Consider the following 144,179-nt stretch of genomic DNA (forward strand, 5'->3'; position numbering starts at 1 on the left):
TCCCTGTTAGTTAATATTAATGTATGTCTATTGTTACTTTAACTCTTATTGAATTACACATGTTTAAAATATTTATATTTGTGGAAATATGTTCATGTCACATGTAAAGCTGCAGCATCCTACCATCATCAGCTTTGGAGGCCATGTGCTTACAATCCAAAATTGTACAGGCACTGTATTCAAGATGGTGCACATTGAAATAGGTCACATAGCTCTAAATAAAATTGTGCAGATTTTAGCTCAAGAGCTTACAAACGTTAGTGAACAGAGTATGTTTCATAATATCCTTAAAACGAGAATGAATTTCTTCTAGGAAATATTTAGGAGCGTCAAATATGCTACTAATAGTATTGTTGAAAGTGGACAAAGTGTCGTTCTAAAAGTAAATGAGCGAGTAAACTACTTTTGAATACTTTAGCAGCTCTATTCTTGTTTCAAGTAGAAGTCAGATATATTCATGCAATGTGACATGGCAGTGTACTGTAAGTTACAAATAATACTCAGATACCTCTTTATTTTCACTGTAATATGCTTACTGTTTTCCTAAAAGTACTATTTCTAAGTTTTTATGTAAAATTCTGGCTGATTTTTGTCATACCCAGAAACTACATCAAAAAGTAAGGCTTTTATTTCAACAGTTGCACTTTGTTTCTATTTTTAAGGTAAGACAAGGTTTTGAAGGGTCACAGATGCTGTGAATATAATGCTTCCATTACTTAATTTTGCTACCAATCTTCTTGCTGCTGTGCAGAAGAGTCCTCATTCAGTAATCACTGCAATAGAAACACTATTATGTACTTATATGGGAATTAAATCAGGTGAAGACTAACTTTAAACCTCTAAAGGTACTATTACATTTTCTGTTTGCTATTTTTCATAACATTTACGCTTGCTGACTAAAGTAAAAACTTATTATCAATATACTGAAATTAAAATACCTTTACAACATTGAGTGCTTGGAAAGACATGATGAAACTTTTTCTGCTGCACTAGGATTTGAAGCTAGAACATGCCTTATGTGGAGACATTGAGGAGTTTGGAATCTTGAATAGACAAAGAATTGAGGAACTGTAGTGCAATGCAATGAACAAATCCTGCAAAGGAAAGATCTGAGTTCGAATCCCAGGCCAGAATCAATATACTCAACAGCTCAAACGCAAATAAAAGATGGAATAAGTGTCCTGTGACGTTACAAAGTGTTTGTATATTAACTAAAAGAAAATTACAAGTGTAATAAAGTTCACTGACGACAAAGTTTCTACATGCAGACAATTCTGTCTCTGTTGTAGACCAGCTTAACCTCTAGTTGATGATGAAGTGACCTCAAGTTTTTCATGAATTTGGGACCACAGTGCACACACACTTGGCGTTACCAAAGGTGGATAGGATTTCTTTGTCTCTTTTAAAACCGTCACCTCTAGTGAGAATCAAACCCAGATGCTAAGTAATAAGACCTACCATCGATCCAACAGATCACTGAACTCCACATGTGACTTGGTAATGATTTTGACATAATGCAAATGTGCCACTCTGAATGAGCATTCTGACTCTCTGTTTCCCTAGAGCGGATTACAGTCATTTTCTTGTCTGGCCGAAACGTCTTTAAATAGCTGCCTCTGCTACCCAATATGTTCATTGAGTCTGATTTCATAATCACTGAAATAAAACCACATAACAGACATCGATATAGTTGTCTTCTAGTTGAGGTAATCTGCTCAACTAAAATGTTCTGCAGTGCAAAAGAAAACCTGTGTTACTGAACCGATTTTTCGGTAATTTAGTAAACCACACCTCATCTGCGTGTTTACAGTATCAACCTATTAGAAGCTCAGAGATAAATTACTTCATTTTCTTATCCGCCAGTAGTAGCAAAACCATTGAAATAAACATTGCCGAGAAAGAGCTCCTAGCTGCCTGTCCTGATCAGAACATTTTTTGTTGCATTGGCTTATGGTCGCCTGACACAAGCTGGCATCAGCCCAAGTTATCATGTTGCATTGAAGCTTGACCCTGTGATCGACAGCGGACGTTTCTTCTCTCACATTGGCTAGCACAAGATTATTTAATATTGTAGCTTAATTTTCAGGCCCAAATATTTTCGACAAACTGAATATACGCAACGCTGTAACAACGTTATAGCCTCACACAGCATATAAGTATGGAACCTACAATTGTGGCCAAAATTTATCTGGAGAAAACAGTTTTGTGCATAAGTTCATAACTTCGTGGCTATTTTGTTTGGTGCATTGTTATGCGAGTTGCTAAAAGTGTATTTATGAATCATCATTCTTCATTTGAGGTTCTAATATTGTTCTTGCATCGACATCTTGAACATAGCATATTTGAAGGTTATGGGTAGCATTGTTTATGAGTTAGAAATAGGAGTATTACATAGAAGCGTTGTTCGCCACATTTAGAAAGCCCAACAGCTGTAACTCTGTTGCTTAAGACATGAAGTGCTGTTCCCCATAAGACTTGAACCTAGAATCAATGCAGCCTGTACTTTACAGCGCAAGGACGTTTCCACAGACATAGCGACCAACTGCATCATTCAGTGCTCCATCATTGTCTTAGTGATGAATAAGATATATAATTTGCAATTAAAATGAAGTTAGAACCGAATATAGCCATGAAAAGAAGCACATTGGAGAGGAGTACAGACACACAATAATGTTGGCTGGTGAGTGTACTGTGTTCAATGATTTCAAGGTGAGTATTCCCATCCAACATTATGTCTCCTCACAACATAACAACTGGACACCAAAACTATCATGTTCGACAATGTTCCTGGTTGTGTTAAGTGTTTGTTCTCACCTACTGTCATATTAAGGTATGTCTAGCAATGTTAAACTTGATATACCTAGATTCTCATGTAATAAATGCTCATATAAGATTATATAATTTTACTTAACTTGTCTTATGTTACTAGTAAACTACATGCACAATATGTAAGTAAAGGATTAAATAAGATATCAATTAAAATCAAATCACTGAGGCATATCTGTCACTTTAAAATTCACCGTGCAATGTAAAGGCTGACTCACAACTCACAGAACGAAACGGAATATGAAGTCAAAACATTCTACAATGCGGAGACGAAAAGGAAAGATAGTTTTGACATAGACATCGATTGGGAGAGACTGTGTTGTCATCTGATGACATCGGAAGTTAACCTGTTTTCGCTGCGCTCACTAAAGTTTTAATAGTTCATTTTATGCTTTTGCGTCTACTTAGTCTTTATTTTATTATTTTGCTTTGTTCTCTTGACAGATTGCAAATGCTACATGACGACTTGAATATTATTTCCATTGTTTGTTGTTTCATAAGAGCGTCCAGATATCAAAAAACGAAAAATGATTTACGTTTTACAATAACTGAACAGCTCTGATGCTTATATTACGTATAAATAAGAACGTAAAATGACGAAGCAATTTTCATCAAGTAACCTTTTATTCAGTCAAAAAATCAGCTCTGCTGGAGAAGAAAAAAAAAAAAAATGCATAAGGCCATACATATTCGCTGATAAATATTGTTTTGTGTGTTTGCATTTATACATTTTCACTAGCAAACAAATGTTGATGTGTTGAAATGTTGTTTCATTTCTCGCATTTACCATAAAAAATGTTCTAGAACATTTGTTATGAAGTTTAATTTGGCTATTAATAAATCTTATCGTTGATATTTCCTTAATTCCGAAATTTTAGTCACTTTTCTGAATGAAGAGTGGTCTCTCAGAACCATATTTTCACTGTTCGGTACTGAGGTAAGCGAGGTCATGTCGAGTTGTTTTTCCGCGTGAATGTTTTAATATTTGCCGATGACATCGCCTGACAGTCCGTTCCATTGACAAGTTGTGTGAATCGTCCTGAAATCTAGAAACACTAGACTGATAAGCATGCGTGTCAGACGCTTTTCATGTGACGTATGTGATTTACTGCCGGAGAGAAAATTTATTCACACAAATGAGAGTTTACATGCATGCGCAATTGGTCACTCATCGCGGTACGATTTGCCTGCACAGATATTGTTTGTGGAGTATCTACGTTCTTCAAAGTTCATGGTTCCACCTCAAGTAAGAATGTGCATTTTGTATTAGCATGTTGTGCTGTCGTTGACAGGGAAGGTTATGTTGTTTTGGAAGGAATGCGAAAAAAATATCTTGTTTGCAATTCGTTAGCGTTTACCCCCCGAACGAAAGAAAATGGACATTGTTATTTTGTTGACAATTGCATCTGGGCTTGTTATACTGCTAATAGCCCTTGCTTTATTAAAGCAGAAGAAAGTTGTACAAGATGGTACGTAAACAATACTGTTAACAGCTTAGTATCACACTTCGAAATCAGTTAAAAAATATTTTGATACAACAGAACCCAGAGTTAGAGCAGCCGGCAACCAGAGAGTTCAAGACAGACGTTTGCCGCGAAGAGCAGTAGCAGCAAGAGCGCGCCTGAGAGCCAGGGGAGAAGCAGGTAAGCATTATTAACTTCATTTCGAAAAATTGTTGTTTGGGCATGTCATGAAGTAGTTTTATCAGCATAACGGAATGTGTTTTCGAATAACTGTACGAAAATAACGTACTGACAGGGAACCTACGTCACAGTCCGTGATATGAGGATATAGGCCGAATTGTTTTCTGAATGCGATTTTTTTTTTAAATCGTGGAATCACACTGTCAATTTTTCTTAATGCGTTCCCAAATGTGGGCATCACCGCCACAGCACAAATGTAATACCGTAGTTACTTTTTTTAAATCGTGTCGCTTATAAAGGCGAGCATTTATCATCTTATTTCGTGGTTAAAAGGGTATGATTAATGTAAAGGAGAAACTAGATGGTTTATTCACAGCCAAACGAAAGCACTGAAAGATCATGGTTTGCACTGAGGTGATAAGTCATGGGATCCCGCTAATATTGTGTCTGACGACCTTTTGGGGGTGTAGTTAGCAGTTTGATGTGGCAGTACTCAACAAATTATTAGAACTCCCCTGCAGCAATATTGACCCATAATGCCTGTATATGAGTTCATAATTGCGAAAATGTTGCCGGGGCAGGATTTTGTTCACAAACCGACCTCTCGATTATGTACCATAAATCTTAAATGGAATTAAAGTCAGGCAGTCTGGGTGGCCAAATCATTCGCTTAAATTGTACAGAATATTCTTCAAACCAGTCGTGAACAAATGTGGGTCAGCGACACGTAGTCAGCCATTAAAATTCCATCGTTGTTTGGAATCATGAAGTCCATTGTTTGGAATCATGAAGTCCATGAATAGCTGCAAATGGTCTGAGTAGCCAAACACAACCGTTTCCAGTCAATGATCAGTTAAATTGGTGAGAGGACCCAGTCCATTCCATGTAAATACAACCCACACCATTATGGAGTCACCTCCATCTTGCACAGTGCCTTGTTGACAGCTTCGGTCCATGGCTTCGTGGGGTCTGCACTACATTCGAACCCTACTATGAGCTATTAGCAAATGAAGGCCATGGTTTTCCAGTCGTCTAGGGTCCAGCTGATATGGTCACGAGCCTAGGAGACTCGCTGCAAGCGATGTTGTGCTAACATATAGATTAATTGTACAACCCACAGTGATTTCTATAGTTATTTCATGCAGCGTTGCATGTCTTTTAGTGCTGTCAACTCTAAGCAAATGCTGCTGCTCTTATTAAGTGAATGTCTGTGGTGAGAGGTAACGCCTGAAATTTGGTCTTCTCGGCACACTCTTGACACATTCCGGAGTGGAATGTCCCATGTGTCTAGCTCCATCTACTATACCAGATTCAAAGCCTGTTAATGTCATGCAGTCATAATCACATTGGACTCCTTTTCAAATGAATCCTCCCAGAACAAGTGACAATTCCATTAATGCACTGCTGTTTTAAGGGCAATACCATTGTCATCTATATATGGGCATTACAGAAGCGGCAGATTCCACACATCTGCTTTGCCCCATGACATCGTCATTATGGCAGAAACGACTACTTCCAGTGATACAAAATGACAGTGGCATCACTACATACACATGTCAACAAACATGAACAAAAATAAAAATGGTACGAATATGTCTCACTCCAAAAATAAAATGAAACCAGTGAACAGTTGTGTAATCTTGCGGCTTTGGGGTAGGGACAAGCTAAATATACACCAATACAAAAACACAGCACCATCCCAAAATAACAAGTATCTAAAAAAATGTAAAATACAGGTTCTGCTATACTAACAAAACCACAGGAATCGGACATTTTCCTTGATGTATGTAGCTCAACCGCAGCTATCAGTACCAAAAAACCAACACCTACCACCCCAAAAAGTGGCATTGGACATTTTGTGTGACCTACATTTATCTCAGCTACAGCTATCAATACAAAAAATCAATACCCACAATTCTAAAAAGTGGAACAAAAACCTGAAGTATTGAAAGGCCCAGATACCCCATATGTACTATGTCAATTAAAACACAACCGACCTACTGTAAATATACAATAAACATCACAATCACTATAGAATAAAACCAAAACAATAATTACTTACCAGCAAAAGCCTCAGCGTCCAGTGCGCACGCGTGCACACAAGCGCGCACACAAGCGCGCGCGCGCTCACACACACACACACACACACACACACACACACACACACACACTCTCTCTCTCTCTCTCTGTCTGTCTGTCTGTGTGTGTGTGTGTGTGTGTGTGTGTGTGTGTGACAACACCACATATATGAGCCAGAACTCTTCTCAACCTTCATGGTGTTGTCACAAATGTGACACCTAACATATTCAGCAATAAGACCGAACATCTGCAGGAACTGTATGACAGACATCATATCATCCCTCATCTTAGAACATAACGATACACTTGTGATTTCACTATGATATCCATATCTAACAAATAAGCAATAAGAAAAATTTGGACTTATTTTGCGCTTCAAACACCAAACTAATCAGAGCCAGCAAAAATGTCAAACACGCAAACAAAACAAAAAACCCTTAATAGCTCAATGAAAACACTTCCACAACCCACATTACCAAACCAACTACCTAAACACAAAACCACAATGACAACAAAAATTCAAATTAACCAAATACCGCATGTTAAACTCGGCACATTCACCACTGGTAGTTACATCACACACACCACCACCATTACCCAGATGGGTGGAATCGGTCACTTCTGTTGACCCTATATGTGTGCATACCAGTATTGCTATCCCAAGACTTTTGTTACCTCAGTGTATGTAGCTTAAACCAAAACTTTTACCGAATATTGCTGCAAACATAAATAAATAAAATTATAAATAAAAACAGACCAAATCATTTCAACTGATTATGGACATATAATTATTAATCTGTTTGACTATTTGTGTGTTTTGACTATCACTTCTGATTAGATTTGCACTTCTCTTCTTTACAGTCAGGAGATATGACCAGCCAGTGTTCATTTAGTGGAAGGGTGTAGTATCTACTTATGTCCATTTTTTTCCTATAAATAACTTTCCTTTGACACATCACTTAGTTTCCAGCTCACTGCACACTTATACTGGATGAATTGGTATGACTACCTGACAATTCTTCAAATGTAACTCTTTCAAGATCTTTTTCTGTTATCTGGCCATGTCTTCATGCCATTATTTTACTAGCACAAGAAACATTCCTGATAAGAACCTGTATCGTTAACTGCACTAGGGGGTTGTGCACGACTCAGTGCTAATGAAGGACGCATCAAGGCTTGGTAAGTAACTTTTCGACCAAACAGCTTTCACAGCAGTGAAGGCACACAGAGTGACAACTGTCTCCACTGAAATTGCACGTTGTCTCTCTCTCTCTCTCTCTCTCTCTCTCTCTCTCACACACACACACACACACACACACACACACACACACACACAGAGAGAGAGAGAGAGAGAGAGAGAGAGAGAGAGAGAGAGAGAGAGAGAGAGAGTAGTGTGGTTCCAAGGATAACCATCTTTTGCGAGGTTTTGTTAATAAACGTGAATTTGTCACAGGTGACGTTGTGATGAAAGTGCATTGTCTCTGCAAGAAATTTTGGTGTGTGTTGACGTAGGTGATTGTTTTGACGTAGATGATGCAAATTGCCTGTTATGTGAATCCTAGAACAGACATGGTACCTTGCACAAAAAGTTACTCATATATTCTACCAGTATTGTAAAAGATTTGGTTTTCAGTATGCTACCATGCATTTAATTTTTCCTGCAAAGTAACTTCAGGGATTCTTTAATCTAGCATTTTTCACATAATCACCGTCGACAACGATTTGACATCCACTGTTGGGTAAATGCCTCCTCCAGACTTTCCCCATGCTTGAAAATTTTCAACTGTGTGCCTCCATGTTTTTCCTGCCTCATCCTTCTCAGCAGCAGCAGCAGCAGATTTAGTGGTTAGGGATGTTCCATTTCCTTATAAATAGCCAAATCAAAATTGGGTAACAGATGCACAAGTGAAACATATATAATGGCTATCACCCTTAATTTATCTAATTTTTGAACAATGTTGTATTAAAATTGGCATTATGGAAGCGTCCAATTCCACTCTTCTGATTTGACCCATGACTTCATAGAGATCATGGACACTTCCAGCATATGCAATATAGGGGCCATAACGTTACTGCATACACAAGGGGGTGGGCATGAGAATATGTCACTCCTGCAATAAAATGGAACTAACAGGACAACCACAGGAAGTAGGGGGTGTAGGATGAGGTCAAGCTAAATACATGACAACATGAAAATATGAACACCACCACCATCCCAAAAAAAATATTATCCACAAAATCAAACACAAAAAAATTGTCAAAATATGTCATAATGCTACGAACCATAAAAACCACAAGAATATTACATTTCACTTGACTTATATAGCCCAAATGAAGCACTCAATACCAAACAGCCAAGACAGAAAGCTCCAAAATGTGGTCTTGCAAATTTCACTTGACCTTATAGCTCAAATTAAATCATTGTACCTAGAACTCGAACACAATTCAAAAATCCCTGTTTCATAAATTTCACATAACTTACATAGCTCAAACGAACCCAACAGTACCAAAACCCACATGCAAATCAAAAACCTAAAACTTCCAGATTCACTGGCCGAAGTAAATAAAAAAAAAGCACCAAAGCAAACAAACCATAAATAACAGCACACACACAAATACCAACAAAATCCTGCAAACAATCCCAACTCCCTCTCCCTTTTTAACCAACCACAACCCACCTAATACCACTCAAGAAAAGAAATCTCAGAAACCGCACCAATAATCCCCCCAACCGACTCAACTAAACTCTCAACGCTTGGCCTATACATGCTCCCCACTAATTGGAAGAGCACCTCTTCCACTTCCCTATAACAGATTCAATGCCCCCCTCCCCCAAGTCCCCCTATTGTATTTGTACAAGCCCAAGTGCCGTAATTCTTAAACTCAATACTATGGTTCACTACCAAATGATCAAAACCTTGCAAGATGAAAAAGAATCACTCATGACAGTACTTCCATCCACAACTTATTCATCTGTCAACCACACCAGCAACCTCTTAGTTCGACTTTGCAATACCTGAAAAACACAATTTGAAAACCCATCGTCATAAACCAGTACAAAAACCACCCCCTCCCATTTTCCTTTTTCCAGACTGCAACTTTTAGATTTCCATTACCACCCATGTGCACAAAGATGTGAAGATGAACAATAACCGAAATAGTTTGCATGTAAAACAATCTCTCTGATGGCCAATCTAGATCTGTTGAACCAGGTAAAATATTGTCATGGTGTCGCTGCCACATATGCGGCCTCCGGGTCAAAGAGGCTGGGTCTCTTGTCAACTTCATAAGCTCATTACAAACGGCATCTCATGTAGTCTGCAATCAAGCCAAACCCCTGCAAAAACCTTATTGCCATCGTCATATCACTGCCCAGCACAGCCTATTATGTTTTTCGATCATGTCCATTGCTTACAAAAAACAAGAAAACACTCTTAAACTTTGGTCTATAAGAAACGCACAACACAAATCATACCTAACACACTCATGTGCATAAACTTCCGAAACAGTAAATCAAAGTAACTCACTGGCCAACAGAGCACACTCCTCCAACAACTATGTCACAGAATTATTACACAAAGTCAAATGACCGAATACCACACATAACACAAACAACTTCTGTTGTTAGCATCCACCACAAGAGCACGCCATCTACGAACATGACCCAACTCAAAAACACTGTGCCACAGTGATGTAACACAAGACAAGTCACAGGCCAAAGCTGAAGGGTGGAGTTGGGCACCTCTGTTGACCCAAAAAATTCTACTTTTACGTTCCACAAACTGTCATATGGTATGTGATGGGTATACTTCTGGTACTTCTCTCATTTAGATTAACGTTAGCAGTTAATGGATAAGGTTTTTTTTTTTTTTTTTCAGTTAAGTGATCTATGCTCTTCTAGTTGTTATTGTTTTGTATTATTAGCTTCTAAGGCCAAAATAATCAATTTGCAGAGACTTAAATTTTATTTCTTTTTTCATGAAAGTGTTCGATAATAGTATTACGAAGCATCTCATTGCCCATTAACAATTTATACATCTACTTAATTCACTTATTTTATGGTGGTAACTTCAATTTTTTTGTGACATTTTGGCATTATTTCTTTCAGCTGTACACGATGACTCTGAAGCTGAAGATGAGCCTGTACAAGATACAGCTGAAAGTTTGGACTTGGGTGATGCAAAAGTTGGTGCAAAAAAGAGGGCAAAACTGGAAGCAAAAGCTGAACGCAAGGCTCAGAGGGAGGTTTGTGTTGTTCATGCTGTTCTTAGCACTTGAAAAGTCAGGCTTCCCCAAAACCTAACTGTAAACATTCAAGTGAGAAATCGGGAAATACACTATAGCCCTGCACATGTTGCTACCATAGCAGCTGTGAAAACAAGAAGAGAATAATTATAGTGTTACAGGTACATTTAAACTGCCATTCACCCTGGCTTTCATATATGAAGTTGGAAAGGGAGGAAATTGTAACATATGGTTTAATGGGATGTACCCTTCTCCGTGCACTTCAGAGTTTTGCAGAGGTCAGAGGAGGATGGAGTCTTCTCTATACACATCCTTGTTTTTTATCCCATAGAGCACAATTGAGTAGTTTCAAGGTTCAGCATGTGATTGCTAGTTGGTTCTAGACTTAACACAAGTGTAAAAAGAGGGCTCTAAAAACTAGTTATCAGTGACTGAAACTTCCTGGCAGATTAGAACTTTGCCTTTCGCGGGCAAGTGCTCTACTGAATGAGCTACCCAAGCACGGCTCACAAAAATGGTTCAAATGGCTCTGAGCACTATGGGACTTAACTTCTGAGGTCATCAGTCCCCGAGAGCTTAGAACTACTTAAACCTGACTAACCTAAGGGCATCACACACATACATGCCCAAGGCAGGATTCGAACCTGCGACCGTAGGGGTCACAACCTGTCTTCACAGCTGCAATTCTGCCAGTATCTTGTCTCCTATCTTCCAAACTTCACAGAAGCTCTCCTGCGAGCCTTGCAGAACAAGCACTCCTGGAAAAAAGGATATTGCAGAAACATGGCTTAGCCACAGCCTGGTTGTTTCCAGAATGAAATTTTTACTCTGCAGTGGAATGTGTGCTGATATGAAACTTCCTGGCAGATTAAAACTGCGTGCCAAAATTAGAATCAAACTCGGGACCCCTGTCATGAGTCATGCTTGGATAGCTCAGTTGGTAGAGCGCTTGCTCATGAAAGGCCAAGATCCCAAGTTCAAGTCTTGATCTGGCACATAGTTTTAATCTGCCAGGATATTTAATATCGGTGCACACTCTGCTGCAGAGTTAAAATTTCATTCTATCATTGACTGTCTGATTATGTCTTCAATAGCCTTGTTGGGGATGTCGTTTTAATCCTTTAAGTGACAAAATGTATTGCATAACAATGAAACACATATCAGCATATATTTGTTGGGAATAGTAACGAATAAAAGTGCTCAATTTATTATTTATTTCTAAGTCCACCATGAGGTATAGGGTGGCAAACATTCATAGCAAAGAACTGGGTGAAAAAAATATGTATGATAGTTCCAGTGGCACATACATTTATCAGTGTCACTTGAAGGGTTGAGTGCACTAAGAACTTCGCTGTGTTGATTGACTTCATAAGAAATCCTAATGTAATAGGATTCCTTAGCTTTTAATGGAATCTTTTAACCCAGTTTCTGCTGAAGAATGAGGATGGTGATGTAATCAGAAATTTTAGTAGCAGTGTTTATTGTGCTTGCTGTTAGGTGTGACAGGATTTGCGTTCCATCACCTTTAGTCTGTTCAGTTACTTAAGGATTGATACTTTGGCAGGAGTAGGTGGAGGTGCAGAACAGTTGCCAGGTCTCGTGCAGAACACATGCCTAATCCTTCTTTTCATTCAACTCTCTCAAACTTGTAAATTATTCAGAAGTACAAATATGGAACTGACAATTTTATTTATGGTAAAAATTATTAAGATGATATACAGACAGTTACAAAAATGTTTTCTGGCATTGTTACTGAAATTTTGACTTGTGGGGAAACTTATTTGTTCTTGAAGTTAGGTAGGGTCAAGAGCAATATTCAGTACTAAACTTTGGCTTTAATCTGTGACATTATGTTAATGAATGCTGTGGCAGCACCTTTTGGTGCATATTTTCAGTTTGGTGTCAGTTGGCAAAGCTGACAAATGTGAAATAAAAAGCCTGGTTGTGGTAACAGACTGATCTCTAGCATAGCCCTTTTTAAACAGTCACCACAGATATCATGCTTAGTCATCATGTTAAGTACAATGTTTGTTGCATGTTGCCTATGTCACTGATTCAAGCCAACAACTTTAATTAACTATTCATTTTTCCATTAGTTGAATGCTTTATGCAAACATGATGCTAAATAGTTTTTATCTTCTCAAAACTGGAACTATATATATCTAAAAACAAAGATGATGTGACTTACCAAATGAAAGTGCTGGCAGGTTGACAGACACACAAACAAACACAAACATACACATGACAATTTCAGTTAAATGTGGTACACACTGGTCTACTCACAAATCAAGTACTAAGTGATCACTTGTGTTGTTTTATTATGAGAAACAGACTCTTATGTTTATTGTGGTGATGTAATGTATTTACAGTTAATTTCTGATAATGGCCTCCTTATTAAACTGTCAGAACAGGCCAAGAGAATGATATTGAACTTTTCCACTCATAATTTTCAACAAACCTGCATGTGGCAGTGTTCATTACCACACAACAAATAAAATAATTCATGAACTGTAAAAATTGAAACAAACAAAATATTGCCTACAATGAATGATTCCTTATGACAAAATATTAGGCAGACTATGTGCTTGTGCTGATGAATTGTACCTAATCAATTACATACTGATCGTAATATTATCTTGTGATGTGCTATGTACTAAAAACAACACTGACACTTTGTTTGGAGACATTGTAAAGGAAAATTCTCATGTGAAAATGTAATCACAACCTCAGACTGGAGTATATATTACAAGAAATGGCGGAGAGCAAGAAACAAATTCTGAACAAAAGCTTTCGCTGATAAGAGCACATCACTTTTTTTTTTTTTTGCTTCTCATTGGTTAAAAATAAAACTTTCCTTCCGTTATTTTCTAGAAACTGACTAGTTGCTAGCATATGGGCAGTAGAGGAACACAATTCTTATCAGCACTTCCAGTATTGTTGACTTAAACACAATTTTTACTTGCTAAATCAAATCTCTTTTTTGTACATCGAATTGTTGCATTGCAATAAGGTTTAATTTGCATCTCAAAGGTGGTGTTGCTCTGTATCATATAGTGCTTGCATTAATTTGAGGAACTGAATGTTGTCAAGCAGAGTTTGCTTTATAAGTGGAAGTTATGCCACAAAGTAGAACCTGTAGTGACTCGGCAATTACACATTAAGGGAGCTTACAGAGAAACAGAGGGAAGAAGTGAACAATCTTGATACTGTGAATTAGAAGTTTAATTTCCTCTTAAATAAGTATTTTGACAGAACATCTGGTAATTTTCAGGCAGTGTTAACTTGGTTGTAGGCTCCAACTGAACCATTATTGTCTGTAAAAAGCTGCATTTACTTGCTGTTGTAAGAGATTTTGATTAGTAGCCCACAACCAGAAAAATTTGAGGCAGCAGCGATGTGGGCACTGAGTGCTGAGTAGGCTGCTGCTTAGCACTTGGCAGATGCCATTCGGTATTATGGTCATGGTCTAGTGTTTAGCGTTGCTGCTTTCAGAACATGGGGTCATCGGTTTGATTCCTGGCTAGGTCAGAAATTTTTTTTGCTTGGGGACTGGATATTTGTGTTGTCTTAATCATCTCATCATTGATGTGTGAGCCACCACAGTGATGTGAGATAGAAAAACTTGCACTATATCGCTGAACAACAGTGGATGGGGTCTCCTGGTCAGTAATGCCACGCAGTCATTTCATTTTCATTTACCTTGATGCCCACATTGTTGCTGCCTCAAATTTTTCTGTTGATGTCTATTGATTCAAATGTCTCACAAAGTAAGTAAATGTGATTGAGACCTTTTTTAGAACACTATATAGCAATCTCTGCAGTTCCGTGGGTAAAATGTCTAAACTATTGAACTATTACTATCCTTTGTTGAAGGCTGATGAAAATAAGTTGAAATCAATTTCTACATTATTTTTATACCATTTTAAAAAGCATTTAAACTGCTTCATTACCGTGAGTCATAAATCACACGGCACTCAAAAGAGGTGGGTGGAAGCCGGCAACCCAGCAAAAAAATATGTTGATTGTGCACAACATTTTTTGAGTCTTCACATTTATTAATCTTGAAATGAGTAGCACAATAACTGGAAAACACTAGGCAATATTTCTAGAAAATTGGAAAAAAAGTGAAATGAAGCCTGGGACAGAACTGCCCCAAGACATGCTTTGGCAGTGTAAAAACAGTGAGAGTCCGATATGAATTCATGGAACAACTACGCTATTCACCAGATTTGTGGCTAGATAATATTTTGATTCCAATGAAGAGGTTATGAGCATAGTAGATGGGTATTTTCTAGTTCTTCTGGAATCACCCATAAAGCATAGAATCAGTAGATAAACATTGGCCAGTTTTCATTAAAAGGCCAGCAGTGGGAGACTAGTAAGGAAAAAAAATCAAAGTTTTCAAAATGTGCTCCTTTCTAGTAAGCTGAAAAATAGCTAAAGTCAACAAAGGCATTGGGGAAATGTAGAATTAGTTCTGGAACACCCTCTGAGGGTTGCAGTAGGAGTGGATTTAATATCTACTAACATATAACAGCTTGCTGAGAGCTGAACCAATGGAAGGTGCTGTGGAGGAACATGAACAACAGCATAGGAATGCCTGGACAAAAGTACATTGACTATATTATAAGGACAAGGGATGCAGCAGCTGCTACCAGCAAGAGACATTGGTTGCAGAAAGGGACCACTGGCAAAGATGTATAGCAAGTAAACACAAGTATTAAATACTCAAGTAGCTTGAGAAGTAAGACTAGATACACAAACTGATATTTTCCTGGCATATTTTTAACTTGTTGAATTCTTGGATGTAGGTATCCATCCAGGTCACATCACAAGTTTTGCACATTTTGACATACTTGTTGCCATCTTCAGGAGGTTTCAGATGTTCAAATGACTGCTTTGCTGCTAGGGTCAGTGTCCTATGTATCACTCTGCTGCTCCTGCTATCTGTGCAATTACTGCAGGGGATGGTGGGAGTGTTAACAACCCCTTGCAACTGCAACCCTTGTCTCCATGCTACTGCAACCAGGCGCTTACCTCACTATACGAGAACGCATCCCTTTTTGTCAACTCAGTGCAGGTTCCCACACCTGACATAGTTTTAGTCCATTATCTTCATTAATTAGATGATCTTTGAGACTGAAGGGTGATTGAAATTAATCATACAATCCAAAAAGTAGGAAGATAACCTAAGTATCTTGATTTTGTTGTAGGCTGTAACCTGGCAAATTTTTGTTATGTTGGCCACAGTGATTGAGTGGTCTGGTATAATTCAGTGTGGCATCTAAGTCAATGGCACTTCTCTTCTACCATGTGCATACAGTTTCCCCAATGTATTCCTTGCCTCATTGCCAGGGAATTGGGAGGCCCTCTGGTTTGGGAAGTGGAAACCAGAAGGCAAGATGGGGGGGAAGGGCGGGAGGGGGGGAGGGGCATTGTATGCAGAAAGCCTACACAAACTGATCTGTATCTACAGGTTTCCATTAGCCACATTTACTCCCAGCGTGAAGGCATTTAAAATCACTTGTTCAGAGGGCTTGATCCATCTGCAAGGAAGACAGTTGTCCAATTGAGCTGAAGCACATGGAGACAAGTTTCCAAAGAAATGGGGATACCAACCAGCAGATAAGAGCAGCAGGAAGAAAAAGAGAAGCACAAATCATTTGCCTGTGTCCTGTTTGTCAGCAGTACCTCTAGTAAAATCAGCAGAATTTTGGTGCGACACAATGCTAAATGTGTATTTTTCCCACCCCTGAAACCGTGATACCACAGTGTTCAGTAAAGGATATCTCACCGTGAAACTGGTGGTGCCAAAATCTTGGAGGGGGAGGGGGGATACATGTATTAAACATTGTATCGTTCCAAGATACTGCTGATTTCTAGAGGTACTGCCAACGGACAGGATGCACACTAATGATTTGTGGTTGTGCATGTGTTCAGAAAGAGTGTACCTACACAGCAGCAAGAAGAAAAGGGTAGCACAAATCACTGGAATGCATTCCATTTCTCAGCAATACCTCCAGAAAACCAGCAGAATGTTGGACTGACACAATTTCAGATGCATTTTTTGCTCACCTCTTGAAGCCTTGACAACTAGATTCAGTAAAGAATGGTCCAGGCCTTTGCAAACCAGGGGTGTGCCAAATTCCATACCAAAATAGCAAGGCATTCATTTGAAAACTTCACGCGGTAGAAGAGATGTGCCACAAACATAAGACCACACTCAATTATAGCAGACCAACCATAGTATAAACATTGGCCATGCTACAGATTAAATCAAAATCAAGGTACTTGCTCAATCTTCCTCTCATAAGATTGTGTGGTTTGAGCACGTTGACATTATGGTCAAAGATGTTCTAATTAACAAAGATAACAGCCTATAACTGAGTTAGGCATGGAACTCTGCACTGAGCCGACACAAAGCATAGTATTATGATACGGTGATTTGGCGGTGTCAGCAGGGGGGGGGGGGGGGGGGGAGTGGCACATCAACTCCCCCATAGCCCAATGTGGCAGCTGCACAGACAGCAACAGGTGGGAGTGATCAAGCAGTAACAGCCAATGTATATAGCATGCTGACCTGAGTGGGGTGGTGTTCATCAGGTACCACCTGAAGATGGCATCAAGTCAGTTTGCTGAAATACCATGGAGAAGTTATGATGTGACTTAGGACGACTCCATGGAATTCTACAAATAAGACTGACATGTCCATTTAAATAACTGACATGCAGAGGAAAAATAGTCATCTATAAAGACTTGTGGTCTGCTCAGTTTTAAATTATAGTGATGGTAATAACTGCAGCAGGAAGCTTGTAAACAGATCCTCATGTTGATCTCGTGAGTAATTGATAACTGCCCCTTTCCAAGTTCACTCTATGTATGCAGGAAATTCAGTAACTAATGCACAACATTTTTTCCCCTGAAAGCAGGCGGTTTTATTCAGGATTCCAATATACCATATTATTCAACACTCTTTTGGCCACAAAGACCCTGTTTTTCAACATAATCTCCATTCAGTATGATGGCCTTATATTGGACTCAGTACCTTGCTGCATCAATAATCTCCCCATCTCTACGTATAGTGCGCCACATCTTGGAACTTCATGAAACTACAGGCTGTAGCAGAATATTCCACGATGTTCCACAATAAATTCTGCATTTTTTCAATCAAAATTGGCTGAGGAAAATGTGTTGCATTACTTATTGAACATCCCTTGTATGTTGCTGCACTTCTGTTTTTAAGCTGAATTCGAAAACTTAATTTCAAATCATTTAGGTGTAGCTGAAATAATGAGGGTAATTAATATTTGTAGTGAGCAGTTTATCTATGATTCCTAACATGAATTTTATTTGACTCCCAGGCAGAAGAACGAGAACGTGAGGAACGAAAGCGCCGCCAGGAACAGAGTGAAGCTGAAAGACAAAAAGAAGAAGAACGTGCTGCCCTAGAACAGAAACAAAAAGAAGAAGCTGAGAGACGTGCTCTTGAGGAAAAGGAACGTCAGGAGCATGAGGAATATCTAAAAATGAAAGCAGCATTCAGTGTTGAGGAGGAGGGCTTTGATGAAAATGCTGAAACTGAGGGCGAATCAAATCTGCTTCAGGAATTTGTTGAGCATATTAAAGTATGTTAAAAAATAAGTGTTATGTTATTTAAGTTTGTTGCATATAATGTAGGCTTTTAGCATTACCTGTCATGTTCATACAAGGATTGTGTGTCTTGTCCATTCAAAGTGAGGTGGCACAGTGTTCATACTTATGTTCATGTAGATCGTGGTTTAAAACAATGAAGACAAATGATATCAACCAGAAGAGATACATCTGATTTTCTTCCCCCATTTTTGTCCTGTCTGAGCTTGTATTCCAGCTCTAATGACATCATTGGTGATGGAATTTTGCTTTCTTTCTGTCATATTGGAATATTTTTCCCTTGTGAATGGGAAGGCAATTTAGATTGTTTCTTTCCATACTACAGTCTTTTTTCCTCAAATACTCACCCTCTGAATATTTTTGCACTTGTTCATTATCCGTAAATGCAATATTTATTCTTTGAGAACAATAAAATGAATTACTTGCAGCTAACTCGCAGTTCAGGTTTTTCACATTTATTGTTTTATGGAGATTTAGTTCTTGGTTTCACTGTGCCGTTTGATCAAAACAGCAGCAGTACTTTCAGGGGCTACTGCTGATTTATGTGACTGACATATCCTCAATAACTGTTCTGTGCCCAGTTACTTTTTGGGTCCCTTGTAGAGTTTGGCATGTGATCGTCATCCACCAATTTATAAGCTTCTTTCTCACTTTGTGTGCAATGGTGACAACTGTCGTAACAACTCCCACCAAGCGGTGAAACATTCTCATCTCAGCTGCATTTTATCATCATTCTCCTTTGCAGTGTAACATTCAGAGCTATGTATCACGCTCAAAGGAAACCATTTCAACTGAAATCTTTTTCTTCATCCTGTTGATTTGACATATTCCTCTTGTCCACTGTTTAGTGCTGAAATGCTACCAAGATGCTTGAATTTTGCCCAACTTGCGTACACAAAGCAAGGTTACACAGTCGCTAGTAGACAGCCATCAAGATTTACTTTTTTTGTGATTTCCCCAAATCTCTCCAGGAAAATGCCGGGATGGCTGCTTTGAAAGGGCCTAGCCAATTTGCTTCTCCATATGTGTCTCTAATTACCTCAACGTCCTAGGGTCATTAAACCCTAATCTTCTTTCCTTCTTGTTTACCACACTCCGAATCCTATTTTGCTTGGGATTCTAGGATCTCACTGCATCCCACTGAATTGTAAACAGGAGATGGGCTGCGTGTCGCCCCCCCCCCCCCCCCCCCCTCCCTCGCCGTACTCTCTCTCTCTCTCTCTCTCTCTCTCTCTCTCTCTGCGCCCCCTTCCCTCTCCAGGAATTGCAGAATGGTTAGGTTCAGTTTGACTATATTTTCGTCTATGTACATACCACTGCTAATAGCTCTTTTCTTGGTGCCTCTGTGCGCCTCAGTGTCAGTTACTCGTCACTTGGGGAATGATTTATGCTCTTATAGGTCACTATGTTTAACTAATTGCTCAATTTTTCTCACTGTTTTATTTACAGAACATGAAGGTGGTGGTTCTGGAAGATTTGGCTGCAACATTTAAGCTCAAGACACAAAATGTTATTGACAGGATACAAGAACTTCAAGCTGAAGGAACTCTTACAGGTAAAAATGCAGGACAGTTGACTATCATGTTTGTGTATGTATTTCAAAATATATATCTAAAAACAAATATGGTGTAACTTACCAAACGAAAGCGTTTGTATGTTGATAGACACACAAACAAACACAAACACACATACAAAATTCAAGCTTTCGCAACCCACGGCTGCTTCATCAGGAAAGAGGGAAGGAGAGGGAAAGACGAAAGGCTGGATTTTAAGCGAGAGGGTAAGGAGGCATTCCAATCCCGGGAGCAGAAAGACTTACCTTAGGGGGGGAAAAAGGACAGGTATACACGCGCGCACACGCACACGCACACGCACACACGCACACACACACACACACACACACCCATCCGCACATATACAGACACAAGCAGACATATGTAAAGGCAAAGAGTTTGGGCAGAGATGTCAGTCGAGGCGGAAGTAGAGGCAAAGATGTTGTTGACTGACAGGTTCAGTATGAGTGGCGCAACTTGAAATTAGCGGAGGTTGAGGCCTGGTGAGTAATGGGAAGAGAGGATATATTGAAGGGAAAGTATCCAGATAACCCGGACGGTGTAACACTGTACCAAGATGTGCTGGCCGTGCACCAAGGCATGTTTAGCCACAGGGTGATCCTCATTACCAACAAACACTGTCTGCCTGTGTCCATTCATGCGAATGGACTGTTTGTTGCTGGTCATTCCCACATAGAAAGCTTCACAGTGTAGGCAGGTCAGTTGGTAAATCACGTGGGTGCTTTCACATGTGGCTCTGCCTTTGATCGTGTACACCTTCTGGGTTACAGGACTGGAGATCCATCCTTCTTGAAATCCTCCCCACTCCACCAAGAGTGTCTTTCCGCAATCCACCTAACCTTCGTAAGCTCTTGGTTCATCCCTATGAAATCCCCAAACCACCTTCCCTACCCTCTGGCTCCTACCCTTGTAACCGCCTCCAGTGTAAAACCTGTCCCATGCACTCTCCCACCACCACTACCACCTACTCCAGTCCTGTAACCCAGAAGGTGTACACGATCAAAGGCAGAGCCACGTGCGAAAGCACCCATGTGATTTACCAACTGACCTGCCTACACTGTGAAGCTTTCTATGTGGGAATGACCAGCAACAAACTGTCCATTCACATGAATGGTCACAGGCAGACAGTGTTTGTTGGTAATGAGGATCACCCTGTGGCTAAACATGCCTTGGTGCACGGCCAGCACATATTGGCACAGTGTTACACCATCCGGGTTATCTGGATACTTCCCACTAACAGCAACCAATCAGAACTCTGGAGATGGGAACTTGCCCTTCAATATATATCCTCTCTTCCCGTTACCCACTAGACCTCAACCTCCGCTAATTTAAAGTTGCCGCCACTCATACCTCACCTGTCATTCAACAACATCTTTGCCTTTACATATGTCTGCTTGTGTCTGTATATGTGCAGATGGATATGTGTGTGTGTGCGAGTGTATACCTGTCCTTTTTTTCCCCCTAAGGTAAGTCTTTCCGCTCCCGGGATTGGAATGACTCCTTACCCTCTCCCTTAAAACCCACATCCTTTCATCTTTCCCTCTCCTTCCCTCTTTCCTGATGAAGTAACTGTGGGCTGCGAAAGCTTGAATTTTGTATGTGTGTTTGTGTTTGTTTGTCTATCAACATACCAACGCTTTCGTTTGGTAAGTTACATCATCTTTGTTTTTAGATATATTTTTCCCATGTGGAATGTTTCCCTCTATTGTATTTCAAAGTATAAATCTATGAGAAAAATAGTTTTTAAGCTAGTGATTAAATATTGTGAATTTAATGTTATGGTGATGTGAGTTTAGGTGGTCAAAGAAAACCTTTAACTTTTCCCTCCCACATGGTCGTACAACAAAGGTGTCATCCATGTACCTAAAAAAGCATTTCATTCGTCTGGGACCAATGTATGTGCCGCCTCTTCAAATCTTTCCTTAAAGAAATTGGCAACCACTAATGAGAGAGGGCTGCCCATTGCCAACCCTTCGGTTTGCTTGTAGAATTGACCCGCATATAGGAAATATGTCAAGGTCAATATGTGCCTGAATAAGTCCAGGAGAGCACCGTTGAACTTTTCTCCAATCAGCTCAAGTGAATCATTCAGTGGTACGTGGGTAAATTGGGAGACCAAATTGAAACTGACTATACTTTCACAGTCTGTGATCTGTAGCTGCCAGAGGTGTCGTAGAAAATCCTCAGAAATCCCAGACTTGGGGTCCCACAGACAAGGTGAATAAGACCACCAGGGCTCCTCTGTAGGAAACCGGCCTTCTGGAAAAGATTGTTAAGCTGCTAAGGACTAAAGCACCAGTACCACAAAGACTTGCGTGACGTACCTAAGGTACACGAGGAAGGGGTTCCTCTGTGTCCAGTGGTCAGAAACATTGGCATAGCCACCTACCTCTCTGCTCAACACCTTAAAAAGGCATTCTTGCCATATGTGGGGAAGTGTACCCATCACATTCGCAACTCGCAGGATTTCCTACAGCACCTCAGACATTTACAGATCATGGACTCTGACATTATGGTCAGTTTTTGATGTGGTCTCCCTGTTCACCTGTGTACCACTGAATGATTCACATGAACTGATTAGAGAAAAGTTTGATGGTGCTCTCCTGGACTTATTCAGGTACTTATTGACCTTGACACACTTCCTATATGGGGGTCAGTTCTATGAGCAAACGGAAGGAGTGGCAATAGGCAACCCTCTCTCACTGGTGATGATGGCGGCCAATCACTTTATTATGGAAAGGTTTGAAGAGGAGACACTTACATTGGCCCCTTATCAACCGAAATGCTTTTTTAGGTACGTGAATGACATCTTTGTCATGACACCATGGGAGGGAAAAGCTCAATGTTTTCTTGGACCACCTAAACTCACACCACCCTACGTTAAATATACAGTGAACTGGAGAAGGATGGACTAATCCCTTTCCTGGATGTACTAGGCAGATAGTACCTTCAGTCACAGTGTGTATCACAAACCCACTCACACTGACTTGTACCTGCAAACCAGTAGCTGCCACCGTTAGGCACAGAAAAATGGTGGACTCAGAACTCTGGTTCACTGGGCATGAACTCTGTCAGATTCTCATAATTTGGTGACAGAGATAGAGCATCTACAATCTGTGTTCTACCAAAATGGATAATCTTTTGAGATGTTCAAAAGGCACTGTGCCCTGTTTCCCCATCCGAGGTTCCTGAAGTACAAGAAAAAATACGGAAGGCTGCATGTTTGGCACGTCAGACCAATATCCGCCAAAATCAGCACAATTCTACTGGAACATAACACCGGAATCACGTTCCTTTCATCCACCAAGATTAAGGCTCTGCTAGGGAGTCTGAAGGATGAACTGTGTCTACAGAAACTGGGTGCTAATCACCTAACCATGTGAATGGTATTGCATACATCTGTCAGACTGTTGACACCAGGTGCAATAAGCACCAAAGACACACCAGACTGAGACAGGCAACCAAGTCAGCCATTGCCAAGCATTGTGTAGAATTCAACCATTCTATGGCATATAATGATGCCAAGATTTTAACACAAACATTGAGACACTGGGACAGTGTCATCAAAAAATCTATTGAGATTGAAGTCAGGGAGAATGTCATTAAGCCTGATATGGGTTACCAGCTGAGCTCGGCTGGGAACCCAGCACTTGATCTAGACACAGTACCTGAGGACATTCTTCCAAGTCTCAAGCTGCAATTCGAACACCATTGGCCTTAAAATAACACTGCAGCCACTTCTGGCGGGTAAGGACTTTGGACAGAGTGCCTAAAACGGCGCATCACAGTTACAGAATGGGCTAGATCACAGGAGAACTTAAAGACAACAATCTGAAGATAAAATGGCTAGCACGGCGTGGACATCATTTAGAACTTCTACAGTAATATTGACAACAGATAATACACACTAAGTATGCACACAGCATTCGGAATAGCCGTGGCTAGAAGAAAATCTACAGATGCTGCTATTGGTCAGCGCGTACCACAGACAGAGCGCCTAACACGGTGTGGAGCACCTAGCACAACGTAGGCATAAATATCGGACTTGTTCCACACTGGAACCAGTATGAGACAGCACCTGCAGAAAACTATATGAGTCACGCAGTTGAAATATTGTGGAGGAATGACGAGAATAACTGACAGAAACATGATTATTCAACACTACAGTGCCTCACCGGAAAAGCCTTAAGAATTGCAAAGATGAGTCATTTTTAGACACACAGAATTTCATTACAAAAATAGATATTACTACACAGTTAACTTCACTGTTAACAATCCTTTAACACGACTACTGAGTGCTTAGTGCTGGATGTGGGAGAGTTCAAGTCAGACCTGCCATCAAAAGGTGGGAGAAATGAGCCACAGAACAACTGTCCTATATCACACCTGTTAGGAGCAGAATTCTAGAACATATTCAGAGGTCAGATTGTGTGAAATCAAAAGCTTACTTCTTATGTATGATATTTGAATTACTACAGACAGAGGCGATCCAATGGATTCAGCATTACTAAGACTTTCACTTTAAAATTTATTGCAAAGCAGCACATAGGGCACCCTGAATTAAAATTATTCTACAGACATGAAAGCAATATCTGGTATGCACCAGGGATGGTTCATGTTATATTAGATAACATTTTGAGAAATATAAATGGTATTACACAACTGTACTTCACAAAAAAGTCAACTATCACTTTAAATAAACATTAAGTTCCCATTACAAAAGTCATTGTTGTAGCCTATGGTACATGGTAAATTTATCATATAGTCAAGACTTATACAAATATCCATGTGAGGTGGCACATTGGACACTCATTTGGGAGGACGGCAGTTCGTATTCCCTTCCACATTTAAGTTTCACATTATTTCCATAAACTGCTTCAGACAGATGCTGGGTGGTTCCTTTTAAGAACTACACTACTGATTTTCTTCCCTCTTCTTACCTTGTTGACATGATATTAAATTCTAACCTTACATTCATAATTATGTTATCAGTACCTTGTAGTAGTGTAAGACCGCAAATCCTGTGTGTTTTGTCTGTTACCTCTGATAATCTCTTTGTGGGGGGGGGCTTATATTGAACTGTTTGGCCCTATTAGTGGCTGGAGCAGTCAGTTCAAAGGTTGGAGGCAAGTACATACTGCCTCAAACAGAACCACACATAGTGAAGTACTTCAGTGTTAAACCAACCTTTAGGCTGAGGATAGGTCTGTTTAGTAACAAGAGTGTGAATTAGTTAGATAGCTCATATCTTTCAAATAAAGTATAAATCAACAGTGTACAGGCAAGTGAAATGTCTACAAGCATTTGAAATAGTGTAATGTTACTTCCATACTCAAAGAAATTCCAAAACAATTTAGCCAGTTTTAAAACAGTACAGTTACTTAAGTGTCAACATGTAATTTAAAAAAGTATCACTGGAAATGTGCCAAATAGAAGAGGAACTGAAATTTCAGGCTGCTATTGTTAAAGTCAAGTCAGAAATGTAAGTGAGAAGAATTACACACACCGCATTCTTCTTGGTGTTGTACTATTTCTGCTTCTTTATTAATGCTATTGTTCAGATGCAACATTTAGTTCTTAATTAATACAAAGACTAAGCTGCTAATATTATTTGTGACCCTTGGGATATGCAGTGTTAACTCTGATTGTAATGTTTCAGGTGTGATTGATGATAGAGGCAAGTTCATCTACATTTCCCAACCAGAGATGGAGGCAGTTGCCAAATTTGTTAAACAACGTGGGCGTGTGACTATTACTGAACTTGCTGAAAACAGTAATCGTCTTATTACCCTAACCCCAAGGAATACCATGCTTGAGAAAGGACTAGCAGGTTCATAAGCAAATAAGTAATTGTTTTGAATAAAAAAAAAAGAGGACAAACTGCCAGGAGTGTATTGTAATTATTGTCCCTTACCAAGATACTATTATTCTGTTTCCACATAGTTTTTTAAGAACAGGCATTGACTCAAGGAATTCCTTCAGTAACGGAAGACTAACGAGCGAAGGAATTTTGTGAGATTGTGATGTTTGTCTGCTTTATTTCATCATTGATTATCCTCAGTGTTAACGTACTGTGTTGCTATACTGGCTGAAAAGAGAAGGGGGAGGGTGGTGGAAGTTCAACACGACTACTTCAAATGATGTAGCTGACAGGTACACATTTGCGTTTCACAATTCTTTACTTTCACTGTTCACAACCCGCCAATAATACACAGTTACATGGCCAGTGCCTCATCAACATACTGCTACAATAGTTTACTGTTGAACATCTATGAGCAGTAAAAACATAGCCACACATTTCAGTCTTTCAAATAACTTGAACAGACACTGTCATTACTTTAACACACAGCCTATAGATGTACCACTTATCTCACAGTTACGTTGATGCATTGTTGTTGTTCTAACCAACACAGATTTCTTGTCTGAAACTCGGGCTTGGACTGACTGTCTTGGGCCTTTATATATCCTCACAATAATAGGTACTGAAACTATAAACTGTTTGAAGTTGCAGAAATAACAATTAAAACATAACAAGTTCAACTAACTGAATACATCGAAAAATTCAGTCTTTTTAACAGTTTCTTCTACTACAAGAGTTAGGCTGAATTATTTGTTTAAATCATAAAATTAACAGATATAGTTATGCAAACAATACTTTAGACAAAACTGGTAATTACTTTAGAATTAATTAAGAGCTGGCTTTGCTAACATGTTTTCGAATAGAGCCAAATAGGCCCTTTAAGAATACTATTAGTTGTTCCTCTTGTCCGTCCCCGGTAGCTGAGTGGTCAGCGTGACAGAATGTCAATCCTAAGGGCCCGGGTTTGATTCCCGGATGGGTGTTGTGTTGTCCTAATCAGCATCATTTCATCCTCGTCGATGCACAAGTCGCCGAAGTGGCGTCAAATCGAAAAACTTGCACCCAGCGAACGGTCTACCCAACGGGAGGCCCTAGTCACATGACATTTATTTATTTAGTTGTTCCTCCAAAAGTTTATAATTAGTACAGAATTTATATTTGTTTACAAGTCAACAATAGAATTTAAGAAATAATTACGGATTTCACCCTGTAACAAAAGGTACTAACTAGGCATAGTCAAAATAAATTAGAAAATCAATTACATACATAAAACTAAGCACAAAATTAGACCTGGTGTTATATTCTTTAAAACTGGGGGCCAACTTTTCTTTTTCATGAAAATACAGATTATACTCATGTATGTTAATGGTAATTAGTTCAAAAATGAATTTTAAGGAGGTAGATGGCAAAACGATGGGAAGTAAAAATATCCCAGCTTGCTTTGTCACAAGATCAGGCTATGTTCTTTGGGTTTAAGGTCCGCAATATGATGTCATTAGTACTCCCAAGGGAATATTTGAAGGTTTAGAGAAAAAGTCAACATAAGCTATTCAGAGTGAAAACAACTAAGAATTTATTATCTGAGTATAATGACTTCAAAAACTCAAATTCAAAGAACTCCAAAGCTATCATGCCCCAGGTGGTACACTGGATACAAATAACAGAAACTTCTTGGCTGTTATTTTTGGATGCTTCTCTCTAAGCCACACATTACATCCAAACCTGAAAACTAAGATATACTTGGAGATAATTATATAACTGCCGACATGCAGAGAAAATTCCCAAAGAATTGAAGTTAAAAATCTAATCACCATGTGTGTATGGCCACGTCATTACCTGGATGACGTGCCAAGAGAAGACTGAATATGTTGATTGCTGGGGATTGGTGAAATGTTCAAACATGGGCCACAATCCAACAGCACTGGAAGCTGCAAGTTCTGTAAGTGTGATATCGAATTTTGTAATCGGTTAAAAGCTATTCTTGTATTCTTCTTGAGAATTGGGTATAATTAAAGAGGCTCAGCTTGTATTAAGTTCTGAATACTGTGTGGCTAGTACTGGGTCCAGAGTCTGAAATCAGTGGTCCATTTGAAAATAAATCTGAGAAACAAACTTTTTAACTTGCCTTAAGGGGCTCCGGAACGCCCTATACTTGCAATGTTAAAATAACGCTTATAAATTACATCTTTCCTCACAAAGTATTTGAGGTAGGAAGTTGAACTTTTTACAGATTATTTATTGGAATATGGGCTACAACTTAACACAGGGATTTTACAAAATTTTAGTTCAGTTATTAAAGATGATTTTTTTTCAATTGTAATGAAAATTCACAACATTTTTTTGCAATATTTTATTTATATATTCAAAAATATACAGTTTTTTGGAAAAAGGGCTGTGTTAAATTATGCAGAAGGTACTGTGTAACATTTACCGAAAGTTTGAAACAAATATGTTTGGAAGATCCTTAGAAAACATGTAATTAGTATGAGAAAATAAAAGTTTTGGGAATCGAGCGACAAAGATTGGATTAACTTTTTAGTGCATTCCAGGTCCATAGTATGGATTATCTCCATCCTCTGCAAACTCCTCCTCCAGCTTCATCTTGTTCCTCCTCCTGTTTACTCTTGCTTGTATTTCTAGACTCTTTACAGCCCTGTCTGCAGCCCGAAGGCGTTCCTTGTCTAAAGCAAGCATCACTCGTTGTTGTGTTCGTAGATTTTGCTACCATTTTCTTCAGTTGCAGTTACTGTAACACTGTTCCAAAAGGTGGTCATGTATGAAAACTTATCACATTTCAGTTGTATTTCACTAGCAAGTCCTACGTGCTTTATTATGGAGAGTTCCAGACCAACTTCACTACAATGAATACATCTTACACAGTTTGAAAAAATTCCTTTGAGAACCGACATATCAAATATTTCATTCACATCCGATTCGCCCATAAAACATTCATAGTTTTCACTCATTGAACCAAGCTTCTTCTGTGAAGTATTTTCTTTCCCACTTTGACTGCTATGGGCAGGTGTACTTGAGAGGTTAGGTTCACTCACTTGGTTATCGTCTTCATTGTTTACAGTAATAACACATACCTTTGGCTTTTCAACATTTCTCCTTTTCTTAAAAGCCTTCAGAGGATTTCTAATAACTTTAATTTTACTCATTATTATACTTCAACAAAACAGACTCAAGAAACAGAATTAATTACGAATATTTTCGAGATAACGACAGAGTAAATAAACATGAAATAATCGACAATCACACCAGAGATATATATATTGAACAATCACAGGTTAGCCACAACACATACTTTATCTCACATCACTAAAATGTACCTGATGAACACGGACGTTAATAATAACACCATTTGACAGCAGTTTAACAGTGCCACAGTGGGTCACGCCCATGTAGAACACATTTCAAAAAAAATTTAAAAATAGTTGTAGTCTTCGGAATTGAATAAATTATATATCTATTAAAAGGTAATAGTCTGCAGATTCAGAAAACGCAAAAAAGTAAAAATTGAACTTTTCATGATTTTGAGCCTTTCCGGAGCCCCTTAAAAGCATCACAAACCGTGCCCATTGATAGCTACATTGATGCAATTGCATGCTTTGTAAGTTCTTGGCGTTCATGTTTCGTCACTATACACTGAGGTGACAAAAGTCATGGCATACCACCTAAGGTCACAAGTGCTGGACTTCTTTCTGCCCCGCATAGCGCAGCAATGTCACGTGGGATAGTGTAGTGCTTCGAGAATTTCTGCGTAAATTCTAGAACAGCTTGGCCTTCCTCCGCCTCGAACTCACGATATTTTAAATAAAAGTGAGAGAGAGAGACAAATCCGACCTACTGCGCACTGCGTGTGCGCATGTCTAAAAAACAGTCATGAGCAAAGTGTGGGCACGGCGGTCGACAAGTACCTGCTGTATGATCCATAGAGTTTCAGCGTGTTTGTAGAGAAGAGCCTGTGCTATTCTTTGCTGGTTTAGTGACTGTGATGATTATTAAGAACAAATGAGATTAGACTTTTAAGTAATTCATGTGTTGGACTTGCTAGAACTAAGACAAGTTCATATTTTCTGGTGGTTATTAAACCAACCCTGTTGTAAATGTATCCTAATAGTATTTAATGTTTGATGACTTGGCTGCCTCGCATGAGTATGAATATTTACGAGAAGTGGTGAATTTTTGAAATATACTATGACTGAACTAAAAGTATCCTTAGAGTACCAAATTATTTCAAGAGTAGAGAGAGTGCTTCTGATAAATTCCCTTAACCAGCGTTATTCTTCGGAGAAGTAGTTTTTGGAGATTGACGTGGCCGGCTATCCAGAGAAGATCAGCTGTGCTACAAAGTAAGTCAACCTATGGGGGAGAGGTGGGAAGTTTGCAAACCAGCTCCACATCGCTTCTTGTCGTCTAAAGAATTAGAGTAGGTTCCACAAGTCGTTGGAAGCCCTTGCAGATATATTGAACCATGCTGCCTCTATAGCCACCCAAAATTGCGAAAGGGTTGTCGGTGCGGGATTTTGTGCTTGAACTGTCCCAGATTGGGCAATGTGGGTGGCCAAATCATTCACTCAAACTGTTTGGGATGTTCTTCAAACCAATCATGAACAACTGTGACCTGGTGCATTGTCATCCATAAAAATTCCCTCGTTCTTTGGGAAAATGAAATCCATGAATGGCTACAGATGATCTCCAAGGACCTGAACATAGCCATTTCCAGCCAATGATAGATTGAGTTCTTTGGTCCGTGAACCTATTTCATGTATTCACAGCCCACACCATTATGGAGTCACCACCGGGTTGCATAGTGCCTTGTTGACAATTTGGGTCCAGCCTTTGTGGGGTCTGCACAACATTTGAACCTTACCATTAGCTCTTACCAAATGAGGTTTCTAAGCAGTTTTCACAAAATTATGTAAAGGACTTATTGCTAATCACCATATAATCATCTAATCAGGCCATGGTTTTCAGTTGTCTAGGGTCCAACCAATATGGTCACTAGCCCAGGAAAGATGCTGCAGGTGGTGATGTGCTGTTAGCAAAGGCACTTGCATTGGTCATTTGCTGCCATAGCCCTTTAATACCAAATTTTGTTGCACTGTCCTAATGCACACATTCATCGTATGTCCTACATAGATTTCGGCAGCTATTTCATGTTGTGTTCCTTGTCTGTTGGCACTGACAACTCTATGCAAATGCTGCTGCTCTCGATCTTCAAGTGAAGATTGTTGGTCACTGCTTTGTCTGTGGTAAGAGGTAACGCCTGAAATTTGGTGCTCTCGGCACATGCTTGATACTGTGGAGCTTGGGATATTGAATTCCCAAACAATTTACGAAATGGAATGTCCCAAGCGTCTAGCTCCAACTACTATTCAGTGTTCATAGTCCGTTAACTTCCTTTGCGCACCCATAATCACAACTGACATTTTTTCACATGAATCATGATCACCTGAGTACAAATGACAGACCTGCCAATGCACTTTCCTTTTAATACTTTGTGTATGTGATACCATAATTTGTGTATGCGCATATTGCTATCCCATGGTTTAAATCTATATAGCAGATTAACAACTGTTGGTCTGGTACACCAGCCAGAGTGAGGTTTCTAAGCAGTTTTGACAAAATTATGCAAAGGACTTATTGCTAATCACCATATAAATATGTTGAGTTGCAGCCAGACACAACAAAGAGACTGCTGTACTTTAGAGCTTTAGGCCAAAAGGCATCCTAAACTAGAGGGGGAAAAAAAACCACACACACGTATCTCTATCTACTGAAGCTGGCCAGACACTGTTTGGCAACAGGAAAACCACGAAAACCAAAAGTTTATATACCTTCTTGTTTCCACTGAAACTGTATCAAACACCAATTACTCAAAGATAATGAAACCCAACTGACTTAGCTTATATTACGCCTTCTGTTTTCATTACAGATAACAGGTTCCGAAACTGGATTTTGCTTTCATTTGAATGCTAAAGTTATCATCTTAATAATTCTATATGAAACTGTATTCCAAAACAGAAAAACCTTAGTGTTCTCTGGGAAAATAATCTGAGAGCCTTTCCTTTGATATGTTTGGCTATCTGCTCCTACAATACAGACATTATTCAGCACGAACACTTTATTTGAACTCATTAATTTCTTGTAAATTTCCCTTGAAACTGTCTAAATAGCAGTGAAAACAATATCAAAATCTCTACAGTAGTTCCTTACATTAACCCAAACAGCAGTAGGTGACAATTTTATATAGTGATGCAAAAGAAGTGTTTACAAACTGACATGGCACATTGGGCATACAGTGAAGATGAGTAATTATGTAGGAACCAGGGGACGCAAACGCCACCAGAGGGCATACGGTCACATGTGGGCTGTCATCATCGGAAACTGTGCCATACATCCTCCCAGACCAATCTGTGATAATCACATGTATCTCGTATTCCTAAGAGAGGTTCTGAATGATGTTCTTTTATCTATTCGTCACTCCATTCAATTTCAGCACGACAAAGCACCTTTGCATTTCAGCAGGCAAGTGAGGACACACCCGCAGGCAGCATTTCCTGTCCGCTGGACTGTTTTGCCAGTTAACAATCTGTTAACAACCAATTTTTTTCCTGTTTGGGTATCTGAAGGGCCTTGTGTATGAAACACCTAGTGTGCAAGCTTGATGTGACAGCACAATATCTTCAAGGACACGCCAGGTATCTTTTTGAGAGGGTGTGCCGTTCAATGCATCTGGACAAAGCTTTGAGCATCTCCTGTAGTGGGCATCCATTTGTAGCACGTGAGTAATAACAGCAACACCATTTAGTGGCTCCAGATAGCCTTTGCAGTGCCTTGTTCCCATGAGATTGATTTGTCATGTTTCTGTAAACATTTTTTAAAATCATTCTGTACATGTATAGATAACCAGTAGATAGATATGTGGTTAATAATGCCAATGTTATATAACTTAGGCACACTAACGATTTATCATATTAAACAGACTGATAACAAGAATACTCCAATTTCCACTTTTTGTTTATTAGCTATTCTTCCCCTTGCAGACAAGACAAAGGATGGAAAGAAATAGAATCTCAAAAACAACTTGTTCCTTCCTCCTTCCACTGTTCCTTCAGTTAAAATTTTACTAGCAACTTTTCTTGTAATGCGCCCAGCCAATAAAATGGCTACACAAATTAATATGCATTACATAAACAAGTTGTTTATAGGCCTATTCATCAAACCAAAATGTTTCCTGTCAATGCATAGCATATAAAGCATTGTTTCTTTTGCACTGTTGTGAGACAGTGAACTTTAAACAGAAAGATGTCTTTGTCTGCGATGTGTAGAAAACTGATGAAATAAGTGTAACGTTAATCCATTCAATAGTCAGAGAATACTGAGAGCCAGTTAACTAAATATTTGTAGATATTTATTTTAAAAAATAGAATGCTAATTGTGAAGGGGGGTTGCAAATCTATTCCGCGTGGGCCACAAGTTTGATCTTTTTGGATTACATGTCCTGCACTCATTTTGTAGTATGAAAACTGCAAATGGCTCTGAGCACTATGGGACTTAACATCCGAGGTCATCAGTCCCCAAAACTTAGAACTAACTAACCTAAGGACATCCATGCCTATGGCAGGATTTGAACCTGCGACCATAGCAGTCTCTCAGCTCCAGAACTGCTCGGCCACCGTGGCCAGCACGAAAACTGCAAATTAACATGCTTGGTTACTTAATTTATCCAGTCGTCAGTCTCCCTATCCCATTTACACTCATGGAAACAGAAATACAAATTCTGTTATGTGGACTGAAATATCACCATTAAAATTTCAACGTAAATATTTTTATTTCACAGTAACAATAAGTGATTTTCTCTACCAAGGTATAGGGAATCTTTAAAAAAAAATTCATTATTTGTAACAAATTGGATACCGACTGACAGGCTTTCCAACCTAAAAGTTAAACAATAAAAAAAAAAATTCTACATTAAAATTTGGACAAGACTATATGTGGATCAAGAGGGGAAGTGCAAGTAGGTTTCACCTTTTGTCTCATTGTCACCATATTTGGCAGCAATATGATGAAGAATACTAGTATATTTCAAATTCCTCAAAAATAACTGAAATGGGAATAAAATATTAGTTAACTACAGAGCAGAAATATATTTACAAGAAACTTATTTTACAGTTGTGCATTACACTACTGTGTAATCAGTTCTTATACAAAATACAGAGCAATTACTGTGAAAAATAAATATTTTATAGGTAATATATGCATGTATAGATAGAAAAGCCCAAGTTCTTTCACTTCATAAACTGAGTCATAGGATCCTCATCTCTTCTCTTTTTCATGTAATATGCCTCTATTTCTTCTTCAGTTGGTTTCTTCACTTCAAACATGCTATTGTACGGCCGTTTCCTTTCATCCATTGACAAAATGCGCTCAGCTTCTTGCTGGTTAAGATCTTCTTGCTGCAAGGCCTGTAAAGCACATTAAAATTAATAAAACTGCAATTTGAAACAATGTACTGGTCTCTACACAAAGCTAACATTTTTGTGACTACTGAAGTCACAAATACAGAAGAGATGTTATTGAGCAGTGAACACACAGTGCGTAATGGGGCGATCACTTTGTTGTAGAAATAATTCAAAAGCCAAGATCGCTTAACTAATGTTTACTGGATAATCACTAAAGGTGCCATCATCGGATGTTATTGAAACACACTCAAAGAGAAAAATTGTGAGACAATAGAATACTCACTAAAATGTTTGTGGTTAATGAGACACTTTAGACTCTTTTCTTACGTCTTCAATGAGTGGTGTAAATGTTCTGTTCTTTAAAAATCTTCAATGGAGCTTCAGTTCATAGAAGTTATTTTACAAAAACTTTGTTTTAATACACTAGAAGTTGATCTTTCATCTATTTCTGACTGCAAAGCAGTGCTGAAGACTGTCCAATTATGTAAGTATTTTTACAATATATGAAATTCCAAAATAGAAACGAACGAAAGTGTGAATAGAGAAACAATCACCTGTAACTCAATCATTAACATGTAGTATATGGAATAATAAACAGCAGAGGGATGTTACTACTTTCTTAACTATTGCCAGGGCCAGGAAAATTTCATATAACTGATAATGTGAAAAAATAAAGCAAAATCTGTGATTTCAAGTTACTTACAAAACTAGCAGTTTTTATGAAATGTAGCATTTTTTCTTGTTCTGTGTAAAAAATTATGTAAAGCTGAGGGCAGTAGTTAACACTTTCCACACTAAGCCCGTACGTTACTTTGTTTCCCTCGTATTTGTAATGCAAAAACGTATGCTGTACATTTATCGAATTGAACTGGCGGCAAGAGTAGTTCATTTACTTTCAGACAGAGGTCACTACGAGTCTGCAGATTGAGCATAGGTAACACACAATCGGTTTTCACAGGCACAATCACACAATTTCCACTTTGGGTGTAGAGCACTTTGTGTGTTTGTGTTGTGCAAGGAGCAGGGATGTTTTTGATGTTTCTTCTGGATCAAAGGAAGAAAACTACGATGTAGATATTTATAATGAACCTTCAGACATATTTTCTGAAACTTCCAACAGTTCAGCCACAGATATATAACATTGTTACTAAATAACATGCATGTTACTATAAAAGCGAATATTGACTCAAAATTTTTGGATATTTCATAGCGGTTCATATGTGTACTTATTTATTTATGGACAGATGAAGATGAGGGTTCAAGTACTGCTGCTTATCCTGATACATCAGGAAACATGATCCCTGATGTGAGCAACTGGTCAAGAGTTGACAACCAGCCTGTTTTACCAGTGTTCAATAGTGCTACTGATGTAACTTTGAAAGCAGATGAAAATTTTAGTGAATCTGAATGCTTATCTCAGTGTTTTTCCAACAATGAGTGGTAAAAACAGGTGTGCAGGATTAAAAATTTGTGAAATGACTAAGAAGTCTACGAAAGGTGATCAACAGAAAAAACATGAGTACATGTTTTTCTCTATTATTTTGCGTATGAGCAGTGAAGTTGCCAAAAATAGGTGATTATTGGTCGGAGGATACATTAATAAATACTTCATGGAAATGAGTAGAGAGATTTACTTCAATTTTGTGTAAGGTACATTTAATGACAACACAAAATTCATAAAACTGGGTCACCCAAAATATGATCCACTGCACAAAATTAGTCCTTTCTTCAGTTCTTTTGACACAAAGTGTAAGAATAACTTCAAACCACACGGGAACACCTCAATTCATGAAGGAATATGTCCTTCAGAGGCAGAATAGGATCAGAGTATATATGAAAAGCAAACCAAATAAATATGGAATCATTTATAGACTGTGTAACTTAACAACATGTTATGCTTTGAACAGTTATATTTACACAGGTAACTCAAACAATGTACACAATTTTATCTTCAGTAATTGGGACGGGCTGTGTGGAGATTATTTTGGCAAAGCACACTGTGTTTATATGGATAGGTTCTACATAAGCCCTGCTGTATTGGACTACCAGTGGCAGAATGAAACCTTCGGTGTACGTAGGAAGGGTCTACTTTATGAAAGGAAGACTGTGAAGCTCGGGCAGGGGGAAATGATGTTTCGGAGTAAGGAATATTCACTTGTGGTAAAATAGAAATAAACCAGTCATGTGTACTGTCTTTCAACCTAACATTGAGCAACTTTAACTGTTACTAGTACCAGAAACAAATAGAGAGGCATAAAGCAGATGTTGTAATAGACTACAACATGCTTGAAACTGGAGTAGACAGGGTTGACCAGCTATCAAACTATTATCCTTTCTGTTACAAGACACTGAAATGGTGAAAAAATATTTTCTTTAACCTATTTCTTTTAGCAGTAGCCAAGAAAGCAGTAGTGTCAAACTTTTAACATAAATGGCTTACTATCTTTATACTTTCTTCATGACTTCTATAAAAAGCCCATGAAATTGCTTGAAAAGTGTCAGTCCGCGGGAACAAAACATGTCTAAATGGCTCAGTGTAGAAATTGCTACTTGAATGCTGAAGTTCAATTTTGATTTTTTTTTCTCACTTATGACAATTTCATATAATCTTAAAATAATGGTTAATTTCTTGGTTGATGCACTATGCCTTTAAGTGTGACATCAAACAAGTTACATTCAAGTAACAGTTTTAATCATTGAGGTGACATTTCCCAACACTTAATCAACATGGCATTCTATACCATGCAATTTAACGTAGGTCCTGCCTATGCAACAGATCATGCAGTCACCACAAACTTTATTGACAAAATAGTAAAAATAATACTAAATCAATATTTAAACAAATATTCTCAGTATTTTGTTTTACTGCCAGAAACACCCTTGCATGTCAGATGTCCGTTGCTGTTTGTTTTGTTTTGCTTTAGGGCACAAAAAACAACTGGGGTCATACATGACCAAATCAAAACTATAGCACATGAACACAGTGAGGAGTTAAATGGCTACACGTCAGTCCCAATTGACAGAATAGAAGCCAACTAAATACAGGCATGTGGAAAAAGGGCTAAAAAAGACACATACAGAAACGGAGGTCCAAAACTAAAACGGCCTTTGCCACATTGCTTTGGCGGATAAAAAGTAAAACACGGTTGACAGCCCATGCGTCATTCGCTAAAACAGCTGATAAATTAGACAGTAAACCCTGGAACAAAAATGGTAAAAGGCATTCTATCAGGAAGTGGCGTACAGTTAAAATTTGGATGCAATGTGTACCAAGTGGTGCGGCAGTGCCAATTAACAAATGACGCTGTGATTGGCTGACAGATGCAAACCGAGTGGGTACAATGTTGATTTACACGTTTGTGAAGTTTTTACATGTTTGTGAAGTTAAGTGTTATATTGGATGATTTTCATGTTAATACTTACATACCATGAGAGTACATAGTTTAATGTGGTGCATTAATTGAAGATCTCTCCAAACCATACCAATTTTGGTATGATTTGCTGCAGAACAGTATCAGGAACTCTGACATTTCTGGATAAAGCACTACTTGTGTTCCCAAGTTATAAGTGAAGGCTGCTTCATTATTCTACATCTGCACTCTGCAGACCACTGTAAAGTATATGGCAAATGTACTTCACATTATATCAGTTATTAGGGCTTTTTCCTCATTCCATTCACCAATGGAGCACAGCCAGAATGACTGCTTAAATACCTCAGTGCCTGCTGTAATTAGACTAATCTTGTCTCACTATCCTTATTCAAGTGATAAGTGGAGGGTTGTAGTATACTCCTAGATTCATCACTAAGATTGGTTTTGAATACTTTCTAAGTTGGCTTTCATCAGATAGAGTGGAAATGATTTTCTGGTGATTAAACTAGTAAGCCTTTAAGAAGCATGAAGGCATACATACTCCAGCAATAGTTGAACAAAACACAAAAACCCACTGGGTTACAACTTCAAAATAGGCTAACAACTCTTATGGCCACATGTCAATGTTTGCCCTATGCCGACATTCTTGATTGACCAAGATGGCCCCCTTCCGATTCACTTTCTGCTGCACGGGACACCAGTGAATGCCCAGCGTCACTCGCAAACCTTGACCACCCTTCGTCAAGTGATCAAATCAAAACAACCAAGCAATCTCACCCGTGGGGTCATTCTGCTCCACGACAATGCGCAGCCTCATACAGCCAACACAGTCGTGGCACTAATGTAGAAATTCAAATGGGAGGTTCTTGGCCATCCTCCATACCGTCCGGAGCTCTCCCCCTGTGATTATGTTATTTTTGGTCCCCTTAAAAATGCTCTGAGGGTCAAGCGACTCACCTTGGACGACGACGTCCAGCTGAACGTGCGGAACTGGCTAATATTACAGCCCCGGGAATTTTATGAAACAGCCACTCACCACCTCGTGCCACAGTGCGACAAGTGTCTCAACTGCCAGGGTCAATAATTCTAACATACTGGAACTGGTTTCTGTAATTATACCTCTTTCTTCTTGAACGCCCCTTATAGTATCAGATGTGAAACATGTTCTGAAGGGATACAAATCCCTTTAGCGCTTACAAGGAGAGGCCCTCAGTGGTGGGATCAATTTTTTGAAACCATTTATACAGCCATGTAGGTTAAGGTCCCAGGAATCACACCATGCAGCCATTGAGCATGATGGACCCTTGTTTGTGAGTAATTGATGAAAGAAGTTCAAAATTTTGCACGATGTTCTACAGCTTAAAACAAAGGAATGTTACACAGGCTGGTATTAAATTTTTTATTTGCTCTTATTTTTCTGCCTATCATTGTTTTTCCACTTGGAATCCTTGTTCATGTGATTTTAATTATTTTTATGTATTAACTTTGAATTCATTTCTTTCTTTTTATAATCTGATATTTTTGTCCATGTTTTGCATTCATTAGTTATATTTACAATTTCTTCTTTAGTTTAAATCTTCATCTGCATTACCATATTTACTCGAATCTAAGCCGCACTTTTTTCCAGTTTTTGTAATCCAAAAAACCGCCTGCGGCTTGGAATCGAGTGCAGAGAAAGCGGAAGTTCTGAAAAACGTTGGTAGGTGCCGCCACATCTAACTTCTGCCATCGAATATATGTAGCGCTACACAGGCATGCTTTGCAGGTACAAAGATAAATACTGGCGCCAAAACTTCTGTGTCATAAAAAAAAAAAAAAAAAAAAAAAAAAGAGGTGGAAGACGAGCTTTTTTCTCCACCCCGAATTTCAACCACTGCATTTTCATACATTATCCAACGAAGTAAATACAAATTCCGTATTGTTTATCTTCGAATGTAGCAGCTTTCCAATGTACTACCAAAATCCGACTGGCAAGACTGTTTGTGATGTTTGTCAATATGGCCAATTCTATGTTCTGAATTTTTTCCTACCTGTGAGAAGAGATGATTGCTAATGGGAACTTTCATGAATTGTGAATCACATACAGTATTCTCTTCACCATAAAAATAATACGAATATAAACATTTTGCCATGTGTTATTTTGTGTTTGCTGCTCTCTCATTTAAATCCTGTCTGCCTAATAAACTATGAAACTAGAGTGAGACAACAGCAAACGCGGAAGAATACACATATCATGTCATGTTTATATTCATATTATTCTTATGCCTAATAGTGATACAGTCAGAAATGAAGCACGGCAATTGACTAGATTTTAAAATCTGAGACGACTATAATTTCTGTGCAGAAAGTAATGTACTAAAGAGGCGCCTGCAAAGATTTTCAAACGGAGAAAATTTTTCGATAAACTCTCTTTCAGAATATCTCCTATCATAAGCAGTTTATTATTTGGTTCTTGTTGATCATTATCAATGAAAGCAGCAGTGTAAATAACAACAAATAGCAGTCTCTTGCCATTGTTTCGCTACTGAGACAATTCCTTTTTTTTTTTATTGTAAGCGGCGGTAGCACGCACAAAAGCAAACCATGCCGCGAGCGGCGACAGGTCGTAAACACTCATTATCAGAATGCGACAAACAATGCATGACACAGTAATGCATTTTCAGCTTAGAGTGACGTATGTAAACACCTATAACAAAGAGAACGGCGTTTATCAGATCAAAGAAAAATAAGCAATCAATTCAAACCAGACGAAGCACGTGAAAAACGAAGGGTTCCAGTATAAATACGGACAGAGCGCCTGACGCATAGCAATGGCTACCTGGTAAAGCTTAACTGCTAAGCTTACGGCTCGAACCAAACTACTGTAGCTGTATCGTCATTCATTCGACCTAAATTGTGTCTCATATTACAATGGACCAACTTTGTTTCGATTTGGAGGTGCGGCCTAAAACTTTTCTCTCCCCTCGAATTTCGAGTCTCAAATTTCAGGTGCGGCTGAGATTCGGGAAAAGTTTTTTTCCTTTATTTCGACTCTCATTTTTCAGGTGCGGCTTAGATTCGAGTGCGGCCTAGATTCGAGTAAATACGGTATTTCATCTACAGTGCAATAAGATTTCTGTTTTAAATGTTTGTATGATGTTTATTATAAAAATAAAAAAATTACATCTCTTAACAAAAATACATTTGACACCACTACACGGCCAATATAAAGAGACTTTAACTGTTTTTTTAACCTACAGATGGGCATTTTCAAATGTCTGAATATTGTAACAGATAGATAAAAACAAATTTGCATGCACAAAGATTCCAAGTGTAAGAGAATGACAGGAAGAAAAAGAGAGCAGTTGAAATAGTTAACACAGTGATCAAAATGACGTGAAAAAGGAATAAAAATGAAAAATTTCATTGAAACCAATTAATTGAACAAAAATAAGTCATTTTGATAAAGATTTAAAAATGCAAAATTTCAAAACACTTGGCATGACTCGAACCACAATCTTTTCCATGTGAGCACTGTACTTTAATCATTTCAACACTACACAACCAGTCTGTGTAACATTATTTTTCTAAAGCTCTAGAGAATCACATAAAATTCCAAAATATTTTTCCTGGATTACTCGCAAATGTTGCCGCCCCCCCCCCCCCCCCAAGTGCGATACCTGGGACTTTAATCTACATCACCGTATAGGTAGTTTCAAATAGTCAATCGCACCACTAGGGATATCTCCTTGTCACTGGGAAAGCAATTTTCCATGTTAGCGGATACGTGTACACTGCCAAATGTATGGTGTTGTGCTGAAGGCCATTTGTATTCTGCGTTAAAATCTAGACCCCAGGTGGCTGTTTCCACACCACAGTGGATTGATAGCAGAAGAGTTCTCAGAAGAGAACTCTTAAGTTATGTCAATGCTTTCATTTGAAAAACTATCAACTGTGTGTGGATAGTTTTACTTTATTTGATTAGATTCAATGGATTTAATATGAACAATTTCATATTTAATAAAGTAAATAAATGTGATTTGCAAAGCAAATAAATATAATTAATTGATGGTTACATTTTCAACAAAAAACAGTGAAGTAGACAAAAACAGGAACACACAATTCTTCAAAAATAAACTGTCAAACTAGTATCGAAATTGGGAAAAATAAAACCATTTTTTCCTGTCCTAGCAATAGGTATTCCTCTTATTTACAAAGACACACAAATAGATCTACCTATGGTTACAGAAAACCACACGAAACAATCTTAAGCTTCCAAACCTAATTTCAAACAATGTTTGCAGGTTTAAAAATTTGTGAAGGAAGTTATTTTTTTTCCCCTTCAATTCTTGCAGTAAACACAGATATCCATTCTTTAAATTTTTTGTACAAACATCTTTAGTATTTCAGTTGCCACTCATGTAAATTGTAGGCTGGAACTAACACCCAAGTCATTTGATAAAGTATTGGCTACAGGCACTAAATAAGTAATCTATGTGCTACTGCTGATTTTCACCTGACAGTCCTACAACAAGACATAATGCAAACAACACTTCCCTAACCTCAATAGACCACTATGTTCTGTTATAACCCATGGAACTGGGTTAAAATGGTTTTGAATTATTGTGTACAATGCACGAAATCCAATCTCTTTGGGAAGTGCTTCTTGTCCTACTACCATGTACATTAATGACTAACACATTCTGATTTGTAAACCACACAATTAGATAATCTAATAGCTTCTCCATCCACTAGAAAGCAGCACTTGTTGTCACTAAGCTAAAGGTGATTCCTTCAAAGTTGTGTTCAAAAGTTTCTTCATGTTCTCAGAAAAATACTTAAAAAGAAAAGCTATGAACCAATATGGTACATTGGAGAAATATTCAATAAGCTGTTCCAAGATCCTGCAAAGACAGTCTCCAATTACCTGTTTCACAGACACTCAAAGACAGTGAGCCCATTCCATCAGTGGTTTTCAGCACTAATTACAGAAAAAAGGGTGACGACAAAAGAAATGTTTGTAATGTATGCAGTTAGAAATTTAATTTCCTGCAATTCTCACTTTCATTAAGGTAAGTAAAAAAGATCATAAAAAGGCAAATTAATACTATTCACAGTTCAACCCATTATTTCATTCCCTTTATTGGTAATCATCCACAGAGGTATTTCCCTGCCAAACATGTAGGTCAGGATAAAGCTCTTATGTAGGATGGGCCTTTAGGATCCCTGCCTCAAATTGGCAGCACAAGCTCCTCTAAGCACAACTTGTGGTCCAATTGGTGGCTCCAACCTCACTCCATCTTCCCTCCATGTCTAGGCATTGCAATGGCCATCCCACACAGCTTGTCTCAAATAAAATAACTTTCTAATTGACAATATTCTTTTGGTATTTCCCCTAGTCTCACCAGGTATATTGCAGTTTGTTGGTTGAATTTATACACACACTCTAACAATCGAATATGAAAGCTTGAGAGAGAGAGAGAGAGAGAGAGAAAGAGAGAGAGAGAGAGAGAGAGAGAGAGAATATGTTTTTAAGATCAAGTGAATGGGCTCTTCTTGCAAAAGATGGAAGACTAATTTGAGTCTCATTAGCTTCAAATTGAAAGAACACATTAGCAGTGGCTAGAAATTAAATTATTTTATATATTTCTTTGTTACTGTCAATGCATTACTCACTATTTCTCAATTAGAACATAAAAGATTGGCAAGAAATCCCAGGCCTGTCCAATCTTACCTAAAAATAACTAAAAGCACTCACCATTTTCAGTTTATCTTCTGGAGAATCTTTCTTTCCTTTCCTCTTCTTTTCTAAGTGCTTCTTCTTCTTCTCCTTCTTTTTCTTCTTTTTATTTTGTTTTTTCTTTTTTTCTGTTTCTTCACTATCTTTATCAGAGTGATCCTGAAAAGAATGATTAATGAATGGTAAAACATATGGAGAGAGCGAGAGCTGTTTACTAAAATGTCAAATGAAATGCACGAGAGTATATTTGTGTGCACAATAAAGATAGGGCAAAATGAAGTTGAAATTTTTCAGAGGCAGAGGCATGTCTGTGTTTTGATTTTATGACATCTTGAATTTTCAGTCTTACGGCATCAGGCAGCAGTATGTCCCGTGTACAGCATTTACATTATTCACAAATAGGGAACTTGACTACAGGAATATTTGCTTTGGTGTATATTGATTGCCATTAACTGTCAAATTTATTCCTTTATGAAAATATTAATGTGTACTGGGTCAATGTTTGTACCTGGTGTGGAGGTGGAAAATTTAGACCTTTAACTCTAGAGCCTACAATTCCTGGATTGCTACCAAAGTGACATCTATCAACAAAACAGCCAACCAGCTTAATGACAGAGTACAAATATTGTGTCACTAATCACATAGCAACAAATGATCAAGAGAGAGACTACTGATTAATGATTTAGGAGTAAATGAGACAATGCAGTGAATATTGGAGGCATTTAGTTGTCAACAAGCATGCAAAAAATAAGAAAAATTTGCTTGTTTTTGGATAAATCCTTCAAGGAGCTATAGTCCACATATTCATTCATACACACATACATACGTGCCTCCCCCCCCCCCACTAACACACACACACACACACACACACACACACACACACACAGACACACGCTCATTAAAGGATATTTTTGCTTCCCTTGTTCCTTGATGATATTCATTTTATAGGTTACTCAAAAAACTTTTGACTTGCACAGTGGATTACACCACCCCTGTATGAAATTGAGAATAAATGGTTATAAATTGCCTTATGAAACTGGAATTAAAGTTCCCCTCTTCAGCCCAGTCAATGAAGACCAAAAAGTATCAGCTGGGTGAAAAAAATTTGTGTAGTCACAAACTTTTGTACAGTGAAAAAATCCTGACCACTGAAGTGAGAGTGTGGGTGAGGGGCATGTAAAGATTTTTTTTTTTTTTTTTTGATTTCTTTAATATTTCAAAAACTGCAGCAGATAGTGAAGATGTTTCCCATTACAAAATTAGACTACATTAAATTTCCTACTAAAAGGATCCTATTCATTTTTCCTCTAGGACTAAGTTTCCACACTGCAGGCAATCGAAAAAAATGCATATTATTAAAATTGAGTTTTAATGGTATAAAACTGTTTGTTGTCATATGAAGTGGGTTACGGACAAATATTTAACGTGTGTACCACATCTAAGTGAGTAGAACCAAATTAAGGGACAAATTGCGTTATTGGGGTTTAACAGGGTTAAAGGCTAGATGGAGGCAAGAAGTGCGAGGGAAGGCAGGTCGTCAGAGTGTGGTCATGCACTTCCCACCTTCACACGACTGCAGAATGAAGACTGAGCAGCCAATTCCCCATTTTGTCTAATGCACTATTTCACACAAAGCAACTACAGATTGTTTCACAAAGTTATATGAACTCTTGAGCAGCTCATTTTACGGATCACTGGCGACACAGTATGTTGGCATATGCGGGGATGTTTACTTTTCACAGTGTGTTAACACTACATGGAATACAGATATGAATTTTTCATAATTCTAATGCAAGAAACATTTATGAACAGAATCTTTGTAAATCTTTGCACACTTTTCTACACTGCTACAGGGGAAACTGGCTGTTAGTCGTTCTGTACAGCAATTGACGCATTCTTCCAGGAAAGGGGATTTCCTCCACCACAGTGCTGCTAGCTTTTCAGTTTAGAGACAAACATATCCCCATTATTTCCTGCCCAGTTCTCTTCCCACAAATCCACAGTATATTTTGCATGGTGGATGTCAATAGGTCTGATGGAACAGAATTGATCGTACGTCTATCTCTAACAGTAATCTGCTGTAATACATTATTTGATTTGTGTTCGGCCTCTTCAGGTGGGAGAACAGAGGCTGGGGTGATGTATTTGATACCCTCACACTGCAAAAAATATTGCAGCCAATGAAAGCAGAGTCAATGAAATACATACTGACAGTACATTACACATGCGGCAGGGTCTTCAGTGTGGTAGATAGTTCACTGCTCTTGATATTGAGGTTTTTTATGTAATAGTTCATATAACAACTACAAATAAATACTCAAACTGAAAACAACTCCACTACACAGACACGAGCCCTTTGAACTTATTTTCTTTATTCGCATGAGAGAACCAGAGAGGAAATGCTTAGGAGGTATTGAAAAGCGAGCAGCACTCATAATGGGGTAAGTTGCCTTTCTTGGAAAAATCCTGCAACTGCAGTACAGGGTGACTAACAATCAATTTCCCTCTCGCATTATAGAACAGTGTGCAGAGATTTACATAGACTCCGTCCACATGCGTTTCCCGTGTTAATATTATTAGCAATTCTTATCTGTAATCCATGCACACACTTTATGGAAAATAAACAACCTCAGTCATGTCTGCATGCTGCGTTGCTGGTGATTCATAAGGTGGGCTGCAGAAGGGTTGGTTTAACTATGTGAAACTGTCTGCAGTTGCTTTTAATGACAATGTGGCAGAGACAGCTAAGAACTGCCTGCTCATTCTTCATTTTGCAGATGTATGAAGGAGGGATGGCCACAATCTAGCAACCTAATTTCCCTCGCTCTTCTGACATCCGCCCCCGACTTTCCATGCTGTAACATCTCTAGAACACAATTTATTCTTTTATATTGTTCTATTCAACTCATATGTGGTACAAACACTAAATATTTGTTCTGAACTCTTTTTATTTGAAAAGATATTCTAATTGTTACTATCAAAACCCTACTTTTAATAATCTGCAAATTTCCCGATCCTCTTTAATGTGAAACTACTAGCCCAGAAAAAAAATGAATAGGACCATTTTTGTAGTAAATTCAATGTAGTTTAATTTTCAACTGGGAAACATCATCACTAGATGCCACGGTTTTTGAGACGGTCAAGAAAAATGCAAAAAAAGTGACCTGTAAACTGCCCCGCCCGCCTGCCTGCCTAAAGAGGCAAAGATGTTGTTGAAAGACAGGTGAGGTACGAGTGGTGGCAACTTGAAATTAGCGGAGGTTGAGGCCTGGTGGATAACGAGAAGAGAGGATATACTGAAGGGCAAGTTCTGACAGGTTGGTGTTAGTGGGAAGTATCCAGATAACCCGGACGGTGTAACACTGTGCCAAGATGTGCTGGCCGTGCACCAAGGCATGTTTAGCCACAGGGTGATCCTCATTACCAACAAACACTGTCTGCCTGTGTCCATTCATGCGAATGGACAGTTTGTTGCTGGTCCTTCCCACATAGAAAGCTTCACAGTGTAGGCAGGTCAGTTGGCAAATCACGTGGGTGCTTTCACACGTGGCTCTGCCTTTGATCGTGTACACCTTCCGGGTTACAGGACTGGAGTAGGTGGTGGTGGGAGGGTGCATGGGACAGGTTTTACACCGGGGGTGGTTACAAGGGTAGGAGCCAGAGGGTAGGGAAGGTGGTTTGGGGGTTTCATACGGATGAACTAAGAGGTTACGAAGGTTAGGTGGACGGCGGAAAGACACTCTTGGTGGAGTGGGGAGGATTTATCATGAAGGATGGATCTCATTTCAGGGCAGGATTTGAGGATGTCGTATCCCTATGAGAGCCACATTCAGAGTCTGATACAGTCCCAGAAAGTATCCTGTCACAAGTGGGGCACTTTTGTGGTTCTTCTGTGGGAGGTTCTGGGTTTGAGCGGATGAGGAAGTGGCGCTGGTTATTTGCTTCTGTACCAGGTCGGGAGGGTAGTTGCGGGATGCGAAAGCTGTTTTCAGTATGTTGGTGTAATGGTTCAGGGATTCCGGACTGGAGCAGATTCATTTGCCACGAAGACCTAGGCTGAAGGGAAGGGACCGTTTGATGTGGAATGGGTGGCAGCTGTCATAATGGAGGTACTGTTGCTTGTTGGTGGGTTTGATGTGGACGGACGTGTCAAGCTGGCCATTGGACAGATGGAGGTCAACGTCAAGGGAAGTGGCATGGGATTTGGAGTAGGATCAGGTGAATCTGATGGAACCAAAGGAGTTGAGGTTGGAGAGGAAATTCTGGAGTTCTTCTTCACTGTGAGTCCAGATCATGAAGATGTCATCAATAAATCTGTACCAAACTTTGGGTTGGCAGGCCTGTGTAACCAAGAAGGCTTCCTCTAAGCGACCCATAAATACGTTGGTGTACGAGGGGGCCATCCTGGTACCCATGGCTGTTCCCTTTAATTGTTGGTATGTCTGGCCTTCGAAAGTGAAGAAGTTGTGGGTCAGAATGAAGCTGGCTAAGGTAATGAGGAAAGAGGTTTTAGGTAGGGTGGCAGGTGATCGGCGTGCTCCATCGCAATGCCCAGGGCCTCGCTGCGATGGAGCACTTCACCTGTCATTCAACAACATCTTTGCCTCTGTACTTCCGCCTCGCCTGACATCTCTGCCCAAACTCTTTGCCTTTACAAATGTCTGCTTGTGTCTGTGTATGTGCGGATGGATGTGTGTGAGCGCGAGCGCAAGTGAGTGTATACCTGTCCTTTTTTCCCCCCTAAGGTAAGTCTTTCCACTCCCGGGATTGGAATGACTCCTTACCCTCTCCCTTAAAACCCACATCCTTTCGTCTTTCCCTCTCCTTCCCTCTTTCCTGATGAAGCAACTGTTGGTTGCAAAAGCTTGAATTTTGTGTGTATGTCTGTGCTTGTGTGTCTATCAACCTGCCAGCACTTTTGTTTGGTAAGTCACATCATCTTTGTTTTTAGACATATAAAAAATGAGATTGACGGGAAATGCAAAATGGTTAAACAGGAACACCTAGAGGACAAATTTAACAACTTATAAGCAAATTTCACTACTGAAAAGAAAGGTACCGTCTACAGGAAAATTAGAGAGGTCTTTGGAGAAAAGAGAAGCAGCTGCGTTAATATCAAGAGCTTAGATTGGAAACCTGTACTAAGGAAAGAAGGGAAAAGTAGAAGGAGCAGACAGAGGGCCTACACAAGGGAGATAAAATTGAAGGCAATATTACAGAAATGGAAGAGGACATAGATGAAGATGAAATGGAGACATATGATACAGTGAAAAGAATTTGACAGGGCACTGAAGGACTTAAGTCAAAACAAGACCCTTGGAGTAGATGACATTCCGTCAGAACTACTGGTAGCCTTTGGAGAGCCAGCCATGACAAAAGTCTTCCACCTGGTGTGCAAGATGTATGAGATAGACAAGATACCCTCAGACTTCAAGAAGAATGTAATAATTCCAATTCCAATGAAAGCAGTTGCTGACAGGTGTGAAAATTACTGAACTATCAGTTTAATAACTCGTGGTTGTGAAAAACTTAACATGAATTCTTTACAAAGAAGAATGGAAAAAGTGGTTCAATCTGTCCTCAGTGAAGATCTGTTTGGGTTTTGGAGAAATTTAGGAATACGCGAGGCAATGCAGATCCAATGACTTTCTTACAAGGGAACCTCCCCATCGCACCCCCCCTCAGATTTAGTTATAAGTTGGCACAGTGGATAGGCCTTGAAAAACTGAACACAGATCAATCGAGGAAACAGGAAGAAGTTGTGTGGAACTATGAAAAAAATAAGCAAAATATACAAACTGAGTAGTCCGTGCGCAAGATAGGCAACATAAAGGATAGTGTAGGATCAAGAGCGCAGTGGTCCCGTAGTTAACGTGAGCAGCTGCGGAACGAGAGGTCCTTGGTTCAAGTCTTCCCTTGACTGAAAATTTTACTTTCTTTATTTTCGCAAAGTTATGATCTGTCCGTTCGTTCATTGACGTCTCTGTTCACTGTAATAAGTTTAGTGTCTGTGTTTTGCAACCGCACCACAAAACCGTGCGATTAGTAGACGAAAGGACGTGCCTCTCCAATGGGAACCGAAAACATTTGATCGCAAGGTCATAGGTCAACAGATTCCTCCACAGGAAAACAAGTCTGATATGTTCTATACGACACTGGTGATGGCATGTGCGTCACATGACAGGAATATGTTGTCGACCCACCTAACTTGTACACTTGGCGAATGGGTAAAAAGATTCTTCTACCTTGCCCGATTTAGGTTTTCTTGTGGATGTGATAATCACTCCCAAAAAAGTGATGAAAACATAAGAATTTGTCACATAAACTGCAACAAATGAATGCAACAGTTTCACAGTCGCACAGTTTTGCCTGTGCTCTGTCAAAACATATGTTTTTAACGTTTTTGCGCTGTAGTCGACTGAAGTCGTGTGTTTCAATGTTTATTTAGGTGTAGCGTCCCCATACTACGGCACAGTTACCTCGCATTGGACTGATGGACAGACAGGTAATAATTGTATGAAAATAAAAAAATTAAACTTTCTACTTGAGAGAAGACTTGAACCAAGGACCTTTCGTTCCGTAGCTGCTCACGCTAACCACAGGACCACGGCGCTCCTGAACTCACACTATCCTTGATGTTGCCTATCTTGCGCATGGACTACTCAGTTTGTATATTTTCCTTATTTTTTTCATAGTTCCACACAACTTCTCCCTGTTTTCTCGATTGATATGTGTTCAGTTTTTCAAGGCCTATCCACTGTGCCAACTTGTAACTAAATCTGAAGGGGGTGCGATGGGGAGGTTCCCTTGTTAGAAATGTGAAGCTATGTTTATAGCATTTGTAGACTTAGAGAAAGCTTTTGACAGTGATGACTGGAGCACAGTCTGAAATTCTGAAGGTAGCAGGAGTAAAATACAAGGAGAGAAAGACTACTTTCAACTTGTACACAGACTACACGGCAGTTAGAGTTGAGGGGCATGAAAGGGATGTAGTGTTTGAAAAGGGAATGAGACAGGATTGTAGTAGATCCCCGATGTTATTCAAACTGTATACTGAGCAAGCAGTAAAGGAAACCAAAGCAAATTTGAAGTAGAAATGAAGACAACACAATACTCTCAATTTTTATCAGTACACCACATTGAAGTGTGTCAGTCTTTCAAATTTGCCACCAAACTTTATTAGAGCCTGTGTCTTCAACATAAAGATATATTACACTTTATCAATTAACGAGGTAATCTGTAATGGGCTATACAATTTTTAAATTAACAGTACTTGCTATTTCTGGACTATCAGAATAAAAATACCTGTAGCAAATTGATAAAACAGGCCAGTGTCACAACATTATTTGTTGCTACTGTTCTGTTTACAGTTCCAAATGTGAGCAAAATAAAATTCCACGACTTCTTTACATAGTAGCATCTGGCTATTTCTTGGGTTGCAGTATTACCCAAGATTTGTTGCCCAAAATGGCAGTAATGTGCAGGGCTACCTACTATAGTCTGCAACACAACAATGTCTAGAAGTAACAGACCTCAGGTATATCAGGTTTTCGGGTGTAAAATGGTGGTTACATCCAATCGACATACTGTAACTGTGGTAAGAGTCCAGTTTTGCTAAGAATTGTGCACAAATCAATTACAGCCTTGCTACATTAATCACCTGCATAACACCCGTTTTTAAATCGTTTAGAAAAAACTACAAGCATCTGCAGGGTCAAAGAAGTTCAAATTACGAATTCAGTGATAATGAAACTTGGTGAAATATGCTAATACTGTATGTTATTCATTACTTGCATTTCAGATTAATCACCATTTGTATCACAATTTTATAAAACCTATCAAAAGTTTATATCAGAGACTACTTACATCTGAATCCGAGCTGTCTGAATCTGAAGAGCTGGAATTTTTTGCTTCTGCCAGGGGCTCTGTTTCAACTTTCATTCCTCTTTGTAAATCAGATGCAGCTGCTTTGCCAGCTTCACCAGTACAGTATGAATTCTAGTAAAACACAAGACCATGAAACATTAAGATAAAAATCAGCCCACAAATATAGTATTAACAAGACTTAAGATTTCACCTAAACTTACTTTTACAAAAGAATGGCAACATTTATATCCCCACTGACCATTCTGCCAGTAAGAACCCCAAACAGATGTATGGTTGTTTGGGAATATGTCTTCTTCATACTTTGATCGGATGATTTGTTTTTCCTGACCCTGAGAGCAAAAAATTGAAATAATTTCATCTCTTTAAATCTAAAATCAGTAGAAAAACAAAATTTCTTTTCTGAAACTCAGCTCCTGGCTTTATCTAGTGTTTCACAGTAATATTCATTTTGTTTCGGGTTATCAAAATTTCTTGAACACAGAAGTTTGTATGAAGTGGGCTAAAGGTTACAGAGCACTTCCTCAAGACCAATCCAGCACAGATTTATTTTCCACATCATTCAGTATAACTCTTACTTTCTAGATTTTTCTGCATTACTTATTAATTAAATAACAATACCTTTATAAGTTTACCATAACGCGAGTATTCCACATAATCCTCTGTCTGAGCTAAAAGAAGAGCTTTGGGTGGTGCTTGCAGATGTTCAGCTCCTCCGTATTTCTCCAATATGCTACCCTGTGCTTGGCTCTTGAACTGTTCCTTCTTCTTCTCATATTCGTGTTGTAGCATTTCCAACTTAGTAGGTTCAGCTAGGAGATGGACATCCACTCCTTTCTCATATGCCTCCCAAGCAAACAGCTGAGCCACTGAGTGCTTTTGTGTGTCTCCAGTGAAGCGTACGAAGTTCTCGCCAGCATAGTCCACACTACAAAACAGTCAAGATCTCTGTTAATTACATGCACAGTAAAATATATTTATCTGAGTCATCTGGCAGTAACATGTATCTCGCACATTAAAGTTTCACTTTACACTTTCCGAGTAATTAACCCCTTAACATACTATTTTTTAAACATCCTATGGTGAATGAAATTACATACAGACATACAAAGACAGCTTTTAAAGCACAAAATAAAGAGTTATAAAATTTTGAATAGCACCAGTAAACAAATCTCTGAGGATTTTGTTGGAGCACAGTAGACTTAATATTTTGTACTGTTGGAGCTCACTTGTCACTCAACTGACAAACTGTCATCACTTTCAGTCTCTACTGAAGTATCATCATATTCTTCTAAACTTTCTGAGTCACTAAATTCAATGTTGGATTCAGAATCGCTATAGCCATCCTTTTTTGAAAGCACTGCCAAAACAACATTACAGGACAGAGTCTGAAAGTGCACATTTTGTTATAGTGTATTCAAAACCGCACACAGTAAAGGCAATATAAAGTGGCAACCACCTCAATCAAAACATGATAGCCAACCTACAAATATAGTACAAGATGCTCTGAAGTGGCTGAACACTAAACGATCAATGTTGAAACAGACATAAGCCGGGTTTTATTTTTTTTTTAAGGTCTGTCCTTAAGTTGACCGAGTATACTGTCTAAATAATAAAAATGAGTGGGGTTTTCCACTAATAATAATTACAAACAGTTCTATTAGAGGTGGCAGATGAGGAGCTTGATACAACTTATTCCCACTAAGAAAATAACTCCCAACACTATTTCCTAACACATAAATAAATATCAGAAATGGGCTCAATTGTTAAAATGTACACCTAAAATCACTTACTCTACATAGAGCTAGGCAAATACAATGCAATTCGCACAAAATAACCTGGTACATATCTGCGCAGACAGGATGGTAGGGGAGGGGACAGTGGCATTAGTGGATGTTGCCAACAGCCGCCTCAGTGGTGGTGGTGGTGGTGGTGGTGGTGGTGGTGATGGGTTCAATTCAACAGTTGGAAGTCTACTTACAAGCTCATATCTCAAAATTTCTAAGATGCAGCTAGCAAGTCTGCATAGTATCATATTAACAGGTTAAACAATACAACCAATAATTCGCAATAATTCGACAAGAGTCCAAAATGAATAGTCTCTCACCAGATTAGCGAGTGCGAAAACCAATGCATCGTAAACAACTGAGACAGCTGCTGCTAAAAGACAAAGCAAACAGTCCAGGAGGCGACAGGAAATTGAGATGGCCACCACTTTGGAGCAAAGGGATGGACTTGCAGAATGGTCAGGACAGAAACGTGTTTCTGTGCATGGGCAAAGTTACTTTGTGCAAGCTTTTGCATAAAACACCATGTTGATACATGGTGTGTTCAATTTATGTGATGCATAATATTGATCTGTCTTAAATTTACTGTACTCATTGTGGCAGGATACTGATCCAGTTTTTCTGAGATGACATAGGAGTAATCACCCATCCCTCTACTACATGGTGTCAAATTTCTATCTAATGCAGTTTTTAATTTTATTCAACGAAGTTTGATGTGGCTTTACACAGTTGTGAATAAATTACATTCCACTTAAACAGGACAAAGATATAAGACTACTCACTCTTGTTCATTAACTCCAGTACCAGCATGTGGATTGTCCCTCATGGAACGAGTTTTAGGATCATAATAGGCAGAATTTGGATCCAAATTGCGCAGGTATTTTGCAGTGTCCTCTCGAATACGTAAATTACGAACTGTTATACGTTGTTTTGAATCTACTTTAGTGCCCGGCATATCTACTTCATCGACATATTTATCTTCGTCATCTTCATCAATATCCTCTGTCTGAAAAACAAATAGCAATTGATCAAACCACAAAAGCTTGAACAAACAGTATATGCTGCTAGCAGCACCCGTTTGTTGAACAACAATGTTTTGTGACCAGATTAAATAAATCTATGATAGTAAAACAACCAAGTTAAATGACATATCTACACCAGATTAAATAAATCTATGATAGTAAAACAACCAAGTTAAATGACAGATATCTACACCTGTAGTCCACAAAATACTGTACAATGTATGGAGAAGGGTACAAAATCCACACATTTTATTCTGTTTGCAGATGGCACGCAAAGTTTGTCTAATCACTTCTATTTAAGCACTAATTTTACTTTCATGGTAACTTTACCAGATTTAGATGAATTAATAGGATTCGACTTGTTTTTCATCACAAGCACTCTGACATTTATCAGTGCGGCATTGAGTGATGCACAATACAATTCTTGCAGAATCACTCACTGCAGTTTGTTGAGTGTTCCTGTTTTACACACACACACACACACACACACACACACACACACACACACCCCAATTAAGGGAACCCACAAGAAATTCAATATTCTCTCTCTCTCTCTCTCTCTCTCTCTCTCACTCTCACTGATACAAAGTGGTCCAGATTGTCTAACAATATTCCAAACTGGTGGAGTAAGAGTTTTTCTAAGCAATTCACTAAGTACATAACAGTCTGGCATCTAACTTCCACATGGCTAGATTCAAGTTTCTTTTGTATCATGTATCATCATGGATAGATACTCTTAAATTTTTTATTATTGTGTCTGTTTCTAGGGACTCACTATCAATTACGTAATATAAGAAATTGGAGTTTTTCATAATTTTACACACATTACATCTCTTTATGTTGAGAGTCAGTTGCCAAATTTCATACCTAACAATTTCACTTCCTTGTAGACAACTGAGTCAAACATGAAAAACCTGACAGAGCTAAAGATGATATATGCAAGATCATTTACAAACCTCATGAACAGTAGCACTCCTATTGCACTTCCTTGAGGTATGTTGGATGCTACTTTAGCTTCTGATAACACATCCCCATTAACAATCATTCCCAGAGTTTTATTTGGTAAGGTATGTTCAATGTGTTTGCATATCTGCTCCAATATTTTGTTTATGAGGTGAAAGCTTTCTGTAAGTCAAGAAATAGGTCATCAACTTCAGCTCCCCTATACACATTTTGCCTTCTTGCTCTTTTGACTGAACAGAGCAAACTGTGTTTACCACAACATGTTCTTATGGAAAGAATGATAATTTTACAATGGACTGACAAGAGAGACACGTCTACAATTACAAGGGGGTATTCAATAAATAATGCAACTTTTTTTCTGAAACAAGGTTGATTTACGTAGGACTCCAATTAACCATATTATTCCCCACTTTTTGGCTAAAAAAACCTATTTTCTCACCCCTCACAACTTTGCTTGGCATATACTTGTCTAAGGTGTATTATACAACACCCTTTAACTTTGTCCACTGAGGTTCTACACTTATGGTCCTGGAAATGAGCTTCTTGCATTGATCGCTTGTGTAATCTGAAATCTGTCTTTTGTCGCTCTTGCTAAGCACAAGTATCTTCCTACCTTTCTTCAAGTTTTGGTCTGTTACTTGATCAGCTTCTCAAGGTAATCTGTGGATAAGACATTTAGAATAACTTCACGATTCCCCGTCCCTACTATCCACCTTTATCACTTGAGTCTCCTTTTCTTAAGCTGGTAAGCTGAAACCTCCACAAGATACTATAATATGACCAAGAAATTTATGCTAAATACTGTCCACACTACTGATCCTGAGGCAGGGGCTCTATAAAAGCATCTGGTGACCATGCGTGAGCCACCTTTAACACATATCATCATCATCCAAATTAGTTCACATTGGGGACATATATAAACCTCACTAGATATTATCTCCCCACCCCAACAGTAAACATGCCTCCACCACAGGTGATCACCCGATCTTTAATCCGAATTTTTTGCTATTCACATTTGACATTAGTCAGCTTTCTGTGTCTAGTACTATGTGGACACTGTAAAAGTTCATAAGCAAGGTTAGTTCTGCAACATTCCCATGCAGTTAATTAATACTATATTAACATTTTCCTCCTCTGATCTGGCTTGATAAATTTTACTCTTTTTAATATTCTTCTCTGTCCAAATTTAGAATGTATCTTATCAGACCTGTGGAAGTAGGTCTACATCCTAAAAACAAAACCCACATGTGTATACCACATGTACTGAGATACATTACTAGCCACTTCCTGTGCTTGACTAACTTATGGGGGGAGAGAAAGAATATAATTCTCCAACCGATAGCAGAGGTCACTACACAAATGTCTGCTCTGGGAATGACGCTGCAAAACAATAGCTCTGCCTACATCCCATGTGCTAGACTAGCTGTTTTCCTGAAAGCAGTCCGCCACCTACAGGAATTGAGGATGGTTGGAGTAATTTGTGATGACATGACCCACAATTTGCGATCAGGTGTGACCAGTGAGCTCAACTGCTGCCAGCAGAGCCTCCTCCATGTCTTGAACGTAATCCCCCAGCAAATAAAAGTGAATGGACACTGGCTTTTCTCCCTGACCTGGCCACTATTTCCCCAAGTGGCTCCATCACCAACCCAATGTTGGAGGAGTTTTCAAAGACATCTGTACTTGTCTGTACCTTCCAGGAACATTGTCAGTGAGCTGTCCCATGCTGGCTCAGATGTACTTTTGGTAGTGGGTGACACCTCGAACCTGTTTCTGAGGTGTACAGCTGTGGCCAGCAACTACCATGTCCAGAAATTTACCACGGAGACAAAGGGCTCTGAACAGGCTCTACAGGAGTCCAGAGCTTGGGCACTGTTTCCAGTACTCATTGTCAGGTTCTCTTCTATCTAATGAAGACTTCCTCTTCAAATTCGAGACTGCAGCACATCCGTGGAGCACCACGGTCAACCCTCCTAGTTGTGAAAATACCAGTTTTCACAGCCATTGTTGTAGTCTGACAAAAATGGTATGTGTTGGTACAACCACAACAGGGGCTGATGACGGCACCCTCTTCTCAATTTGTGTGTGCGTACCATGTATTCTCAGATTTGAAAGTGAGTCAGTCTTTAAATTTATTTTATACTCAAATGTACATTTGCAGGCGTGGGTTCTTTACCAAAACTGATGTCTACGAAGTCCCTTCTACAATCTCTGGAAGCCTGTAATATGAATCGTGAAACGCCCTGTGCACGAAGGTACCATCAATACGACCAGCATAGCGAAGTATAGGATGCAGCTTAACAGTTCTCGAGTTACTGAAGCCTTTTGACTTTATGCTACTTCAGTGGCTATTATTTGGTCTTTGTTGTCTTAATGTGAAGTCAGTCAGTGACCTCAGTCACTAATCTCCAAACAACCTCCTATTGATCAAATATTCAAATTCCTGCATCTGTAGTAATTAGAATGAAGAATGATTTTGAGTTTTCTTCCAATGAAACACACATACATATGTACATACATGTTCAAACTTTTTTTAGAAATTGATATTTGTAAATTTTTACTTCTACTTATCACAGACACTTTCTCGTTACCATTGTGGAGGTTATTGCTGTTTCTTTACTGGTTTCATGCGTCTCTCACACTATCTTGTGACAGCCTCTTCCTCTCTCCAGAACTAATACACCTCACACCCCTTTGAACCTGGCTAAGGTATTCTGTTTCCCTCCACAACTCCCCCGCCCCACACCAATGCCCCCCCCCCCCCCCCAAAAAAAAAAATCTTTCCTCCAAATCAACTATGCCTGGATGTTTCAGAAAGAGTCCCTTCAGGCTATTCCTTTATTTAACTACACTGTGTCACAGTCAGTTTGGGTTGGGTTGTGTGGGGGAAGAGACCAAACAGCTAGGTCATCGGTCTCATTGGATTAGGGAAGGACTGGGAAGGAAGTCTGCCCTGCCCTTTCAAAGGAACCATCCCGGCATTTGCCTGGAGCGATTTAGGGAAATCACGGAAAACCTAAATCAGGATGGCCGGACGCGGGATTGAACCGTTGCCCTCCTGAATGCGAGTCCAGTGTGCTAACCACTGTGCCACCTCGCTCAGTCACAGTCAGCTTCCTAAATGCTGACCATCTCACTCAGAAACCAAATTTGCAAGAGTTTGGAATGATGTTACAGTAATGTTCAACAAACACAACGGGAATTCAATTAAATCTTTAAGAACTATAGACAGCAATCAGGTTCTTATAAAATATCTTACAGACTTTGTTGTATATGCCGTAAGAAATACAGTATTTTCCCCAAATATTCTGAGTAATGTGGGGGTGAAGATGTGTGAATGATCGAAAAACAAGAATAATTGAGATATTTTTAAACATGTACAATGAAACCCCTATTTTACATTTTCAAGCAGCCCAGACTTAAACAACGCAAAATTGAGGAAAATGCAGAACAAAGAACATTAAAACCTATAGAAAACAAGCAAAAACATATACACATATGATTAAAAATTGCAATCCTCTTCAAAAAATTGTATAAAATCTGTATAAGTGAAGGAAATTATATTTACAATACAATGTTTATACAGCAATTTGTGGTAATTAATTTAATCAATTCTTTAAAAAATCACAGATGTGTAACAGGAAGTATAAACATATTAAAAAATTGAAATTTGTATTTAGGTATGAGGTAATCGAACTACATTCCGATACATGCTACAACCACATATTATACGTCAAAACACGCTTTTTTACGAGATCTTTCCTCTGTGCTCACCCACAAAAAAGCAAAATTGATGAGCATGGTGAGCAAACCAAAAACTATGACATACGGTGAAAAACATCAGAATCTAACGTATGGGGATGTTTTTTCCATCTGTAGCCAATGGCAGAGCAGCATACTCTAGTGATGTGGACGCACTGACCTCTAGTGTATTGCTTGTAAACTTTTCCTTGTTCATAGTGCCATATAGTTGAAGTGGAGCATTCTACAGTACTGCCAATGTGTGCCATTTGCACTTTGAACTAGTTACTTGCTGTAGTGTAAAAACAACAGGTTTCTCAAAAGCATGTATATACACACAAGTTTTCCTTTGCACATGTGGTAATTATTTATACCAATAAATAAAAAATAAAGTTAATCCTGCCGGGATTTCAGTGTATCGCTGTCCCCGCAATCCATTACATTTATAACAATCTGTCTGCTACACAACACATTAAACACCATTGAGGACTGCAACAAGGATGAACAATTGTTCACTGAACATGTCGTGTTGATTGTGGTGTCGCACACAGCAAATGGAGTAGCCTACATTGGCTGCAGTTTGTAGAGGCACGATACATTCCAGGAGTCTATCGATAGGCTCTGCACAGAACTGCTGTAAGTAAAATTAATAAATGGAAGTGAACTGCGTACAAAGTTTAACTACATAAATTAAACCTATGTGGCAGCCATGGTCAGTCCATTTGCTACACACTGACCACAGTCAGTCATTCTTTGGAACACACCACCAAGTAAGCTTTCTGTTTATCACACTATACACTAGAAGCAACTGCATTAGTGTGACATCGCCATGCTATATTGCTATTGGCTGCAGGTGGAAAACAAACATCTGAGTTGTTGTAATGTGTCAGTTTTCACGGTATTTCACATTTTTCATTTTATTTCGCAATGTAGGCTACAAATTTTTGCCATTTTTCAAGGTGAACATAAAATGAAAGAAACCTCAAAACCAAGTGCTTTAAGGTATAATTTGTGGCAGTTGTGTGTTGGGAAATGGCTCAGTTACATCTAAATCTACATCCATACTCCGCAAGCCACCTGACGGTGTGTGGCGGAGGGTACCCTGAGTACCTCTATCGGTTCTCCCTTCTATTCCAGTCTCATATTGTTCGTGGAAAGAAGGATTGTCGGTATACTTCTGTGTGGGCTCTAATCTCTCTGATTTTATCCTCATGGTCTCTTCGCGAGATATACGTAGGAGGGAGCAATATACTGCTGGACTCTTCAGTGAAGGTATGTTCTCGAAACTTTAACAAAAGCCCATACCGAGCTACTGAGTCTCTCTCCTGCAGAGTCTTCCACTGGAGTTTATCTATCATCTCCGTAACGCTTTCGCGATTACTAAATGATCCTGTAACGAAGCACGCTGCTCTCCGTTGGATCTTCTCTATCTCTTCTATCAACCCTATCTGGTACGGATCCCACACCGCTGAGCAGTATTCAAGCAGTTGGCGAACAAGCGTACTGTAACCTACTTCCTTTGTTTTCGGATTGCATTTCCTTAGGATTCTTCCAATGAATCTGTCTGGCATCTGCTTTACCGACGATCAACTTTATATGATCATTCCATTTTAAATCACTCCTAATGCGTACTCCCAGATAATTTATGGAATTAACTGCTTCCAGTTGCTGACCTGCTATATTGTAGCTAAATGATAAGGGATTTTTCTTTCTATGTATTCGCAGCACATTACACTTGTCTACATTGAGATTCAATTGCCACTTCCTGCACCAAGCGTCCATTCGCTGCAGATCCTCCTGCATTTCAGTACAATTTTCCATTGTTACAACCTCTCGATACACCACAGCATCATCTGCAAAAAGCCTCAGTGAACTTCCGATGTCATCCACCAGGTCATTTATGTATATTGTGAACAGCAACGGTCCCATGACACTCCCCTGTGGCACACCTGAAAGCACTCTTACTTCGGAAGACTTCTCTCCATTGAGAATGACATGCTGTGTTCTGTTATCTAGGAACTCCTCAATCCAATCACACAATTGGTCTGATAGTCCATATGCTCTTACTTTGTTCATTAAACAACTGTGGAGAACTGTATCGAATGCCTTGCGGAAGTCAAGAAACACGGCATCTACCTGTGAACCCGTGTCTATGGCCCTCTGAGTCTCGAGGACGAATAGCGCGAGCTGGGTTTCACACGACCGTCTTTTTCAAAACCCATGCTGATTCCTACAGAGTAGATTTCTAGTCTCCAGAAAAGTCATTATACTCGAACATAATACGTGTTCCAAAATTCTGCACCTGATGGACGTTAGAGATATAGGTCTATAGTTCTGCACATCTGTTCGATGTCCCTTCTTGAAAACGGGGATGATCTGTGCCCTTTTCCAATCCTTTGGAACGCTACGCTCTTCTAGAGACCTACGGTACACCGCTGCAAGAAGGGGGGCAAGTTCCTTCGCGTACTCTGTGTAAAATAGAACTGGTATCCCATCAGATTTTAATTGTTTCTCTATCCCTCTGTCGTCTATTTCGATATCTACAATTTTGTCATCTGTGGGACAATCTAGAGAAGGAACTACAGTACAGTATTCCTCTGTGAAACAGCTTTGGAAAAAGACATTTAGTATTTCGGCCTTTAGTCTGTCATCCTCTGTTTCAGTACCATTTTGGTCACAGTGTGTCTGGACATTTTGTTTTGATTCACCTACCGCTTTGACATAAGACCAGAATTTCTTAGGATTTTCTGACAAGTCAGTACATAGAACTTTACTTTCGAATTCATTGAACGCCTCTCGCATAGCCCTCTTCACACTACATTTCACTTCGCGTAATTTTTGTTTGTCTGCAAGGCTTTGGCTATGTTTATGTTTGCTGTGAAGTTCCCTTTGCTTCCGCAGCAGTTTTCTAACTCGGTTGTTGTACCACGGTGGCTCTTTTCCATCTCTTACGATCTTGCTTGGCACATACTCATCTAATGCATATTGTACGATGGTTTTGAACTTTGTCCACTGATCCTCGACACTATCTGTACTTGAGACAAAAGTTTTGTGTTGAGCCGTAAGGTACTCTGTAATCTGCTTTTTGTCACTTTTGCTAAACAGAAAAATCTTCCTTTTTTTTAATATTTCTATTTACGGCTGAAATCATCGATGCCGTAACCGCTTTATGATCACCGATTCCCTGTTCTGCGTTAACTGTTTCAAATAGTTCAGGTCTGTTTGTCACCAGAAGGTCTAATATGTTATCGCCACGAGTCGTTTCTCTGTTTAACTGCTCAAGGTAGTTTTCAGATAAAGCACTTAAAAAAATTTCACTGGATTCTTTGTCCCTTCCACCCGTTATGAAAGTTTGAGTCTCCCAGTCTATATCCGGCAAATTAAAATCTCCACCCAGAACTATAACATGGTGGGGAAATCTACTCGAAATATTTTCCAAATTATCCTTCAGGTGCTCAGCCACAACAGCTGCTGAGCCAGGGGGCCTATAAAGACATCCAATTACCACGTCTGAGCCTGCTTTAACCGTGACCTTCACCCAAATCATTTCACATTTCGGATCTCCGTCAATTTCCTTCGATACTATTGCACTTCTTATCGCTATAAACACGCCTCCCCCTTCACTGTCCAGCCTGTCTCTGCGGTATACATTCCAATCTGAGTTTAGGATTTCATTACTCTTTACGTCTGGTTTCAGCCAACTTTCTGTCCCTAGTACTACATGGGCGTTGTGACCGTTTATTAATGAGAGCAGTTCTGGGACCTTTCTATAGACGCTCCTGCAGTTTACTAATAGCACATTAATATTGTTATTCCCTGTTGCATTTTGCCTACTCCTACCTTGCCGCGTCTCAGGAGGCGTCTCGTCGGGCCTAGGGAGGGAATTCTCGTATGTAATTAGCAAAAGAGATAGTCTTGTCAATTACATACCCTACAGTATTGCAAGTGGCAAAATCCTATTTTTTTTCCTAATAGGTCTACAATACGACATAAAAATTTGAAATTTCTTTCTCTTTTGTTTACGGCTTAGAGATCTGGTTATGTCATTTGATGTTATGAGTGTTGGTAAAATGTATGCCTACGAGAAAAACAAAATTCTCACACCAACTTGGATTTATAGTTCCTTTGCCTGTTTATACTTTATAATTCAGTAAGTTAGGAACTTGGAACGTTTCATAGTCTAAGGTTTATCAACTTATTACATGTGCTAGTGTGATGTGGTAGCTGCTTTGGCTGTTGGCGACTTAACAAGTCACCACCCAGTAAGAGCTCACCGACATTTACTTTATTCTGACTGAGAATATCCTTTCAGACTCAGTGTATGAATTTAAAAGGTTGAAGACTGATATTATTGCTGAATACAGTACATTGGAAATACATGTAAAAAGGTGAGCCCGAGTTATACGTGGCGCAAGTAAAGATATTGTGCTCGGCCAGGAGCACTGCACATCAAATGTACTGTTTTTCCATTGCAACCTAGCAGTAGTTAAATCATAATTGCGCAATGAAGCTAAATGTTTCAAGTTACGTTGGCAACATCAACTGTGTATTATGTCAGCATTTCCTCTTTCACATCTCCCCTATCCACAACGGCTGAAAATATTCTCGTAACTCCACCACAACCTGCAGTGTGAACAGTCTCTCTTCTGTGCCATTTATAACTCGTTCAGTCACTTCAGGCGTCAATAGCAAGAGAACCAGATGAAGTCAAGCAAGATGTCAAGTAAGAATTTAGGACAGAGATGAACCTTACTAGGAAGAAACCTACAATCTGAGAAATTTTAGCACTGATACGGGTTTTTTTCAGGGGCTATGAATTTATGGTGTAGAACTGCGAAAAATTTAAAATCGAAGTTCCACTTTATTCAGGGCAATGTGTACTGGAAAGGTAGTAGCAGCAGCTTCGACTGCTGACATCTGTGAGGGCCCAGGTGCAGCTTGGAGCAACTGTCTTCTACTGTCAGTCTGGCTTAGCATCTGCCACTGCTCCTTTCAGCTGGCAACCAGTGCTGTCGGTTCCCGTGTTCTCTAAGCACGTGCTTGCTTGCTTCATCTCTCTCTCTCTCTCTCTCTCTCTCTCTCTCTCAATAATCCACAAACCAAGTAATCTTCACACGAATAATCAGAAGCCCACTGTGTATGAAAGATTGTGACAAGCAGCTGAGCGGCACGTAGTAATGGCGTGGTAATACAGGGCGTGTGCAGAATACTTAACAGCGGATATAAACACTTCTCCTCCAATGTGAGTGCTACGTCAGCATAATCCCAATGTGTTCAGTTAGATTTTTCCCCACATCAAGGATACCACTATTTAATGTTATCAGTTAGGTTCTCACAGACATGGAGAGAGAGATTTGACCTCAAACATGCCATTCTCTTTAACAAATCATAACAGAAAGAATAGCTACCTTCTTGGTATCACTGCTTCCACTCTTTTCTCACAGATCTTACACCTATACCCTATGTAGTGAGTGTGTCTTAATGATTCTTTGGGGGATGCCTACTTCCTATTTACAAAAGCACGTCCAACGTTGCAATAAATAACTATTACTATTTGGTCATAGTACAACTGTATTATTTTAAGTACATCAAAAGTGTCCACAGCATCCTGAAGACCTCACTTCAGTACTATTAATGACCATTTCAGTGTAATTACTTACATATACCCTAAATGGATCACAGACAAGTACTGCAATGTAGGTAGAGAAAAAAAGAAAAAAAGAAAAAAAACTAACTTCCAGTCCAGCAATTTATCTATCCTTGCAGTTTTTGTAGTTCTCAATTACATCATAGCTTCTTTTTACTTCAAACAGACTGATTATTATACATTAAGTTTTATCAAACACAAATTCAACCAAGGAAACTAATAAATTATGAGACTTAACTGCTGATCATAATCACCTGCAACAGGGAAAATATTACTGCTGCCAACAGACATAAAAATTAAAGTGATGGGGGGGGGGGGGGGGGGAGGGGAGGAGAGGGAGAGAGAGCGAGCGAGAGAGAGAGAGGTGGGGGGGGGGGGGGTTGGGGAACGTGAAAAAGTAAGGGCAAGTCAGCCACCACTTCATCCTCACTATAGGCAGGCCCCTCTCATCCTGGGGCACACATGACCTGCCCTCCATTAAAAAAACCTTCAACCAACCTAACCTTTCCTCCTCCCTGAGGAAGGAACTAATAGTTCTGAGACCTAGGACAGTATCACATATTTTGCCTCTTGAAGGCAAGTACGTCACTCAGATCTGTCTCTTAATTTATTATATATACAATGAGAGACAAATACATTCATGAGCAACTGAATTAGATATAATGCAGTGTTGGAAAAAGTGCACTCATCACTGTAGAATAGTTTTTATTGCACAATGAGGGTAGGTAGGAGCACTTTGAAAACCACATCAGGCTCGTCTCTGATCTTGTCTACGTTGGGTAGGCTAAATTTCTTTTCAGTATTCCTGTATTTTCTAATTTGTTATGCCTTCTATATTAACAAAATTTTTGGGTAATTTTTTGTGCTTATGAGCAGTTTAATGTGTTGGTGCTTCAACCCATTCATCTACAACAGCCTTATTTCTAGAACAGACCCTACCACCAGGTAGCACCCTATCTGTGTGGCTTGTTACCTAGTTTGAGACAAGCTATTTGCTGACTGCAGTGACTTTTGTAGAACAGTTGTGCAATCAGTTTAATCCTATCTCTTATCACAGGGATGAGAGTGAGCTTATGTAGCTCCTGCATCAAGAAGTTGTGTAGGAGATGCATTGCCATTGCAGACATCGAATGTGACAGTCTGCTCCATTTCCTTACACTATGGCTGCATATTCTAGCACTGGGCATATCACTGCTAGATGCAGCTTGAGAGTAGGGTGGATTCAGGATTCAGTACCTGACATAGTGCCTGCAGTCTAATAAGAGCTTTGGGCCAGACTTCTTTCATGTGTAGCCCCTATCAAGCATTACACCCAGACAGTGTGCAGTGTGAGACCCCCTCCCCTCCCCCGCAATGATCGGCACTGGCTGAAGGTATACAGATACTCTTTTCCTTTTAATTATCAGGGCCCAACTGTGACATTATATTTCAGGCACCACTTAGTGGACCATGCTCCGAACGCATCACGTGCCATCTGCAGTTGGCGGCGCATGACATTTGCATTGAGACACCTCATGTACAGGGCCATATCATCTGCGTACAGCATTAATGCAACTCTATCCATCTTTGGCACGTCGGAAGAGTAGAGGGAGTATGGCATGGGACTGAGGATGGACTCCTGCAGTTCCACTCCTAGTATTTGCGTAACTGTCGATGTGTGATCTCCGGCACTAATGTTGAAAGTCCTATCCTTGAGGTAGGATGCAATGAGCCTCACATGTAGCATTGGTATCACCAATGCAAATAGTTTCCAAAGGAGGCCCTCATGCCACACAAAGTCAAAGGCCCTGGAGACAATGAGAAGCAGTTCCCCCGAGCACTCACAGTATTCCAAAGTATGCATCATGCTGAGGTGGACAAGGAGGAGATTAGTGTTTAACGTCTTCTCAACAACGAGGTCATTAGAGATGGAGCACAAGCTTGGATTAGGGAAAAATGGGGAAGGAAACCGGGCATGCCCTTTCAAAGGAACCATCCCGGCATTTGCCTGAAACGATTTAGTAAAAATCACGGAAAACCTAAATTAGGATGGCCGGATGTGAGTCTGAACTGTCATCCTCCCGAATGCGAGTCCAGTGTGCGAACCACTGCATCACCCCACTCGGTCATGCTGAGGCGATGCAACTTGGTTCCCAATAGGAAACCATTCAGGCTGCTGGTGGAGGTATTGTTTTGTGGTGCACATTTACATGGGATGAAATGGAGGGCTCTCATACATATGCCACTCTCATTCACTGTAAACTAATAAATGAATCCAATGCTTCATAAAGTACATCCATTTTGAAACTCACAGCATTGTACAAGTGGACTGTACCTTTTGTCAGACTCGTGTCCAATGAATCTATATGAGCAATAGTTGTGTTGTTACAGTACAGAATGGCTCTGTAACAATTTCAGTTTAGTATAGAGTGCAGCTGTCTTCAGGTCGAAATGAGACACTACCATGAATAGGTCAATGTATCCAATTAAACAGCTCATGAGTGTACAAGTCTTACCTCAGCATTTCCATCCACATTTGAATTTAGTTTTTCTGCCCTCAGCTGCCTTTTAGCTTCTTCTATTTTTTGATATTCTTCAATGATTGATTTATGTTCTGATGGATCATAGCCAGCCCAACGATCTCGTTTGCCATCATAATCCATGGATAACTCAGGCTGAATAAATTCATCAGGAGCAATGTTTGTACCTAGAAAGAATTAAAAATATTTCATTTGATAGATTCTGTAACAGTAAATAATTTTTTAAATGTAGCTTATGGTTACGTGATAATAAGCAAAATTGTTTCAAGCTTTAATGCACTTCATACACGACGGGAAAAAAAATCAAGTTACACAGTGTGATCCAAGTCATATAGCACTTATCTAATGCTGCACTGTCCACAGCTAACACTACTCATTCCTCTTACCTAGCAATGACAGAAGATGCAAATGCTTTGCTTTACTTTGTGTTACTGACTCGCCTAAACAGGATCAAAATCACAAGTACAGCATGTGCTGCAAATTACACTTTTGAGTAGATGGCTACTGAGCCTTCTTATGACTAATCACACAACTCGCCACTTTTTTCACTGATCAACTTAATTGTCAACTGCCTTGTTATGGGCAAAACACCACAATTTATGATGACTGTGTTGTTAATATTTCAAGTTGTACGGAACACTTGCAGCTGCAAATACTTGCAAGACTTTAGTAACTATGGCTTGTCTGCTGAGCTGCTTTAAACTGTAACAACTATGGCTTGTCTGCTGAGCTGCTTTAAACTGTAACAGATTCCTCGTATCAACTACCACATATAACTTGCTTATAAAAAATGGGGCTTAGTAGACTTTTTTTAAGTCTGTGGAGAGACATTGTTATTTTATTACTTGTAAGGAGGATGTTAAAAATCTACAACTAACACAAGGCAGTGGAAGCAGATTCTCTATTTACAATTTTTTTAAAACTGGCTTTCTCCTTCCTTACAATCTGACACCATTTGTTTACGAATGGAGAAAGAACAGAAAGTGAATAACTGTAGTTAAAAAGGCAACAACAGCTAATGTTCCAAATATTTAGTTGTAAGACAATCTGCTTGTAAAAGTTACATGTTAAGTAAGATACAATCTAAGCAGTGGAATTATCATTAGCCCACATTGGAGAGCATTAGAATGGATAGATGTGCTGGTGCTCCATTTATGAAGTTGCTGGATAGTACTGTGCCTCCAAGTTTTACAATAAAAATTTCTTTTCTAAAGCTACATCCACATGTGCTACTACCTCCATTACATTAAGTAAAATGTGGAGCTTTGCTATGTGAACTCGATGACTGTAATATGGACTCAAAAGTAAAGTAATGCCACCACATACCATGTGGAAGTAGTCTTGGCACGAATTACAAATTTCCACACATTTTTTTGTACACAGCACAACACAAAATCCTTTTCTTTCATCAGCAGTACTACATCAATAAGGGGAGGTTACTCATCTCTCCTTCCAATCCTGCCTGTACATAAGTTGCTCCCTTTGCTAAATACTAGAGCTTTGAAGATGGGAATGAAATACTGCACAGTTACCTGTAAATGATTTCTTGAGGATTTAAATGCAATGAGGAAGAAAAAACTTTGAATGCAATCCAACTGATACCATAAATTAATAATGTAAGAGGTACTGAGAAAGACAGCAGTATCCATTAGATGATGAGTTACTTAAACACAAATTATCTAATGAATATATAGGAACAATTGAAAATTTGTGTAAGACTGGGACTCTAACCCCGAATTTGCAAACATTCACCTTATAGGTGAAGGAGTGTGGCCTACCATGCTGCAAGCAATATTATGAAATGCATTAAATGTACTGAAAAGAAATGAACGGATCAATGGAGATTTCCTCAATAATATGCAATGACATGGAATGATACCCATGAAATCCTTTCAGACATGCTGAACCTGCAATATTGTCACGTAGAAGAAGGTGTAAGCAGATGAATGACGAACACTAACTTAACTTAACGAAGGTTTATTCAGCACTTGCACATACAAGAGTGCGGAGCGAACTGCCTCCGGCCAGAAAACATACGATATATATACAGGTACAGAACATTTCAGTACAATGATTCTTGCCATCTGTGGATACTTCTAGAATGTACTCTAACTGAATATAGAAATTAAAATTTTACAGTTCAGTTTTGAACTCATGACACTCCATGCAACAGTCTAGTGTCATAACCACTACACTACAGCGACTGTGCTACTCACAAGGGAACCTCCCCATCGCACCCCCCTCAGATTTAGTTATAAGTTGGACAGTGGATAGGCCTTGAAAAACTGAACGCAGATCAATCGAGAAAACAGGAAGAAGTTGTGTGGAACTATGAAAAAAATTAGTAAAATATACAAACTGAGTAGTCCATGTGCAAAATAGGCAACATCAAGGAGGATGTAAGCCAAGGAGCGCCGTGGTCCCGTGGATAGCGTGAGTAGCTGCGGAACGAGAGGTCCTTGGTTCAAGTCTTCCCTTGACTGAAAATTTTACTTTCTTTATTTTCGCAAAGTTATGATCTGTCCGTTCGTTCATTGACGTCTCTGTTCACTGTAATAAGTTTAGTGTCTGTGTTTTGCAACCGCACCACAAAACCGTGCGATTAGTAGACGAAAGGACGTGTCTCTCCAATGGGAACCGAAAACATTTGATCGCAAGGTCATAGGTCAACCGATTCCTCCACAGGAAAACACATCTGACATATTCTATACGACACTGGTGATGGCATGTGCGTCACATGACAGGAATATGTTGTCGACCCACCTAACTTGTACACTTAGTGAATGGGTAAAAAGATTCTTCTACCTTGCCCGATTTAGGTTTTCCTGTGGATGTGATAATCACTCCCAAAAAAGTGATGAAAACGTAAGAGTCTGTCACATAAACTGAAAATAAAAAAAATAAACTTTTCACTCGAGGGAAGACTTGAACCTAGGACCTCGCGTTCCGTAGCTGCTCTCGCTAACCACGGGACCACGGCGCTCCTTGTTCATTTGTCCTTGATGTTGCCTATCTTTCCATGGGCTACTCAGTTTGTATATTTTACTAATTTTTTTCATAGTTCCATACAATTTCTTCCTGTTTTCTCGATTGATCTGTGTTCAGTTTTTCAAGGCCTATCCACTGTGCCGACCTCTAACTACATCTGAGGGGGGTGCGATGGGGAGGTTCCCTTGTCAGCTTCTTCTGTGACAATATAATGAATATCCAGTAACCATTAGAAATTAGTGTTAGACCAGGAATCAAACCCAGATTTCTAACTTAACATAACTAATTGCCCTACCGATTACGCCAACTCATTTCACATATGTGGCGGCCCACAGACTGTTTCCCTAGTGGTATTGCTCCCACTATTTAGAACTACTCTATTTACAATAAGATTACTTGCAACTGCTTCAAGGAGAAAATCCATAGGTTTTCATTCCATTTCATACCTGATGTAAACTGCCTCCAAGTATTTCATCAACACAAACAGATAGGTTGTTGGATGATGGAGCAGTCAAAAGTTTCTGGGTTTTTTCCCCCCTCCCCTCTCCATACACTTATTTCCTTATGTCAGTCAGAATTCAGGATGAGCTCATATTTATTAAATTAGTCAGAAATTGGTCCCAGTGCATCATCATGTTACTTGCCATTTTGTAATTGCCATACTTCACTGTGACCAAAAACAACAGAGGACTGTCACACATGCAGCTTACTGATCACGAAAAGCTGAAGAGTAACACCTCATCAATGGTGAGGTCAATACACACACAGCATTAAGTCAGTTGAGGCAGATGGGATTTGAACTGAACTATGGTGTTGTGAATAGAACCATCCCAGCAGTCGCCTGAAATGATTTAGGGAAATCAGAACAAAAAATGAATATCTTACTGGATATGAGTCCAGCGCCATAATCACTGTGTTGTTTTGCTTTGTTTTTGAAAGTGAACAGGATGTCCTGCTATTTAGAGACAGTACATCCCCTGTGTAACAGCAAGTAGAATTAACGGAAGACAGAGTTCAGGCAAAATTAATTTCGCTCATAGAGATCAGAATTGATGAGCAAAATTAATTTTGCTTATCAATTCTGAACTCTTTCTCATCTAAGACTTAATTCTGTTACTCACATGGCAGAATTCACAAGAGATGCAGCAATTTCTTGTCTGTGATGCCAAAGGCAACCTGTCTCTCATCACATGATGGGTTCTTCTTACAGTAACACACACACACACACACACACACACACACACACACACACACACACACACACACAGAGAGAGAGAGAGAGAGAGAGAGCACATGATGGTAGAAAAGTCACCTCCCTCAGTACAGTCATAATTTCTAATAACTTTTTAGCTGTCTGATTGGAAAGGACTATCTTCCTCAGTGCATAGTGGCTCCTTTCCTTGTGTGGTCTGAGAACTACGCCTTAAGCATACTTGTTGGGTGTAGGTAACTGCAATGGATGTGTGCATAGCATTATGTCATGCTTGTGTTAAAAGATGGAGAGAAGGAAGGGGGTGAAACCTAGGGCCAGAACATAGTTTACACCTATGAAATAGCACCAAAAGAGTTGCCAAGCTTAACATTCCCATCCAATGGATGGATTGCCATCAGCAGTCATATACCCTCATTCCAGGAGACCTGCAGTGTAGTCTGGAATTTAACACAGGACATTGCCACAAAGTCTGGTGCCCAGAAACTACACACCATTGCCTGTTTTCCTTTGCCTGCCAAATATTGTCAATGACAAATTCTTCCACCATCACCATTCATGAGGACCAGGTGTTCAAAGTATTTACTTGGTCTATACTCCCAATGAAACTGCAGTTTAAGCATCATTTACATGGACTACGAAGATATATCATAACCAAAATTATCTGTACATTCAACTAGGTTATCACCAACCTCAACTACGCATTTCAAGAGGAACAGCAAGTATTTCTGTAAGCAAGTGAACAAACAATTTAAACTTCATACAAACAGGTAGCCACATTTAAACACGTGTGTGCGAGGGAGAGGAGAGCTTATGCAAATCTAGTGCTCTATATTTCTGGTGAGTGCATGTAAGTCTGAAATACTTTATTAGCACTCATGGCTGCTAAATAAAATGAGACTGCAGTTTCAAACTGGCTGTCATGGTACAAGTATCTATAAGATTGAGACACTGATAAAGTACGAAATCTCTTCTGATAAATTAATAATCTGCAAAACTGTGGGATGAAAAATCTTTGTGCAACTGTTTAGACATGTTTCCAACTTTGTATCTCTGAAAACAGATCATGATCTGTGACTGAAGAACAGTTTATTGTGCCCAAAATCTTTACTAATCATTTCACACGAGTTACATGTGGAGATATCCTGGACAATGAGAGACTGCAAAACATTCTTTTGACCACAACAGGCACCATGAGAGACTGCAAAACATTCTTTTGACCACAACAGGCACCACCTTGCTGCATGACAGAATCCATGCACTTTACTTCTGTGAGAGATCAGACAGTTAAAAATCTAACACTAGCATATAAATCATGTTCAACAGCTACCAAAGTTACTACACTTTACTCTGTTAGATGGCATTGTGTAGTGATGGGCAAGAAATGACATCTGCACAGAAAAGATTACATACATATGACAACTTAAGTCACATAATTAGGGATAGTGCCAAAGTCACTAAAGGACACCAACACACCCTCACAAGGACACCACATGACAACTAGATTTTTGTAACTTTTTGTATTTATGATATGTGAAGTTCAGAACTCTAATACCAATCACCCAAAGCCTTTCAATGCACCTCTAAAAAAACTGAGCTCGATTTCTTTGAGGCATTTTAATACCACAAAGTCGAGGGGATTTCAGGAGAGACCGCATGGCTCAAATGGAAGCCAAAATGAGAGTGGAGAGATGCAGTGGAGTGTGCGCTGATATATAACTTCCTGGCAGATTAAAACTGTGTGCCAGACCGAGACTCAAACTCGGGACCTTTGCCTTTTGCAGGCAAGTGCTCTATCATCTCCGCAATATCCTTTCTTCCAGGAGTGCTAGTTCTGCAAGGTTCACAGTAGAGCTTCTGTGAGGTTAGGAAGGTAGGAGATGAGGTACTGACAGGATTGAAGTTGTGAGGGCGGGTCACGAGTCGTGCTTTGGAAGCTCAGATGGTAGGGCACTTGCCCGCGAAAGGCATAGGTCCCGAACTCATGTCTCGATCCGGCACACAGTTTTAATCTGCCAGGAAGTTTCAATTGGAAGCATCTGCGAGTTGTGAATAGATCTCTGGTTCCTATCTCCCTACGGTTTTTTTGTTTCATCTTTTTTCTGTTTAATTTGAATACTTACATTATATAAACATAAAATTCATTAAATACAGGGTGATCAATCATTAACATAACAGCTTTTGCCCTCAACGCAGGTGACACGAAGTCTGCAATAAATATAGTACAGTTTGTCGTGTCACTTATTTTTAATATAGATAACAAACACTTAAAAAGAAAAGTAAATTACTCATATATATTACACAACGAGGTGCTGGAACTGCCTCCCTTCATTGTTCAAGAATTTCTGACACCCGCTTAGGAAACCGCTCATTACAATCTGTAGTTTCCTCTGAGAAATTTCTTGATGAATGTTATAGTTCATCTGAAGTAAGTCAGTATGATTCATACACTTTCTCGTTTAATGCCCCTACCCCCAAGACATATTAATTGCAGGGGATTAAATCAAGGGAGGCCATATGTTGTTTGTGATAATTATCTTGAAACACATCACAAATTTACTGCAATGAGAGGTTGGCTGTATGTGCTATTGCAGAGTCCTACTGTAAGGTCATGAAAGCATGTTCTCTCTCAATTATTTGGGGGAGGGGGGGGGGGGGAGGAGGAGGAGGAGGAGGAGGAGGAGGAGAAGAAGAGCCACAAAATGTTTTCCAGATCTCTCACTGTTGTTTCCTGGGCAAAAAAAGGCCATTATTCTCTCACTGCTAATAGTGCACCACACTATTTTTTGATCGTGTGGGATTAGGCTTTTCAGAACTCCGGTAAGAGTTATTTTGTAAATTAATTTATTCATTTAGGTGGAACCATGATTTGTCTGAAAAGAAAGTTAGGAGAGGTTAATTTTCCTGTCATGCACACTATAAAAAATCCATTCACAAAACTGTAACTTTTTGCAGGGTCACCCAGTTTAACTTCCTGCACTGCTGTTACTTTATAGGGCTTTCAGTATCTTTATAGACATTTGAACAGACCCATAGAAAATTTCCATTTGTTGAGAAAGACGTCTAACTGATTTTCTACGAGACCTTACCAAAGCATGCCCAATTTTACCCAGAGTTTATCCTGTAGTACTGTACATGATTTTCTATGTTTCCTGTCAAGAACACTTCCCCTTTTGCGAAATTTATTTATCAATCGGTAAATCTTACTTCAATTAGGAACTTTAACGTAATGAAATTGATCTCTAAATAATCTCCTTACAGCAGGCACTGATTCTGTACACACATATGAATCACAAATGAATATTCTTTGGCAAATAGAATACTTTTATTCAACCATTTCATTGAAACACTTTCATTCACTACACTGTATTGCGTCGCCTAAAGGCGACAACACATGTTACTGTATGCTTGACAAGCACACTTGCACAAGCATGCACAAACTCCTCATGCCTCCACATAGTTCAATCAAGTATAAACAGACCCAACTACAGGGTCATCAGCCCCTTTTTCATCGAGCAAACAAGTCTCACGGTAAAACAATTAAAACAAAGGAATTTGGGGAAGTAAAAGGGGGTAAAACTAACTGGGAACTACATTGAAAGAGAAAACGAAAGAAGGGGGAAGTGTACACAAAAAGGAAAGGCAGAGGAAGGTATTAAAATCATAGCAGATGACAGATTGGCTGATCACAAGGATAAAAAAGGATGAGCTAGCCACTCTGCAATGTACTAAAATCGCCAGCCTAAAAAACAAGGTGAGAAGAACACCCATTGGGAAAAGACAAACATCACGGCAAACAAACTGCAAAGAAAGATTGATGAAGAGATATAAGGGAGGGAGGGTGGAGGCCTGGAAAAGAAGGCCAGATGCCGAACCATAGATAGTATGATAAACACCGCTCCCCCTTTCACGAATAAAACATAAAACTAAATCAGCCATTGGGGTATTATCGCACAACACTGCTGGCAGAGTGCTGGGAAGGTTAAAAGTCTGCTGCAGAGTGGCTAGAAATGGGCTGGTCAACAAGAGGTGGACGACAGTTCTAGGGAGCTACAGCGACACCGAGCTGGCTCCTCACGACGGAGGCGGTAACCCTGTGTCAGCTAAGTATGGCCAATGTGGAGCCGGCAAAGGTCAACAGAGTCCCTGCGAGTGGCTCGCATGGATGCCCGCCACACATTCATTGTCCCCTTGATAACATTAGGTGTGTTTGGGGTACTGAGGGTGTGCCATTCAGAATCCCACATCGCAAAAACTTTGCGGGAGAAGACCAATTGGAGATCAATCTCCGGCAGGCCGATCTCCTGAGTTGGTTCACCGGTACCCTGTTTGGCCAGGATGTCAGTAAGTTCATTGCCCAGTATCCCGACATGTCCTTGAGTCACTGAAGGTCACCAAATGTCCACTGTTCCCGAAGGCATAAAAAGACTCCTGGATAGTCATTACCAATGAATGTCGAGGGAAGCACTGGTTGAGAGCTTGCAGGCTGCTTATGGAGTCACTACACATGACAAAGGACTCAACGGCGCAGGAGCGGATATGCTCAAGAACGCAATAGATGACTACCAACTCTGCAGCGAAAACACTGCAGCCACCCAGCAAGGAGCGCTGTTCAATACAGCCAACTTGAGCGTAAGCAAAGACAACAAGACTGTCGACCATTGACCATTTGTGTAGACAATTACTGAGACCTCAAACTCGCTGAGAAGAGAGAGAAAATGCCAGTGGAGGGCCTTATGTGGAACGGAGCCTTTTGAGCCTTGCAATAGGTCCAGCCAAAGCTGTGACTATACATGGAGGTGTACGTAAGTGGACCTGCAGGAAAGGTGGTGGAGGGGAAGCGTCGAGGTTATTAAGAAGCAAACGGACACGGACAGAGAGGGGATTCCAGTTCTGGGCTGCTGTTGTGGGAGATGGATCCCCATGTTAGGGAATAGAAGATGGTAATTTGGATGACAAGGCAAACTATGAATGTGGGCGATATAATTTGCAAGCAGTAGTTGCCACCAGAGCTCCAATGGAGGAATGCCAGCTCCCACAAGGAGGCTGTTCACGTGACTCATTCGGAAGGCTCCTGTTGCAAGGTGAACTCCACAGTGGTGGATAGGGTCCAGCAGACATAGTGCAGAGGGCAATGCTGAACCATGCACCAGGCTCCCATAGTCAATACAAGACTTTATGAGGGCTTTGTATAGCTGCAGCAGTGTGGGACAATCAGCACGCCAACTGGTGTGGCTCAGGCATCAAATAATATTAAGAGCTGCCAGCACCTGTCCTTACGCTGACAAGGATGGGGAAGCCAAGTTCAGCGGGTATCGAAGACCAGTCCCAAAAAGCGGTAAGTACCCACTACATCTAATAGTTGGTCATCGAGGTAAAGTACTGGATGGGTGCGGACAGTACGATGACGACTGAAGTGCACGACTCAAGTATTGGCGGCTGAAAACAAAGCCGTGAGCAAGGGCCCATGACTGCACCTTCTGTATAGCTCCCCGCAGCCAGCATTCAGGCACAACAATAGAAGAGGAGCAGAAGGAGATACAAAAATCATCAATATTTAGGAAGGGAGATACTGACTACCCTACTGCTGATGCGAGACCACTGACGGGAATTAAAAAGAGGAGCACATTCAGGACTGAGCCCTGCGGGACCCCATTCTTATGTATAGGGGGTGCACTGTCGGACGTACTGACGTGAACTCTGAAAGAGCAGAGCAACAAAAATTTCTGTATAAAAATCTGGAGCAGGCCCCGGAGCCCACTCGTGCAGAGTAGCGAGCATGTGGTTTTGCCAAGTGGTATCATAGGCCTTCGTCAGGTCGAAAAAAAAGGCAATAAGGTGTTGTCCCCAGTAAAAGGCCGATTGAATGGCAGACTCCAGGTCCACCAAGATGTCGATGGTGGAGTACCCTCGGCGAAAACTGCCCTGGAACAGAGCTAGAAGGCCCCAAGACTCAAGGAGCCAACACAACCGCTGGGTCACTACACGTTCAAACAGCTAGCACAAAATGTTAGCGAGGCTGATAGGATGATCAACATCTAGTAGGCTCTTACTAGGCTTTAACACTGGGATGATGACACTTTCCCGCCATTGAGATGGGAAATTGCCATTGCACCAGATGCGGTTCAAGAAAGCAGCGAGGAGGTGGAGCTAGGAATCCGCTGGCAGATGTTTAAGCATTTGTGAATGCATGCTATCTGGGCCAGGGGATGCGTCAGGACAGTCGGCAAGGGCCCTAAGAAATTTCCATGCACTGAAGGGAGCATTATTTGGCTCAGGGTGGCGTGGAGGAAAAGGGAGGTGTTGTCGTTCCACCCGCTGTTTGAGGAGATGAAAGGTGGGATGGTAATTTATCAGACGCATAATGCTTGGCAAGATGCTCTGCAATTACATCTGGATCGGCAGATACGGCTCCATTTGTGGAAGTTCCAGGTACAACGGCAGATGTCTGATAGGGGTAAAGTTGACGGAGTTTGGTCCAAACCTGGGAATGGGAGGTTCATGTTCCAACGGTGGAGACTTAGCATTCCCAACACTCCCGCTTCTGTCGTCTGATGAGTATGTAGACCTGGGCATAGAGTTGTTTGAAGGCAATGAGGTTCTCCAGGGACAGATGGCACTTATGACATTGGAAGGCCCCCCCTCTGATAGCATAAGGTAGAGGACCAAGGGACCCCTTCCACATGAGAAGAACCAGAATACGCTGTCGCTTCTCCGGCTGGGGGGGCTGGGGGGGATGCTCCCAAAGTAGAAGCTTTGGAGCAACAGAGTAAGACATGAGCCAGCCAGCTGGAGGGGGTTAAGATGGTTGGCCCTGAGGGCCCACAGGAGTAAGCTTAGATGACGGGAATATTGGCGTCATGGGTGGCAAAGCTGTCCTAGTGGCAGCATAGAAAGACCGCATTCAAACAGGATTTAACCTTTCACATTTTAGTTTAACCTCGCAGTAAGACAGCCTGTCTAGGGTCTTGTATTCCATAATTTTCCACTCCTTTTGGAGTACTGTGCAGTCTGGCGCGCAGGGGGAGTGGTGCTCTTCTCAGTTGACACAAGTGGTAGTAGTAGTAGTAGTAGTTGTTGTTGTTGTTGTTGTTGTTGTTGTTGTTGTCTTCAGTCCTGAGACTGGTTTGATGCAGCTCTCCATGCTACTCTATCCTGTGCAAGCTGCTTCATCTCCCAGTACCTACTGCAGCCTACATCCTTCTGAATCTGCCAAGGGTATTTATCTCTTGGTTTCCCTCTACGATTTTTACCCTCCACGCTGCCCTCCAATACTAAAATCGTGATCCCTTGATGCCTCAGAACATGTCCTACCAACCGATCCCTTCTTCTAGTCAAGTTATGCCACAAACTACTCTTCTCCCCAATTCTATTCAATACCTCCTCATTAGTTATGTGATCTACCCATCTAATCTTCAGCATTCTTCTGTAGCACCACATTTCGAAAGCTTCTATTCTCTTCTTGTCTAAACTATTTATTGTCCATATTTCACTTCCATGCAGGCTACACTCCATACAAATACTTTCAGAAACGACTTCCTGACACTTAAATCTATACTCGATGTTAACAAATTTCTCTTCTTCAGAAACGCTTTCCTTGCCATTGCCAGGCTACATTTTATATCCTCTGTGCTTCGACCATGGTGAGTTATTTTGCTCCCAAATAGAAAACTCATTTACTACTTTAAGGGTCTCATTTCCTAATCTAATTCCCTCAGCATCACCCAACTTAATTCGACTACATTCCATCATCCTCGTTTTGCTTTTGTTGATGTTCATCTTATACCCTTCTTTCAAGACACTGTCCATTCCGTTCAACTGCTCTTCCAAGTCCCTTGCCGTCTCTGACAGAATCACAATGTCATCGGCGAACCTCAGTTTTTATTTCTTCTCCATGGATTTTAATACCTACTCCGAACTTTTCTTTTGTTTCCTTTACTGCTTGCTCAATATACAGATTGAATAGCATTGGGGAGAGGCTACAACCCTGTCTCACTCCCTTCCCAACAACTGCTTCCCTTTCATGTCCCTTAACTCTTATAACTGCCATCTGGTTTCTGTACAAATTGTAAATAGCCTTTCACTCCCTGTATTTTACCCCTGCCAACTTCAGAATTTGAAAGAGAGTATTCCAGTCAACATTGTCAAAAGCTTTCTCTGAGTCTACAAATGCTAGAAACGTAGGTTTGCCTTTCCTTAATCTTTCTTCTAAGGTAAGTCGCAGGGTCAGTATTGCCTCACGTGTTCCAACATTTCTACAGAATCCAAACTGATCTTCCCTGAGGTCGACTTCTATCAGTTTTTCCATTCGTCTGTAACGAATGCGCGTTAGTATTTTGCAGCTGTGACTTATTAAACTGATAGTTCGGTAATTTTCACATCTGTCAACACCTGCTTTCTTTGGGATTGGAATTATTATATTCTTCTTGAAGCCTGAGGGAATTTCGCCTGTCTCATACATCTTGCTCACGAGATGGTAGAGTTTTGTCAGGACTGGCTCTCCCAAGGCTGTCAGTAGTTCTAATGCATTGTTGTTTACTCCCGGGGCCTTGTTTCGACTTAGGTCTTTGAGTGCCCTGTCAAACTCTTCATGCAGTATCGTATCTCCCATTTCATCCTCATCTACATCTTCTTCCATTTCCATAATACTGTCCTCAAGAACATCGCCCTTGTATAGACCCTCTATATACTCCTTCCACCTTTCTGCTTTTCCTTCTTTGCTTAGAACTGAGTTTCCATCCGAGCTCTTGATATTCATGCAAGTGGTTCTCTTTTCACCAAAGGTCTCTTTAATTTTCCTGTAGGCAGTATCTATCTTCCCCCTTGTGAGATAAGCCTCTACATCCTTACATTTGTCCTCTAGCCATCCCTGCTTAGCCATTTTGCACTTCCTGTCGATCTCATTTTTGAGATGTTTGTATTCCTTTTTGCCTGCTTCATTTACTGCGTTCTTGTATATTCTCTTTTCATCAATTAAATTCATTATCTCTTCTGTTACCCAAAGATTTCTACTACCCCCTCATCTTTTTACCTACTTGATCCTCTGCTGCCTTCACTATTTCATCCCTCAAAGCTACCCATTCTCCTTCTACTGTATTTCTTTCCCCCATTCCTGTCAATTGTTCCCTTATGCTCTCCCTGAAACTCCGTACAACCTCTGGTTCTTTCAGTTTATCCAGGTCCCATCTCCTTAAATTCCCACCTTTTTGCAGTTTCTTAAGTTTTAATCTACAGTTCCTAACCAATAGATTGTGGTCAGAGTCTACATCTGCCCCTGGAAATGTCTTACAATTTAAAACCTGGTTCCTAAATCTCTGTCTTACCATTATGTACGCTGATAACCACGCAGTTGAGCGCCCCACAAACCAAAACCAAAACCATTATGTAATCTATCCAAAACCATTATGTAATCTATCTGAAACCTGTCAGTATCTCCAGGGTTCTTCCATGTATACAACCTTCTTTCATGATTCTTGAACCAAGTGTTAGCTATGATTAAGTTACGCTCTGTGCAAAATTCTACCAGGCGGCTTCCTCTTTCATTTCTTAGCCCCAATCCATATTCGCCTACTACATTTCCTTCCCTTCCTTTTCCTACCGTCTAATTCCAGTCACCCATGACCATTAAATTTTCGTCTCCCTTCGCTACCTGAATAATTTCTTTTATCTCATCATACATTTCATCAATTTCTTCATCATCTGCAGAGCTAGTTGGCATATAAACTTGTACTACTGTAGTAGGCACGGGCTTCGTGCCTATCTGGGCCACAATAATGTGTTCACTATGCCGTTTGTAGTAGCTTATCCGCACTCATATTTTCCTATTCATTATTAAAGCTACTCCTGCATTACCCCTATTTGATTTTGTATTTATAAACCTGCATTCACCTGACCAAAAGTCTTGTTCCTCCTGCCGCCGAACTTCACTAATTCCCACTATATCTAACTTTAACCTATCCATTTCCCTTTTTAAATTTTCTAACCTACCTGCCCGATTAAGGGATCTGACATTCCACGCTCCGATCCGTAGAATGCCAGTTTTATTTCTCCTGATAACAACGTCCTCTTGAGTAGTCCCGCCCGAAGATCCGAATGGGGGACTATTTTACCTCCAGAATAATATCGTACAGTAAAGCTGCATGCCCCCGGGAAAAATTACGGCTGTAGTTTCCCCTTGCTTTCAGCCATTCGCAGTACCACAACAGCAAGGCCGTTTTGGTTAGTGTTACAAGGTCAGATCAGTCAATCATCCAGACTGTTGCCCCTGCAACTACTGAAAAGCCTGCTGCCCCTCTTCAGGAACCACACGTTTGTCTGGCCTCTCAACAGATACCCCTCCGTTGCGGTTGCACCTACGATACGGCTATCTGTATCGTTGAGGCACGCAAGCCTCCCCACCAACGGCAAGGTCCATGGTTCATGGTGGGATGGTAAGTCAAACCATAAAATGGGACCTGAACTTATAGGGCTGAAAAGTGGGAGACTCCCTTCAGTCGCCTTTTACAACAGGCAGGAATACCTGAGGCCTATTCTAACCCCAGGGGCTCAAGCGCACTTGTAAAAGAATCAGTTTGTTTATTACAAAATGTTGAGCTCATAACAATGTGCTAGCTTTGGTGTTGTGATAAAAATAAAAAAAACAAAACCGAACAGTGGTACTATACAGAGATTTGAACCAGAGGTTCGCTGATTACCCAGACAGCACTCTCTTACACTACCAAGTGAGCCAACGTCAAAATCACCTTACTTTAATTCACTTAAGTTACTTGGAAAACTTCAAAGTCAATTTTCTCAAAAACTGTTCAGCATTTCATCTGGGTGTTGACATTTGAGTTCTGAACTTCATGTACCATAAATATAAAAAAATTACAAATATCCAATTGTAGGCTGGTCTCCTTGTTAGAAGTGAACATACCTGAATATTCTATTAAGTTCAGAGGAAGGTTTTTTTAAATTTTAATTCACAACGTTATGAGTTTGTGTTCTGCTTCAATAAAAATTTTAATAAAAAAACTAGACATAAATGTACATCAATGTTTAACTCTTGCCTATCCATCCTTCTACCACCTGAAATATTTCCATTCCTTCTGGGATGAGAGCGGGTGGGATGGGGGACGGGGTGAAATCTGCAGCGAGAATCTGCACATTTTGATGCAGGACATAGCATTTCATGTACGACAAGAAGGAACACAAAAAGAACTCAAGAATGAATTTTCTCACTCTGCAGTGGAGTATGTGCTGATATGAACCTGGCAGATTAAAACTGTGTCCTGGACTGGGACTCTCAATACAAGACATTTGCCTTTTGCGGGAAAATGTTCTACCAACTGATCTACCCAAGCAAAACTTATGGCCTGCCTCCACAGATATGCTTCCATCACTACCTTGTCTTCTACCTACCAGATGTGGTATTCGCAGAAGTAAAGCTTTGATGGATTGCGAGCCATAATTGGGTAGCTCAGTCAGTACTGCACTTGCCCTTAGAAGGCAAAGCTCCCGGGTTCAATTCCTGGTCTTTTACAGTTTTAATGTGCCAGGAAGTTTCACGGAAACAATAATTTATTTAATTTTTTGTGATACTGTATTTACCCGAATACAAGACGATCCCAAAAATAAGACAAGCCCTCACCCCCACCTTTTTTTTTTCTTTTTTTTCTTTTTTTTTTTTTTTTAAAAAAAAAAAGAGGCTACTCGAGAAAAATTTATTTCTGAACATATTCTGACTAAACAAAATTACAAACGTTTATTGGTGTAAGGTATCTGCCTGAAAAGTTAATATTACACTTATTTTCAACTTGCGCAATTTATTGACTGCCTACATTTTGACAATACAAGGGGAAATAAGATAAACAAAACAAAATTGTTTACATTAATTTTTATATTCACTGTCTTTTTAGTCCAGCCTGTCATCACCATTTTTAACCATCAATGCCATCATCCTAACAGAACAGCTCTGTATAGTCTCTCCCCCCCCTCTCCCTCTCTATCACAAATATTTTGCTGTTTCTTCCAAAGTTGTTGCAATTACTTTTTTCTTCTTATTATTTTTTTTAAACACACAATGGATTTCACTTCAATACTGGCATGAGAATGTTACAATGGCTTTTGCTACAAAACTTATTGTCTGCCCCCAACTGTCTCATTGACTGTGCAGAACAAGCAGCTCACACACCCCCTACCATTTCTGTCTTACCTCATGGTGACTGTTGACAACATTGCTGCCCGAAACACGTAAGTATGACCATCCCAATCTAAACTTTTAGCATCTCCTGCAGAAATGAATGCTATTGTTGAGTATTTGTCCAATTTCTAAAGTCAGTTCGATTCCAAATACAAATGGATTCAGGCAAACTGCAGTTTAAAGATGGTGAACATGGTAGGTGTTTATAAAAAGCCAAAATACGCACTATAGATTCCCAAGGTTGGCAGCAAGACAAAATTAGTTCTCAGCCCACCACTCCCCTCCCCACACTCATAGTTCTCAGCCAATCTGGAGTCGTCGTTCCCCGTCCAAGCCTTCTATAGTGCTGTTCCTGAGCAACAGCGAAACAGACAGAAACATCTTCTAGGGTGTAGGTCATATGTAATAACAGCAACAAGACATAAATGAAAGATCACAATCATGATTCAGTCCAATTCTCGAACTTTTGTTCGCCCAGTGATTTAATGAGTTCTGTGGGTACAATGGGTCATTCCACTATAATTTATTCTTGTGATAACAATTGCAGTCAGTTTAATGTATTTTGCTTTGTTTGTTAGGCATTTAATTTGAGGTTAATTTTCTTTCTCATTTTATCAGCATGTAACAATCTTGTTCTTAGGTTTATGAAAAGCTATTGACGTTTTCCCCCAGTACTTTAATACGTGAAAAGCGAACAAATCTCTCATTTGCAACTCACTTTGTAAATCATATTCGGAATCAAATATTGTTTTTGAAGGTCAATATTTTTGCCTTAGAATGTTACGTTCATTTGAAAAGTAGCATAAATGTTTGTATATGCTATCCATTCAAGTATGAGAAATTTTACTTCAAGTCTGTTCAAATGAAACAAAAATATGGGAGTTGGCAGGATTGAGTACTATTTCCTTCTGTGTTTCACAAAACTGTTAACATTAGGCTGGGTTATAGAACACACAACGAAAGTGTTGCCACAGCTAGTGACATATTGCAGTTGCCATGCAGTTGCATGTGTGAAGCCTGTGTTTTTAGTGGCACAACTTAAGAGATGCTGCTTTTGTCACGCCATAAAAAGTTCAACTTGGTTGCAATTTGTTGCGCCACTTTCCTTCCACCACTGCTCCCTGGTCGCAGTATTTCGAAACACAAGAATTTTGTTGCAGTTATTGTGGAGTAATTGCTGCTGTACTCTATTTGATTTCAGTGTGAGTGTGTGTGTGTGTGTGTGTGTGTGTGTAGCGCGCGCGTGCAACTGATATGCCAACATCATTGGCTTCTCTGATTATGATTTGGCAGTTGTTCATAATCATTTCTTTCACTTTTTTTTATAATTTCAATAGTTAATGATGCACTGTGGCATTCAGGATAATCTTCACAGATTTCTCTGAAGAGTTGATACAACTTGTGATCCTTTGTTTCATTCATAGCAGACTCATAAAAAGCCATATTTTCTACAATTTATAACATTCTTACACCAAAATTTAATACACAATCTCTGAGCCACTTTTATACAAAATAAGTAATAGCCAATACCATCAAAACATTACCTAGATAAAACTGAATGAATTTAACTAATAAAACATGTGAAATTACAAAATTCTCATTACTTCTTGAGAATTAATATATTATATTATTGATATATATATTATCTATTAATGTAAGCTAAACCATAAACCAGCAAATTAGGACATAACAAATCTTTTCCTGTGAAGATATTTGGAAATTTCAACATTTAAATATTTTTTGGTAGCACAGAAAGCTGATTTTCATTTAAATTCAGAATTATTCTTAAAAATCAGGTTTGCCAAGATCGCTTGCAAAGCCTGTTATTGGTTACTAGTTTCTACACATCTGTGCTGTCATCATCGGATCTTTTAACTTATTAACAGGAGTTCATGATCTGTGGCGTTACAAAATCCAATGATTACAGCACAGATTTGTCAAAACCAGTAACCAATCACGAGATTTACAAGTGGTCTCTGTGAACCTGTTTTTAACAATAATATAACAATTCAGATCGCCCGCAACAGTTGACACAATTGCATACATAAAGACACTCAAAATAGTTATGTGATTGCCAATGTCAGTGCCAATGCCAATTCTTGCCAAGAACACTTCATGTACTTGGCATCACTATTCCATTAAGAGCATGAATGCAACTGCTAGGAAGACTGCCATTTCTGAGAAGTTCAAACTGTTCGCTTGTCCGAGATTCAATCCTAGATGCTTAGGATAGGGTCCTCCAGTTCTGACACAGTTAAAACACATTGTTTTAATCTTTCAAGTAGTTTCAAAATCACGGGCACCATTAAGAGTGAAGGATTCACTTTAGAGAACCCATGACACTGACATTAAATCTATGAACTGACCTCAACATTTTCTTATTGATAGTGATTACAAATTACAGTTAGATCACAGTTCACTTGCACACTGGGGAAATAAATTTACTTTCTAAATGAAACTTTTTTAGCTCAAACTATCACCACTGACAACTTATTTTTTTGATATTAACAGTTTACGCACACACATAATGAAGCTACCTATCATATAAATCATTGGTTATCCTGACATCAAATACCAATTTAATTCGGCACCTTTTTTTATCATGATCGAGGTAATATTACACTCGACTGTCCCCACATATCGACATTTTTATTCAAGAACAGGAAAAATAATAATTATCTTGTTATTGTTTAAAAAAAAAAACTTTTGTATGTCTGAGTAAATGCAAATTGCTTTTGGAGGTGTGGTATTTGCTTAGAGATTTTTTATCTTAAAAGTATCTACCCTCTAGCACCAGAGTATTCTTGGATGTTCTCCACTGAAGACCCTTGTTATGGGTTTACTGGAGATTGGAAGGGTGTAAAAATAATGCTAATCCATGCGAAAAATTAGAATTTTTTATTTCAACTAAAATCAGTTTTTTACTCATCCACTTATTTTCTTATGAATATTCTTCAATGAACAACATTTAACTAATACGCTAATTACACTGCATACTTTGCAAAGCATAAATTTACATACACTTCATAAAGACCATAGTCTAATTAAATCAGGCGATACCAAGGGTATTATATTACGAAAAGGGGCACTTAATGTAGTAAATTAATTTTATTATTTGGGGAGCAAAATAAGTAATGACGGCCGGAGTAGAGAGAATGTAAAATGTAGACTGGCTATGGCGAGGAAAGAATTTCTGACGAAGAGAAATTTGTTAACATTGGGAACAGAGTTAAGACTTTTCGAAAAACATTTGTATGGAGTGTAGCCATCTATGGATGTGAAACATGGACAATAAACAGTTTAAACAAGAAGAGAATGGAAGCTTCTGAAATGTGGTGCTACAGAAGAATGCCGAAGATCAGATGGGTAGACCACGTAACTAATGAGGAGGTACTGAATAGAATTGGGGAGAAGAATAATTTTTGGCACAACTTGAAAAGAAGGGAACGGTGGGTAGGACACATTCTGAGGCATCAAGGGATTATCAATTTAGTATTGGAGGGAAGTGTGGAGGGTAAAATTTGTAGAGGGAGACCAAGAGATGAATACACTAAGCAGATTCAGAAGGACGTAAGTTGCAGTAGTTATTCTGAGATGAAGAGGCTTGCACAAGATAGAGTAGCACAGAGAGCTGCATCAAACCAGCCTCTAGACTGAAGATCACCACCACCACCACAGCAGCAGCAGCAGCAACAAACAACAACAACAACAACAACAACAACAGAGTATTTCATTTTGTACTATTTGTCTTGTTAAGTTTGTAGAGAGATGAAAATAAGGAAGTATAACCATGTATAAGATATGAAATGCACTACACCAGAAAACAATGAAGCTAGAACAATTCAGGAAAAAAAAAATTAAGTGAGTAAAGGAGATGTGCTGGAAACTCACTTTCTCCTGGTAGTTCACAGTCTGAAACTTAAAGATTTATTGACACTGAAAAGTGGTAAGAATAAATTCTGGAATTTATGAATGGTTAAAACGAAGCTATTAATAGAACTTACTTGAATGGAATTAACGCCTGTAATTAATTTAAAAAATTTAGGAGATACACCTAAAATTTGATAACAAATTTTCATTAATGACTAGGGTTATCAGACATCAGCATTTACGAGACATGTCCTCATTTTATATGTTTAATGTAGTGTTCACATACATTTTAATAATTTATGCTAATGTCCACATTTTTGAGTTTTGGGAATGAAGTTCTTTTCAGTTTTGTTTTCCTCCCTTATTGTCAGCAATTTATGTACTTTTTACTTCGTTCATTGAATTACATAATTTGTTATTAGCTTAAAATTGATTTGTTGCACTCAGAAAACAGACAATATTCATTTATAATGCGTACAGATTAAGTTTCCACCTTTTTAGCTTTGAGACAGTCGCTTCAACCACAGGTAATAAATATATCTATGGTCAAAGAATATATGTGAGGTCTACATGCTCTTTGTTTTTGTGTCATGCATGTGTTTTTGGCAAACTTTTTGATCCTTCAGCTGCATCTTTACTTTCCATATTCCATATTCATCTTATTAGGTAAGTTTTGTGATTTTCAAAATATAGCTTACGGCACAGAAATATAGTTGTTTTGTAAGTAAAAAATTTTTCATGCGGTAGCTGAACAATGGATTTTGACGATTCTTTGTTTCACTTTCTTTTAAGGTAATTTCTCATCATATCAAAAACAAAGTGTGGATTTACAAATAAACTCCGAGAAAAATGTCTGAACTTTCGTCCTGGAAGAGTTCAATGTGAAGCAGAATGTCAAGTTTGTTGCCCAGGGATCTATGTATCTATAACAGATGCTAGCAACCAATGGAATATTAAAATGATCCTCATTATAATTCATTTCTTTGATCACAGAAATGGAAGACTGCAAATTAAACTTCTTAATATAGAAAGTAGACCAAATGAAACTGCAGAAAATATTTCAACATGTATCACTGATATGCTTAACAGTTTAAAATTAAGGACAAATGTGTGGCGTTTGGTGCTGATAATTGCAACACAATGTTCGGCGGTATTAAAATAGGTGATGTAGTTAATGTACTTGCTAGCCTGAAGGGGAACTTAATATGGTATTGGTTGGAGTGGAATGCCGTAATTGTATTCAGCACAGAACTGACCTCCTTGAAATTGATTTACAGGGATTAATAATGAAGATATATAACCATTTTGAAATATATACTGTTGGTTTTGAGTCTCTAAAGAAATTCTGTGATATTGTCAAAATAGAGTACCAACAACTTCTCAGCCACAGCAAGACTCAATGGCTGTCACTATTTCCAACTATTCAGAGAACACAGATGTTTCACACTCTGAAATTCTTCTTTCTGCTACAAAACAAACCTCCAACAGCCCTTAAAAACCTTTTTATGGGTCTTATCAATGACATATCTATGTCATATCCAATCTTTAGCTGGCATTTTTCATAATTATATTGGTAACTTAGAAATGGAAGAAAACTCCTTTATAGATTTATTGGACTCCCTTCGTGGCATTCAACACAGAAAAGATGAAAATTTTATATCCTTGAATGTGGAAGAAAGATTACTTCGAATGGAAAAATTATGGTTATGCTTCGAAGATAAAGGATTTTTAAGGATACAGGGTACTTTTCCGGCTCAATATTATGTAAAAATCAACACCTATTTCTTTTAGGCACTGTTTATAATGTACACTACTGGCCATTAAAATTGCTACACCAAGAAGAAATCCAGATGATAAATGGGTATTCATTGGACAAATATATTACACTAGAACTGAATGTGATTACACTTTCATGCAATTTCGGTGCATAGATCCTGAGAAATCAGTACACAGAACAACCACCTCTGGCTGTAATAACGGCCTTGATACGCCTGGGCATTGAGTCAAACAGAGCTTGGATGGCGCGTACAGGTACAGCTGCCCATGCAGCTTCAACACGATACCACAGTTCATCAAGAGTAGTGACTGGCGTATTGTGACGAGCCAGTTGCTCGGCCACCATTGACCAGACGTTTTCAATTGGTGAGAGATCTGGAGAATGTGCTGGCCAGGGCAGCAGCTGAACATTTTCTGTATCCAGAAAGACCCGTACAGGACCTGCTGCATGCAGTCGTGCATTATCCTGCTGAAATGTAGGGTTTCGCTGGGATTGAATGAAGGGTAGAGCCATGAGTCTTAACACATCTGAAATTTAACGTCCACTGTTCAAAGTGCCGTCAATGCGAACAAGAGGTGATTGAGACGTGTAACCAATGCCACCCCATACCATCACGCCGGGTGATACGCCAGTATGGCGATGACCAATACACGCTTCCAATGCGTGTTCACCGCGATGTCGCCAAACACAGATGCGACCATCATGATGCTGTAAACAGAACCTGGATTCATCCGAAAAAATGACGTTTTGCCATTCGTGCACCCAGGTTCGTCGTTGAGAACACCATCGCAGGCGCTCATGTCTTCGATGCAGCGTCAAGGGTAACCGCAGCCATGGTCTCTGAGCTGATAGTCCATGCTGCTGCAAACGTCAGATGGTTGTTGTCTTGCAAACGTCCCCATCTTTTGACTCAGGGATCGACACGTGGCTGCACGATCTGTTACAGCCATGCAGGTAAGATGCCTGTCATCTTGACTGCTAGTGATACGAGGCCATTGGGATCCAGCACGGCGTTCCGTATTACCCTCCTGAACCCACCGATCCCATATTCTGCTAACAGTAATTGGTTCTCGACCAACGTGAGCAGCAATGTCGCGACACGATAAACTGCAATCGCGATAGGCTACAATCCGACCTTTATCAAAGTCGGAAACGTGATGGTACACATTTCTCCTCCTTACACGAGGCTTCGCAACAACGTTTCACCCGGCAACAATGGTCAACTGCTGTTTGTGTATGAGAAATCGGTTGGAAACTTTCCTCATGTCAGCACGTTGTAGGTGTCGTCACCGGCGCCAACCTTGTGTGAATGCTCTGAAAAGCTAATCATTTGCATATCACAGCATCTTCTTCCCGACTGTTAAATTTCGTGTCTGTAGCACGTCATCTTCGTGTGTAGCAATTTTAATGGCCAGTAGTGTATACGTTTTACAGATTTTTTTTGTTGATATCACGTAATGCAGCACACTTTCTACACAAATTAAAAGTATTTAGAACATTTTTGAACCTGCTTAGGGTTATTTAAAAAAAAATTACAAAGAAATTGATGCAATTTTTTTCCCAAAATGCTTCCTCAAATTGAGGTACCATTTAAGCCAATGTTATACATTTGAAGGAGACCAAATTTTTACCAGATATGCATCACATGATGGCTGAGGTACTAGACCTATTGAATTCCACTTAGTATGTATAGTACAAGGATAAAAAATATCATATCTTACATTTTAATTTTTATAATTTATTTCCAGACAGCCCATACCATCACATTGTTTATATTCCGCTACATCCTTTATCAAAGATAAAATGCCAACATCAACAACAACAAATCCCCTACAAACAGCATCATTGTTAACAAGGGAAGGGCTCAAATTTGGCAGGTTGCTTGTGTACAAACTTAAACGAAGGACTAAGATATTTTGGGTCAACACCCCCACAATTTTGAGAAAATCACCCCTATAGGTTATGACAAGCAATGGACTCAAAATTGGAGGGATCGATAGATAATTGTAAACAGAGCTTTTCACCGATAGCGCAACGGCCAAGGTAACTGGCTGGGCGTCAGAGAACCCGGGTTCGAATCTCGAAAAAAACCTAGCGGATCTTGTTCTTTTCGTTTGTATTTTTCTGTATCTTAATTGATAGTGATAAGAGGGTTAATAAGGTAAAATCAATAAAGAATGACAATAATAAGGTAGGCAAACTAATTTCCCAAACGCCGTGAGTTAGTAAAGTATTAAACTTTTAAGCCTTGTCACATGAAAACAACTACGAGAAAGAGTGCTTCGAATTCCTCACGGGGGATCACAGATAGCCAACAGTGCGACGCTTGTTTACAGTAAGGCACGGGACAGAATGCACGCGGGGAGAGTTATGTTGTCCCGGTTGCCTCTCCGTCGTATCATAGTTGTGAATCTGGAAGAAGGTGTCCAGCACGAGGCTTATAGCAGCCAATCGGAAAGAGTTGTTTTCCGTCATGAGGCTGCCGTGAACCTTGCGGATACATGTAGTGATTTTTCCATCATTAATGTGGTGAACAAAATAAGTTTTGTGAATGAATACAGTGTTATTCCGTAAGTAACATATGACGAGTACTGTATGTAGTTTGTAGTAATTAGCTCATCTGTTTATGCCGTAGTAACTAGTTATGATTTGTTGTCATATCTTTCAGGGGCATAATCTGAATAATGGAGGATGTACACCCTTCGACTAACTCTGTAATATATAGTTGGGAGCCTATCACAGACGACAGCAAGGGGAAGTTACCGTCGCTGTGTTTTGGTTTGTTAAAGTGTTGCAATACAGATGCATTATCAATGTACTACCTGAAGCAGCCAGGTCTGTTTCTCGGCGATCCAGATTGATAGGAGCGGGTATCACTGAGAGATTTTTTTTGAGCTGACGAACAAAATGACTTTTCTTGATACTTAAGTACTGTACCATGAAGACGAAGCAGAAGGTGATTCAGTGGAAGATATCCCGACTAGTGAATCGCAAAATGGTCATAACACTTTGGAAACCTCCACATCACTATGAATGTGCGCTTCATCTGTTCCCGATGAGTATTACGAACCGGTTACTAAACGATTTAACTACAGCACTATACCCCTTGATGTAAAAGTTAAGGCAGTAGCGCTAGCCAGGAATAATCCAAATTGGAACTTACAAAAACAGCAAAAGAATGGAGCAACAACAGCCCTGAAAAGGAAGAAAGACTTTAAATTGTGGGAAAGTGATATCGTTAAAGGAGGGACAAGATACGACAAATACCAGGCGATAAATAAGTGGACACACGACCGATTTGTCGAATCTCATTGTCATAACGAGAATGTAACAACGAGAATACTTCAGGAGTGGGCTGCAGGTGCATCTCTTCAGTATACGGCCAACGAGGATTTGACATTTGTTGCATCATTATCTTGGGCAAGAAATTTCAAATCGGAGTATAAAATTCGTCAACGGCACATCACTAAATACGTCTCTCATAAGGAGGTACAAAATATAGAAGATATACAGGAAGTGGCGGCTCTTTTCAACATGCAAACGGTGTCATTTATGACCGGTTTTAATTGTGATTAGGTGATCAACACCGATCAAACACTGTAACGCCGGAAATGCATATCCTCCTATTTTCATCTATTGTACTATTATTTTTTTTTCCTTGTTTTGTTACCTCAAGATATGACATTTCTGTCTCTTTATATATTGTAATTGTTTTACTGTTTGTATATATATATTTATGCACTTATGTCGATGTATAATTGGTTTGTTTCGTAAATATTATTTGTATTTTTACGCTGGGTCTTGCCTGGGGAAAACTGCTATCGAACGATTACATCGATGGGCCGTGTGAAGAATCAAAGTGTGTAGGATCTTTGGTAGTGTTAACTCTGCCGCGTGGAGCGCGGGTAGTGAGGGTCTGGCTGGAGTAGCGAGTGGAGCAGGTGTGTTGTGTGACGCTCCCGCGAGTTGCCGCGCTTTCCGGGTTTGGCAGCATGTAATTGCGCTCGACTCGCGATGATAGTTTCTGACATGGTGTCGCGGACGGGAAGCATTAGCTGGCGCACATCAAGAGCCCATTTCGCCTGGTGACCGTGTCGAGAAGAAGGCGCGCCAACATCCAGCTTCTGCAACAGCGACGGCCGACAATGAGTGACTGTCGCCACCTCCTCGATCGACGGCTTCAAACCTTCAATCAACCAACAAGGAAGACTAAAAGCACGTAAAGTTTCAGAACTGTATGGCAGACCTCAGCTTTTCAAATTGTTCCATTTGCCTCGCAAAATTACAGCAACTTAGCATGAACCTTTGTTGCTCATTGTCCCAATTGCATTGCCAAGCAGGGTCCCTTCCTTTTCCGAAATGAACCCGAGTGTCGTTGAAATTCAAACGCCAGCATTAAAATAATATGATTAGATTTCACTGCTTTAATTTCAAAGTTCAGTAGCTGGCTACAATATTTAGGTTACACGAGCACAAATTTAGAGTGCGAGTTTTGTTAGCATATTTTAGCTTACCTGTGACTGCAGCTCAGCTTGGTACGTACTAAATTTTACTATTGTTAATAGTTCAGAATCATTTAATTCAAGTTCAAAGTTAAATCTCTTGTTTCTAAATTGCGTAGAGTCAAGTTGCTTTTGAAATGATTGTTGAGGTAGTCCAAGACTAACCGTATTTTACTGGATTTCGATGTGCTTCAGAAAGAAAGCTCACTATTAACTTCAGTCACTAAATTAACTTTCGATTTTCCGGTTTTATTAATTCTTTTGCTAAATTAAGTCAGAGTGTAGCGAAATTTATTACTTCTGACAAACTTTCAGTTTTCACACTACACGTGTCAACCTTTAGTTGCCACGCTTCTAGTGTTAATTATATGTGTAATAACCTTTCTTTTTCAGTTACTATAGTAATTGTCCTTAGGACTGGCGACCGTGATTTCCCCCAAATCTCAAATATCTAATTACCGCTAGTTAATTGTTAACGTAACGGCCGCACATTTACTTTCTTTATTAACTTTACCCCTTTTCAAAATTAATTTCCACCAGTTTCATTTGCATTATTCCTTTCATTTAGATGTAACCCTTTCCTCCCTCTTTACCGATAGATTAACTTCGGTGACGATTGCTTTTCCCAAATTTCCATTAGGTACACGCGGTTTAATTTTTCACTGTCATTAAGGTCGATAAGTGAGGGGGGAGGTTACAACACGATGCGAGTATCGTGTGAACATTCGATGCACGTTATCGCATAAGGGAGAAAAACGAACCCTTGTCGCAGTTGGTAGTAAAAACATACTAACACATTCGTACATGGCGCAATATACCATTACAGCCCCTGGAAAAGTGTTGCCTAAGGTTTTCCTGTGTTTACAAGAAATGATTGTTACATTTGGTCGTTGGGTTATAGAAGAGGTCAATCGTTTAACCGACTCGTTGAAAAATGTTTACATTACCTGCTCCAAACTGACAAATGCGATTTACAGAACATTTCTTGAGAATGTTTTAAAACCATACGTTTCTGATAACAAGTTTTGCCTAGTATTGGATTCCTGGAGTGGACAAAGTAATACTACAATATATGACACAATGTTTATTGATGGCGAGGGTCAGCCGATGTGCACATTAAAAGTAATACGCCAAACTGCACACCTGTGCAATGTTTATTTCTATCGCCAGGTTAAAAACTATTTCCAGGCTTCAGAACTGCAGTGCGCTTCTGGAAACCCAGTGGGAATTGCACAACCGCACGGATGCAATAACTGTTTGCAGCATAATTCATAACCAACTTTCAGCACCAATTTTTCAGGCAATGATATTGTATGCATGGTACGCATCAAAATTAATTCCCGAAAAAGACGTATTTTAAATGTAAACCACGTTTGTTTTCCGCCGACTCTTCGGAAGGAACACTGCAGCTTTCAAAAGATTGCATTCATTAGATGTTCTCGGTGCCGTGAGTATATTTGTTTCAAAATGTTTATATGACAAGTACTATCCATCTAGTTGTTCGACGAAAAGTGAGGACACGTAACGGTGACTGGAAGAGCCATTGTAAAGTTACCTGGAGTAACATATTAGTTGTTTCCTACCCCAAGAGGTTTGAGAAATTTATCTGCCTACCTTATTATTAATATTCCTTATTGATTTACTTACCTTATTAACCCTCCTATTCCTGTCAATTGAGATATGGAAAAATACAAACGAAAAGAATAACATCCGCTAGGTTTCTTCGAGATTCAAAACCGAGTTCTCCCATTCCCAGCCAGTTACCTTAGCTGTTGCACTATTGGTGCTGTCAGCAAAATGCTTTTACCATGTGGGTACAGAAGCGACAGTTGTAAAAGTTTCTTTCCTCGATTTCTGGAATAGTATGCATTTTTGGATCCCATACCTGATGATGATAAATGCTCTATTTACAATTTTCTAACGATCCCGCCAATTTTGAGTCGATTGCTCTTCATAACTTTTAGGGGCGATTTTTTCAAAATTGCGGGGGTGTTGACCCAAAATATCTTAGAGTCCTTCGTTTTAGGTTGTACACAAGCGACCTGCCAAATTTGAGCCGAATCGGTTGGCCGTGTCTGAGGCCTTCCACTTGTAAGACAAAAATTTGAATTACCAGGAGGCGTGCCCATTGGGAGCTTCTTTCCTGAAGAACTGATACATAGGTCACTTTCAACAGTGTGGTTTGCTTTGTTTGTGTACTGGTTACCACAGAATTTCCTTTTATTGAATATCTTGATGTGTGGCATAGTTCATATTTATTGCACACGAAAGGATATGTACTTCCACAAATATACAAGTACGACAAACATTCAGTAACACATGAACAAACAGCCTCAGCGTAACAAAAGTAAATGCTAGCAAAGATACCCATTTAAAGACACTAGAAACCTGCACTGTTGTCAACATATACAACGTATCATACATGTAATCACTGGAAATCTAAAGTCCACAGTTTTTTCCAAAATAATACTGGTTTCTGTAACAGAAATAAAGGGGGCATGGTGGCATAAATGACCGTAACTTCAAAGTTTGGTACATAAAGGTCATTTCTCACTTGAAACCCTATAATGTATATATCAATATAATCAGGAAAGACTATAGAATTTAATACAGTCATAAAAAAAATTCGATTTTTTCACGATTTATAAGTATCCCATATCCTTAAATGCTATGTTGGTATCCTCTATGAAGGATGTTTGGACTACCTGAATATGTAGATGGAACCATTTTGTGAATTTTCTTGTTTTAAGTGGCTTGATTTTTCAGATATATTGTGGACATATGTGGAAGAATCAATCAAATTTTTGTTGAACAAAAACATTAAAACTGATGACAAAAAAGGTTTCAACCAGTTTTCAAGTTTAAAAAAATTCACTGCCACCTATGATGGAAAATCATAACCAGCCCACAAAAAATGGTTCAAGTACGTTTAGTCGTGTAGTATCGAGAAACAGTTTAGTGAGTTAATTAAAATTGCACAGTTCTTCACATTGCTAGCCCATAATTCTTGTGCTGAGAGGTTGTTCTCCATAATACGGCCACAGTGGACAAAGGAGAAAAATAGACCGTAAAAGGGATTGCAAAGGTGAAATTTGGACTGCAATAACTTTTTTAAAATTTGTGTGCCAAGAAAGGAACTTTTTCAAAAGATTTAGTCAAATGCGAAATACATGAGTTCTTAAGTGTTGTAGGTATTTGACATATGTGTAATGTTTTTAATTTTTGTTCCTTATGTAATAGATCTAAGTAATAGAAAGTATCCTCTTTTTCTCATCCTAAAATACGGAAACTGACCCCTTTTTTAGCATTCTGAAATCTGGTAATCCTATTTATAACAGTTTACCTGTAAACTTGGCACCAACTCTCCGTGGCCTCTCCATACAGTCCTTTTTCTTATGTGTCATTGCACCACAGTTTTCACATGCTCCCTTCCTGTATTTTATTGCAGCATTTGTCTGGAATGATTAGGGATTTTACACATGAAATATATTTCACATTTTGCTACAATTAAGTACAAGGATAAAAAAAAGCCTTACAAATTTAGCAATTCTGCTGTTCTGGTCGATATTTTTTACAGTATTTTTGAAATACAGGATGTTCACATGAAACCTCTCCGCTTTCCACAAGCAATTTTTTAAAAAAAAAACTGTGACACATAGATACTTATGGTTTGCAGCATCACTTGAAGCAACTCAATAAGTTTTATGTGGATTATTTGTAAAATATTCCTTTTGTTTTGTTTTGGGTACAACTTAATCACAAGAAATGACTACACCTCAAGATAGTGTGGTATGGTATGCAGAAATGAAATCATGTGTTGCTGCCCAAAAAATATTCTGAAGTGATCTTCAAAGCAAGCCACCAGATGTTAAGACGATTAAGGCTTGTTATGACAAGTTCTTAGCCACCACGAGTCTAAACAGTCAGTCAGGTTCCTGTTGAAAATTCACGTGATGGAAAGAAACAAGAGATTGGAGGGTCCTTCCAAAGACACCCAGCGAAGTCAGTTCACCGAGCATACGAGAGCTAAATATTCCTTGCTCAAAGTTCACAAGGAACTGCATAAAAAAACTTTGCATGCATGCTTACAATGTACAAACTGGGTAACTTTACATGATTCTGTAAACTGCAAGTATCCGTGTCTCTCTCTCTCTCTCTCTTTCTCCCCCCCCCCCCCCCTTTTTTCCTGCCACTGTAATAGAACAAACCATACTGCAAACAATGCAGTTTCGTGAGATCTTTAATGCACTCACCACAGAAACAAATGTATTTGAAATATGCAAGTACAACATGATATCCACCAAATATGGCATGTTAGCTTCCTAAAGACATGCAATTAAAATGGCAGCTGCTTGATTGCTGCCATCAGTCAGTGACAGTGAGCACAGCAACAACAATGTGTGTGTGTGTATATATACAGTATAAGGATAAGCAGTGCTATGCATTCACAAATAATTTTGGTTCTCATCAATATTGGCCGCTTTTTTCTCTTTCAGGGATGTGGTTCCAGTCTAAGTTGCTGCAAATGATGCAATGACATTTCTATTCTTATTTGTGAGAAATATTTGGTTTTCTTCCCCTTTTTTCTCCCATATCGTGATTTCCAAAGGTATGGTTAGGTTTTGACATCTTAGCACAGTTTAAATTGCTGGGAGTTTAGCAGTTACATTTGCATTCTTCGCAGTCTTTTTGTCAAATGGGTTGCGATTTCAGATTGTGTGGTTGGGCTCAGAAACAAGAGGACAGCTTGAATTGCTGGAAAAACCTGGTTACACATAAGACATGATCTAATCAGCCAATTACAACACCACTTTTATGTTGCACATCTACAAGTTAGTGTACGTAATGATTGAACTTCCAGTTTCAAAACACTGTAAAAATAAAAAAATAAAAAAACTGCTCAGAATGACTTCAAATTTGAATGGAAAATTCCTGGAGAAGGGAGAAACATTATGGAAAAGTTTAACAAAAATAGAATCGCTAGATGGTGCAGCAAGCAGTAGAACATACAAAATAAATGATGCAGGATACATGGCTGTTCCTCAGTTCACGACCGAGACACTGGGAATGACTGTGTCAATGCAGTATCATGAGCTGCTGATAAAGCTCTTGTACAAGAATGATGACTGTGCGCCAGTTCTCTGCAGAAGTACAGAGTACTCAAGGGTATGACAAAGGCACTCCTCTGTTATCTGGCAAAGGTGTGGAGCAAATGACTATGAAATTTTGAAAGACAAGTTCAACAGTATTATGAAAAGGACAGACTGCTGCTCACCACAAGGTGACACGTTGAGTTGTAGACAGGCACAACTAAAAGCTCTCTCTCTCTCTCTCTCTCTCTCTCTCTCTCTCTCTCTCTCTCTCTCTCTCTCTCTCTCTCTGTGTGTGTGTGTGTGTGTGTGTGTGTGTGTGTGTGTGTGTGTGTGTGTGTGTGTGTAAGCACGCACTTTTCTGGAGGAGGATTAGGTCAAAAGCTCAGTGTACAACTGTCTCTTTGGTGCACCTGTCTTTAACTCAATGTGTCATCTCTAGTGTGAGTAACAACGTACCTTACTTATAGCTAGAGCCAGTATTCCAACCTAGACTTTCCATTGTTTGAAAAGGCAGATTTTGAAGTGGAATGTGGCAGTGGGAGAAAACAATTCATCTGGTGTCAGTGGAAGATATGGCCACAGCATCCCTAGGGTTGGAGAGCAAGGGGTTAGAGCAGTGGTGATCTAACATTCTGAGCATGATAAACTGCTCGAACTTTGGACTTGTCTGAGCACAGTGCATAAAATTCTACTTAACATCCTGCACTGCTATCCACACAAAATTACCCATGTTCAGGAGTTCCTTAATGCCGAACTTCCAGTAAGACAAACATTTGTTCAAGAATTTCTACTTGGATGGAACTGGACAATGTACGATCATACGACATTCTATGGACAGAAGCAGCCTACTTCCGTCTCCAATCACATGTTAATACACAGGACTGTAGACCATGGTAATGAAAAATTCCTTTGGACATCAACTGGGATGGCTTCATTCTGCAAAGGTAACTGCGTGGAGCCAGTCGACAGTACCATTTATTGTAGGGCCATATTTTTTCAAGGTTATGGGCCCTGTTCTCGTACCATCACTGGTACATGCTTTGAAAGTCGAAGTGCACCAACATCAGCCAACCCTTCTACAGTGTGGATATGTGGGTAGGATCATTTGTATGCAAGACAGCATTTTGGAAACACTAGAATTATCAGCCATCATATCCCTACAGGCTGGCTGTCCAGATCACCTGATCTTAATCTGTCTGACTTCTGGATGTGGGCACACATTACACAACACTTTCTGAACATGACCCTTGAGACACTCCGATCTGTTGTGGAACATGCTACTTCCCCCAATTTCAACTTGTGGCAAAGAACTGTAGACATCACAGTGAACATTTCTTGCACCTGTCTCGTGACAAAAGCCAATTTCATTGTTTTTATGCGGTTCTTTGTCTCAGGATGATTAAAACCCGATTTTTTTCCATTTGATGTGGTACGACCTTAGTTTGGTCAATTGGCTTACCTAACAGTACCACAACTGTTGAAAGCGATTGCACAGTATGCTTGGTTTAACACGCAATCTGCATCATTGCCATCATATTACAATTCAACTATTGCTTGTAGTCACACCCATTTACATTATGACTCTTACAGCACCAGGCAGTGGGAAAGATTTTTTTTTTTTCCTTTGTTTCCTTCTTTGACATTTTGTTCACATTTGATGTCATTATGAGCAGTGCTTCTTTGTTTACAGTATTTTCAACTTTAATTATAATCACACTGTACACACAGAATACCAATAAGCAAAGTTATGTCTTTGCAAATAATTTAGGTTGTGACAAATACTGGATTTGAGGAGCACAATGTACTGCCAGAAGTAATTGACTTTGTCAAGAATGCCATGCATCATGTAACATTTTACTGAATGAGGACTCTTCCCTTTGCTGCTGCATACAGAAGACAGAAGTGTAATCACATTGTCAGGTCCACTGAATATTCAAGTAGAGTCCACGCATCGGTACTTGATTCAGTGATTTGCAAATGACAGTCTGAATAGTCTCCAACTTCTGTGCCATGCGGGTCTCTATGTTTTGGCTGAAGATGGAGAGACTTGTCACAAATTTTGGCACATTTAAGAGTATGATGACTGACTGGTCTTCCCTCTGTCATGAAGGGTGTATCAAGGGGGGCGATAAACAATTCCGAGCACTTACAAGATTAGAAACTGTTTAAACAGATAAGGCAAAATTTGGGGAAAAGCAAACACAGCAAAGCCCAAGAGTAAAAAATCTGCCTTGAGCCAGATGAATTTTGGACTTTGTCTTGGTACAAATAATCAAAGGGGATTAGTACTATTAGCAACTGCTTCGCTTCAAAACAATGAAGGCTTTTGGCACCTTAGAGTGAATCATATTCTGAACTTTGTACATTTGAAAGACCATTCTGTTCACACACACACACACACACACACACACACACACACACCATGATGGGATGTTGGAGGTGCCATCCCATGATACAGCAGAAAGACCAAACATTCTGTTTGGTAACAAACAGAGTACATGTTCCATAAACTTTACCTCTCCAGCGGAACTGTTATCCAGTAATTCTTTTGAAGAATGCTGCAAAGCACTACCAGCGACCACAATTTCATGCCTTTTGAGGATACCATTGCTTTCACTTTCCTCACATTAAAGATATGTGATGACATCTCTCTGTGTGTTACTGTACACACTGTACATTTCTTTGCATCATCTACTTTATTCTTGTCTAATGCTTAATGCTTTTTCATCATTCGTGTGTTTGTACGGAAATACGGAAGCGTCCGATCCCACCCGTCTGCTTTGACCCATGATGTCACAAATATGGTGGAAACAAAAACAAACATACACACTTTCCACAAGAAGCCTAATGACACTAACGGGACAAGCACGGGAAATGGGGTTTTTTGGGTGGGGGGCAAACTAAATATAAACAAATTTAGACGCCTTGCATAGCTACAACGTGTAAGTGAAGACAGCCATGCATGAATACCCACCCACCTCCCCAGGGGTCGTAACCCCTGCAACCCAAGGAAAATAAAGATGCTTCAGTAGCTGATTTTTTTTTTTTTTTTTTTTTTTTTTAAAAAAACACTAATCTCATGGGATAGAACGAACAGATCAGAAAGATAAATATAATAAACTAAAACAGAAATTCGAGGAAACAGATAATTAAAATAAGTAATAAGTGTTTTTGAATTAAAAAAAAAAAATCTCACGAGATAGAACGAACAGATCAGAAAAGTAAATAAAATAAGATAAAACAGAACTGGAGACAGCCACACTCAAACCAAACTCCGCGCCGTCATGACGTCACACACGACAACACCCTTACGTCACGGGTCAAAGCCGACGCGTTGGATCTGACACTTCTGTCGACCCGTTTGTACACTAAAAATGTGATGTGATTGGCTGATTACATGATGTGTCCTGTGTTCTGATTTTATTAGACAAACACATCTTGCAACTTAATTTTGATTTTGCGGTTTCCAAAGCTATGCCATATTTAGTGGATTTCATATTTATATTTCAAAAATATTCAGTTTCAAAGATACAGCACATTAAAGAGCCTTCCAAACCAGTCCCCCTTTTGTACAGTTTGTTGTGCTATGGTCACAAGAAGTCGTGATATGGTACATAAAATTGTCATAATTAATGTAAGTTGTAAAATGCACTATTTTCCTATATTTTCAGAAAACATTTCACCATTTTATTTTGAAAATATTTCCTTCTTTAACAAACTGGGAATTCTGACTTACATTCATTTGTATTGTAAATACTTCATGCACAGTTCACAACTAGATGATAGTTTGGTTCTATCAATATTAAAGAGAAAAACAAAATCAAATTCTTTAATCAAGATACAAGAAAAGAAACTGACAACACCTCAACGGTCAAGATAAGAAGCTCACCGAGTATTTGCAAGGTGCAACTTATAACTAACTCTAGCATCATGAAACAAGAAAATGTTTAGAAATATACCAATGATAGGGTTACTGTTTACTGCAGGTGCCTATAGTAACACAGACACGAAATATTTTACAGTAATTAAACAATGACAGTAACAAAAAATGCTATTGGCAAAGTGAAAAAATTTTTAAGCCACTCACAGAAACACCTCTCTTGTACCAATCATCAACACGGGCAAATTGCTTCTCCCTCTCTGGCTGAGGCCGTTGATGTTTTAGTGTAGGTCCTTTTGATCCAAAATACCATGGTGCTTGTGATATGTATTGAGGAATGTGAGGATTGATATCTTTTCCTTCTTCATCAACTGCTGCTGGTGCTGTTCCTGCCTATTGAGAAACTACTTATTAATATATGCAAATAACAAAAGATCTTTTCATTATTTTTATAAAAATGTCAGCAACTAGCTGACACACTAACTTTAAATAGTAGCAGGGTCAAATATTTAATACCAAATCTTGTTCATCAACATTTTCTCCTCAAACTTATTACTGTGAACTTACCTTTCTTGCTTCTTCAAGCTCTTTTGCTTTCCTCCAATCTTCACGAGATTTCTTCTTAGGTTCATCATCCCCTGAACTTTTATTTCTAATTATTTCAGAAACTGGCACATTTTGTGTGGCTGCCATACCGTTTTATTATACAGATCTGGAAGTTAAATGAAAATGTATTAATATAGACAGGGGAACGATAGATACCATTCTGAAGGTACAGTTTCAGATGTCTGGGGCATGTTGCAGGACACAATTACCTGTCTTGTTATAGTTTTTAAAAATCTCAATGTGTGTGTGTGTGTATATATATTCTTAACAACTGCACTTGAAATTCAATGCAGTATTACAGTGTTTGACTAGTGTGTGATATAGGACACCCCACCCCCATGCAAAAATATAAAGGCTGTAGCGAAAGACTGCGCTGTAGCATAGCCCAAGATCCAAGTCATGTTGAAATGTGATAATTTGGTGTGTGTGTGTATATATATATATATATATATATATATACACTCCTGGAAATTGAAATAAGAACACCGTGAATTCATTGTCCCAGGAAGGGGAAACTTTATTGACACATTCCTGGGGTCAGATACATCACATGATCACACTGACAGAACCACAGGCACATAGACACAGGCAACAGAGCATGCACAATGTCGGCACTAGTACAGTGTATATCCACCTTTCGCAGCAATGCAGGCTGCTATTCTCCCATGGAGACGATCGTAGAGATGCTGGATGTAGTCCTGTGGAACGGCTTGCCATGCCATTTCCACCTGGCGCCTCAGTTGGACCAGCGTTCGTGCTGGACGTGCAGACCGCGTGAGACGACGCTTCATCCAGTCCCAAACATGCTCAATGGGGGACAGATCCGGAGATCTTGCTGGCCAGGGTAGTTGACGTACACCTTCCAGAGCACGTTGGGTGGCACGGGATACATGCGGACGTGCATTGTCCTGTTGGAACAGCAAGTTCCCTTGCCGGTCTAGGAATGGTAGAACGATGGGTTCGATGACGGTTTGGATGTACCGTGCACTATTCAGTGTCCCCTCGACGATCACCAGTGGTGTACGGCCAGTGTAGGAGATCGCTCCCCACACCATGATGCCGGGTGTTGGCCCTGTGTGCCTCGGTCGTATGCACTCCTGATTGTGGCGCTCACCTGCACGGCGCCAAACACGCATACGACCATCATTGGCACCAAGGCAGAAGCGACTCTCATCGCTGAAGACGACACGTCTCCATTCGTCCCTCCATTCACGCCTGTCGCGACACCACTGGAGGCGGGCTGCACGATGTTGGGGCGTGAGCGGAAGATGGCCTAACGGTGTGCGGGACCGTAGCCCAGCTTCATTGAGACGGTTGCGAATGGTCCTCGCCGATACCCCAGGAGCAACAGTGTCCCTAATTTGCTGGGAAGTGGGGTGCCGTCCCCTACGGCACTGCGTAGGATCCTACGGTCTTGGCGTGCATCCGTGCGTCGCTGCGGTCCGGTCCCAGGTCGACGGGCACGTGCACCTTCCGCCGACCATTGGCGACAACATCGATGTACTGTGGAGACCTCACGCCCCACGTGTTGAGCAATTCGGCGGTACGTCCACCCGGCCTCCCGCATGCCCACTATACGCCCTCGCTCAAAGTCCGCCAACTGCACATACGGTTCACGTTCACGCTGTCGCGGCATGCTACCAGTGTTAAAGACTGCGATGGAGCTCCGTATGCCACGGCAAACTGGCTGACACTGACGGCGGCGGTGCACAAATGCTGCGCAGCTAGCGCCATTCGACGGCCAACACCGCGGTTCCTGGTGTGTCCGCTGTGCCGTGCGTGTGATCATTGCTTGTACAGCCCTCTCGCAGTGTCCGGAGCAAGTATGGTGGGTCTGACACACCGGTGTCAATGTGTTCTTTTTTCCATTTCCAGGAGTGTATATATATATATATATATATATATATATATATAAAAAAAAGCTAAAAAATCTTTGACTTTGCTATCTATACTCCTACTGCAGCTGTCTATGAAAGGATGCAACTTTCCTTTCTCCATCCCTATGCCTCTTGAAGGTTACAATATGATAGTGTCTGGTGACAGATGGATCTTTAGGACAGCTCTAAGTCATTGTTAGATCAGAAGGTAGTTGACCCCCTCTTGACTTTTTGTTGTGTATGTATAAGTAAATAATATACATCAAATTACTCAAAGCCTTGTTCATTATTTAATCTTCATCTTCTGAATTTACCTTGCAAACCATTTTTACGACAAAAAGTGGGTTAAATATGGTGCAAATGTAAACATCAAGCTATGTTACAGGTCAATCTCTTACCACATCATTTATTTGGCATTCACATTTGTTAGCTTCGTCAACTCACTACCAAATTATCACATTTCAACATGACTTGGATCTTGGGCTATGCTACAGCGCAGTCTTTCGCTACAGCCTTTATATTTTTGCATGGGGGTGGGGTGTCCTATATCACACACTAGTCAAACACTGTAATACTGCATTGAATTTCAAGTGCAGTTGTTAAGAATTTATCACTCCAAATGCTACATATAAAATCTGTGTGTGTCAGTAATATCAGAAGCATATGGGTAGTATGGATTAGATAGTAAGGAAAATATAGAGATCAGTACCATTAAGATGTGGGATAAAAGTTTCTGCCAACTTATTAACCTACAGCCAACTATTCAAATATTATTGATACACTGAAGTGTACATTCAAAACAAATGGCATAATGTCATTGTACATGCTGAAGACAGCTCATTTCTGTAATTTTAGACATCATCCAGTAAATGAATTAATAATATTGTCAAACATTTTGCTGTAACGTGGATGCCTGTGTTATGCCGTCATGACTATGTCAAGCTCTCACTTCTTAAGTGTCAACATAGATTTCAGTGAACTCTTACTGCTTTGTGACAATTATGAAGGCACAGGGTAAACAAAAAACCAACCCTCAGGTATACCTTAACTAATTCCATTCCCAGCCAAGCTTAGAAGTGTGTACCTAGGATTGCCACTTGAGAGAGGCAAAATGGTACACTTATTTCTTCAATGGGGAAAAACAAATAATATTACACACTGTAACGAATTAAGGATGGGTCATCCTTCTAGCAAGTACACAAATTACTATTTTGTTTTACAAGCCAAACATGTTTCACCACAGTTGAGGCATCCTCAGTGCATCTTTTTTTTATTTTCCTTTTATCTGACTGTGTGTGTGAAATAAAAAGAAAAGAATAAAAAAACACTGAGGATGCTACAACTGTGGTTTTGGCGATAACACAATTATTTGTGTAATCGCAAAAAGGTGGACCCATTCCTAATTCATTATCATTCTTCTGCCAGCACGGGAACTGAGCTCAAAACTCCAATTTGATGATATTATACACTCTAGGAATGAAAAAAAGTTGGCTAAAATTCTATATGAAGTACCGGATAACATTGCACAATGATTAATTTTCGGTAATTTTCTAATTGTTTCTAACGCAAAATGTCGTCACAATGCAGCTTTGTAATTTATTTAACACAATTATAAGTTAATTACCGATTCACTGCTCTGCTGTAGTCGAAGACATCAAGTTAGTTAATGATGCTTTTAGTGAAATGATTGCACAAAGATTAATGGCTTCTTCAGTTCATTTGAAGCAAACAACAATTTGGTGAAATATGTTCTTAATTAGAATACTGCGCAATCAAATTTACATCTTACCTCTAGTAAATTACAGCGGTCAATGGTTGTTTGAAAGGACCTGGGTAAACTAGGGAAATGTCTTCTAAAAATCTGTCGAATTTTTCTCCTGTGCTCAGGTACTCAATAGGGTGGAAGTACAAATATTGAAACAATAACAGGTCTTGGCTTTTAATCTCCAGACTTTCAGTTTCAACAAAGCGATTCGTTTTCCGGAACATGCATCGTTTTTGGTTCGTTTCTCTATCAGGATTAATAGATTCGAAGAATTTTATCGGATGATCCGAAAATGAATTCTGAAAATGCTCGCTGTTCAGTCTGTTGAAAGATTCCCACGCATCGGTTATCACGGATGATCCTGCCCTAACAAACTTTTTAATCAGTTGAACTACAATGTCTTCATCCGTATCATGAAGCTCAATCAAAAAGCATTCCTCTGTTGTCTTGTCGTAACCTTCTAAAAAACAAACTCTCTTCACTTGGGCTGGAAAAACCCTATCTACCTGAAACTCACTTATTACAACGACGTGATCTGGCCCTCCTACAGGTTTTGTGCGATTACTGACAATAACGAAACACACTTCCCTACAGAACTGATAGTAGTCCATAACCGTGGTCTTGCTCAATTTCAGATTTTCTGATGCTTCTCCAATGCTATCTCCACGAATCCAGAAATAAATAAGCATAAAATTTTGTCGCAGTGTTAGATGAGAACCAAAAAACCAAGTGTTTTTGGTAACTGACCACTTCTTACGACATCTTCGTCTGGAACATCGTAAGGAAAATGGCACCTTCAAACCATCATTCGATTTCTTGTACCACCCCACATTTCCTATGTTACATGCTGGACAGAGAGTTTTCTTTCCTGGTAATAACTTTCGCTGTACAGCAAACTCTATCGCTGCGCTCTCATTCTCCACGGCAATATCCAGTTCTTCCAGTTGCATTACACCACACACTATGTACTATGTACCACCATCGATTAACACTCCACCACAACTGAGAGTGACATTCCCAGCACCATAACAAGTTTATGACAACACAACATATTGGCGCCCCCAGTCATAAAGGTTACTGATAATTACCTTATAGTTAGTTCTGAGAAAAATTACACCACATTCACGTCATAGTGGCAAATTAAAGCCAAATGACATAAACAATTTCATTTTCTTTAATATTTTACGTGAAAACAAAAGCATTTCAAAAGCGAAGACTACACTCTGGCCTAGAACAAACAAGCAGCTACAAACAAATATGTACATTGTGATCTCTTTGACACTGAATGTTCGAAACGTAGGAAAATAAAATCGATGGCGACAACAAGATCTACCAGTCATATGAGCGAAATAAAAAATTAAACATAGAATATTGATACGGAAGAAGCAATCAGATAAATACTTGCCAAATTATTATATATTAATTCAGCACATTGTTTAAAAAATTTTGTAGTCAAAAAGTTCCTCAACCGCGGATGTAAAACCGCCTCAACACGCAACGTCCATCTGCGCAAAAAGTCTGCGCATGTAACATCTGCACGGACAGATCGCTATCTGTGAAGAGGAGATTTGCGCAGATATGAGATGCCTGCGAACCTGGTAGTTGGAGACTCAAACGAAATTTCTGAAATCTTTGGGTCACAAATGACACCTGCGCAGACATCGCCGCAACTCTGGTGCTCGAAACGTGTTTCAGTCAGCTGTTTGTTCAGTCTACTCTAGTGTTTGTCGTCTGCGTGTGCGTATTGAATTTTAAAATGGCAGGTACACGTCACTGGTCTAGAGAGTTCGTAGCTGAATTTATCGACTGGGGGAAAGGAATCAAAGAGGAACCCATGTGAAGAATTTTGCACAGAGCATAATTAATCATAGCAAACACTTGATTTAAGAATCATAAAAGAAGTTTGCATACGTGAAAGAGACCTGGAGACATCAGAAAGTTTCAGATTGATTTATAATGGTAAAACAGAGATTTCGGAACCAGATTTTTAAATTGTAAGACATTTCCAAGGACAGATGTGGACTCTGACCACAATTTATTGGTTATGAACTGTAGATTAAAACTAAAGAAACTGCAAAAAGGTAGGGATTTAAAGAGATGAGACCTGGATAAAGTGAAAAAACCAGAGACCGTAGACAGTTTCAGAGGGAGCGTAAGGAAACAACTGACACGAACAGGGGAAAGGAATAAAGTAGAAGAAGAATGTGTACCTTTAAGAGATGATATAGTGAAGTCAGAAGAAGATCAAGTAGGTAAAGAGAAGAGGGTAGTAAAAACCCTTGAGTAATACAAGAAATACTGAATTTAATTGATGAAAAGAGAAAGTATAAAAATAATGTAAATGAAGCAGGCGAAAGGGAATACAGAGATCTGAAAAATGAGACCGACAGGAACGACTAGAGAACAAATGTATGGATGTAGAAGCATATATCACTAGGGGAAAGACAGATGCCGCATACAGGAAAATTAAGGAAACCTCTAGAGGGAAGAGACCTACTTGTATGAATATTAAGAGCGCAGGTGGTAAACCAGTCCCAAGCAAAGAAGGGAAAGCTGGAGGGTGGAAAGAGTATATAGGTCTATACAAACGAGATGTAGTTGAGGGAAATGGGAATTTGATAGAGTACTGGAAGACTGAAGTCGAAACAAGTCCCCAGTAGTAAACAAAATTCTGTCAGAACTAGTGATAACCTGAGGAGAGCAAGCCATGATAAAACTTTTCCATCTAGTGAGCAAGATGTATGAGACAGACGAAATATCCTCAGACTTCAAGAAGAATATAACAATTCCAATTCCAAAGGAAGTAGTAGCTGACAGGTGTGGAAATTCACGAACTATCAATTTAATTAATCATGGTTACAAAATTCTTTACAGAACAATGGGTAAACTGGTAGATGCCACCTGGGAAAGATTAGTTTGGATTCCAGAGAAATGTAAGAACACATGAGGGAATACTGAGCCAATGACTTCTCATAGAAGGTAGGTTACAGAAAGGCAAACCTAGGTTTATAGCATTTGTAGACCTTGAGAAAGCTTGTGACTGTGTCATTCTGGAGGTAAAATACAGAGAGCGAAAGGCTGTTTAGAACTTGTACAGAAACAATATGGCAGTTATGTGAGTCGAAGGGCATGAAAAGGAAACAGTGGTTGAGAAGGGAGTGAGACAGGGTTGTAGCCTATCGCTGATATTATTCAGGCTGTATACTGACACAGCAAAGTAATGGAGGAGCAGGTGAATGGAATGGACAGTATCTTGAAAGGAGGATACAAAATGAATATCAGCAAAAGCAAAACAGGGATGATGGAATGTAGTCGAATTAAATCAGGTGATGCTGAGGGAATTAGTTTAGGGAATGAGACACTTAAATTGTTTCCGAAGAAGAAAAATTTGTTACTGTCGACTGCAGTTTTCAGTGTCAGGAAGTCTTTTCTGAAAGTGTTTGTGTGAGGTGTAGCCATATATGGAAATGAAATATGGGCAATGAAAAGTTTAGACAAGAAGAGAATAGAAGCTTCTATTTGGGTAGCAAATTAACTGATGATGGTCGAAGTAGAAAGGATATAAAATGTAGACTGGCAATGGCAGGAAAAGTGTTTCTGACGAAGAAAAAATTGATACTGTTGAGTGCAGATTTCAGTGTCAGGAAGTCTTTTCTGAAATATCTAATCTATCTAATTCGAAAGTGTTTGTATGAAGTGTATATGGAAACGAAATATGGACAGTGAAAAGTTTAGACAAGAAGATAATAGAAGCTTTTGAAATGTGGTGCTACAGTAGAATGTTGATGATTAGATGGGTAGATCACATAACTAATGATGAGATACTGAATAGAACTGGGGACAAAAGAAATTTGTTGCACAAGAGGCAGATTCAGAAGTAGTTGTAGTAGTTACTCAGAGATGAAGAGTAGCATGGAGGGCTGCATCTAACCAGTCTTCAGACTGAAGACCAATACAACATGTAGAAGTCATATATGTACAAAACAAATAAAAAGCAGAGAATACAGCAAATTTGATAAGATTGCTCATGCTTAAAATTCTTTAGTAGAGAAATTACAAGTCGTTGAGCCTACAGCAAATAGGGAAATGGTAAAAAAAATAATTGGTCGCACACTGCTTACTGAAATGTGCGCCAGGGACTGCTAACATACTTTCAATCTGTACTGTCCTATGACATAATCTTGTCAGACAGTGAAGCAAAAGAAAGTAGACTCTGTTTTTTAAAGAGAGAGTACAGCCAGAATCTTGTGTTAAGAGGACGATTAAATCATACCTAAATAACAGGCAACAGTTAGTCTATGTGAACGATGAAAGTTCAGAACTAATGAAAATTAAGAGAGGAATTCCACAGGGGTCTGTTCTTGGACTCTTCCCCTTTATTGTCTATGTTAATGTCTTCTCAAACTATACAGCCTGCAAAAATGTCTTATACGCTGATGATATGACCACGATCTCCACAGGTGAGAATATGCAAGAGGCGGTAAACAAAAATAATGAACTTTTAGAAAAATGAGGGTGCGGTGTATTGCTAATGAGTTATGTATAAACAACACAAAAACAAAGGAAATGTATTATGATCTGAAGGTATGGAAAGAAGAGAACACAGTGTCAAGCTATTAGGTTTAAAAGTAGACCAAAGGCTGTCATGGCATGACCATACAAGCTATCTGGCAGGCAAACTTGCAAGTGTGATATTCCTGCTGTATGAACTATAGTATTGTCAGTAGAAGTTTATTGATGCTTTGCTACTATGCATTCTTTCAGTCACAGTTACAATATGGAATACTGTTATGGGATAATTCAACAGGCACAAACTGTGTATTTAAATGGCAAAAAAACAATTAGGTGTATACAAGGATTGGGTCCAGGAGAAACCTGTAAGGAGCACTTCAGGCTATTAAACATAAAGACCCTCCCAAGTCTCTATATCTATAACTGCTTAATATATGTAAAAGAAAATATACAGCAATTTACACAGAGAATGAATTGACATCCGCACAGCACTAGAAACAACTGCACGCTTGATGTAACATATTCTAGGCTGTCACTGACACAAACACCTAAGTCTAAAGTTACATAATAAACTACCACAATCAGTCAAAACCCTCACTCTCTCTAAATTTAAGGAGATATTAATACATGGTTTAAAAATAAAGCATACTACTCAATAAGTTCTATAATAAACTGCCAAAATCAGTCAAAACTCTCACTCTCTCTAAATCTTGGAATTAATTTGGAAGGAATATATAAACAACAAAATAATGTGACTATCATTAAATAAATGTGTAACACTGTATAATTAATTCTTGAATGTAAACTATATAATGATTATTTTGAAATCTTCTTATTAGTAAGTATTATATGTATTTATGTGTATATGCAAAATGATGATGTGTGTAAAATGTAAAAATTACTAATATAAATCTCCATGCATAATGTATAATGTAAAAATTAGTAATAACTATACTTTTATGAATATGTAAAATGCATTTTAACATAGCCAATTTGAATGGTAAACATGCTGAATGGCTAATAAATAAACATATATAGAATATAACACATAAAATATAATCAAAGATCTTGAAACTGTGCCTCAAGGGACATAAGGATAATTACATTTGTTTTACTTCTTAATGTGTGGTTCATAGTAGGAGTAATTTAGAGCTGAATGGTAGAATTCACTGCCACAACACTAGAAGTAAAACTTTCCAGATAAACAATGACTCCCTGTGTATAATTGATAAAGGAGTTTTATATATGGATGCAGAAGTCTGTCCCTGGTACACATCAGGCAGGAAATTTAAAATCCTGATATTGAACCAAACTAAACTGTCTATAGCTCATTGGCTATGTATATAATTTCTAAGACTATACTGTGTTTCAAACATATCTAGAACCATAAAAATATTATCTGCAATTTGTCATAATTGAGGTATAGTACTTAAGTTACCTTCATGACATCCTCCAGGACAGTGTAAATAGCTTCGCATGTGTTGAGTATGATTTCACTCAGTGCTTGTTTCGAAACTGCAACAGAAAGTTCTAGATCTTTGTAGCTTCTTCTTGTTGCCAGGAATCTTATCATCACTGTCAGCCACTCATGTGGAGGTATTGCTATCTGCATACAAGTATTTTCTGTATTACACTAGCAGTTGTGAGCGTCAAACGATTATTATACATGCCCAAATCCATTTTCAAATAACTACATTAGGTTCCCCCTGCAACCCATGAAGTAAATTTATGTGCGAAAACTGCTTTCACTCAAGCAGCCACCGTCCAGACTATAAACTATTTTAAACTGTCTTACTGTTTTTCGCATTTCTTTTCTGTTTCCTTCAGTTTTGAATGAAATAAACTTGAAGGTTACAAAAACATAGTCTCTTGACATTGAAAATTCTTTTCTGCACTGGCCGATGACGTGAGGGGTGGATTGGAACTTGAGTGGTGTGAACACATCTTAATTGTGGTGATCTGTTGCAAACATGTATTTTTGTGCAGGTAACTGCGCAGACAGATTGATGCATTTGGATGGGCCTTGAAGGTCGACTCGCACTCAATAGAATAGGTTGTGATGGAACAAGATGTCAAAACAGTCTGCAATGTGTTTCAGACGCCTATCAACGGAACGTAACATCAGTCAGATGTTAATCTATTCTGCATTCACTCACAATATGGTAGCGGATTTCGTGCATTCATTTTGTTTCCTTGACACAGTGCAGATGTTTATTTATCTATTTATTCATCCAAGAATCAACTCACAATGCTATAGGAAATGTCATCATAATACAATGAAACTAGATAGCTCAAAATAGATTCCCACATATAACAAAGAAGTATATCTTTAAAAGGATAGGACAGCTGGTCAGCTGTTACCTTGTTGAAGGAACCATCCCAGCACTTGCTTGAAATGATTTAGGAAAACCATGGAAAACCTAAATCAGGATGGCCAAGAAGAGCAAATTTCATCCTCTCATACATGAGATCAGTGTCTTAACAGCTACAGTGTCTCATTTGCCCAGTCCCTTTATAGATGACTCTTTCAATCATACACAGTTTGCAAAATATAAAACCATTTCGCATCACATCACTGCATACTCTATAGACACATGCTGGTCACCACTGTCCCTTGCACTCCCTGCAGCCTGTTTGGAACACTGACCTCAGGAATGCAAACATGTCATGCATCCCATGCACATCTTCATATACTCACTTCAGTCTGTCTGAAAAATTGTGTCACAATCCCTCCACAATGAGTCTTATGTTGAGCTCAGGAGACTGATAAGGCACTACTATCATACGTTATAGATCTTGGCACATGATTTTCTACAAAAAAGATTATATTGTATGCATGTATTGCAATGTGATGGTGTGTTGTAGCTGTCCCCCTTCATTATTAACCACTTCCCTGAACCCTCTAAATAATCTTTAATTGTGTAACATGCAATACTTACGAAGTATGTTTTAGCTGCCTTTTTACGCAGATATATTTTAATAATAATTTTTTGGACCTTGGTCAATTTATGTGTCATGAAGACTTTGTTATTTTTTCCCATGGAATGTTCTTCAACAAGATAAGCTAAATGTTCAAGAATGAAAAATGATATAGCTTTTACAATACCTGGGCAGAGGAAAGCTCTGCACTGTTTATGGATAAGAACATAAACTGATGAATAACTTTCATTAAATAACATTTTTGTAACAGTAAGAAAGTCAGCTCTACTGAAGAAGAAAAAATATATTTGTTTTTCGTGTTATTTGATACTTAGAGATAGTGAAAACAGATTAAAATTATACATTCTACAAAACGAAGAAAGTAGTGCCTTACGACTATAATATCAATGAGTCAAAGTTAGAATCAGTCAATTCATAAAAATATCAGGATGTAACATTTTGCACAGATATGTTCAGTCATGAGTAAAGCAGGTGGTAGACTTTGGTTTAATGATAAAACACAGAGGAAACGCAACCAGTCCACAAAGGGGACTGCTTATAAATCATTCATGTGACCAATCGTAGGATATTACTGAAGTGTGTGGGACACCTACCAGATAGGACTAACAGGGGATACGGAATGTATACAGAGAATGGTAGCATGAACAGTCACTTTTTTTGACCCACAACATAACGAAGAAGAACTGGATTGGTAGGCCCTAGAAGATAGATGTAAATTGTCCAAGGAAACCTGCTTAGAAAGTTTCGAGACCCAACATAAAATGATTACTTTTGGAATATACTACAACCCCCTACATATCACTCGCGTTGGGATCCTGAGGACATTATTAGATTAATAAAGCATGGATTGAGGCATTTGAACAATCACTCTTCCTGTGTTCAATATATGAATGAAATGGTAGAAAAGCATAATAGTTCGTAAAATACGATCTATCCTCTGTCATGCTCTTCACAGTGGTTTGTAGAGCACAGTTGTAAGTATAGATGTAGATGTAGACATAGAAGAAAGTTTTACATTGATATAGGTGGAGGGGCATCTATTGCTGCTGCCCTCACGCTTGCTTCTGTGTCTTCTTAGTTTTTATCGAACTGTATACTTATTTTTCGCACATATCGTGAGTATTCCATGATGACTAGAATATTTTTCCATGAGTAGTCTTCAACAAGAAAGGCCACATATCCGAAAGTGAAATATGATTTTAAGTTTTACAGTACTTGGACAGAGAAGGAGCCTATACTGCACATGGATAATAAAATAAAGTGATGAAACAATTTTCATGTGGATGTGACAAGAAAAGCTCTATGCATTGCCTTATTAATAAACTTGTTGCGTTTATATGTATATAATTTCTCTACCAATTAAATGCAGAAGTTTTGAAATGTTTTGACCACACATTTTGTATTGTTTCACTTCTCAGCAATTTACCACACAAACCTTATCAAAAACATTCATTATAAAGTTTGCTTTGACCTGTGGGTAAGACTTATGGCCCATATAAAATACTGTACAAAGAATGTTGAAACATATAGAATTAATTTTTATTTTTAGCAACACAAATACACATATGTAAATGAACACATATAACTCTACACTGAGTGTAACTCTAAGGAACCCCTTGCATCAGAGGAAACACACACTAGTCAGTTGATGGATAGAATATTCCCACACAGCCCCCTTCCTTCAACCGCCTTTTAGTGCAGAGCATCTGAGATGTAAGTAAATCTAAATGTTATTTGCTGCCCAGCTCTTGTGCGAAGTACCAGCCAGGGAGTAAGTGCAGCTACTGGATGCAGTGACAGTGTAGTTGCTGACCGATGAAGGGAAATGGTAACCATAGGTGATGTCTGCATATGTGACTCTGGACATGGTGAGGCTTGCAGCTCTGGCATGGTGTCTTGTGACATTGCTGTTATGACCTATGCAGGCTTGACCCACTCAGTGGAGACCTTTGTGGTTTTACCATTTTGCAAGATCTTGATGGTGTGGTCTCCTCTTCATGACACTGGGAAGAAATCGGAGTATCGTGGCTGCAGTGGCAAGTTGACAAGGTTAAGCTGAGGTAATCAGTTGTGTTGGTAAGTCTTACACACAATATAAAACAACTGCAGGGAACTGAATCATACAGAATTACTTTTTATGTCTAGCAACACAGGTACATATCTGTAAATGAACACAAATGATGTGACACTATACACATTCACTGATTGCTGGATCTATTATTTCAAAAGGCCATTAATAAATTTTTTCATAGTTCCTTAATTCTGATACTATTTTCTAACTTTTTGTAACATGGATGCGATCTCATAACCTCACTTTCATCATTTAGTATTTGGTTTAGCAAAGTGACATCGTGATGCTCCATCTAGTGTGAACATTCTGTCTTTTGACTGTGAAGTCGCCCAGTATTCTATATCACACCGTTGACATCCAGTGCAAATCGGCCTTTAAATAAGAGAATTAAATCTTGGTATTTTGTAGCAATTCCCAGTTACAGCTTCAGCGAGAATTCAGTATTTATTATTACTTTTCAAATACAGATGATGCAGTAGTTATGAACTGATTTGCTCACCCCTGAATTATCAGATATTTTATCAAGAGTTTTAACTGCAACTAGATGTACAGCGCAGTTCCCATATTATGTTGAAACTACAGGTTGGCTGTTGGTTGTCCTGAGTTTGTACAACTGGCCCAACAAAGAGGGAAGTTTAATAGACCAGTCATTCAAGTTCTGACAACATGCACTCTCGCCCATGGATGGCAAAAAATATTTTTTATATATATGTAGTGTGATATGTATACTTTTCTTTGCATTTCCCTTGCATTTATATCAAAAACTGTTCACACTGATAGTTGGAAACAATTTCCTCACATTCTGTAAATATTGCTTAGTTAGTTAACAATATTTTTTGCTTAGACACGCATACCATAATGACTTACTTGCATACTGCTGATACTGTGATAATAAGAATGCAATTAAAGCTAGGCCAAATCATCAGTTTATCAAAGATAATGATTGATAGTCAGACACACACACATGGTTCACTTGTGTTGCCTGTGTAGAATGGGGAAGAAGTGCGATCTATCTGAATTTGACTGAGGGCAGATTGTGATGGCTTGGCACGAGCATTTCGGAAATTACACGACTTGTCCAGCGTTTGAGGAGTGCTGTGATGAGTATCTTCAGCACATGGTGAAACCAATTTGAAATCACGTCTGGACTTCGTGGGGCTAGGGGTCCACCTCTCATTGGAGACGTTGGACATTGTAGACTGGGCAGACTGGCGGCAAACTGTAGCGGAACTAACATCAGACTTTAAAACTGGTCAGACTACAAGTGCATCTGAACACATAGGGCACTGAATACTCCTAATGATGGGCCTCCGCAGCTGATGACCCATGCCATGCCAATGTTAACAACATGACATCAGCAACTACAATTGAAATAAGCATGCGACCATTGGCACTTGGTGTTGGTGCAGTGACACAGCATTGCATGGCCTGATGAATGGCAATACCTTCGTCATTATACTGATGGGAGGGTGCGAATTCGTCATCTTCCAAGGGACGTTCCTCGACACTTGTACTGTGGGGCAGGAAAATACTAGTAGCGGCTCCATCACGTGCTAGGAAACTTCCTGGAGGTAGTGCAAAACACCATGATGGCCAAGGAATATTATACACTGGTTACAGATCACGTACAACCCTTCATGACGGTAATGTTTCCCAATGACAGTGGTATTTTTCAAAAAGATAATGCGCGATGTCACAAGGTCAGGAGAGTGATGGAGTGGTTCGAGGAACACAGTGGCGAGTTCCAATTGACGTGCTGGCTCCCAACTCACCAGATCTGAACCCGATTGAACACATCTTGTTCAAATGGTTCAAATGGCTCTGAGCACTATGGGACTTAACTTCTGTGGTCATCAGTCCCCTAGAACTTAGAACTACTTAAACCTAACTAACCTAAGGACACCACACACATCCATGTCCAAGGCAGGATTCGAACCTGCGACCGTAGCAGTCACGCGGTTCCGGACTGAGCGCCTTAACCGCGAGACCACCGCGGCCGGCTGAACACATCTGGGATCTGATTGCATATGGCGTCAGAACTCATTGTCCCCCTCCCTGGAAATGACGGGAATTAGGTGACTTGTATGTGCAGATGTGGTGCCAACATCCTCCAGCGACCTACCAAGGCCTCATTGCTTCGATGCCATGATGCATAATCGTTGTTATCGGTGCCAGAGGTGGGCAAATTGGCTATTAAGTATGTGGTCATGAAGATCTGGCTGATCAGTGTATATTCTTCTGGATCTGCTAACTATATTCATCTCTTGATCTCCCTCTAAAATTTTCCTCCCCACACTTATCTCCAACACTGACTGGTGATTCCTTAATGTGTCAGAAAGTGTCCTATCAACCAATCCCTTCTTCAATCAGGTTGTGCCACAGCTTTCTTTGGTCCTCAGCTCTATTCAGTACCTTCTCATTACTTACATGATCTACTCATTTAATCTTCAGCATTGTTCTGCAGCACCAAATCTCAAAAGCTTCTATTCTCTCCTTGTCTAAACTGTTTATTGTCCACGTTTCATTTCCATACATGGCTACACTCCATACAAATACTTCCAGAAAGCCGGCCGTGTGACCGAGCGGTTCTAGGCGCTGCAGTCTGGAACCGCGCGACCGCTACGGTTGCAGGTTCGAATCCTGCCTCAGGCATGGATGTGTGTGATGTCCTTAGGTTAGTTAGGTTTAAGTAGTTCTAAGTTCTAGGGGGCTGATGGCCTCAGATGTGAAGTCCCATAGTGCTCAGAGCCATTTGAACCATTTGAACTTCCAGAAAACACTTCCTGACATTTAAAGCTATATTCCATGTTAACAAATTTCTCTTCTTCAGTAAGCTTTTCTTGCCTTTGCTGGTCTACATTTTATATCCTCGCTGCTACGGCCGTTCTCATTTATTTTGCTGCCCAAATAGCAAAACTCATCTGCTACTTTAAGTGTCTCGATACTTAATCTAATTCCCTCAGCATCACCTGATCTAATTCAGCTAAATTCCATTACCCTTGTTTTGTTTTTGTTGATGTTCATCTTATATCCTCCTTTCGAGACACTGACCATTGCATTCAACTGCTCTTCCATAACCCTTTGCTGTTTGAGATAGAATTACAACATCGGCAGATCTCAAATTTTTTTATTTCTTCTCCATGGACTTGAATTCCTAATCCAAATTTTTCTTTTGTTACCTTTACTGCTTGCTCAATATGCAGATTCAATAACATTGGGGATAGGCTACAACCCTGTCTCATTCCCTTCTCAATCACTGCTTCCCTTTCATACCCCTCGACTGTCTTAACTGCCATATTGTTTCTATACAAGTTCTAAATAATCAAAATATCCACGGGTATGCTGCCGGTCTATAGTGTCCAACGGGCACAATATTTCGGCGATCAAACATGTCGCCATCATCAGGTGAACTGACGGACTGAGCTCCTGTTTATTGTCCACGTTTCAGTTCCATACATGGCTACACTCCATACAAATACTTCCAGAAAGCCGGCCGTGTGGCGGAGCGGTTCTAGGCGCTGCAGTCTGGAACCGCGCGACCGCTACGGTTGCAGGTTCGAATCCTGCCTCAGGCATGGATGTGTGTGATGTCCTTAGGTTAGTTAGGTTTAAGTAGTTCTAAGTTCTAGGGGGCTGGGAACCAGCGATCGGGTTAATCAAGAGTAAATCGAGCAGACGTATAGTTGTGACGACCACGGCGGACAGAGCCATCACACCGACGTCATCTCAGACGCCGTCGCAATCTGTTCCTCCGCGCGACCGTGGCGCTGGGCGCGGACGGCGGAGGGAGCGCGCCGCGGGCGGAGGGTATTTAAATCGGCCGCCGCCGCGACCGAACCCAGTTCCCTCTGAGCAGCCATAGCGTACGGATCTCCGTGCCGGCACGTTCACAGGAGCTCAGTCCGTCAGTTCACCTGATGATGGCGACATGTTTGATCGCCGAAATATTGTGCCCGTTGGACACTATAGACCGGCAGCATACCCGTGGATATTTTGATTATCAAATACGCCGGGAGAAACTCAAGAATCACAAGTTCTAAATAGCCTTTCGCTTCCTGTATCTTATCCTGAGTATTCCTATCAACATAGTCGCAAGCTTTTTCAAGGTCTACAAATGCTATAAACCGAGGTTTGCCTTTCTGTAACCTATCTTCTATGGGAAGTTGCAGAGTCAGTATTGCCACTCATGTTCCTACTGTTCTCTGGAATACAAAATGATCTTCATTGAGATTGGCTTCAACCAGTTTTTTCATTATTGCGTAGGGAATTCGTGTTAGTATTTTGCAACCATGACTTATTAAACTGAGAGTTCGATAATATTCACACCTGTTAGTATCTGCTTTCTTGGAAAATGGAATTATTACATATGTGAATTCTGAGGTTATATCACCTGTCTCATACATCTTACAAACCAGATAGAGGTGTATTGTCATAATTGGCTCTTCCAAGGCTGACAGTAGTTCTGATGGAATGCCGTCTATTCCTGGGACCTTGTTTCGACTTAAGTCTTTCAGTGCTCTGTCAAATTTTTCTCGCAGGATTATAGCTCGCTTCTCGTCTCCCATTATGTCCTGTTCCATTTTTATAATATTGCCTTCCAGTACATCTCCCTTGTATAGACCCACTACATGCTCCTTTCACTTTTCTGCTTTCCTTTGTTTCGTTATGGCCGGTTTTGCATATGAGCTTTTGATATTTATACAGCTGCTCCTATTTTTTCCAAAGATCTCCTTAATTTTCCTGTAGGCAGTATCTATCTTTCCCCAAGTGACACATGCTTCTAAATCCTTACATTCGTCCTCTAATCATTTGTGTTAGCCTGAGCCAAAAAGAAACATGTATTTCCTTTTATATGATATTTATTTATTTGGCATGTGGCAGCACTTTTTGTGCTATAAGACAGTTATGAATAAAAGCTTGAAATACTGACAAATTAGAGACCATAATGTTCAGATGAAAGCATCTATTTCCCGTACTTTGTGACCCCCAAAATTTATGCTCCTCAAATTTACAAGATACTTATGAACACCTCATGGGTCTATGCATGTGCACTGCAGTTATATACACGTAAATGTAAATTAATTTGACTGTAACTTCACTTGTAGCAGTCTGTGAAAACCTGAAACACACAATGAGAGCCGATAAAATAAATGTAAGTGAATAGACTTATACGAAAAGGGACAGATTACTTAATCTAATTTTATGTTATAACCAAAAGTGTCTGTTATGTTACATCATAAGTCACCAGTCGTAAACAGTCACCTCTGTTTCATGTTAAACTATCTTTCTCAATATGGTGGATGACTCTCCTAAGAGTTGTCAGGTATATTTCCTCTGATATTTCGGCAGATATTTGCAATTTCGTTTTTGCATTTTGTAGTTGGGGTCAGCCCACACAGTCACTGGTCTCCTCTTCTTTCATGCGGCGCCCAGTGACAGCAGAAAGAGTTGGTTTGTTTACCATTAAGAACAAAATTCTTTTTAAATCGGAATTTTAAATACCCAGTCGATTACGTACTCCCAAATTATTATAGTTAGATTTTCGTTTTATCCATATGTATTAACAGGAATAGTAAAACAAGAAGAATAAATAGCAATCCAGCAGTGATTCAGTAGTGCTGGACGCTCGGCAGTAGCAGCCAGTGTGGGCCAGAGCAGTGCTGTTACTGCTGGAGTACAGTAGAGCGTCGATTGTCCGAACGTCGGTCAACCGAACGACCGCTTAACCGAACTGTGTACTCGCTCGCACCAGTTACTCTCCCACCCTACCGTCCATCATCCCCCTCACTCCCAAACCAAGTTTCTCACAGTAGTCGCCGCACTGGGCCACCGCTGGCGGAACATGCTTCTGATGGGGCATTCACAAGGAGCTGCTGACCGGCCAAGCCGCCAGTCGCTGTGTTTCAACAATCAGCACACTTCTGTCGGCTTGGCACTGACAGTAGAAGTAGCGGCAGTATCAAAGCTGTTCACAGCAACAGCTGCGCCAGCTTAGAGTTGAGGCTTGCCGCTCCGCAATACTGAGCCGCTCCGCAATACTGAAAGAGATGCCTGTTTTTATGAATAAATTTACTGTACAGTACTTTTTTTGGCAAATAAACATGTACAGTTCGATTATCCGAACAAACCAGTTTTCCGAACACCCATGTCCCCCAATTACTTCGGATAATCGACGCTCTACTGTACCTGTTATTCTTCGTGTTTTACTATCCCTCTTAATACATATCGACTAAATGCATATCGGACTAGACCGCTCTGTCGAATGGTTACCGGATGAGCGGGTAAAATTCCACTTTCAAAATCATTTTTTGTAATGGTAAACAAATCGACGCTTCTGTTGATATTGGGCGTCACAGGAAAGACGACATGATCACTATTTGTTTGGGCCAACTCCAGCTACATAATGCAAAAACGAAATAGCAAATATCTGCTGACACACAAGAGAAAATGCGCCTGACGATTCTAAGGACAGACATCCTGTATACAGAGTGTGGTTCAGGAGGAACAGTAAATATTTTAAAATGGGGTGATGTAGACTAATTCAATAAAACATCCCACATAAAAATGTGTCCAATTTTTATTGCTTACAAAAATACTCATAGAAGATGTTGAGCAAAGGCAAATGATAAAGTTCAAAGTTGACTTTCATAAACTGCACTTCTGACTTCCACATACTATCGAATCCTTGACAACACAATGTGTAGCTATTCTGAACTAATGATCAGTTCGTCTCTGGTGTTTAATTTTTCCTTGTGACTTTAACTATTAACCATCCCCGTAGATTCAAATCTAAAAGGGGGAGAAGTTACGGACCTCGGTGGCCAATAATACGGCCATTTCTGCTGATCCAGCTTCTGGGGAATGTTAGACTTAGATAACATCACTTGACAAGTAGAATGTGCAAGATCCCCATCATGCCGGGATAACATGAACATATCGATCCCAGTAGCGAGAGAAACGTCTTCCAGTAATGATGGGGAGCCTGTAAATGAAATGATCGTATTGCATTTATTGGCCAGGATATCCCCTTCAGGGTTCGGCCGCCGTATTTCTAATGGACGCCATTTCGACGACTTGCCTGTCAATGGTGATGAAAATGATGATGCGTGGTAGGCAGTAACGCTACCGCTGCGCTACAGAGGCGGACGGTGAGCCTGTAAGACGATGAAATAACACAACAGCTCCAATCAACTGATCGTCTATCATAACACGCCACATATTCACAGAGAAGCAGTCTTAAAGATGTGACTCCACAAAGGCATGTGGGTTTTCGTCAGATTAACGAACTGAGTTACAATGCTTATTGAAATGTAACAAGGCAAAGTGGGTTCCTCAGTAAATAAATTCAGTGAGATTACGAGGCAGTTTGCAATTAGCCAGTACTTTATCTTTATTTCCTTCTTGAATAAATTGAATTCGTCGTAAATTATAAGAACAGACACCCTGCAAACATATTGTCAGTCATATTCTTGTACACAGACCACCTATACATATATCTAGAAATTCTGCATGTACTTACTGAAGGACTGCATTGTATCAATCGAATAATGTCTTCTACTTCATCGACTCTCTGTTCATTTGCCGTTCAGATTTAGTGAAAACACAAGTCTGTGGTTAAGAAATCATCTACTGTATCCTCTACAGGCAGTAGCAGCGATACCATGATAAAACCAGTACACAAATACCATATCGTCATACTAAGCATTTGTAACTACATGTGGCACGCTTAACGATACGTTGTAATGGACCAATAAATCACAATCATAATCCCAGTTGAAAAATTCAATTATGTATGCTCAAGAACAACTTCACAACTTGGACTTCAAAACAAAACTGACAATCGATAAATAAACCTATAGCAATGGGAGTACCAACAAGCCAAATGATAGCTTGTGTCTGTAACCAATAACAACTGGACGCTCATTACACTAAGGTGACAAAAGTCATGCGTTACCGATACGCAGCCAGCCGCGGTGGTCTAGCGGCTCTAGGCGCGCAGTCCGGAACCGCGCGACTGCTACGGTCGCAGGTTCGAATCCTGCCTCGGGCATGGATGTGTGTGATGTCCTTAGGTTAATTAGGTTTAGGTAGTTCTAAGTTCTAGGGGACTGATGACCACAAATGTTAAGTCCCATAATGCTCAGAGCCATTTTTGACCGATATGCACATATACAGATGGCGGTAATATCGCATGCACAATGTATGAAAGGGCAGTGCACTGGCGGAGCTGTCATTTGTGCTCTGGTGATTCATGTGAAAAGGTTTCCGACGTGATTATGGCCGCACGGCGGAAATTAATAGACTTTGAACGCGGAAAGGTAGTTGGAACTAGACACATAGGACACTCAATTTCGGTAATCTTTAGGGGATTCAGTATTCTGAGATCCACAGTGTCAAGAGTGTGACGAGAATTACAAATTTCAGGCATTTCCTCTCACCACGGGCAATGCAGTGGCCGACAACTTTCACTTAACGGCCGAGAGCAGCGGCATTTGCTTAGAGTTGTCAGTGATAACAGACAAGCAACACTGTGAATTAACCACAGAAATCAATGTGCGACGTACGAAAAACGTGTCCGTTTGGACAGTGCGGCGAAATTTGCAATTAACAGGCTATGGTAGCAGACGATCGGCGCAAATGCCTTTGCTAACAGCACAACACCTGCAGAGCCTCTCGAGGGCTCGTGGCCATATTGTTTGGATCCTAGACGACTGGAAACCTGTGGCCTGGTGATATGACTGATGATTTCATTCTCTAAGAACTGATGGTGCTGTTCGAGTGTGACACAGACCCCATGAAGCCATGGACTGAAGCTGTCAACAAGGCACTTTGCAGGCTGCTAGTGGCTCCATAATGGTGAGGGCTTTATTATACATGGAATGGTCCAACTGAACCGATCATTGACTGGAAATGGTTATGTTGTGCTACTTGGAGACCATTTGCTGTTCTTAATGGACATCATGGCTCTGAGCACTATGGGTCTTAACATCTATGGTCATCAGTCCCCTAGAACTTAGTACTACTTAAACCTAACTAACCTAAGGACATCACACAACACCCAGTCATCACTAGGCAGAGAAAAACCCTGACCCTGTTGGAAATCGAACCCGGGAACCCGGGCGCGGGAAGCTAGAACGCTACCGCACGACCACGAGCTGCGGACAATGGACTTCATGTTCGCAAACAACCATGTTGTGTCACCGGGCCACAATTGTTCGCAACTGGTTTGAAGAACGTTCTGGAGAATTGGAGCGAATGTTTGGTCACCCAGATAGCCCAACATGAATCCCATCGAACATTTATGGGACATAATAGAGAGATCAGTTCGTGCACAACATCCTGCACTGGCAATCCTTTCGCAGTTATGGACAGCCATAGAGGCGGCCTGGCTCTATATTTCTGTAGGGGATTTCCAACGACTTCTTGAGTCCATGCCATGTCGAGCTGCTGCACATAGCTGGGGCGAAAGGAGGTTCGACCAGGATTTTAGAAAGTGTCACATGACTTTTGTCACCTCAATGTCCTGGAATGTTATACTCGAATTAGTCTATTCTACCAACTCAAGATATTTACCATTCCTCTTGAAATAGGTAGTACATGTCATGTGTGGTTTAAAATTATGTGTTAAAAAGAGCAGCAATAACGAGTACTCCAGTAGCGACTGATTACCGCTGGTGCATGGCAATACTAGGCATACAGCAGACTGACATAAGAAATCTTTATTGGTCTTTGTGTGTCTGTGGGTCTGTTGTGATTATCAACTGTTTTGGAAACTGATCAAGAGTAAGCCACATAGCCACACTACAATGGCACCTTGGCACAGTATCACTTTCAAGACATTTTCGCAAATTGTTTGTTCATTTCATTTTTCGCGTGATACACTAGATCCATGACCAGTTGTTGTACCATGGACTGCATGAGCCAGCATTATTATGGGGGAATTCATAGGTTTCTTTGGGGTTTGAGAAGTTTACTCCACAGAAATTACAAGACATACAGAAAATAGACACATAGCAGTGGATACAGCGTCTCTCCAAACTTTTATTAGAAATGCTCTATGTAGGTACTGTTTATGACGTGGCGAACGTCAGTAGGGTATGAAACTTCCTGGCAGATTAAAACTGTGTGCCCGACCGAGACTCGAACTCGGGACCTTTGCCTTTCGCGGGCAAGTGCTCTACCAACTGAGCTACCGAAGCACGACTCACGCCCGGGCGTGAGTCGTGCTTCGGTAGCTCAGTTGGTAGAGCACTTGCCCGCGAATGGCAAAGGTCCCGAGTTCGAGTCTCGGTCGGGCACACAGTTTTAATCTGCCAGGAAGTTTCATATCAGCGCACACTCCGCTGCAGAGTGAAAATCTCATTCTGGTCAGTAGGGTAGTTAAACTCTCGCAATACATGTCTCACGACGTTATGGTTGATACCAGCGACCTCAGTAATTGTCTTTCTTTGCAACAAATGCTCTATGTAGGTACTGTTTATGACGTGGCGAACGTCGGTAGGGTTGTCAAACTCTCACCATACATGTCTCACCACGCTATATGGTCGATACCAGGGACCACAATTATTATCTATCTTTGCAACTCCTCCAGATTAACTGGTAATGGAGGCAAGAATACACGATCTTTGACGTAACCCTGTTAGAAGAAATCACAGGGAGTTATGTCAGGTGACTGTGAGGACTACTGAAGAAGAGGTGAGTCGTGAGGGGAAGCACGCTCAATCCAACGCTGAGGTAGTTCGGTATTGACCTAATAACGAACGTCTGCAAGACAGTGCCGTGGAGCACTTTTTTGTTACAGAATGACGTTCCGACTGTCGTCCTGTAACTGTAGCATTAGCCGTTTGTATTGCAAGTCCAAGTACAGATTTCTCTGTAAAAAAGTGATCCATAAACTTTTACAACTGACTGCAGTATCAGTAGTTGTCTGCTTACACATGTCATTGAATTTTTTTTTTTTGGCATCGTGACGAATGATTCCCTCACATGTTCCACCATCGCTGCTGATGACCCTGGTGTACTACCCAAGGATTTTTTGTCTGTTGCGGCTTTTATGCGATAACTTGTACGACATCATCGCTGAACAGTCACAGTCGGCTCGCATTTAGCGAACTCAAGTACACAAAACATTCGTATTGCTTCATATTATTCGCTATTTTCTGAAACGCCTGCCCCCCAATGGTGGGCTCTGCTACTGTGTCACTGTGCGTATTATCAATCGCAACTTGGAGAAATTCTCTTTCTACAGACATACGTTATCCACACAGTCGCCTTCTGAAACCCCGAAAGTACTAATGAACAAAGCTGCATAGTGGTGTAAAGCTAGGAAGGTGGGCGTTGGGACAATGAGCAGCAGTAAGGCGTAATCTACAATTTGATGCTCCAGCCAATAAGTTCATTCCGCCACATTTTTCAGTAGCTTGTGCTTTGTGCTGCATATAGAACATTTATCGTTGATTTTCATGTTGACGTAGGTATGGCGAAGGTACTTAGCCACTGTGGTGTTCATTATGGTTGATACGAAGCAAAAGCAGCACAAGAAAAAAACAATAGTTTTCTGAGCATATAAACGTTTTAGGGAGAGTAGAAAGCAGAAACAGTGGCACAGTGTGGTGCTCACTCCAACATTGCCAGTTACTTGAGTGGAGTGCATAACTTGTGACAGAGATAGAGAGTTCACTGGAAATGCCGCAACACAGTTTCCCATCTCTCTCTGTGCAGAACGCAGCAGGCAGTCAGCTGCCTTCTTAAAGGCACACCGCTACAGAACACTACATCTGGATGGGGGAGACTAGTGAGTGGCAGACGTTCCCTATCCCTCGCTGTCGTTGTGATTCAGTCTCACACACTTTCAAATGGGCGACACTCACCAAGTGAGACCTAACAGGTCACTGGCATCTTTCATGAGGTCAAGGAAACATGACAGTCAACTAAGTCATAACGCAACACAAGGCCTACAGAAGAGCATCAAGCTTACTGCAACTTTGTGGTATACGGGCTCCACGAGATTTCCGCGTGGCTACGCAAGCCGCCCAAGCGCCTGCACTACAAGTCGAGATAGTGCCAATCGGGGTTTTGGCCAATGTTGTGTGAAGTTCATTCACCGCCTCCCTCACACATACTGCAGCCGAGTGAACATCACACGGCTCGCACATATGCTTGCATTATTCCTACTATTACCTGCCAGAAGCGATAAAGTTATTTGGGTACAACGTCATTGCTTGTGGCATCCAGGTGGAGAAATATATGTGTGGCTTCCAAAGCTCTGCCACTCTGGACTGACTGCCCAGTCACATCGAGAGGTATTTTGCTGGCACTGGCATAATGCAAGATTTAACAATATATAGTCAGGAGAACTGACCTGAAAAAGACCAATGTGAGTAATGGCACTGAGCCAGTTTCAGACCAATGATTTATGACCCTCTCTCCAACTTGTCACTTTCAAGGACGTCCTTTCCCTCTCCCCTTTGCAACCCTGTCCATATCTCTCCATAGTCTATTTGAGCTGTTATCCAGTGTTTATTTAGGATCTAATTTATTACTTTGAGGTGTTATCCTATTGGTTGGAGGGCAAATGTTGGTGTTTATTTAGCATCTAATTTATTACCAAATTTATTATCCTTATTATTATAATATGAGGGGAATTCAGTAAGTAATGCAACACTTTTTTTGGAAAGCAGGTTATCTTTATTCAGGAATCCAGCTCATCATATTATTCCACACACTTCAGGCCACAAAATCGTATTTTAAAAGTAATTTCCGTTCAATACAACGACCTTACACCACCTTACTGGGAGGGCCTGTATGCCCGCATGGCACCACTCTATTGGCTGATGTTGGAACCAATGTCTCGCTGCATCAATAATTTCCCCATCATCCACTGCTTCCCATCGAGTGCATCCTTCATTAGACCAAACAGATGGAAGTCTGAATTGCGAGACCTGGACTGTAGGGTGGATGAGGAAGAACAGTTGAATAAAGTTTTGTGACCACTACCAACAGAGACATCCAGTTGGGCAAGGAAGTGTTTGATTGTGATTTGTTGGTTATCGTGAATGAGAGTGTCAACATGTTACAACATTGCAGGTGTCACAGCTGTGTGACACCATCCAGTACGCAGAAGATTTAACCAGTTTATGTGACCTTTTTTTACGATAACGACAGGCGCCTTTCCAAAGGACTCACTGGGCTTTTGTTACTCCCAGGTCTACGTATACATTCTGCAACTGCCTATTAATATCTGTGACGCTCTGGTTTTCTGCCAAAAGACAGCGACAGCTCTCTGCATGGAACACCCCTCCGTTACAGACACCATTTTGAAGGCGATGATACAGCTCCGCCACCTGTCGGAACTTCACAAAACCACTGTGGCTGAAGTGGGAATGTTCCGCGATGTGCCACAGCAAATTCCGCTTTTTTTTTCAACCAAAACAGGCCAAAAAAGTTTTGCATTACTTATTGAACACCCATCATATATTACCCAGTTAGGGCAGACCGTGGGATTTTACTTCGGATTTTTATTGCTACGATTTATGACCCAACATGGCTCCCACAACCAAACATAGTGATCCAATATGGCGGATGGTGAAAGGGCCATCAACACTTTTGATACCTACAGTGCCCCCAAGGTCACTCCTATGATGTTACAGTGGACGTAGCCCAATGTAAAAAATTGTGGAAAACTTTAAAAAAAGACATCCAAGTGCGATATCTTGCATACTGAATGGCCTATTTATTTAAAACATTTAGGAACATTTATTGGCCACTCCTGACATCTATGTAGTAATATTACCTTGAAAACACGCTCAACTCACACAAGGCATCGCCAACACTGTTAAAAAGGATGGGAAATTAAAAAAATCCTAGTAAGGTAGCTTGTTTGACAGTCGAATATTGGATCGTCCGTTTGCTTAAAACAGTCATGAAAGTTTCTGGGTCCCTCCAGACGTGTATGTAACAGTATTACTCTGCTAGCCCTCTGGTTATAGTTTTCCTAATTGCCAGCAAACCCCAGACAAATGAGCAGCAATATTTAATTACCACTGTTCATAAAAGGAACACACGTGCAGATGCATGTTATGTGGTGCACAACACAATGAGTGGACATGCATCCCAGTACACCATGTGATGGTGGACAGCTGCCAACTCAGCCTGAATAAATGTTGTTCTGCTGGTTGTCTTGTTTTATTATAGTGTCCATCCACTTAAGGAGGATGGGTGCTCAGTTTACATTTTGTTTAAATATAGTACATTCTACAGCAGTTGCTGCACAAACTTAAATATTATAACTAGCCGTCACAGAACATCAATTACGTCTTGTTTTTTTTATGCACAGGTGCAGACATATTTTTTCAGATGTTATAATACTATAATTTTTATTCTATCCATCAGCCATCACCAGAGCAGAGGTAAAAAATGGAATCAAGTGCATAATACAGATTTCTCATTTCGCTCCATTATGAGTATGTCCTGTTGTTAACTGTGGGTTGAATAGTAACTTAACAATAACTATACATTGCTTAGTATCACATCTATAGGCCAGCATTATGTTGTACAATAGTATCCCCCACATGATGGCAGAACACAATATAGATCCACTACAAGAGTATGGCAACATTTAGGTTTTAGTGCATGTATTGTTCATTTTTCCCTCAGTCAAAAGCGGAATCATCAATAAGGCTGACACTGATATGAGTTTTCAGCTAGGTGTAGCATATATCTCCTGCAATTTGTGTAGTGCATATGCATGAACTTGTTCCCTCTTAGTTGCACACAGTGTGCTGTGTGACTTACACTGTGTATAGACTATCTGATCCAAAGTATCTGGACACCTACTAGTGGACAGTAATAGGTGGTCTGTCTGTCTTTGAAATGAACATTGTACTTAAAATGAAAATCGTGACAGCCAGTAGAAAAGAAAAAGTTGTTTTATAAGCAAAACCATTACTTATGTATGTCGGATTTACGAACATTTGTATGGTACACGGGTCAGTCAGAGAGCATTGATTTGGGTGTTTTCTGACAACTGCATGTGCAATTCCTGGTACGCTTCTTATGGAATCCTATCTGATGCACCAGTACCTTCCAGTAGATAAAAAGCCATGTCGACCCGTAAATTCCACTGACTATGTAGATCGCTGTCAGAACGAGAAAATATACCGTCAAAACGACACCCAAAATTTTATGGCCACATGAGGTTTCGTATCACAAACCCATAAACACGACACACAATGGAAAAAGAGTGATTTAATAAAAATAGAAGCTAAAAAAAAACGCTGATACTTCAAGAACAATGCTTAATTCTTAATAAAACAGTGTTTAATTAGAAAAACTTATTCAATGTACAGTTGCTACAGGTTCAGCTGTTTAATACACATATTGTCCTTTTTTCCCAATCGCTGATTCATATGGTCCACTTTGATATAGGTTTTCAGCTAGGTGTAGCATATATCTCCCGCCATGTGAACAGTGTGCGAGCGCGAACCTGCTACCCTCTTAGTTGGTCATAGGGTGCTGTGTCATCTACATCGTGTATACACTATCTGATCAAATGTATCTGGATACTTATTAGTGGACATTAATATAAGGTGTGTCCACCTTCCAAATGAACACTGTTTTTAAAGGGAAAATCTTGACTGTCATTAGAAAAAAAATTATTTCATTAACAAACCCATTTCTTACGCATGTAGCATTTGCGACCATTAGTCTGGTAAACAGGTCAGGCTAGGAGCGCTGTTTTGGGTGGTTTCTGCATTCACAAAATCAATTCCTGGGTTTGTTTCTCATCTCTGCATTGTAGACGGTATTATATGCATTTTAAGCGTTTCATTTTCGAGGAAGTGTAGCGATTTATTCTTGAATTCCTATCATAAAGCAACAGTATCATTCCATTAGATAATATTCCAACTTGCCACTGATTCCACAGCTTGTAAAAGCAGTAATGATTCCAGTTTTTTTAAGAAGTAGAACGAGGTTAACCTTTATGTATTTTTTAAAATAATGCGTGTAATGTTACCACGCAGTTTGTATTTAAAAGAGAAAATTGTGACTGGTGGTAGAAAAACAATATTGTGTAAACAAGCCCATTACTTACATTTTTTTCCAAAAACTTAAATTCCGGTTATTCTGTCATTTAACCCCTTGTCCTGTTCCATTCGCGAATGGCGCATGGACAGAGTGATTGATGATAAACAGCCACATTAGCTCAACTCTTCAGATTTTCTCGTTGTAGCCTTTTCGCGAGATGTATGTGGGAGCAAGCAACATGTTACCCTCTTTACCCAGAACACACTCTCTTAGGTTGTCTATAGTTAACCTCTGTGATGCACAACGCCTCTCTTGTAGCGCCTATCAATGGAATTTATTTAGTATCTCTGTAACGATCTCACACTGACTAAGCAATGGCCTGTGTGCCACTCTTCGTTGGATCTTAGCTACCTCTTCTATCAGTGTGAGCTGGTTAGGGTAGAAGACTGAAGAGCAATACTCGAAATCGGTCGAACAAGTGCTTTGTAAGCTACTTCTCTCATTGATGAATTACGCTTCCTTAAGATTTTTCCAATGAATCTGAGCCAGATATCTGCTTTTCCTACATTCTGTTTTACGTAGTCGCTCCACTTTTATTCACTTCAGACGGTTACTGCCACATACTTTAAAATTGGTACTATTCTAGTGATTTGTCTAGTGTAATAGTACAGTACTTGATTCCTAGGCCTATTTATACAGGCTACGTTAAAACGCAAACACACAAAATAGGGTAACTGGCCTAGGAGATTACAACTAAATTGCATGAAGAAGAACATGTAGAAGATGTGCCTGTAAATTATGTTGTGACCACATGAGCCGAAGTGCGGCCATTTTCGTTCTTTAGAGTATATAAGAAGCTTTGAAAGTTTGAAAGGAACTCTCTCTAAGATAGGGGATGTCTGACATATGGGGAAGTAAACCCACAAAGGCAGGTCTTTGATGAGTCAAATTACATGCCTCGAACTTTCTTCTGATTGATATTTGCAGCTGTTTTGTGACTTACACTTGCAGCTGCTGCAGAGTGGAAACGTGTCTGCGTTCATCTCCTGAACTAACGCAACTGGGCAGTTCAGTGCATGACGTGCGAGGCATCGTCACCTACATTGCTTAGCTAACTCTTAACATAGACCATATGAGGTGGGTCTAGCATGCTTCTATGGCTGGTCATTAGCTATTAAGCAATGTCGAGACAAGCTCAGTGAAACAGGATTCTTTTTATTTTATCCATTTTGGTTGGAGAACATCACAGCTGTTATCGAAATTTACAATGTAGGAATTACTGCAACCAGCCACAAGTTCTTTTTAAATTTACCATTACTAGGTTTGAGCCTGAGCTTATCATCAGAAGGTAACGTTGACCTCTTTGCAAGTTTTACAGCTCTGTCCTCAAAGATAACAGTCTTTTGTGATGTGTGGTTTACAAAAGGGTTTACATTTGCGGCCTAAAACATAACAAAGTTTTTGTGATTACATAGTTTTGTACTTATATGAGGTGTGATTGGAAAGCTTTAAGAATGGGCTTGTAATTGTACAATGGTGGTACTTACATGCTACTGTGATGCATGTCCTTCAAAATAGTCCTCTTCTGACTGAACACACGGACTCCAGCGGTGTTTCCACTTTTGGAAACATTCCTGGAAATTTTTATCCTGAAGCATGTTAAGGAAGCTCTGTGTATTTGCCTGGATGTCTTCAATCGAGTCAAATCGCTTCCTTTTCGGTGAAAATTTCAGTTTAGGAAAGAGGTAGAAGTCCGCAGGGGCCAAATCAGGGGAATATGGCGTTTGTGGAAGCACATTGGCTGCTGATTTGCAGTGTCAAAGAATGTAATATCTGTACAGATATGGCACATTCTGGAGTTACTTCGAAGATATTCTATCATAATACAGATAAATTTATACAGCTACAAATTTAATTACTTATATTTGTAAAATGATAGTAATGGCCAATGAAGAATTTTCTCTCTGTCAGTTAATTATTGTTTTTATCATTTCAAATTATAGAAATTGTATAACATTTTGGAGTTTTTTTAAATCTATTTCTTCATTCAGTAGGCAGCCAGGTTTATTGTGAATGTGGTTGTGTATTTCCAATTCCTGTAACAAATTCATACGTTCTCCAATTTCAACAAAATGTAATATAAAAGTTTCCTTCGATGCTTATTTTTGGGCTTCCATGCTGGGCCATGTGAGTAGAGAGAGTTAACTTATTTAGGTTATTGACCCTGAGAGCATCCACGTGTTCATGGTATTCCATCTTCAAACTCCTACCAGTCTGCCCAATGTAAAATTTGGTGCACACAGAACAATTTAATTTATAAGTGCCAGATATGTGGTGTATTTCAGTTTTTAAATTTAAGCTGTGAACAATTTTGTGTTTTGTTTTACTGTTTGTGGTAAAACTAATATTGTTGTTTTTGGCACAGTATAGGTTTGCAATCAGATATGACACTTTACCAATGAATGGTATGTAGATGTATTTCACACAGAGTTTTGAGGAGCTATTGGTGCTAAAGTGCTGTTTGTTTTGGACTTCGAACTACATTTGTTGCTGTATTTGTTTTTAATTCTATTCTAAAGTTTAGTGATGGTGTTAGGGCTGTAATCATTATTGTAGGCTATTACTTTGGTGATTTTAGTTCCTGTAGTTTATCTTCAATGTGCAATGGGATTTTTCCATTCTGTTGAGAATTGTCCTATAAAATACCAATTTGTGTTGCTTGGGGTGACATGATTAACTGTTGATTATGTTGTAAGGTGATTTATGTGTATTTTAAGCTTACATTTACCATTGAATTACGGGCTCAAACATGGCATTGCACTTAAAATATATAAAAGTAACATTGTTAAAACCAAAATTCAGAAACACAGGGACTCCAAGAAGGCGTTATACAAATTTCTAGAACAGTCAAATGATCTCAGAAAAATATATAAAAAAACTAAAGGAGAAAAATGCACTTGTAGTTACAGCATACAAAATTAGCTCCACAGTAATAACGTATGTAGATTATTAAATAAATAAGATACTAGATTTTTTGAGAATCAGCAACATAAGGGGAATTAAGAGTGCAACTTCCTCCAAACATTATTTGAAAAATCTAAATGCACAATAATGAATGTTTCAGTCTCAAAACTTTGATCACAGCCAAAGATTCACAAAGAACGTTGTCCTATTTGTCCTAAAGTGAACAAGCAAATGAGCTCTATCTACAAAATCAGTAAAAAAACTTAATGAGATCCTCGCCAAGGCTTTTACACTTGAAGATAATTTTGTGTAAACAATAGCTATGAGCATTCAGCAAACATCAAAGACATTCCCATATCAAACACAGTCAGATACGTGTATACTATGATATAGTTAACTTGTATAGAAATGTAGCAGTGAAAGAAATAATCTCAGCAATTAAAAATCACTTGTTTCGATATAAAATGACCAGTCAACCCGAAATTTATGAGCTTGTTGAACTTTTCACCTTAGTGCTATCGCTGAACTACTTCACCTTTAATAAGAAATTTTATGAATGGGAAGATAGTCTTGCAGTGGGAAGTTGCTTAGCTAGCCAGGTAGCTAAGTTTTATGTAAATCATTTAGAAACATTCTTTTTCAATGTGAAGTTGACAATAACGAAAAAATACTGTGTTACAAACGCTATATGGATGACACACTTATCTTGATGGAACAGTAGAAGAAATCGATCAGTTTACAAAAGAGGTTAATGAACTCCACCAAAACATGAACATGAAACTGATAATGGCATAAATTTCTTGGATGCAAAGTTAGTAAATAAAATGCATACATAAATTTGAAGTACCCAGAAAACACACTACAATACATGTCACAATCAACATCTCATCATTCCACCTTGAGCAACACAAAATGGCATATTATAGGGTAATGTTCAATAAAATGGGAAAGATCCATTTTGACACTGAAGATAAACTGCAAGAATTAAAAACCATCAGACTAACAGCCCACAATAATAGTTACAGCGCTGACACCATCACTAAACTGTACAATAGAATTAAAAACAAATACAGTAAACAATAAATCCAAAACAAACAGTACTTTATCATAAATAGATCCTCAAACATCTGCGAAATATGACTGCATACTATTCATTGGTAAAGTGCCATACTATATTGAAAACTTATTTCGTGCCTGAAATACAAAATTATGTTTTCCACAAACAATAAAATGAAGCACAAAACATTCACAGCTGAAGTTTAAAATTTGAAGTACACCATGGGACTGACATTTGTAAATTAAACTGTTCTGTATGCTCCAAATTTTACATTGGAATTTCAACACCTAGCACAAAGAACACACAGATACTCTCAAGCTCAACAACCTATATAAGTGAATATTCACTACGTCACTTGGCCTGACATGGAAAAACAGTGATAAGCGTTGAAGAAAACTTGGAGATACCACATGTCACTGAAAATGGAGTACAGATGAATTTGTTAGAGGAATTAGAAATATACAACCACATTCACAACAAACCTGATTGCATACTGAATACAAAGAACACATGGATACTCTCAAGCTCAACAACCTATATAAGTGAATATTCACTACGTCATTTGGCCTGACATGGAAAAACTGTGATAAGCGTTGAAGAAAACTTGTAGATACCACATTTCACCGAAAAAGGAGTACAGATGAATTTGTTAGAGGAATTAGAAATATACAACCACATTCACAACAAACCTGATTGCATACTGAATGAACGACTAGAATTAAAAAACTAAATGTATATGTGAAATTTCATACAGCTTCTGTAATTTGGAATGATAAAAACAATAACTAACTACAGAGAGAAAATTCTTCTTTGGGCATTACCAGCGTCTTTCAAACCTAAATAATTAAATTTATAAGTGTATATAGTTATATGTACTGTTATGAAGTATCTTTGAAGGAACTCTAGAAGAGTCTCATATATGTACACAAATCACATTCTTTGACACAGTGAATCAATAGCCAATGCATAAAAAATGTGTCTGCCATCTTGTATTCAGTTCATTGATCAATATGGATGTAAAGGAAAATCAAACCTCTGCCTTATAACATATAAAGGAGAGCTTTCCAGGAAGTAAGTATATTTTAGGATGCAAATTTTAAACCTTTTGCAAACTATGCTTCACATATGCTTTATTATATTTTAGGACAGAGAAGTTGAAAAGAAGTCAGTGCCATGATCTGATGATGGGCTCAGACCTGAAACTAGTAATAGTATGACAAAATCAATTTAAAAAAAAAACTTGTGGCTGGTTGCAGTATTTCCTATAGAGTAATGGGGTTCTTTTTAGCACAAGTGGAGATCAAACTTTATGTTTCCATTCTGATGGACAGGGCCAGATTTAGAGGTGTGGATACCCAAGGGCAACAAGGGAATGGAGGCCTCTAATAATTTTTTTAAAAAAAGTTAAATAATTTTTGTCTTTCGAGTGTTTCAATAAGTAATTGTGAAAAAAATAATAAAACGACAAAATAGGAAAATGTAAGAAAGAAACTTAATTAAGATATGACATCAATGAATGGAACCTTGTGAGCTTTTTGCGAAGAAAAATCATAGCAGGACACAAATTTGCGCCACCCATCTACTCTAAGTGATTCAGAAATCCATATCTCGAACAGTCAGTATCATATGTATGGTGTCTTCCAAGAAGAGAAACACACAGCACTGGAATGAAATGTAGCACTTTAAATATCTCTTTTGGTGACATTTTAGCTTTGGCCTCTTGCGCTTTCATAGAACTGATCGGATTCAACCTCATATTTCCTTTTCTGGTGCATGGTTGTATTTATGGATAGTTTTTCCACAATCCATTTGCTGCTTATTTGTACTTATCAAACTCTTCTCTTTTGGAGTAAACAAATAATCTTAATGATTTCAGTCTTATGTGGCAGATTCAGGACTCATTATCGGATCCTGCAACATATCGTTTGTAACAATGAATCGTTCCAAAACGTCGTCCCAAAATATGGCAAATAGAGTGGTTTCTTTTCCAGAAGAGGTGTTGCTTCATTTATCACGATGCCTTTTTGCCAATATCGGAAGATATGCTGGTTAGGGCTTCTTTGATTTCGGAAAAATCTCCGATAATGATTTTCGTTGCTTCAACCTGACGAGACCAGCGAGTATCGCTAAGCTTTTTCAACATTAAAGTTGTCTGTTTTCTTTCTGAGATACTTTTTCTGTTAGAATTCGGTGCCGTTCTGTGCTTGCTGTGAAAAATGTATATAAATTCTGAACGAGATAGAAGAACTGAACAGCTAATGGGAAAGAGTTAGCAGTTGCCTTTCCAACTAAATTAAGAGAACGATCACAACATGGTACAAACATCGATGTATGATTTTTTCCATAATTAAAGCTTTCACACTGTATCTGCCACTCATATTTGCAACATTATAGTATGATTGGCCGCAGAAATCGATTATGTCAATTTGATGTGTATTTTAGTAAAGCGTTTGCTGCGGTTTCACCAGAATGGCCGCAGTTTGATAAAAAAGATCAGAAATCTTTCCTTTGGCATCGATCCTTGAATATATCGAACAACGATAGTCAGTTAACAGATTCGAGATTCGATATGCGGGGAGTCCAGTGACATTGACTCATACTTAGATTTTATAACTCTCGATATTATTTCATTGAGTACTTGATCACGCATGGAACTGACCACATCTTCACAAATCGTAGACGAAAGGTAATTGACATGACCACTCCCTTTGTTTGCACGCTCTTTTAAATGGGCTCCTAGAAGTGGTTGATACTTGGCTAACAATTCCAAAATACCAAGGAAATTTCCATTTATCGGTGAACTAATTATTTCATCATTTCCTCAGAAAGCTAAACCACGTTCAGTAATGAATTTAATAGTACTAACGATAATTCTGAGGATTTTCTTCGAATATTGGATTTCTTGTGTCTCTTGTATCGCTAGCTCGATACATCCTGTGATTTTTCTCGGTTGCACTGCAGTTATTACGGATTTCAAGTGAGTCTTCGAAATCTCATACTCATGTAGACTCACATAGTCCTTCTCCACCTAATGTCATGTTATGAATGGACATAAATTTACATGCATATCAATATATTCTATGCATAGTTGGAGAAAAACATCGTCACAATCAGCTGACGATCTATTGATTTTTTGAACTTTTCAGAATAAAGCGCAAATTACTCGTATCTCGCGACTGATCTTGAAGAACTGAATTCTGCAAAAGTTTTGAAGCTCTGTGGGACCCTTTTCCATCCTGTATTTAATCGTTTGTTCTGCAATTCTGTCAGGCCAAAGACAAATGTCATTTTTGAAACCACAAAATTCTGTTTGTTCTTGATTCTGATTACAAGTTCTCGACGTACTATGATGTCGCCCGATGCAATAGCTGCATTGCCTTGAATACTATCCAACAAATCTTCGTCTACTGTCAAATCTACTCTTGTATTTTTAGGATCTAGCTGTACTTCTGTTTGATTGAGTGACAAAATTAGTTAATTTGGGTGTTTTAGCTAAAGTTTTTCAGTTTTGTTTTCACATTCTGCTTGCAATTTCCTCGTCTAGGAACCACTAGCTAATGGCGAGTTTTGTTATGATCACCCATGTTTCCACTACAAAAGAAAGGTTGAACATCAACTGTTCAGAAAACATGCAACTGCAAAAGGAAAGACCTTAACCAACAAGGAAATAGTCATGGAAAATCGGTGATCGAGCAGAAACCAAAAATTATCAAAATTAGTTAAACGAGATGGTATATGGGATCGTGGGAACACAAATCGGGATTGTGAGGGCACATGAAAAATAAAAAGAATAAAGAACCTTTTCGATTATGATTTTTTGTTGGAAGTCACAATATGAATATAAAAATACTTACACGTGTCCATGTAAATCCAGAAGGATGTGATTCAGAAGGTTTTACATTTCTTGCACAACGTTCATAGACTCTAGACTCACTTAAAACAGTGTAACGTGAACATCTCAGATTTTGGGGATTCCCTGCTACAAGCACACGATGACTGATCGGAAGAGCAAAAGCGGTTATAGATGGGTAAAGACGGTCATTCAGTGCTCGATTCCTCGTAGCGATTATTTTTTTCTCATTATAAAATGATGTACACAAATAAATAATAATATACAGGCAACTGACATTATTCAGTCAGTAAAAAATTAATTATTTATTTAGTTTGTATTTCTTTTATACAGTAAGTTGTGTGAATAATTGATTGAATTTAATTGTGTCCAAAAAATAATTGTTTGCATATCTAACTACATATACAATATAGGTACAGGTTGCTGTCAACAGTACCTTCGAGTCGGGAGTAGAGTACTGTCCCAGATGGCACCGGCGTGCTCATGAAAATATCAGTGAAAAGTGGTATCTGCTTATCAAGGCTTCTTCGCATACTAAAGATTTGTGGAGTAGAGTAGTTAGAGACCTGTGGTTAATTTATTTTTTCACCTGTTTTGTTTCCACCACACCTAATTCACGCTTATAATGAACTTTAAAATGAAACAGTTATTGAAGCAAATTTCTTACTATAACACTGATGGAAAAAATCTAACACCAAAACATAATTAGTGTAGACTAATGAAATTTCGGGAATACGTTTGTCTAGGTAACATATTGAAGTGATTAACATTGCAAGATCATAGGTTAACACAAGAGCGAGACAAACCATTTCAGATGTGGAGTGCCGGTTCATTAATAACTGGTGTAACCGCCAGAATGTTGAATGCAGGCAAGCAAACGTGCGTGCATTGAGTTGTACAGGTGCCATTAGCCAGTCTGTGGGACGGAGTTCCATGCCTGTTGCACCTGGTCGGTCAATACAGGAACGGTTAATACTGCTTGTGGGTGACGCTAGATGTCGTCTGATGATATGCCACATGTGCTCGATTGGAGACAGATACCGAGATCGAGCTGGCCAAAGAAACATGTCTACACTCCGTAGAGGCGTAGAGCATGTTGGTTTACAACAGCAGTATGTGGGCGAGCGTTATCCAGTTGGAAAACACCCCCTGGAAAGCTGTTCATGAATGGCAACACAACATGTTAACGTATAAATTTGTAGTCATGGTGCGTGGGATAACCACGAGAGTGACCCTACTGTCATACGAAATCGCGCCCCAGAGCGTAACTCCAGGTGTGGGTCCAGTGTGTCTAGCACACAGACAGGTTGGTTGCTGGCTCTTAACTGGCCTTCTAGCCAACACTCCACCATTACTGGCACTGAGGAGGCAGAACCGGCTTTCATCAGAAAACGCAAGTCGCAAATGGTGATTTGGTATGTATGGAATGCACACTACAGGGCGTCTGGATCGAAGCTGTCTTTGAAGTAACCGATTTGTAACAGTTCGTTCAATCTCTGTGGTGCAAATGCTGCTGAAACTGCTGCTGCAGATGCAGTACAATGCGCCAGAGCCATACGACGAACACGATGGTCTTCTCTTACAGTAGTACTACGTGGCCGTCTAGAGCCCGGTCTTCTTGCGACTGCACATTCACGTGACCACCGCTGCCAACAATCGTGTACAGTGGCTATATTCCTGCCAAGTCTTTCTGCAGTATAGCAGAAGGAACATCTTAACTTCTCGTAGCCCAATAACACGACCTCGTTCATACTCAGTGAGCTGTTGATAATGGTGTCTTTGTCGCCTTAAAGGCATTCTTGACTAACCTCAACTCATCATGTCCAATCCCAAAGGTAACTAACGCTCACAACCGTTACAGTGTTTATTTAAAGCAAACCTGATTTGCATCCTCGTAGTGCAGCTACTAGCGCCACTCTTATGCGGCTAGTACGAAATCTGAACAGATATAAGCATTTAGATGTAGAAACACGCCTAACAATTTTCGTTTATGTTGCACAACTCTTTCTTTGTGTTACGATTTTTTTCCGCCAATGTATAATAATCAACCAAGTAGCTGTAATATTGTCCCGTAGAAGATGAATAACGAACACTAACTTCACTTAGCCGGCCGCGGTGGTCTCGCGGTTAAGGCGCTCAGTCCGGAACCGCGCGACTGCTACGGTCGCAGGTTCGAATCCTGCCTCGGGCATGGATGTGTGTGATGTCCTTAGGTTAGTTAGGTTTAAGTAGTTCTAAGTTCTAGGGGACTGATGACCACAGAAGTTGAGTCCCATAGTGCTCAGAGCCATTTGAGCCACTAACTTCACTTAACGAAGGTTTATTCAGCACTTGCACATACAAGAGCGAGGAGCGAACTGCCTCCGGCCGGAACGCATATAGTATATATGCAGCTACAGAACATTCCAGTACAATGATTCTTGACATTTGTGGATACTTCTAGAATGTACTCGAACCGAATGTAGAAATTAAAATTGTACAGTACAGGTCAGTTTTGAATCACGACCCTCCATGCAACAGTTTAGTATCATAACCACTACACCACAGTGCTTCTCAGCGTCTTCTGTTACATTGCTCCGTCCTTAAGTGAACAGTGCCTCCGTGTTACGTCGTCCTAGTCCGGGAACGAGTCATCGGTCCTGCATACTCCGACTCCCGATGACTGATTCTCGCCCTGGAGGTGATCTTCTTATAATTTCTTTTGCCGCTACGCTCTTCGTCACCACTCCGCTTGTTGCCTGTCGCTGGAGCTTCGAATTTACCCTGGGTTGCAGGATCCTTATAGGGCTTCATTCGAAGGACGTGGACCGTATCTCTGGTCTTTCGTCGTCTTGTGGCGGGATCGAAATCTTCAACTTCATAAGTAACATCAGAAAACCGTCTCGCAACCTTATAAGGTCCAAAGTAGCGCCTGAGGAGCTTCTCAGAGTGACCAACCTTCCGAACAAGAGTGAAGATCCAGACGAGGTCACCAGGCTAGTAGACAAAAGGGCGGGGCCTCGCATCATACCTTCCGCGATCGTTTTCTTGAGCCTGTAGCGTGCGGAGTAGAGCTAACTGCCGAACTTCCTCAGCTCTGGTTAACACCTGATCGATGTAGTCGTCGTCCACGTCATCAGAATGTAGCGGAAACACAGTGTCCATCGTCGTAGTCGCCTCACGCCCATGCACCAGGAAAAGTGGCGTAAATCCTGTGGTGTCTTGTTTGGCGGTGTCGTAGGGAAACGTCACGAAAGGTAGCACCTCATCCCAGTTGCTCTGCTCAACACCGACGAACATTGATAGCGTGTCGGCCAAGGTCTTATTAAGGCGTTCAGCAAGCCCGGTAGTTTGCGGATGGTGGGCAGTCGTCATGTGATAAGTGATGTTGCACCGACAGTTTATCTCTGTCCCAAGATTCGATTGAAAAACTTTCCCTCGAACCGTAATTAACGACCTTGGGGCACCGTGTTTTAATACAACGTCTTCCACGATGAACTTGGCTACCTCGGATGCTGTTTTCACGGTTGTTGTAATGGCATAACGTGTCAGATAATCAATGCAAACAATAATCCATCTATTGCCACTAGCAGACGTTGGAAATCGTCCGAGGAGGTCAATCCCAACACGCTGGAAAAGCGTTTCGGCTGGTGGAATTGGTATGAGTAGGCCAGGTGGTTTCTGGGGAACTGCCTTTCTCCTCTGGCGCTCTCGACAGTGCGACACATATGACGGACACTCCTAAGTAAACCTGGCCAGAAAAATCTCTTGTGGATTCTATCGTATGTCTTAATAAATCCTAAATGTCCGGCCTCAGGTGTGTCATGGAATTTCTGTAGAACATCTAAGTGCATGTGTTTAGGAATCACTGGTAGCCACCTTTTTCCAAACGGATCAAAATTTTTCTCGCAAAGTAATCCATTAACTACCTTAAATTGTCCTTTCACATCCTCTGACCGATTTAAGGCAAGCGTAATTTGAGACAACTTGGCCTCCTTCTTCTGCTCAGCAGAGAGATCCTGAAGTGCAG

The 144,179-nt window shown here is 39.6% G+C and overlaps 2 protein-coding genes across 4 annotated transcripts; one reads left to right on the plus strand and one right to left on the minus strand.

Annotated features, from left to right (window-relative positions):
- The first annotated feature begins 4,048 nt into the window (after positions 1-4,048).
- On the plus strand, positions 4,049-25,890 carry LOC126476996 (DDRGK domain-containing protein 1). Its single transcript, XM_050103584.1, has 6 exons — positions 4,049-4,295; positions 4,368-4,469; positions 10,657-10,793; positions 18,155-18,418; positions 19,893-19,998; positions 25,677-25,890. The coding sequence occupies exons 1-6, from the start codon at positions 4,202-4,204 to the stop codon at positions 25,853-25,855; spliced, it is 882 nt and encodes a 293-aa protein (XP_049959541.1). The 5' UTR covers positions 4,049-4,201; the 3' UTR covers positions 25,856-25,890.
- An 8,119-nt stretch (positions 25,891-34,009) lies between these two features.
- Positions 34,010-107,994, minus strand: LOC126476960 (pre-mRNA-splicing factor SLU7). Of its 3 annotated transcripts, none has more exons than XM_050103580.1 (11): positions 107,839-107,994; positions 103,070-103,214; positions 102,710-102,895; positions 96,873-96,984; positions 66,978-67,168; positions 53,892-54,115; positions 51,944-52,250; positions 51,526-51,654; positions 51,305-51,436; positions 43,457-43,597; positions 34,010-34,351 (listed from the first exon to the last, which is right to left on the minus strand). In XM_050103580.1, exons 2-11 carry the CDS (start codon positions 103,193-103,195, stop codon positions 34,175-34,177), a joined length of 1,725 nt encoding a protein of 574 aa, XP_049959537.1. In that variant the 5' UTR covers positions 103,196-103,214; positions 107,839-107,994; the 3' UTR covers positions 34,010-34,174. The 3 variants fall into 3 exon arrangements, with proteins under 3 accessions (XP_049959537.1, XP_049959539.1, XP_049959538.1); XM_050103582.1 differs by lacking the exon at positions 107,839-107,994 and adding an exon at positions 107,498-107,633; XM_050103581.1 differs by lacking the exon at positions 107,839-107,994 and adding an exon at positions 106,775-107,434.
- Between the last annotated feature and the right edge of the window lie 36,185 nt (positions 107,995-144,179).

This window comes from Schistocerca serialis, chromosome 1, assembly GCF_023864345.2.
Source record: "Schistocerca serialis cubense isolate TAMUIC-IGC-003099 chromosome 1, iqSchSeri2.2, whole genome shotgun sequence".
Lineage (NCBI taxonomy): Eukaryota > Metazoa > Arthropoda > Insecta > Orthoptera > Acrididae > Schistocerca > Schistocerca serialis.

What these genes read in the sequence shown, in the direction of transcription:
- LOC126476996 (XM_050103584.1), top strand. Translation starts at nt 4,202, where the DNA reads ATGGACATTGTTATTTTGTTGACAATTGCATCTGGGCTTGTTATACTG. An exon ending in GAAGAAAGTTGTACAAGATG is followed by an intron (nt 4,296 to 4,367) that starts GTACGTAAACAA and finishes TTGATACAACAG; the next exon opens with AACCCAGAGTTAGAGCAGCC. An exon ending in GAGAGCCAGGGGAGAAGCAG is followed by an intron (nt 4,470 to 10,656) that starts GTAAGCATTATT and finishes TATTTCTTTCAG; the next exon opens with CTGTACACGATGACTCTGAA.
- LOC126476960 (XM_050103580.1), bottom strand. Translation starts at nt 103,195, where the DNA reads ATGGCAGCCACACAAAATGTGCCAGTTTCTGAAATAATTAGAAATAAA. An exon ending in AGCTTGAAGAAGCAAGAAAG is followed by an intron (nt 102,896 to 103,069) that starts GTAAGTTCACAG and finishes GTTTCTCAATAG; the next exon opens with GCAGGAACAGCACCAGCAGC. An exon ending in GTTATGGTAAACTTATAAAG is followed by an intron (nt 51,655 to 51,943) that starts GTATTGTTATTT and finishes TTTTGCTCTCAG; the next exon opens with GGTCAGGAAAAACAAATCAT.